Source organism: Strix aluco, chromosome 10 (assembly GCF_031877795.1).
Source record: "Strix aluco isolate bStrAlu1 chromosome 10, bStrAlu1.hap1, whole genome shotgun sequence".
Classification (NCBI taxonomy): domain Eukaryota; kingdom Metazoa; phylum Chordata; class Aves; order Strigiformes; family Strigidae; genus Strix; species Strix aluco.
The window spans coordinates 21,949,475-22,093,653 of record NC_133940.1 but is presented as its reverse complement, the minus strand read 5'-3'; the positions used below and the strand labels follow the sequence as shown (position 1 = coordinate 22,093,653).

Here is a 144,179-nt window from a genome sequence, read left to right as displayed (position 1 = left end):
CACACAGCAGAGTGCACCCTTAATGCTTTTCAATTACATGACAAGCAAAGCAACTTATTGGTGCTCTTTATGTTAATGTCCCGATATTTTTCATATTTATGATATCTAATTATGTTTGCTCCTGATAGTGATGTAATGTTTAGGTACTGAAGATTGAGAAGACTGTTCTAATGTTAATATATTTACATTATTAAAAAGTAATACATTACATAGGCAGTCTGCTGTGTAGGGCTGGATTTCTAGATGAGCTCTCAAGGCAAATCCATTATCTTCTCCCTCCTCCTGTCCCCTGTACAGATTCTGATAACTAGGATTGACTGGCAGTATTTAAAGTGACTGCAGCTGGTATCATGGTGCCAAAAGGGAAAAGGTATCTTACACATGCATGAAATTAAATAGGCCCAGGGGTCTCAAAGGACCACACGGCATTACCAGGCAGAGGAATTCAAGACATTAGCTCAGAAGATCAGCATTGCAAAAATGGTGCAAAAAAAAAAATCCTCAAGAGGGCTAGAGAAAGGCAGACTCCCCTGTGCAGTGCCATCAGAGGCGCTTTCTGTGAAAGTCCATTAGCTGGAAAAGAAGTCTCTGCAAGCCCCTCTGGTTTCAGACTGCCTTTTCCCCTTTGGTCAGGGAATTGCGCATGTCTGATGATTGCCAGGGCATACTGCAGAGCCCATTGCCCTCTTTGGATGAGGAGAAATGGTGTATTTATAGGAGAGGTTGAGTTGTTATATTCCCTAAGGATCACCTTCTGGGAGGGGCATCTTCCCTTTGGGACTGCATCCTCCTCCAACACTTCCAAACAGATCCATCTTCAGTAGTTCACCAAAGAAGCCAAGACCTGGGCCAGTGCTTCATACATTTTTTAGACACACCTCAAAGTAGCTAACTCAAAGCTAAAATGTGTTATTCAGTATCACAAGTCTAGTCGACTCAGGAAAGATGTCAACTGCAAGTGAAAACTGGGGGGACGGGAGGCAGAGGCTGTGGTTAGCCTTCCACCGGGGGATATTCACAAACCGAGCAGGTGCTGAGCGTCTTCATTTTCTGCTGTGATCTGTGAGAACTGAGAGTGATCTGCACCTCCTTTATAAATGCAACATGTCAAATACTGGCTCCACATCAAAAACCCTAAAGAGCCCTTCTCTCATAGCAAAAATGAGTCACAAACACAAGAGGAGGCAAAGATGTCCAGCACTAACAGCGCTGAAGGATGTATTGAAAGAAAGGCCTCTTCAGGATTCATTTACAAATTCCTAATAAATGACAAATAGTGCTTTAATGAACAGCAACTGTAGCAGTGATGCAGTCGCTGTGGTCTCAAAGCTCGAGTGATTGACACTGTAGAAGGAAAAAGGCAAGTCTGGGGCACACAAGCCCTGTTAATAAACACTAGATAACAAAAAAAAAAAAAAAAGCATAAATAGTTGCAGAATCCTTACCAACTACAGCAAGGTCTACCTCATCACCCATGACCTGCTTATAAGCTATAGTCTATCACCTATACGCACTGTCAACCACACATTAGAAACTTACTCCACGGGGCACACACACTGGAAGAGGCACAGCAGCAGTGCCCACCAGTGAGGACAGGCACTTTTGCCAACATTTAGACCCTGGACAAATTAATTGAATGATGGGGAGATGAGCAGGTGGTCCTCCAGCACCTGCTTCAGTGTAGGTATTTCCATTCAGTACAATGTGCTCACATCTTTCAGAAGGAAAATATATGAAACTAGGTCTTACTGGCTATTTCTACTCCTTTGGATGTAATTTCTGTCTCCTTGGAGTGATGTGTGCTTACACCGAGGAATTGGAAATGACTCCTGAGTCAGTAATAGTGGCAGGGAGGAGGGGGGATTGCTTGCAAGTCAAAACTCATCTACATTGACAGAGAGGTTGTAAGGCAGCTTCTGTGATTTCTACCCAAATTAAGCCTAACACAAAGGAGGATTCTCAACCTCTTCTTTTAATGAGCACAGAGCTATAAGGACAATTACGCTGAATGAAATAAAATTAATTAATGCACACATTTGGGGACTAAAAATGCTTATTATCTAATATGTATGAATTTGACCTAGCTTAAAATTAATGACAGAGCCAGAATGTACACAGCATTTGGGTTATATAAAACTGAAATAAACATGGTGCAAAGAGAGATGTTGCGGATCCTTTTAATATCAGTACTGCGAGAGCTAGGAAGAGTGGATGAAAGCATGTGCTGTACATAATTTTCATAGAAATTTGCTTCAGTTGAGCTTGTACTTTACATGTGTTTTAACAACTGAACTTACTGGCAGGAGTGAGCTTGGCAAAGTGAGTATTAGGTAATACTTCTATGAATATTTTCTCGAGCTGAAATTCTCTTTTGGAAAAAGACTAGCACAATGCAGCACTTCACTTTCCGGGATGCCAATAGCACTTACGTAATTGATTGAGTTTGTGGTTGCCTGCGTCCTGGTGTTTCAGCCAGGATGCCTGCTTTAAATGCTCGATCAGGAATTTTTATTCTTGGAGGATTCTTTCAAGGAGAAGCATCCATCCAACCTGAAAACAGAAATATGCCATGTGGCCTACTGATCCAATTAAACTGACCAACGCGCTTAAATTCCAGCATCAAGAAATGTGCAATTAATTAATCACTTGCATGCGGTCGACAGGCCACAACTTATTCATCCAACTTATCTAGCAAGAAATAACTGAATTATGAGGAAATTCAAGAACATCATAAATTGCTCGTGGATTCCAGCAAGGCAAAGTTTATTAAATAACTCCAAATTACTTGGGCTATTTTATGTATGACAGAATAATTTTGTTGTATAAGAACTTCTTGGATGAAGTTAAAGGGCAATCCTATCTGGATAGTGGCTGTGAAATCACATTTAGCATCTGAGGAACTCCAGCTCAGAGTGCTCCTCTTATTACAAAAATGTACAAATGTGTAGTTTTACTAGTCGGTCGAAAAATGAGCTTAATGGAAGTAAGGCACCATGGGTCTGCCTGTGCTTTCTGATAATATGAAGAAAAGCCCCTTTGCAGACTGGAGCTACCAGCCATCCGCACCGGAAACCCTTAGGCTTTGCACTTGGAGACCACTGCCGAAAAAAACCCAAGGATGCGCAAATGATAGAAATAAATCCTCAGATCATTGTGTTTAGGACAGAAGATCTGTGCCTAATTATAATGCCCATTTCCTGAGCCCAGGCAAGGCTCTTTTCTGCAGCGATGCACACGCGGGACGTTCCAGCGCTTCCCCCACTCCTACAGATGCGGAGGAGGGAGAAGAATTGGATGCACATGGTTCAACAGGATTTGGACCAAGGAAGTCTGAAACTTGGCATGTCTCATGAATCCAGCAGTCTCCTACATATACAAATCCAAATAAACTCTATGTGAAAGGAGCAAAATAAAATCTTCCCTGCTTATGCATGCATGTCTGCAAGACCCTGGAACCACCTGAGCGCAGAACAGAAGGGCGACGCAGAAAGGATAAAATGAAGAGCTAACTTCCCATCCCTCTGCAGACGCAGTTGCTAAGAACACCCTCGGGAGCAGATTTCTTGGGGGCGGCGATGCTGAGGACAGGGAAGGGGCCGCGAGCAACTCTCGCTCCCCGCGTGCAGGTTCCCGGCTGCTCCCAGAGCTGTGGAGCGGCTGTTGGGATTTGCCAGGGAGGATGGGCTCTCTGCAAACCCCAAATGCACCAGGGGTGTGGAGTCAGTGCACAGGGGTGAAGCCAGGGAAAAAGCCCTTTCCCATGGCTGGGATGGGTTGAAGCAGCTCTAAGGACACAAAAGTTGTCCTCCGCAGCTCTGGTGACAGGCACTGGCAATAAAAAAAGGATGAAGATGTGTGATTACTCAGTCAGAAAGCTATGGATAAGAGTTTCCTGAATTGAGCCACAGGTTTATATATGTAACCCCATTTTTCTACAGTGAAATCTCCCATATATAACTCCCATGTAATTCCTTATTCAATACTTTTGTAATCCCGTTTTTCTTCTGGGGAGATTTCCTTCACTCCACCTGTCCCCAGATCCACATCGGGATATAAGCCTGATTCATTCTTAAGGGAAAAAAACTGCTACCACTCCTCCCAGCTGCTGTGAAGCAGTCCCTTAACCCTGCAGAGGAAGAACCCTTTCCTAGTCATGTTATTAGCATTCCCTACTACTTGCATGTAATTTTTCTTTTTCCTCTTCATTCTCTTTTTTTTTTTTAACTTCTGCAGTGAATTCTGCTTCAACACCCACATGTCTGCTATTGAAGCCAATCAGCAGGATTGACTCAGGTAAGTTCTTTTATTAGGTACTGATTTCTTTGTGTCTGATGTCTTTATCCAGACTCCTTTGAAAATCCCATTTTGGCTGAGCATATTGAAGCAAATGCCTCTCTCACTCTCTTTCATTAGCAATTTTAGGGCAGCACTGGCAGGTTTTTCACTCCTCTCTCTTGAACTCAGGGAAAAAAAAGCTGCAGTAGTTTTATCTCTTTTCACTGTCTCCTGAGGATGTCCTGCCAACACTCCCCCACCTCCAAAATTGGACAGAAAAATGTAGGTCTTCAGTAGTCTGATGGGCTGAGGTTTGGAAGCAACAACATTTCATGACACTGGTTTTCTTGTTTCCTCAGACTAGAATTAGTTCTGCCACCAACATTTTGCCCAGGGCCCCCAACCCCAGGAGTGCTCACAGTGTGTGTCTCTCTCTCACAAATTATTATGCTCCAATGAGGATGTTCCTAGCAGAGCTCTAACGTGTCTGGCACAGATTCATTTTATATCTAGGTTTTGACATTGGGCCTGCTCCTATAGAAGTCAATGTCAAAATTCCCTGCAAGTGTTAGAGCACGAGGATCAGGCCCACTCCTCTGATTTATGCAAGTTATTTTTATATGATAGTGAATTGGATGCAGTATTATAAAGTCTGGAATTAATCTGCATTCTAATACTTTATAAAAACCAGTAAAAAAAAAAATCTCAAATTAACATCCTCCTTAACCTTTATTTTTATCAAGTGTACTAAATCAACTGAAGAATAATTGCTCTGAGGACTATGCCAAATGAGTGCACATTTAGTTTACATATTCCCTAATGTAATATGAATTGATGAACTTTCATGAGATATACATGATATAAATGATCATGATGTGCCATTCTTAATTTCTTTCAATTGTCTCTGCAGAAACACTTTGCTCTTAAGATGAAAAGTGTGTTACGTGCATACCAGGCCCACGGGAGAGAAGGAAATGCATTTGTATTCGCTGTTTTGGCAAGAAGAGAAGCTTTTCTAAACAAAAAGGTCGAAATCCTGCTGTATAGTGACTGGCTGGGACCGGGATTATTGCACAGGCCACAGCATGGCTGTGAGCAGATCAGGGTCCAACCTCTCTCAGTTGCAGAAAGAAGAAATCTGAGTCAGCCCCACCACACCACGATGGTCCTTCCTTCACACCAGCTTCCCTGGAAACACCCCACTTCTGCCCCCAACCCACAACTTAGACCTGTCTCAGCTAGGTGAGAAGAGGAAGAGCGGTTTCTTCTCCCTCATGCACGAGCAGCCTAGGAGTTAGTCCAGCTCAGGGCCAAGTCCCCTCACACCTCAATTACAAGGTGAGCCACAGCCTCACCCTGAAGAAGGACAAAAAAGTGAGCCACTGTGTTTGACTTGTGTTTGTTTTTCAATGAGCACAGCAGTGCCTGTACGTGCTACCCAGCTGTCTCCTGCAGGAGCAAGCACCTCCATGAGAGTCTTCACTTACAAAGACCTTCTCTGCTTCTACTGACCAGTGTCAGAGACTCTCTGTGGCACTGCCTTACTACAACATTTCCATACCCTGTGAGTCTCCCAACCCTTATCGACCTTGGGCACATCTCTGGTCCTCAGTTTGCCATCTGTTAACTGGGGCATAATAATGTGTTACAGGTTTTAAAGCCAAATAGGATAAGCAATCATCTGAGTTGGAGTGCGGTATAATAGAGGCCATTGGACTTCCCTGAATTCTCTGTTGAATCAAAGTAAACCTCTTAGAAAATGTATCTTGCTTTGATTTGTTCATAGCTAGACTCTGAGGGTCCAAAGGAAATGTGGTAAATGGTGCCAACATTAATTACCATCACAGATATGTCTGTGTTTGGCTCCCTACATGGAATCCCACACTTTGCTGAGCAGAAGAGTCCAACAAAAAAGGTTTGCTCCTCAGATAGATACAGACCGTGATCAAATCACACCTCACCTTTCCTGTTATGGCACTGAATTATGATAGTAACACATTATAATAGTAATATTTGTCAAATGTTCCAGTCCCTGCCTTCAACCATATAATTCCTCCCTGATCTTGCCAAACTCCACTCAGCGGATTGTGCACCAAGGCAGGGATGCCAGCGCTGAGCTCGCTCTTCCCATTTCCTCTCCTCTGCGCACATCCTGACGGCTCCCTGGCAAAAAGGGGGCCGCATCTCCATTAACCTTGATAGGCTCTCCTGCAGTGCAAATAATAATGCTCATGGTGATCACAGAGCTCTCTGCCTAGGGAGAAACTTTTCTTCTCTGACACCTGTGAGCAATCTGGAGCCATTAGCCATTTCACTCCAATACTAATGATGCTCCCTTCAGTCATTATCACATTTTTTTTTTGATAAAACCCTACAGTAAAGCTGAATCTAACAGGTCATTAAAAGCCCAAGGAAGCCCTGACTGACTTGATCCCAATTGTTCCTTATGTCTGACAAGATTTTCCCTATTGAGCATTTGACTTGCATTTTATGTTGCCTCATTAAACTGTGCTAGACTTTAATCAAGGTCAAATGGGGGCAAATTTGCGTTTCCAGCTTTTGCCAGTATGCTGATCTACAGCTTGCGTTGTTGCATGAGCTCTCCCTGCAGATGAAGCCCCACATATTTCCTTAACGTGGGGCATGACCTGCGACCCACGGGGCCCATGGAAAAACCAGGACCCACAGTTGTTTATACTTCATTAAACTCTCATTCAGATCCTTCCCCAATGCCTCTGAAGTGAAATGCCCGGATGAGGAGATCAGAGAAGAAAGAACGCTGTGTCACAGCATGAATAAAACATATTCTAATTTTATCAACACCTGAAGTCCTAGTCTTTAAAATCCTGAGATATTTTTTTCCTTTATAAGGTATATGATGAACAGCCGATTACATTTTTGATGTCTTTTAATGATCATAATTAAGTATGATCCATCATTGTAATTTCACCACTAAATCAAGGTAGATCACCATAACAGTCATGATAAATCATGCTCTTTGCACAACTATTCCTGAGGATGAACCAGAAAATGAAGTTAGAGGACTTCAGAACCTCTCTGCGCCGTCAGCAGGATACTTAGCAAGTGTCTCCCGATGGCGCGAACACGACATGATGAGTGGAACCACTCATCTCCCCTCAGATTCACGGGCTTACATGGCTCCTGTCACGAGCTGTGCCTCTGGCCCTGCTTTTCTGCATCTGAGGAAACTAATTCTTGGTCATCCCTTCTGTTTATTTTTCTTACTGAAAGCCCAGGTTCAGTGTTTCTTATTTAAAGGAAGGCGGTATCTAAAGAAAACAGCTCCTTACATTATTCCCTCTGCAAACCCTCGTGTTAAATAGAACGCTGTTTTTAAATAATACAAATAATTGTACAGTCACTCCAGCTGTGACTAAAGCCAAAGTCCTCACCATTAGAGGTCAGGTAAGACCCCTTGGCGCATCCATATTTATCAACACCCTAAATTAGTCTGTAAGGAAGTTTATGATGGGGCAATACATCCTTTGGGGGCTCTTAAGGCTCCTCTATTACTTCTGATATCTCATCATATGTTGCTTAAGGGCAAAAATCTTGACAGTACTAACAAGATGGATTTGCTTTGGCCAAATTCAAGACTGAAGGTCTACATGGTCTTTTCCTGACTTTCCTCTGTAATTTCAGTTCTGTCAGACACTGTTCTACAGTGTTACAAGCCACAGATGGCTGCCTACCCAAGAAATGTGAGGACAGCTCTTGGGAATATAAAAAGCAAAAAGCTTACATAAGTTTCTCATCCCAAAAGATGAGCAAATAAGTGCTGAAGTATCCTGTTGACTGCTCTAGGACACTCTGGAGGAAAAATAAAATCATGCTAATGTATAATATTGACTTTTCCATGTAGTTTTGTATGGTGGAGCATGCTTCAAGTTCACCAACCAAAGCTCTCAGCAACTTGTATAAAAATTACACAATATTCATCATCAGACAAATGGGGAACCTGAGTTTCACAAGTGTCAAACGCTGTTCTACAGGATGCCAGTGGAAGACTTTTCTCTCAGTCCACTAGCCATGGCTTCCTCCTAAAGACCATGAAGAGAACAGAACAACATCCCTCAAGAGGACAGTAAAGACGGTAAATTTCCCTCATCATGGTCCAAATGAGAAGTACAGTAAAGGCGATACATCACAGCTAGATTGCCCACTCTCCCGCAAGCTAGCAGAGGGCTCCCATCACTCTTGGTCTTCTTTCTCACATTCATTTTAATCAAGTCTCTGTCATTTTCAGGTTCGGGTACAGCACATTCAGCTCGACTTGCCTTTGGCTCTGTGTCAGGGGTGTCATATTATCCATCCGTGTTACAGTGGTAATGCTTGATAGCCAGGAAGGTCATTTCATCTCTAATAATTCCCCCCAAAGGGGATATGAAGGTAGAATGATTACAGAGTCATATACCTTCTTGCAGAATACCTCATCCTCTTTGTTGCTAGATTATTTAAATGATAAATGGAAATTGGCCAAGGGAAAATCACTTAGAAATGAACTGTGGTCATAAGCCATAGGAAACATATTAGGTTTCCAGAAAGACAAAATAAAAACCATCAAAGGTTACTCTCTTTCCTAGATATAGCCTAAAAACATCTGTTTAAAGTATTTTAGATTTAACACCACATACCAGTTATTAGGGAGGGAAATATCATGAGGCAGAATACTGCTTCTGCAGAGGTCCATCACTGCACAAATGTCCCAATAAACTGAAACAACTTGTTGAAACCTGGACCCAGTACCCTGATGATCTAGAAAGAAGGCATGTATACAGCTAGACTCTGTAAGCCAGAGGCTCTCACATGCTAATCTTAGATTGCGCCAAGCTAAGAGGAAGCAGAGATGCTCCTATATCGCTCAAAAAAACCTGGGGGCTGAGATCTGAGATCTTTCCCGCACAGACTGACAATACTGTAATTCTAAAAAAATCAAAAATGTATTACAATTTTTCTTCACAGTCATCTAGTTTTGCTTTTACTACTGCCTTTGTTCACGTTCTTTGAAATACAAGTAAATACTTCTTACAATCATCTCTCTGTGTAGTCAGCTGGGAGATGCAAGCAGGGGAGTGCCAGTGAGGATGGCGAGGTTCATCCCCTAACTCTGCCACTGTGCAGCCTAGTAACCTTGGGCTACCCAGCCGAGCATCACAAAGCCGCCTCAGATCTCCTGATTGTAAAATGAGGATTGTAATAATACTGTTGTGGCTCTACGATGCTTAATTAACGTTTGGGAAGATCTGTGCATGGTATACACACTGTCAAAATGCCAATGACTTTGCCAAGTTGCTTACAAGATAAGAAAATGACAGCAGGTATGTTGTGGTCGTGCTGGGCCAGCCTGTGCTGTGCTGAGCAGTCCTCACCGGTACCACATACACGCTTGTCTGTCTGCTCTTGCCCATCTACTGTCTCTTGACTAATGTTTAAATCATAAGCTCTTTAATGCGGAGGCATTTCTTGCTCGGGATCAGTGCAGTGTGGGATCCTGGTTCATGGCTAAAACTCAGAGGCATTGCAGGAGTACAAATATTATCAATGTAAATGGTTGCTCTGCTTTGTGGCAGACATTTAGTTTGTGGGCATGTACTGAAATCCACCTGCTTGCCCCCCCCCCCATGTTTCTTCTTTATTGACAGCTTAATCACCTTTATGTCTGCTGCTTATCTTTCTTGGAGGATTTTCTATGAATTGCATTCACTTACTTCCACTGTGACAATATCTACACTTTGCTAATTAACCACCTGGTGGACACGGTTACAAGCCACAATAAATATTTTCTGTACCAGAGAACAATCATGATGCTGCCACTTGACCAGAGGGTTTTCACATCTTTTGATGTTGGCTTTTTTTTCCTCCTCTTTTCTTTTTTAGTTTTAAGACTCTGTTAGTTGTCTCACTGCAAATGCAAACAGATGTTTCACATCTTATGACTCAATGACCCATTCCACAAGCCTAAAACAATAAAACTTCAGGCACTGATGTTTCTATCAAATGAAAAGTCCATCTACTTTTTTCAGCCTAGTAAAAAAGATGAAAAAAAAAAAAGGTTAGCCTAGGGGAGCATAGTCTCCAAAAACCACCGAATCCTTGGAGACTACCAACGATATTAGTAATTACTGCTCAAAGCAAAGCTGAGTTGGCATGGAGACCACCAAGAGCTGGTCTTTAAGAGATCAGCTCCTATTCAACACATATATTAAGTGCTGTATTAAGCACCTACTGAATCTCAGAAAAAATATAATCACAGAATTATTACTAAATGGACTTTTTAGTTTTTCATAAGTCAAGAAAGCAGGTCATGAATAGAGAGGGCAAAAATCAGTGTGGAGAAACATTTACCTCAGCCTCTCTGGGTGCCATTAATCACCCTTTCTGCAAAGCCTTATACAAAAGCCATTAAAATTTAAGATAGGAGAAATCGCTGCTATTTCTACAGCTACAGCTATTGCTGCTGCTACTACTCTTAATTAAGGTCTGAGAGCAGTTAAACATTTAAATATGATAAGGCTTAGAGGTGAGCTGACTTGCCAAATGGAGAGAGAAAACATTGTCAAACAGAATCAGGAAGAGGAGCCCAGGCAGCAAAAAGAGAGGGGCAGAGAGATGCAGGACGCACTGCCGAGTGCCTGTGACGGGATCAGCAGCTCCTCTTGAGAAGTGAAGCCAAAGTTATGCTCCATCTCAAGCAGTAAATAGGAACACAAATGATGATTCTGAAAAGGCTTTTCTGCTCGAGGACCCTAACACATGTCTCAGTGGAGATGGTGTTTGTGAGGGCCACCTAACACAGGAAGGCAAGGAGGTGATGAACAAAACCGCAGGGATCCTTTCCTGGAGAAAAGCCCCAGGCCAAGAGCTCATACAAAACAAAGAATAAGAGCCACAGACAGAGGCTCCACATTTTCAGGTCTAGGAACCCAGGTCTGGAAAGACTCTGGGTGATGAAGAGGATTCGGCACCATCGCCGAGCACAAACAACTCAATATAACTGGTGCTCAGAAGCGGTTCTGAGCATTACCCAGGAAGTTAGTGTCGTATTGTATAATCCACATTTGCTTTATGATGACACAGTGTCTTCCCTGCTGGATATTTTACCTTTCAAGCAGTAAGACAATAAACTACAGTCCCTGACAAGAAATGTTTTCATTGCCATTGTTTTAGAAACACATGTTTTCTCATTCGCTATCAGCATCGCCTAAATCAAAAGAGGTGACTTTCACAATAAATCAGATAAGAACGGCTCAAAACTGATACCTGCCAGCTTGTTTTCTCCCTTAATGGTGCTTCTGAGGTAGGCTGAGATGCCTTTTCCCAGAGCAGCCCAGAGGATGGGCGTGAGGAGGATGGCGAGGCACTGATGGAGCTGGACCACGGGATTACTGCGATCCCCAGACTGGCGTGGGTGATCGCCGAACGCCTGTGCTAAGCACCTCTCATGCTGTGATGAATGACACTGCGTAAAGTAGAGAAGTATGGGAAGTATGCAGAGAAATACATGAGAAATTAACCATTTCCAAGCCCTAAAAGTGCACTGCTGAACAGCTCTCTTCAAAGTCATTGCGAGCCTATGGTACAAACACAGCCACTGGCAAGTGGGCTTTTGTCTTAGTGATAAGTACAGACTTTTGGCTGCCAAACTCAGGATGTAGATGCTGAATAAAAACCCAGTGCTGTGGTTTTGACGCTCACAGTTAAGGGCTTAGGACTCTCTCCCCTTCCCCTACAATATTCTGGGATACGCAGGATGAGTTAAACATAAATGACCAACAGAATCATCATCTTCAAGCATCTAAGCAGATGTTTGCCCAGCTGGGGATGAGCACAGGTTGTCTCAGCAGCTGTGTCTGCACTGCACACCTGCACTCTGCATCCACAGATAAACAGGAATCCTGCAATATCCCTCTGCTCAGTTGTTCGTGAGGTTTCTGGGAGGATGAAAGAAGGGTAAATGGAGGAGCTGTGCACTGCCGTTCTTCATCTCGATCTGCCACAGCTGGTGGAGCACCATGATGAAGTGAGGCATTAGTAAGGATGCCTGAGAGGAGCAGGTAAGTGGTGTTGAGTTTTTTCTTCTCTTGCCCTGGGTGAATCTTTCCTGTGCTAAAAGAATGTTTCTTACACACAGGCAGATAACTTATTCCTTCCATTGTATGCTGCCCTCATTTCCCCCCACACACAGTGGATCCAGCTTCTCTCCTCAAAGTGATGGATTTGTTCAGATGCCTCAGTCCCACAGGGTCCCAGGGACCGTGCCTGAATGGAGTCGATGCTCTCATTTCTCCTGACTCCTGTTTGCCCGGGAGACCAGTGAGACCTGCCAGGCCAGCAGCCAGAGCTAGGCCATCTTCTACACTGCCACTGCATGCCAGGGCTATGTCAGATGTCCTTTCCCACCAGGCCCCAGATCAACCAACTGTGTTACAAACCCTCCCCAGGGGCAGCTAGGAACTCCATCGTGCGCACTAACTGGTGACACTGACTCAAACTAGAGTCAGTGCCAATACTGGGAAGGATGCATCTCTTCACACACACAAAACCCAGTTCCTACCTGCTGCGATGCACACAAAAACCTTCACAGGGAGAACTTCAAACATCTGCACGAGTCATTAGCTCCCAAGAGCGAGAGCTCACGTGCTTGTGTGCAGGGACACAGCAGAAAGGCCTGTGCAGGTCAGCAGCAATCTTGCCCCTACAGAAAGGGCATCCCTTGCCCTCATATAATCATTCCCTTCTCCTCATACTGTCACTGTGCTGCTGGTCATTAAGACACCTTACTCAGACACCAGCTTCCACTTGGAGCCTTTACAACATTTTATCCAGAGCATGCCTGAATTTTTAAAAGTTCTGCATTATGTCTCCTTGCATTTCGTATTCAGATACACAACCAGAACTGTTGTCTGCGCTCTCATTATCTCAGACCTCCATTAACATTACATCTTCCCTGATCTTGAGGAATTAAAGCTCACAGTGAACCCTCCTGCCAAAATCAGCGTTTTCCCTAACCACATCACCACTCTGTACAGTCTCCCCATATCCCCAATCCCTGTCGCACCAAACACAACCTGTACATCTCCTCCTGTTCTCCACACAACTAATCATCACTTCCAGTCCAAGCTGACACTCACTTTTGTAGCCCAATGGTGCAAGCCTCTGCTGTCCTATTCCCCAGGAAACACCTTCTTACTTTCTCTCCTTATTCCTTATGATTATAGTCTTTGTAAACACTCACTTTGTTGTTCTCCCCAAACATTTCCTTAAGATGCCAGTTTGTGCTACAAAAAGATACACATTGATTAGACTGCTGATGTGTTGCAAACAGCATCTAAAAAGGTGACTAGCATGTCCAGACTACAGTCTCATTATCCTCTACTTTTCCATCTCAATGTCTGCATTTCTGTTTGTCTCATCTCATAAGTTAAATGTTTTGGAAGGTGAAGACAAGTTTTTTGAACAGCAAGATGCACATCTTGGTCCTGAGCCACATCTAGAATCTGTGGCTGATGTTACAGTAATAATAGGGAAATTGCTTCTTCCCACTTTGGGTGCAGTGTTTCCCATTCAGTGCAGGGATTGCATCTCTCCCATATGTCTTCTGCTGGCTTCTCCTCCTGTTCAACCCCTGACTGTTTCTTGTCCAGTGCCCACTCTCCGTTTCAACCTTCTTCCCTTCTCTGTTTTTACCTGTCCCAAATTTTTTGTCTCCCTCTGCAGTTTTTGCCCATCTGTCTTTCCACCATTCAATCTCCTTGCTTCCATCATCATGGCCCACCAAAAGCCCCACTTGTTTATGCCATCTCCTGGTCTCCAGTTCTGATCTGCCTCCCTCCTGCTTTCCTACTTCCCTTGGCTCTACTGCCTCCCTCTTCAGTCTTTGCACTGATAGTCCACGTCGCTTGCTCTCTGCTCATCTCTTGAAACACAGGCACATCTCTCACAGATGGAAATAAAAATATATGAAAAGAGAAATGGGGGATAAGACAAGGCCCATTCCCTGTCTCATCCGACACACTTCCACTGGCACCAGCTGTTCCAGACAAGAGTATTAAAATCCCATGAGCAGCCTTGGGATTCAGACTCCCCCAGCAGGAACATTCAACTGTAATCCCTAATAGTTACAGATCAGTCTGTGTCTTAAGGCAGGAAGTTTTATGTGTCTGTATTAAAACATTATAATTCAAGACATGGATATCTCATTATCATACCCAGATGTAGAAAGTAAAGTAGGACTTGCTGCTTTTCCAGATCATGACTAAATGCAGGGAGAGATCAGAGTCTGTATTGCCCCTGCCCTGCTGTGGTGGAGCAGAGGGGGAAAAATCCCATCTCCAGAGGAAAGACACATAAACACTGCTTTTGTGTGCTGAGAGACAAAGTGGCATCCTGGTGACTTACTTCAGGTCATCAGGACAACCACCAGTCCTTAAGAGTGTCCCAGACAGCGTATCCTAACACAGACATCCCTAGTAGTTGCAAAACGACCCAACAACTACCACAAATCCACCTTGACTTTTGCTGAACCCCCGACTTCACTGTCCTGCCTGACTGCACGGCATGTGAAAGGGCAGTTGGCATCTGAGGGGCAATTTGCTGTCACTGAGATCTGACTCCTCTCGCCCATGTCACATACCACTCACAAGTGTCCCACACTGTCAGGACACAGGAACCCCGCTGTAATTAGAGTCTTGCTATGATTCTAGACTGAGCTTTCAGGTCATAGCAAACTCAAGCCTATGCCTTACAGAGCTCATTAAAAAAAAGCTTTGCACAGCTCTAATTTTCATTTCAACACCTCCAGGCTTACTAGAAAGCTATATTTGTACCGGCAGAGACCTTAATTTGTATACAGAAACAAAACAAAAATCAAAATTAAACATATGAATTCAATTGCTGAAAAACACCCTTTTACTAAGGGTTCAAATGTAATGACACTATCCTTTAGAATAGCCTCATGTGGGCGTGTGCCTACCGCGAGCCATGAGAGGAAAATAAACCACATTAAAATACAATTCCTCTAGCACTTTCTGAGGTGCAATCAAAGCCTTACAACAGGGATTTTTCAGAAGACAAGATTCTAGCTCAATAATATCTATAGATTGGGTAGTCCCAAATGGCTCATGTGGAATTTTTATTCCAATCTAAAGGTGGAAATAATCTTTATGTGTACATGTGTGAACATATAGTCTTCACCACTGGAATAGCTGAGTGCCTCACACTTGGATTCTTGTCCTTGTACAGCTCATGTAAAACTAGAAATTTAGTATGTGAGGCAGGGATCAAGACATGGATATTGATGCCCCCCATCTGTAAGCACCCTATCTAGCTGGTTTCGATAGCAGGCTGCTTGCCACAGGTCACCTCCCAGGAGAGGCATTCTGCAGGGTCACTGGTGTGGGGATGAGGAGGATCCAGCTGATGTAATGTACAGGAATCCTCAAAACACTGTTGGCAATGCCTCTCAACAAAGGGCTTTAAAGAAACTAAGGAGTCGTGCAAAAGTAAAGCACTTCTCTTGAAAAAGCAACTGTTCAATAGAAACAAAACTAAAAAAGGTAATAAATGGTCAGTACTCACAGTGAAGGAGGTTATCTGCAGGGATCTGCACTGCTCAGGGCTGCCCAGCGAATTTGTATTTGAAATGGGAAACATGCTGTTTTGGTCTGCAGGTTCTAGACATGTTCAACTGGAAACGATACATAAAGAGTACAGATGTGACCATAGCTGTGAAAGGGCTCCCATCCAAGAAGCCATTACCTGGGCTGGGATTCCCTACCCCTGGGAAAGAGATACCCAAGAAGGCTATAAAATCAGGAACATCATGTAAAGGCTATAAAATCAGGAACATCATGTAAGAAAAATAAATGGGACAATTATTTACTGTTTCCCACAATACAAGAAGCAGGAGATGTCACTGTCTGGAAATGATTAGTAGCAGGTTCAGAAGAAACTGAAGCAAGCACTTTTTCCCATGCTGCATAGTTAAGCTAAAACATAACAGCACCCAAAATGTCTTGTGCTGGCACACAGTGTTGTTGGTCACTGAAGCCTAAGGGGGGGAAGCTCTTTTTTATATTAAATAGAAACATGTCACAGAAGATTTCTCAGGCACACATGGACACAAGCTTAGTCAAGCCTTCAGAAGACAGCATTTCCACAATTGTCCCTCCATCAAGTCCAGTACCCTGAGCAAATCCCATACTTTCACAGCTTCAGCAGTGCAAGGACCTCCAAGGTACCATTAGAAATCCTTGTCTCTCGCTCCTTGTCTCTTCAAGTCCCTGTGTGTGATCAGAGGCAATGGCTTTCACCTAATCATCCAGCAGGCCTTGGTCAGCCTCCTCCAGTGATGTTTGCACCAGTCAGGACATCCCCAAATGGAGAGCAAATTATTAGTAGGATTATGCTCCAAAACCAAATCTTAAATACCCATCACATCTAGTATCTTCTGACTTATCCAGCTAGAACTGCTATGATGGTCTTCTCTGGCAAAGACACTGGGAGACCCTGGGAGTATTCTCAGACAACGTCCAAGCATTTTTCACTCAGATCAGCTTCTGGTGGCTGGGCTCACCACTGCACATGACTCACTCCCGGAACGTTAGGAAGCATGAAGCAGAAAAACATCCATAAAGGATTAGATCACAATCCCAGTGACAGCACTGACAATTACTAAGGGGGGCAGAAAAAAGGCTCGTATTAAAGACTTTCGCTAGAATGAGTATTTTGCAGCATTTAAAATTCTTTGAAGACTAAGTCTGTGTTAAAAGATACCCTTGCTCAGAAAAAGACAACCTTTGGCCAGTATTATATGATACAGCTATGTGGCCATCTGGATTTTGCCTTCAATCATTTTCATTGATTCAGAGGCATTTTAAAATGCTTAAGTTACTACATCGGATTTAAATTTCAGATCAATGTTGTCTTTGCAGAACTACTCAGTCTTGAAACATGGCTGAGCAAACCCCGTGCCGTGGCAACAAGGGGCTGTGCCAGGCTGGTGCTGGAGCTGGCACCTCTCCGATTCAGGCAGCTATTGACACCATCCTCTCAAAGCCTGTTGTGTTAGTTCTGCTTGCAACATTCAAGGTCTCAGATGTCTTGGATAGCACAAGGTCTTTGTATATTAAATTCTTCTACTGGCAACAGCAAATACAGCTCCAATTACTATCTTCTTGGCAACTTCTTAACTAGAGCCAAGCAGTCTTAGGGTAGCTTGGTTGGGTCTGCGGGTGGTTGGCATCTGCTTCCCCTTCATTTCGGTGCAGTGCGGTCAGGCAGCCCGTACCATACTTGCTGTCCACATCACCTGAAGGGCTGCGTGTTGCAGGAGCAGCCTCACCTTGGCTGCTCTGCTCCTCCTCCTCATCCCAGCAACTCTGTGTGCTGAGCTGGCACAGCATGGAGCCAGCCCCTGCTTTATAAGGCACAGCAGAAATCTGCCAGGTGTGTTGCTGGGAACTATCCTCTTGTGCTCAAACATAATCAGCCGCGGGCTCTTGGTAAATTATCTGCTTCATACAGTGAAGGTGAACTTCTCCTTCACATCCCCCGACATGATTACCCAGCTTGGCCTGGCCTCCCAGCCTGGAGGTTTCCTTTCCCCTGCTGTGCCTGCTCCTTCTCCTCTGCTCCTGTCCACTGCTTTGTAAGAAGCCCCTTCAGAGGGGATATTAGTTCAATTCCCTGGTGCCTCTTTTCCAGCACTTGTGCAGGGAACGATGCTAATTACTGCATTACATCCTGCAGCTTGAAAGGAATTTGCAATGAAGCTGACAGAATTGGACTGAACACGGCATAAGAAAGTGAAACTTGACTGTCAGCAGAGCCATGACGACACCACAGGACATAATTCAGCCAAATGCATCTGCCACCATGGGTCTTCTGCCCCATAGTAAAAGAAATGAAGATTTAGTGATAAGCCACAGCCTTGCATCAGTAACAAGAAATACAGCTCCTCCTGGCTGTAAGGGGCTGCTGAGGCTGAACGATAAAGGCTTCTGTTAAATTACATGTGGACAGGTCTCAACCGGGATTATATTCTTCCTTCTGTATTTTGGTACAAGACATAGTCTTTTACAAAGCTAGAATGGGAAAAGCACTTCCTCCTTTCAAGCTGCACACAGTCACTAAAGCTTTGTTATTTCCTTAAATACCTAACATCAAAAATTCTGAAATCAGAGGAATTATCATTTCCCCAAGCTTTCAGGGCTGCTCTACTGGGGTAAATCATTGACTGACATATAAAAAGACAGCAAACCTTAAAATAATTTTGGGAGATTCTTCTTCTTTTCCTGCGGCCTCAAAACACGCATTTAGGATTAGCATCCAGGGCACCTATCATGACAGTCTTTAACGAGGATCAATAGAAGGAGAAATGCATAATCGATACATTGATGAGAACAACTTGACCTTTCCACAAAAACTGCAGGGACAAGGAAGCATTTAAAGAAAGTTTCAGTAAGTTTTCATAAAACAAATTTCAAATTTGCAAAAAGTTCTCAGCTATATATAGATCAGGACTGGGGAGCAGACATCAAACAACTGCATATGCAGAGGACCTCTGGCCAGCTTCTTATCCAACTTCACGTAGCCCATCTCCCAGCTTATTTGCACAGCAGCCCAAGGTGAAAATACAAGATCAAGTAGGGAAAAGAATAATAACAATCTCCTGCTGTGGATGCAGAGATCTCTCAGGCAGTTTGAGTCTCCTCACCAGCGCAGCAGGGTGAGTGGCCCACTCACAGGAGCCAGGGCTGCCGTCAGCCTGGCACCCCCTGCCTCCAGAGGGACAGCCCAGGAGGTGCCTCCACCTCCTCAGCATAGGAAAATGTAGAAATGGAGGCAAAACTCTGCCCCAGAAGCTCTAGAGTTGCTACAGTAGCAGAAAGGCAGAGGCTTCGAGAAGGCACACTATCGCTGTGGTGCCCAGGGCAGCAGCAGAATGACTTCCTTGGAGAAGTACACAGCTAATTAATTCCCCACATACTGTGCTCTGTATGTGCTGCTGAGCAGTGGCCACTGCAACCAGAAATTAGTCCAAGTGTGAATATGACCAAGTAGTCAGGAGCTGACTTATCTTTCGCCAACCCCCAGCCAGCCACCCATCATTGTGGCAGCACCAGCTCTAATGAGAATTTATGACAAGCCACCAGCCAGGGAAGCTCACCTGGGCTGGTGGATGGGTCATGAAACAGAACCTGGGCTTTTCCTTTGCTGAAAGGGCAGGCATGCATTTTGCTTCTCCTGGGGAAAGGGACAAGTGGTGCTAGCATGAATCTGAGCATGGAAGTGCCCACGTGCTTCATGCACCCAAAACACTGTGTTCCCCAACAGCTGAGGCCAAACAGTGTGTGGGAGCCAGTCATGGCTGTCCCTCCCAAGAAATCCTTTTGCTGGGCATCAGCACCCTTCACTGTGAATCGCTGGGCTTAGCTTTCCTCTCCTGTTTGCTGTACATGGGAAACCACACAGGGATGAAGCCAGAAATATGTCAGTCTTCATGATGGTAGGGGAGGACCTGCGTAGGCATCTCATGTCTACATGGGTACGGCCAGGGGCTCGGGCAGCAGTCTGAAAGAGATTCCAGGAGACCTAACTGTAGTAGCAATCAGAGTGAGGAACTGTATAATCTTTCCCTATAGGTGATTTTGCAAGCAATTATATAATTACTGCTTTCAAGATTGGCATAAAAGCACCATAGAACTGTGCCAAACTGAGCTCAGGACTTAAAAACACTTGGAAACCTTTGAAACAGACAAGAGGTGGGATGGGCTCATGTCTGCAGTGCTTGGAGGAGACTCAGTGACAGAGGCTCAATTTCTTACTCTGCTGCAGATTTCCTGGATGGTACCAAATATATAATTTATCCCCATTTGCAAAATGGGAAAAACCTATTTCTATTAATTTGCAGCAGCACTGTAAGCTGCTGGAGGCAGTTGTATGTTGCCCAGTACAACAGGGTGTCTAGCCCCATTAGGATAAAAACCTCAGCATTAATAAGTGTTGTCAACGCAGGACTTGTATGACATGTTCAGACTTTGAAAATTCCTAACAAATTCTGCAAAGTACAAGGCTCTGTCTTGCACTGACAGTATATTTGGTTTAAAACGTATTATAGACAGATAAATAGATATTACAAAGTATATGTTATATATACATACATATATATACACACACACACAGAGTTTTTCTTTAAAGCATCTCTGTTACATTTCTTCTTTAAGTGCTATTGCTTTTCTTGTGCAACTTCAAACCCAGAACCAGGTATTTTAAAGCAAGGAAATTATGACCAAAGGTATAAATATGTCTTAGCATACCACTGACTGACAACATGAGCTTCATTTTCATGCTTTATAACACTGCCTGAATCACTAAATATATTTCTGTTCTTGTAAGACAGCATTCCACATAACTTTTATTTGTGAATAAAAGGCAGAAAGATGCACACACACTGCTGGAATCAGGAATAAATTATTTTGGCAGAGTCCATTACTCTGGGAAGCAGTCTGAATACCAAGCCAGAAACATAAATACAGACCAAGACTAATGCTAGTCCATCACTGACATTTGCAACATTTGTCCCAGACTCCCATGTTACCTCCACTGAGCCCAAGTCAAAGCATCATCAGTGTGAGTCCTCCCACTGCCACCTGCAGGCCCTGGGTCCAGCACCAAGGGGTTCATTCTGCTGCCACATGTTAAGCAGCAGCCTCAATCTTGAGTTTCAACCCACCAACTTGGTGGGTTTCAACCCACTGACCATCGTCACAAGACAGTTGCTGCTGTGTGCTGAGTTGTGCCAACAGAGCCAGTGCCAGCACTCTCGTTGAATGCCTGGTCAGGCACTGCCCCATGGACACCTAAAACAAAGAGCTCTGGGAAGGGTTGGGGATCCCTTAGGATTCCCTAAGAGTCAGGATTAACAGCAGACACTTCCCTGGGGGTGGGTGAGCATATTGATATTTTTGAAGAAAAATGGGGAGCAGTTAAGGAGGACAGTGCTGGAAAAATAATTTTTTCATCTAAATATGCAAACAGAAGTATTCTTTAAAGAATACTGGATGATAGACAAGAGAAGCACCAAAGCATCATTCAGTCACTCTGCTTTTACATCACATCCCCTCTTACTCATGTCAGGGTTCCCACCAAACCTGCCCACGGCAGAAGTCACACGTGGCTCTGCCACGCTGCCCACACCACCCAGCCATCCTTCTGCCACCCTCGTGTGCAAGCTCCCGGCTGTCATGAGAGCACACAGCCCCCAGCAGCAGCTGTGTTCAGGCCCCAGGGCTGCAGCTCTGGTGCCAGCTCTTTCCCTGAGATTTGGTGTAACCACATTGACTGCAGTTGACCTGATGTCTCCTTGCAGCCACATGCCTGCCAGGGACCCCCAGCTTTGATTCCTGTTGGGAGTGCTTGGTTTGCATGAGCTTTGGGCACAAAATGGATGACGTATCCAAGCAGCCCCCAACAATGTCAACTAGTGACAACAGTGTATGGAGTCGGGTCCTCATTGCTACATCTGCATTGTAATCCATGTTCATCTTTCATTGAATGTGAGAACAAACCTGTCTGATCTACATCTATCATGCCCAACGGTGAATGGAAAGACCTCTGTTTGGTGTCAGCCCTGTTCCAGCCATGATACTGAAGGTCAAAAAAGCTATGGGCAATACGTACAAGAGTGCTGCCTGGGTTTATAGGGTCCAAGGTATTTGTGATCATTTATTTCAAATGCTGCTCTGGTTCTAAGGACTATATAAATAATCATAGTGACCACATCTTTCCTGTCTATCCACTACTTAAATGCCTTTTTCACTTCAGTCTTCCCATCAGCAAAGGATACCTTCAGGGTATCCTCATATTTCTAAATATTCCAGAAACTGCAGATGATTTACTCTCACAATCCTAATGCAGCTCAATCCATTCTCATTTTCTATTCGTGACAGCAGTAGTTTGCTAAAGAACATCGGCTCCTATCAGTTCATATCGTTCATGACAACTTTACAGTATCTGATATAATTTCTAATTTTTGTGCCTTGAATGGCAATGCGCACCCCAGCAGCTGCGTGTTCCAGGGAAGCGCGAAGGCACAGTCTGCATCCTGCCACCAGATGGTACTCCATATGGACACAGCAGAGGAGGACATACTGGTGCTGCATCACCAGTGGCAATCCAGGCCCTTCCCCCTCACCATATTCTCTCTAAAGGCTGTAGATGGTGTTGGGAACCATATAGCCCAAGTTCTCTGTTCATTTCTGTATGCTACATAGACTCAAAATGTGTTGGAGGCCACTTCACTTGGTGCCTTTTTCTGCTTCAAGGAGTTGCAGGCAAGTGTGGCAACTCTATCTGTGTGCACTCTCCCTCAAGCTGGTTTTCTGAACTTGTGCTGTTTCCACTTTGCCTGCGAGCTCCTGAGCACCATCAGTATAGTTATAAACTCCATGTGGAGATAGATGGCATTTCTCCAGGGACATACGTGTCCCAGTATGGTTTGGAGGCCACAGACCGGCTGCCATTTGGGTGGTGCAGAAAATCAAAGCCCTGCCTGCTGCCAGCCAGAAGAGATCCTGGCCACTGCTTGTTCTGCCAGTGCAGAAGAGGGAATCCCAGGGTACTAGCCAGATCCCAATTTCTGTAATTAGTTATTGACCTGAACATCTTCACTTATACCTTCAGGTAGAAAATCTGTTTGACATTCCAGAGCAGAGTCATCCAGACAGGATGATTGGACTGTCACCAAGAAGATTATTTTTCAGTGAAGTACCATAACCATCCCTGCATGAGCTATGGATCTGACAAACCTGTTACTGGAAGGTCCTTGGTATACTTCCACAGTGGTTTCTCACTTCCACACACAAGTACTGGATTAGCTTTTACTTTCGTACACAAAGACCAAGACTGTTTCTTACAGAGCCTAGGCTACAAAGCACATTCCACATCCCTCTTCCTCCACTTCCCTGAAGTTGACGGCACTAAACACAAAGGAATATCAACAAAGTATGTGCCTGGAGGCTGGACTCGGAAGAGGGAGATGTCTACTTTTTTGCTGCATGAGGAAACAGAGCATCTTCTGAGCCACCAGCACCCAGCAAAAACTGTTAATAATATATGTACATAGATAAGCTTCCCTTTAAAGCAAATACCAGTGGTCACCAGCACAGTGAACACTGCAAGAAGAGGACAGTGGTACGACAAGCATCAAGTATTCCAAAATCCTGACTCATGACCTCAGAATGCTTGAGTTCAGCTAAACAAGCATAAAGAAAATAAATGTTGAGCGCTTATTCACTTTCCTATTCCCGAGCCTTGAGGATACTTTTTCTTCTCATGTACAAGAATTCTCATGCAAGCCCATTACTTGTATTTGTTGTAACGATGCCATCCCCTGGTGCAGGATCTGGGTGTGCAGCAGCTCCAACCCCTCTGCAAGAGGCTGCTTCAGGGCCACAGGGAGAACACATCATCTGCTCCAGCAGTCAGGTCTGCTGCTGACCCCTGCCCAAGACCGATCTGCCTCGTGTTTTGCTCCTTGACACCTCATGGGCTGCCAAGACAATGCAAGCCTGGAAGCAACGCGTGGTCCTCTGCGAGGGGAAGAGTCAGGCATGTCCCTGAACAAGTGCTTGCTCCCGAGAACCTCCCCTGTTAGAGAAACTGATGAGACCTTTTCTGAAATTCCACCAGGCAGCAAAACAGCCTGACAACTCAGCACTGACTCAGGACAGCTTCCCTGTGAAATGGAGCTCCCAACCCCGGCACTGTGGTCCCATCATTCCCACCGCCCCCTGAGTGCGGAGGGAGCCATCCAGTCGTTAGATCCCCTTTGATCTTTTCCAGAATAAGAGGCTAAAAAAGAACAGCTTGTTTTCTTTAAATGGGGGGGGGTGAGGAGCGAGGGCGAGGAGGAGCTAAATTGGCCTGCTAGGTTCATTTCAACCATGAGACAAAGTCTTTTTAACTTCTCTTAATGAGGACTACTTTTTCCAGATACTACCTAATTATTGCAAATTGCTTCATCTTTTAATTGTTACTGCAAGGCAACTAAATATTGTTACATTGATTGCTCAAGAGCGGATTGTTAATGGCTTTAATCATTTGATAATCCAGTAATACAATCAATGCAACTCCGCACCTTGTAGGAATAATTTTTGGATCCACATGCTAGGAAACATATATTGCCTTACCATATGTCAGCCTCCGTGGGCCGGATTCTGCCAGCCTTCCTCAAGTGCAGCTGCACTCTCACACAAGACTAATCCTGCAGATTTCCGTGGGAACACCCGAGTAGCAATGACTCATTTTATTCAGGGCTGGTCAAATCGGGTAGGCAAAGGGGAAGCCTATGGATTTGGGTTCTGCCTGGCAGATGGATGGGCTATTCTTGTGGGAGAGAGGAGATAAATTCACACCTGTGCAGCTGTCACCGGGGTTGGGCTCTTGCTACTGCATGGAGAATTATGTTGTAGAGCACATTTTCTAAGGAGGGTCCTGCAGCTCCAGAGCTGACAAGCGCACAGATGGCACAAATTGCCTGTGGTAGGGAGAAAGAAGGTGGCAGGGGACCCTCTTCCAGAGGTCTCCAGAGATCAGTCACCATAAATGCCAGAGCTACTTGAGCAGCAAGGCAAGGCATCAGAGGGGAGCTGTGTTTCTTACCTTCATGCCTCTGGTCTCGCTGTTGCTTGGGACTGGTCCTGGCAGCTGAGCTCTGAGGTAGCTGGCTCCAGGGCATCTCTGCAGCCTCACTGAAAAGTAGTGGGACCACCTCTGTACACTGTAGGGAGTCCCAAAGAAGAAAATCAGACTGTTTGGAGGGACAGCTCTTACACCGTGTGAAAATAATAGCGTTTGGCTCCTGAGTAGTATTTAGCCCTCACTAGCTGAATCTCGACCCCCTTGGCTGTAAGGCCCTTCATTATTCTCTTGGCAGAAGCTGTTGGCTTCCTGAAGTTTGCCTGCCCCAGAGGAGCTGGGCTTGGCACAGGCAGCCTGCGTGGGTACATGGCCATCTCCACTGTGTAGCTGCTTCTGGGCTGGGAGTCCCATCAACTGCTTAGCTGTGGGGAAAGCTGAACCCAAGCCTAAGCACTGAGCCAGGCACGGCCATTGCTCCTCATGCAGAGAGGAAAGAGGCCTCCCCAGCTGCCGTGCCCCCCAGTACCTGACAGCATGGCCCCACGCACTGGTGACACAGAGAGAGGAGGACAGGAGGTTATGTGCATCATCCAGGGAGATGCAGAGCAGTTCAGACAAGGGTACAGCAGGAGTAAGAGGCACACGGGGAGATGTGGGTGATGGCACCAGCCAGGAGGAGTTCTGCCTGGAAGCGCTGGTGATGGGAAGAGGTGTTTCTACCCTATAGACCAGAGACTTTGGGCATGTCACTCTCAGACAGATTTTCAGCTTCAGACTGAGCACTTTTGGAAGGTCAGTTGTCTACCAGGGTTACAGGACAGGACAGGTGGGCTAGGCCAGGCCACCCTTTCCTCTCACTTCAGCTGATCCCCCATGCAACTGGGAGCAGTTCTCACTGGGGACCATGAGGGTTCCCCAAAATGTGGTGTAATGAGGCATAAAAGCAGCACTGGAAGGTGAATTCCTTTAGAGTCACTGGGAGAGAGGGGAGGAGGAGCATCACCTGACACAGACTCAGTCAAAAAAGTCAGTTCTGACAGACAGCAAGGAGACTAATAAACTAAAGAGTTGCTTTGATTTAGTCTTCAAGGAAAAGGAGACAATTAAGAAGCTGTGTAATTCAATACCAGTTAGCAGGAAAAGGAGCTGTCAAAGGCACAGGAAGGAGCACTGGTGCACAGATATCCCGCAGAGCAGCAGAGCAGAAGGACACAACCACACTTGCCCCCAGGGCCGGAGGGACCAGCGCAGCTGAGGTGACCCATGGCCAGTCCCCAGGACCTCGGGGAGGATGAGAGAGGGCAAGGGGGCAAACATCCCCTTTCTCAGAAGGGCAAGGGGAAATCAGGATAATCACAGATCAGCTTCCTTTTACTTTGAAAGCCAGATAAAATGAAAGGGCATTTAATGAAGCATGCAGGGGGAGTACCCAAAAAAAACCTAAAAAGATTATGTTGAAAGTCAAGCAAGCCCCATCCAGAGCAAATCTTGCCAGAGCAATTTAGCCTCGACTTTTCTAAAATGACCTCAAGATCAGCAGGATTCGTTTTTATTAAGGCTTGATTTTCTCACGTGCTGGGAACATATTTTCCATCAGTGGTCAAGGGACAGGCTGATGTTCACTAGCTAAGGATCTGTGGTGTCAGCCAGGACCAAAACTGAGGGGATGCTCCCAGAAAGCACTGTCCTTGGAGACAATGGCAAATGAAGCAGTACCCAGCGCTGGCAAGCAGCAATCACCTAAAGCAGGCGTGTGAAATGCAAGCTGGTTCTGGCAGTCAAAAGCGTGTAACTGAATTAGTGAGATTTTTTTTCTGTCACCTCTCCTTTTCCTTAAAGGCAACTTCTATCCCCAACAGAGTGAGGAAAACCTGCTAAAGATAAGCTCTTTTCAGGGGCAGAGCATCTGGTTGCAAGGCGAGACTACCCAGGGGCTGGAACAGCCAGAGGAGGTGTGAGATGCTGCCACCCACCTGGGAGCCAGGGACTTGACCCTTCAGGTTATCCCCTTGCTCTAGGGACCAGCCTCAGGGCCTCACAACAGCTTTGCACAGTCCCTGACTCTGCAAACTGCCCACCTTTATGCTCATGATTAATCAGAGTCCACAGGACTCTAAGCAAGTTGCTTGTTAATGCAGCCTCCCAGAGCAGGACCAGAATGCTGCTGAACACAACCATGATTTTACAAATCCAATCCCCCAGCCTGTCCAGGGTACTGGGTGGGAAAGCTCTGGGGAATGGGGGAGTCTCATTGCATGATCAAGGCCTTGGGGGGGTTTTTTGATAATGCAATATGATAATTTAACTTCAGACTTTACGCAAATCCTGCCCATTGGTATTGGCAGCTCATCAACAGACAAGGGCTCAGAGACCATCACGTCAGATACTATATCTATCACTAGAAAGATCCTCAGGCGGGTGGCTGGATCTACACAGATCATCATTTTTAATATCAAAACATCATATGGCTCTTTACATGGTGTAAATAAGATGTACTACAAGAACAAAGATGTGCTGCTGATTAAAAATACATGTGCACGTACCTCAACAGTTCAGAGTCCAGTGGGCAGAAATGTTAAGTGGGGTCCCACTGAGTGCCCTGGGAGGTCAATACAATTCAATAGTTTTATTAACAACTTGGAAACCAGACCAGGGGTATGCTAATCAAATCTGAACATTTTATCAAGATGGGAGGGTAGCAAATAATTTGCAGGACAGAAATAAAATACAATACGAGCTTGATAAATTAAAGAAGTGGCCTGCAATCAATACAAAGAGATTCAGCAGGACAAATGCAAAAGATTAACACATAGGAAGGAATAAACAAAAGGACAGAGGCTGTATGGAGATATCTGGCCGAACAGCTATACAGCAGAGAGTGGTCTGGGGGGGATGATCGATTGAACAGAAGTCAATAACATCAGGCTGCTGCAACCCAGCAAGGTAATTATTCTGCTCTTCCCAGCGCTCGTCAGGCTGCTGTTTGAAGCAGCACGTCCAGATCTGGGCATCATGTTGTAACAAAGAGAGACAAGCCAGAAGGAGTTCAAAGAACACAAAAATGCCAGAAGATTTGGAAAACAGAAATATTTGTATGCATGTGAAAAACGAACCACAAGCGTGAGACTGGGCTCTCCTTTTGTTGCCTACCATTCCCAGGACACTGCTGAGGCCAGAGAAGTTACAGGTCTGAGAAACTGAGGCTGGTCTGAGGTTGGTCTCAGACACAGCATGAGGAGAGACATGCTAAATAACAGGATGCTACAGATGGGCAAAAGGGATGCAACATAGGTACAGGGATTAATTAGAACTCATTTTGCCCTTCGTGAAATTGCAGCATTGGGCCAAAGCTCCAGCAGAGAAAATTTAAGGGAAATTTGACTCTGTAGTGTTTCTGAAAATTCAGGCAATGAAAAAGCAATAAAAGACCAGAACCCTCTTCTTGGATGAAGCTGAGACTTACCAGAATGCCAGCAAATAGAAGAAAAAGAAGCAAAGCAGAGTGCCCAAAGAAGTCTGTAAAATCACTCCAGTTGGAAATGCTCTACCCTGCCATGTCTGAAACAAGCCCCAGGGAGCTCAGCTCCCCTAGACCCTCCTGAGGAGGGGTGCCTCCCCACACTCCCCAGCAACCCCATATAAACTCAGAACTGAGGCTCAACTACCCCCCTATAGAAGTAATGCACTACACATGTGCTGCTCCCACTGCCATCAAACCTGATTGCAATTAAAGCACAAACGAGCTCTCCACCCTTCGGTAATGGCTCAGAACTGTCAGAAATCAAAGCTACTTGGCTGCCACTGGAGGAAGGACCCACGAGAGCTTCCCTCCACCCCAGAGGGCTCTCCCAGCCCTGAGAGCTGGAGGAGGGAGCAGGAGCTGGAGGAAGGCAGTGCCTGGAGAGGAGCCAGAGCATCGCTCAGTGCTCCAGCATGGAGACGGAGGTCTGCGACTCTGCAGCACAGTGTGCAGACTCCTGCCAAAAGCCCAATTGCACCATCTGCCAAATTAATATTCCTATTTTTAATATCTCGTTTAAAGGGAAACATTAAGGGGAAAAAGGAGAGAAAACTAGAACATCACCATGCTGATTAGATTTCTCAGCTCTGTGAGGAATTGCACCAGACATCGGCTCTGCTTCTTTCCTGTCCTCCTGTGATCAATTCTCTCTCCAGAGGTGCAGGGCTGCTGGGTCGAACGCAGGGAAATGCACCACTGAACACCATGCTGCTGCTGCCACTGCCACTTAGCAAGGAGAGGAGAGCAGGGAGGCTGGAGATGAATCAACATGGTTCATTTCTTTGTGAGGAGCTGTTGCCCTGTCCTATTTCCATCCTGGAAGCAACCCCTGCAACCTCACTTCTTCCTTAGGGTAGGAATTGCACCCTAAACATGGAAGGGAAAGGGGTGAAAGTGGAGAAGAGAAAGACAGACAGAAAAATCCTTCCAGTGAACAGAAATGAAATGCACAAGCCCTGTGTCAGGAAGGAGACAGCCTGTGGAGTGGGCAGCAGTGGTTGATGCTGAATTAGCAGGGGAGCGCAAACAAGAGGCAGATGCTAGGAGCAGCAGCAGCAGCAGCGACGTTAACAACTGCTGCTGGCTGATGAGCTGGGGCAGGGCCTGATCCTGGCTCCTGGCCAGCCATGGGGTCCCCCTTCCAAGAGTGGCACCTCCCGAGGCTCGCCCAAGCAGCTCCCGGGCTGAACAGCAGCCACTGCTGCTGATGTTAATGGAATTAAACATTAATATGCTAAACAGAAAGAAGAGTGAAAGAGGGGCTTGGATTTCTCTAGGTAGAAGACATGTCTGAGGTTAATGCCTGCCAATTCTTATTTGCTCTGCGATGTCAAAATCCATGTCCTTATTAGCCAGCCCATTAGTCTCTGGAGGCTAGTAGCCCATTAGTTCTGTCCTGGTCCTCATCAGCACTTAAGGCTCTCAAAGAGACTGGCTCTCACTGCAGGGCAGAGCATTTATAGCCAAACTGTTCCCACCTGACATCCCCAGCCAGGAGCCCTCCCAGGTGACCAACCCACAGTTCTGAGACTGGGCCAGAGGCATTACAAAGCCACCCTCAAACAAAGTGCTCAGGGAATTCTGGTTTTACCTCTGCCCAGCCCAGTTTGGTGGCAAGAGGGATCATCCTGCCATGTTCTTTGTGATCTGAAAGGCAAAATGGGCTTCCTCACCTTCCTCTTCCTCCTCCAAAACATTTTGGGTCTGTTCTGATTCTCTCATCATTGACTTTACACTATGGATCCTATGGGACAGGAAACTCGTCTTCTGTTTGCCTATAAAATACCACTCTGTACATAATTAATACTAATAATTAGCAGACATAACTATTAGAGACAAAAGATTACCAAACCACATCAGGCTGTTAGTCCATTAAGCTCAGGGTCTGTTGTGCGTGTGAGCACGGGTGCAGTGAGGGATCTCCAGCCATAGCTCCCGCTGACTGGGCAGCCGTGGCGGGAGCTCGGGGCACCGCAGTTGGGGCACTTTGCACCAGCAAAACGTTCAACCTGTCCACTCTTACCACTATAAATAGAGATTTGCTGTCAACAGGTTGTGAAGCACTTCACTAGTGACACCTGTGTCATGATCCTCACCTTGAAGATGGGGAAACTGAGGCACGCAGGGCACGGAGGGAGATGTATGATGAGGCTTGACCAAGGTCAGGCAGCAAGCCAGGAATATAACCCAGATTTTCTGCAGCACTTCTATTTCCCAGCTTTAAATTAATCTTGATATAAGATTAAAAGGGTGAATAGTGCCTTCTTCACCTCTCCCCAAGAGGGGAGTTACTCACTTTCATAGTTTTCTTACATTTACATACCAGGCCACGGCAGTGAAATAAATTTTCTCCTCCTGCAACCATGAGAGGAAGCGGTCCAAGCTCTGTTTGGAGCCACATGTTCAGTGTGGATAACTTCCCAAAGAAAGATCGCTGAATACACCAGGATGTAGATAGGAAGTTTGCCCTAGGACCAGTTTCTTCTACCTCCAGAGTAAATATTTCCCCAGAAGGTCCCCCCTCTGCAGGCAGGATCCTTCCATTTACTTCTATTCCCAGACCTCAGATTTAGCAAAGCACTGAAGCAGGTACTTACCTTTAATCAAGCACATTAGTCGCCCCATTGAAGTCAATGGGACTTCTCAGGTACTTAAAGCAAAGAATGTGCTCAGAGTGTGCTGCTAAGCCAAGGGAAGTGGTGGTTGATGAAGACAGAGAAAAAGCAGTCAACAAATGAACCAGAACCATCTGCAAATGACTCCCAACTGGGCAGGCTCCCTTCTATCTCCTTATACTGCTTTGCTTGCTGAAGAATTTTTCATTATGAATACAGAGCTCCTGCTGCTGCTACTGCTTTTAAACGGTGCTTAGTAATGCTAAACCCTCAGGGTATACCGCAGACACAGCCAGAGCCTCCCACTCACTGCTTGGGCACTTCCAACCCCGGCATGGTAACAGGAGGGAGGTCAAAGCATGGCAGCGCTTTGGCCCAGGTGGGGAATAATCCCAAAGCCATCATATTGTGAAAGCTGTGATGAAGACACTCCTACTTGAGTTAGGCAAGCCCAAACTCAAACTATGGCCCAAACTTGCAGGTGATGTCCTCCAGGGACAACTGGTATTCACGCTACAGGGGCAAACACCATGCAACTCTGCATCCCACAGCATTATCCCATGATTGCTCTTCCCTGGTTGAGTTGTAGACTGTGTGAGGGCACCTTGAGAAATGCTTCTCACAAAGCGTTTTCTGAATGTCCTCCCTCATCTACCCTACCTGTCTTGTTGAGTAGATACCCCCACACTTGGCAAAACCAAGTGAGCAGTTCAGAACCAACATGTGGTCAGTCAGATTTGTTAGTCTGATGTAATCGTTAACCTATGTTTAAATCTGTGGTTTGCGGATTGCCGTGGGAAGATGGTTGTGGACACTTGTGACTGAGGCTCTACAGTGAGTACTGTGCCTTGCTCAGCTACCCATAGCCCTTAGAATGAGCACCTGGTATAAACAGTTCTTCCTAAAAGCTCAAAATTCATGTTTTACAAATAAGCCCTTAAAAAGTCACCATTTTCTGCCAGTAAACTACTATAAAATATTCACAACATTCAAAGTGAATCTGAATGCAAAACATTTCTTTCCTTTTTTGGGTGAGAAGTTGCAGATGATGTTACCCCCAGCTCCAGTCCTGGGAGGCAGAGCTGTTTCAGAGTAGCTTGTGCATGTTCTCTATTGCTTTTTAAAGACATTATAGGTGGCAGATTGATTTTTATTAATTATTTCTATTGCAGCAACACCTAAGGCTGATCTGATGTTGCTCTTATATTGTGTAGGAGTAGCAAATAATGAGATTATCAGGTTGTGTACTGCCTCTGAAAGTGCTGTATTTGGGACTTGTATCATTTGTTGCAATGTACCCCGTAGACAGTATTTATCAGAGCAACACAAAAAGAATCCATAATATTCAGCTGGCTGTTGCAACCCCCATGATAAGATTACCCTGGCAGTTCAGGGAAACACTTGAACAAGTTTCAGTGTCCTCCCCATAAGGACTGCACATGACGACCACCACAGACAATAAAAAAAACCCTATCAGCCTGCTTTGAAACGTGTCCTTGAACGAAGATATAAACACACACTCACTTTGCAAACAGTGAGCACCATCAGCACCTGCAAGTGCTTGTCCCCATGGCTGGCTGGAGGTGACCTCCCACAGCAGAGCTGGTGGAGCCGTTCTGTGAGTGCTCCTCTTCCCTTTCAGCGCAAAGTCACCTCTCCCAGCACCCAGGACCCATAAAGAAGGTGCGAGTGGCAGTGGCTAACTGCACCCAATGATGACTCCAGACATTCACAAACCAGCTGGGGAGCAGCAGCCCACTATTATCTTCAATCGCTTCAGCCAGATACTTGCCCTTATTATCACAGATGCATACATGCCAGACAAGAGATGGGTATCTATTCAAGAACAGGATACACTATGCATGAAGGGAGAGAATTGCCAACAGAGAGAATGTAGCTTACTATTTAAATCCCACTTTAAAAAAATGTCTTTTTTAATAAAATTTCCTTAGAAGAGTCTCTCTTGTGTACACAAAGCCGTGGGGAAATTTCCCAAAGGGTACAGCGGAGATTACAAGATACAGTTTAGGCTGGAGCATCAGGGGGTGGATGCTTTGAACTCAGGGGGTTTCTAAAAGCACAAGGGAAATTCTTCCAGAGTCAGAGTGTTTCACAGTGTTTTAATAGGGGACAAATTACTCATTTTTTTTTCCACCCTCTGCAGATCTGTCCAAAGAATCACAAACATTTTTCCTCCCTCAAATCATTCTCTAGTGAGAGTGATAACAATACATCCCCGATAGTCTAACTCCACCTATAGATCTCAAAGCACTCGACAAAGTTTCACAGGTTTCATGAGAGCTATTTTTCAGGGGCAGGGAGAGGTGAAGTGACTTCACTAAAGAGCTAACCTAAGTAGCTGAATCAAAAAAGACCTTATTATAGTAACACAAAAGCTTTGTTTGAGATACTACGATTTGACATCATCCCAAAAAATATAATGCTTTAGGGCATGACTCCATAGCCATTAACGTTTGTGTAAGGCTTTCCATTGACATCGGTGGAAGCTGGGTCTGCCTTTTAAAAGCTATCCCTTCATCCACTCAGACAAGCCTTTCTTTTTTTCCTTCCCATTTGCAGCTGATGTTCTCCAGCCTGTTTTCTGGAAAGCGACAACTTTTCCATTTTCACATAGAGCAACTTTATTTCCATGGTATGCCAGTCTGCTTGGGATGTCATGGCGTGGCTCACAGCAAACACTAACGTGACATGACAGGCAGATGCAACTCGCTGAGCTCTGCCTCGGCAGGACAAGCCAGGGAAGAAGTTTAAAGCAGCTTTTTTCCAAGGAAACGTGATGGAGAGGGAGGGGAGAAAGGGAGGGCTGAATCCTCCATTTCTGCTTCCAGACCGAGACACCCAAAGTTTTACATCCAGGTTTCACTGCAGGTACGGCACAGCACCACGTCCCCAGAGCCAGTGGGGACAATGAGGGCACTGTCAGACGAGCTGGGGGCAACCACAGCATCCCCAGCCAGGGTGACATGTCTCTCTGCATGACTTACCAGCTCGCAGTCACACAGCCGAGTTGTGTGCAAGCTCAGGTTTGCCTCTCCAAACACCCAGGAGACATCCTTTAACAGAGGGACAAAAAGAATAAATCATGTCACCTACCCAGGCTGTAATACCTTGGAGTGACACCAAGGCACCAAAGCACACAGGTGAGTGACAGAAAGAAGGAAACATCCCACGTCTGATGGCACGGAGTGGCTGGTGGATGTCCAGGAGGGTGAACTCATCACTCAGCTGGGCTAAACTGGGAAGAGGATCTGCACCAGGTCCTAGGGACCCCTCTGGAGGGTCGATCAAAGCAGGACCTGGGTGCTTCCTTGCCTCCCTGTCCTGCCAGCCAACAAGTAGGGTCCGGCTGGCCCCGCTGGCAGGGTCAACAGTCCTCAACCTGCACCTGCTCCTGTGCTCAGACCACTCTCTGGAGAGGAGCTGGCTCAGCAAGGTGCCCTGCGAGGACCTTGGCTTTGATCTCATGGCATCACGCAGACTTCTCCAGCAATACTCCTCCTCTGCTCCACTGCTTCGTTGTCTTCCTGCAGGTGCTCCCCTGCTTTCCTGAGTCAGGCCTGAAAAACTCCCAGCAAGAACAAGAGTTGCATCAGGGAAGAAACAGCTCAGCATAACTTCGGACTAGAGCCCGCCTTTGCAAGGTGTAGTATTCCAGCCACACACCAGACACCATCATTCCTTGGACAGGGTGAGTATTTATGATGACCCCAGAGCCTACATTAATTCATTTCCCGTGATCCAGAGACTGAAGACAACCCTCAGCTTCAATAGGACATTGGCTCAAGCCCATATACATCAAACTGTATCTGCAACATCCAAGCTGTCCCCATCTGTTACCCCGACTGTGAAGTTTACAGATGAGAAGCAGGAAATGTTATAAAATACAATGTGCAGGCCCTGCTCTTGTGCAGATGTACGAGGCACGTTTAACTTCTCACACAGAGCACAATCTCAGCTGTCCCTGTGGACAACCAATAACGCAGAGACATTGGCACACATGCCAGGCTTTCAGCACACCCTGCTCAGTGCAAGCAGAATTAAGGTCAGCTCACATCTTGCAGAGCCCCAAACATGTACTTTTCAGGAGCTTCAGGCTGGTTGAGATAATTAATATCAATATTTATTCATATTCATTAATATCCATTCTATATGGTGCGGAATGGAGTGTCAGGAACCTGAGGAGCTCTCTCAGAAGGCAGGATTGTTTTTTCCAGCACACTTTGCAGGACTGCATCTATCCAGCCCAGCCCCAGAAGAGCCACAGGCCAAGCCGTACGATCTCCTGCTCACCCTCCCACCTTCACCTGAAGCATGACTTGAAGCACGACCAGGGCCAGTCCCTGTAAGGTTTATGACTCCCTTTGGCTGCACAAAGCCTCCAAGGAGCCCAGGAGTTTGGGGGTGCTTACTCCAGGGGGAACAGGGAGCCTTTCTGAGGGCCCCCTGTGCCGACACTCGAGGTGCAGCCGCTTGGCAGCCGGTGCAGCCGCCGCAGAACAGGCGCTTCCCAGGAAGGGTCGGTGTCAGGACGAACAATGACTGCGCGGCAGCGCTGGGAAGCGGCACAACAGACTCTCAACACAGAAATTACTCCAGGCACAAAGAAAACACCAACAAAGATCATACTCAACAAAGAGAGGCAGGAATTTCACAGCAGAACAGAAGAATAGAGACTTTAAAAGCTGCTTTTATTTCACTTTGCAGCTCTGTACACGGACAGTCAAGCACCAGAAACGTTAGGGCTCGGGGCACACTGCAGGTCACCAGGATTTCCTCATTTATTGCTTATTTCTTATATAAGCTCACTACAAACACAGGAGTCCTCATCCTCTTTGTATTGTTTGGAAACAGTGAGAATGAATAGGATCTTTTCTTTTTCTCTCTTCTTCCTCTGAAGGGCTGCAGTAATGAGCAGAGGATATAGTTCACTTCTCTGAGAGGGGAGGCTATTAGAGCTGGTGCTAAACACCCACATCAGAGTGGCTGCAAAGCAACGGCTCCCTCCTCTCCTCCTCCGGGAAGTCACAATCCGGCAGCTCCACTCAGGAGAGACAAAGAGAAAGGCACTACTAAAGGACACTGCCGAAAGGATTGACTTCTCCCTGTCCCACGCATGAGCAGATCCCCTTCACAATGAGGTTTTGCTGTGGGCAGTGGGGCTGAGGATGGGGGTCAGCCCCAGGAGCCAGAACGGGGCATCTGCAGGGAGCAGGGCTGACGGGAAGGGGATGCTGTGGTTGGTATCCAGCCGGATGCCTCCTGATGCTGAGGAATTTAGGTTCTCTGAAAACCCCTGCCGAGGCCAGGTTGAGATCTGCTGTGACCCTAAAGTGATTATCGCCTTAAAGTAGGTTAGTGTGTTAATAAATTAATTATGCACTGAGGTAGCCAGTTGTCTGAGGAGAGAAGGATTAAAATTACCTCCTAGATAAATTAGGAGCAAGATGTCCTGCGGGGAAGGCAAAGAAGGGAAGATCTGAACCCTAAGGAGTCCTGCAGGAAAGCCAAAGAAGAGACTAGATGTAAAACCTGTCCTGCGTGCCCATCATTGGAGTGCGTGCCTTGGTGATGGGGAGCCTGCCTGGAGTCGGCATCCCCCGTACGCAGTAACTGTCAGCACCACCATCACCCAGCAAACAAACTGCACGGGGAGGCACAGGTACTGAAGGGGATGCCAACTTGCAGCTAAAGGTGCCACAAATTCAAGGCCTGTCACCAAACTATCAGTGGGATGAGATAAATGCTCCAGGAGTGCCTCGTCCCTCCTCCCCTGAGCAGGCAGTGATTACTAAGGACATTTTCATGAGCGGTGTATGATCTTTATTTTTTTCATGCACAATGACCTTTAAAAGTACTGGCTAAGCTATTTGCATTGCCTAGCCCAGAGTTTCAACAGACAGCAGGAAGACGAGCATTAACCTTAATGGCTAAATCACTTCATGCCACTCCGAAGATGCAACACTCCCATGAGTCGGCAAAAGACCATTTTCATTTGATGATTATATATTTAAACAGCAACAAGCGTCTCTAAAAGCTCAAAGTTACATGCCTGCCAATGGTCCCCTGGTTTTCTGGAGGGTCAGCCCAGGAAACATCCTGCCTGAGGCTTGAGCAGTACTTTGGGATGCTTTGCGGAAGTAGCAAGACACCTTTGAAGGCACCTTGCCGCGCTGAGGTGGGGTGGGAGAGGCCATGCCCCCAGCACAACCATGCTACATGCAATGGCTTCTCTTCTCCCACCACACAGGAGCAGGCATCGGAGAGCTGTGAATTCAGGTCTGACCCCCAAACCACCCTGCAGCACTTACTGAAGGTTTGCGACTCCTTTGCGCTGGGATCTCACACATTTTTTCAGAGAAAAAGGATTTTGTAACACGTAAGTTATATTTATACCCACAATAAAGAAACAGCATAAAGAGCATGTAAATAAAATCACAGCCCCCTCAGCACGCTGCTTAGCTGAAAATACCTGCTTTGGAGCAGGTTTATTTGTATGTTCATAAACATGAAGCCCAAAAGGAGTAAATAAAGCTGAAATAAATTCCTAGAAATTGCAATGCTCATGGCAAAATGTTGTGTGTTATTCAGCCAGCTCTGATTATTAAAACCTCCCATCCAGCCAAGGTCAAAATATGGCCCTTGGCCAATGCATATTTACTTCCATGGAAAGGTTTGCACTGATCCTAAGAGATTCCCAGTCAAGATCAGTTCACTATCCCTCCCACAGGCACACAGCCACCTCCGATAATACAGCTGTTTCCTAGCAGCTCACAGCATTGCTCTGCAATGATTTTGAAGGAAGATGAGAGCAAACGCTACGGTAACCAAACTGCAAGGTGTGCGTGCATGCTCTGACCCAGCCAGGGCACCCGCTCGAGCCTCTCCCCCTTTATCACATCAGCTTTAATGACTATTTAAAATCCGGACCTTGCAGAGATTGCAGCACCCACTAAGCCTCAGCCAGTGCTCTAATTCTGATCCAGAGTGCTGTTATTAAGCATCGATGTCACCTCTCACAGCAGATGCCTTGCAGCCCACCCCAGCACCAAGCACGTTCTGCTCCAGCAGCTGGGTGCGACTGAGCAGCACCTATATCTCCATATATCTGTATGTGCAAAGAAAGGACACGCTGCCTACCCATGCGCAGAACAGCATTTCTCACCCAGCTCTGCTTACCGCTTGCTTACTTCTCCTGCTCACCCTCCTAAACCTGGGCTACCCCTGACAAAGAGCGCTCCACGCTGCAGAACCTCGGGGCTCACGATCCACCCCACACACAGACAGCAGGGATGATATGGGGTTGTACCTGGCCCAGCCAAAATACAAACACAAAACGAGCCATGGTGACAAGTCCAGAAGCATGGACACGGAGGGGTGAACATGCCCAGGAGACACACAGGAACCTGGAGAAGCCAGTTCCCTGCCTGAGAGGTCGGTGGCTGCTGGCAGAGGGCACAGGAGACACCGGTAACATCTCCAGCTACCAGGGGAAGATTTGACAGAGGACATCTGTCAAAGCCCTCGTACTACAAACTACTCGAGAGGAAGCATGTGATCGTATTATTGGAGCTTGTATTGTGCTGCTGAGCAGTGCTATTCTTCATGTCCTTTTGTCATTTAAGAAAGACTTTTGTGACAGCATTTGCCTATCGCTTGTAATTCCATGCAGGTTTGTGAAGTGCCCTATTTTAAAAAAACACCATACATTAGATTTTCCCATTCTCATTTTTCTTGATGTACAATACTGTCTGAATCAGTTTAAGATCAGGCCTGTACATCATCACTGGAAATGAATACAAATACCTCTTATTCCAAGTCAAATTAAATAATCAGGAGATACAGCGGCCACTTGCATATTTAATATGAAAAAATGCAAAGCCCGGCGCTTCCTGCTCCTGAAAGCACCCACACCGCTACCTCTCCATCCCCGCCGTGGCCGCACTGGGGAGAACTGATGCCAGCACCGTTCCAGCCAGGAGAAGGGCCATGAGGGTGACACCAGCCCTGCACCAATAGCCGCATCCAGCAAACCCTGCAAAGGCACGGCCCGAGCAGGATCTCTGGTGCTGCCAGAGCCAAGGACAGCACCGGCCCCCCCGCAGCATTGCTGTGCCCTGCAGCAGCCCCGGGGGCCACAGGTGGTCTGCCAGGGGTTCCCTGGAGAGCCCCCCACCACACTTCTCCTCTCCAAAAGCCAGAGGAATGCAGACACGAAGCATTGCGTTAGCTGGTTGCCAAGGGCCTGGGGACTGCCCCCAGTCACATTTAAGTTTTCATGCACATTTAATCCAAAACATACCTTGCACCTTCACACTCGCTGCCAGTCCTGTCTGCCTGGCCCAGCACGGGCTGTGTGGGCTCCCCAGGCACTCGGCAGCCTTTGCCCTCTCCAGGACCAGTGAGGCCAGGGCACGGCTGTGCTTGCTGCCCAGGGGCAACCACAGGCTCCTGGGCTTGTAAAAGGTGCTAACAAGGAGCAACTGCCTCATAGCAGCTCTAGCAGCCTTGGTGGAAAGAGAGATTGGGACAGCACACAGCGCACCTCTTGAAATCCATTACCTCCTTTTAATTAGCTGCAATTATTCTAATTGGATGCACAGAGGAGGAGCAGGCATGGAGGCTAGCAGCAGGAGGCTGGGGGGGACTGCTGGGGCTGCAGGTACTGACCCCCCGGGGTTGTTCCTGCCTGGGGCCACAGACACCTTTCAGCTGCAGGGTGCTACGGCCCTTCAGGGGGCAGTGAGCGTGCAGGGGCACCCTAGCCCTCCCCTGGCTGCCACATCTGTCCCCATGGGCTCAGCAAACCCCATCACTGCCTGCACCCTGCATCTCCCCTGGCCTTTCCCCGCAGCTCCAGCAGCTGGCTCGGCCACCCAGCTACCTACCCATGCTTTGTATGCCCGGCCATGCCTCCAGTCATCGGTATTAGCCTCCTCCTTGACTGCTACAGCATGATTTTGTTTGGGTGATGGAAGCTGAATGCAGTAGTCAAGGCTGACACATAACGCTGATTGATATATTGGTGCATAAGAGTTTTTATGTTACTGGCAAGTGACTATCAGGTGGTGTGACTAGCTGCATGCCCCTTTTCAACTCACCAGCAAAAAAATAAAGCAGTAGTAAATGCAGCAGGAATGCTAAGGGAGAAACTGCCCTGATGGGCAGGCTCCAGAGAGCAGTGCCTGCCCCAGCCCCAGGGTTTGCTGCACAGCCCGAGGGGCAGAAACCATCTGTCTGTGACAGAGGCAAGCAGTTCTGCTGCAAAAAGACAGGACCCCCTGGATAAAGGAGGCGCCAAAACTTGTGCTTGGGATGAACCACAAGGGGCTCAGAGCCACCAGCGTCCTGCCCTCTCCCTGCCTGAAGCTGTGCCTGGGGATGGCCAAGCATATCCCTATCCCCTTGTGCTCCCTGAAAAGGACCTGGGGCACCCTCACCAGAAGCATGTTTGGTCTAACTCTGCACTGGCATCACCACTCAGCCCCGCAGAGCCGCGGGTTCACCAGGGAAGAAGCAGTTGCTCTCTCCTCCACTGCCCAGCTTCCCAGCAGCATCGGCCAGGATCGCTGCTGCCCGCGTCAGAGTCCCAGGCAGCGAGTGAGGGAAGTGGACTCGAGCACAGGACTTGAGTAGCAGCTTTTATGAGCTTTACACAAAAAAATTATGCCTTTATAAAAGCTTAACAGCAGGTAGGCATAAGGCCATGAGAAACAGGGAGGTGGTAATGGTCTTTTGAAAGTAATTCCTTTCAACCATAAAACCAAGACTTGATGAAAATGATAAGCCATGGGATGTGGCTGCCTGATAGCGTATTAACATAAATGCTTCAAGTAGCAGCCGCAGTGGCCCCGCGAGCCAGCAGGAATGGGGGGAATTAGCAGCCTCATCAGCCAACGTGGGGAGCTGCTGCACAAAGAGCCCCACGAGGGAAGCGGCAGATAATTAATTGTTGGGCTGGAAATAGGCCCACCTGCGTGAGCCTTGTCTCCCACCCCACAGCCCAGGCAGGGGCAGGGTGGGGAGCAGGTGCTGGGGAGTGAGAATAAGACGTCTGATCCCACCCCACCTCACCCCATCCCATCCCATCTTACCTCATCTCATCTTGTGCCATCCCACCCCAGCCCATCCATTCCAGGCAAGATACTTCATTATTGCCCAGTGTTTGCTGTGGAGAGCAGGAGATCTTGTTTCTACCTCATTTGCCATCTTTGTGTTTTCTTCCTCCTGCTCCTTGGGAGACAAGCAGATATCCCTGCAGATGTGTGGGAGACAAGCAGCCATCCCTGCTCTCAGGAGAGCTGTTCCCAAATTCAAATCACCATCCCCCAGAGGGATGCTCACCTGCACCAGACTGCGGTGTTGGCAGGCTGGGGACACCCTCCCTGTCCCGCGCCGCCGGCGAAGCTCCCCCTGCCCGCTCCCTGTAATGGACCCATAGTTAGAAACACACTTCTGACAAATGAATTTTCAGAATTCAAATGTCCCTTTACAAAACTAATATTCCAGTTCACTGGTGTCCCTGCCAGGAGGATGCGATTTGGTTGCACAGTCTATTATGTTCCAGAACGTGAAAGGTCAGGCTTAAATGGGATTTTTCATTGTAAAAGTCACCTACATGAATGACACGCAGTACCACCACAAGGCATTTGTAAAGCAGAATCCAGGATTATGGATGCACCATTTACTTCTGTTTATCCCCCAAATAGAAAACTGGAAAATGTTTTCCTCTCCTGAGCCTTCAGTTTAAGAAATTTTCTGGAGCTCTGTGGACTTTGGGGACAGGCTGTCAAACAAAAGAGAAACGCCGGGAGCAATTAGCACAGCTGGGGGTTCAAATCCTGCCCCAAAGCTTCATTCTGCCTTGGGTCCCATCTCAGTGGGCTTTAAGACCCTCTTTGGTTGGGTCCAGGTGCTGGCAAAGCAGGATGTTGCCTGCAGCACAACGGGCTGCGAGCGCCGGGACGCTGGTGTGCCGGTGGGTGCTCTCTGTGGCCTGGAACTGCATGATGCGGGCACATGGGGCTCGGTACTGTGCCACGAGGATGGTCACGGTGAATGGACTAATGGGATGCATCATCTGACCACACAGTGGTTCACGAAGAGATGCAAGTGCCAAAGTCAATATGTATCGCAATGGGTTCCCCTTGCCGCTCAGTAGCATCCCATCCTGTCCCAAACCCGCTCTTCCTGGGTATAAGCCCCATCTCTCTGCATCATCTTTCAGATTTCTCTTCACACTTCTGATTTTTACTACTGGGATAAAAGGGTTTTGAAAGCAGCCTCCTCCGAGGACTGAGGAAAAAAGGATCAAGATGTGAGAGTCGGGCTGAGAGGGGAAAGGTTTTGGGGACAAAAGAGAACAGAGCCGCTTTGCCCTTTCAGGATCACGCATCCTGCTCTGGCTTACTGCAGAAGATCCAGAAGAAAGGGAGAGCCCTTTCAGCATGGAAAAGCAGAGAAAGGTTCAGCACAGAGAGCAGCAGGAGTGAGAGCAGCCCCATTATCTGACAGAAGTAGAAATAAGACTGGGGGAAAGAATGACTTAAAAATAAAAGGAACATTAAAACCGATGTTTCCCAGAGCATACGTGTGTGTGTTTCTTTCCATGAGGAGGGCATTTGGAGGGATAAGCAGGGTTAAAGAGCCTCATTCATCTTCCCCTTACAACTGTGCTGACTCAGAACCTGGTCAAACAAGTTTAATCTTTTTAGCAACAACAAAGAGAAGTGGAAGGAGGGTGGAAAGGAGCCAGCTTCGATGGGCAAAGAGGGAGAAAAAGAAAGCACCAAAGAAAACTTCCCTTTTACAGCTTTCAGTTATTCGTTCCACCACAGAAATCTGGCCTGATGGGCTTAGGGAGAAAAACAATGTCAGTAGAGCTGTGGGTCTGCATCTGTCCTCTCCCAGTGCTGCCCCAGCAGGATGGCGGGATCCGGTGGGGACAGCGCCGGTGCTGCTGCCCTCAGCCCAGGGCATGGGGATGGCAGAGGGAGGGTGGCTGGTCAAGCAGGGGCAGGGCAAGGAGATGCTCCAGGAGGTCGCTGGTGGGGATGGAGCCAGAACATCCCCACTCCCAGACTCACAGGCTGCGCACGGTGCCTGCCCCACCACCAGCACCTCCCACTTCCAGGGCACTGGGAGCAGCCGCCCAGCCCGCTAACCCTTGAAATACAAACCTCAGCCTCCATCTCAGCCCTGAGTATCTTCGAGCTCACTGGGCCAGAAGAAAATCAGGGAGGGGTAAAGGAACAGCTTTTTTCCTTTTTGGAGAAGAGCTGCATGAGGACAATGCTGTTGTGCCTCTCTTGAAATGGAGGCATTCATTAGCAGCACTGCTCTGTAAGGAAAATGGCCATCATCTACGAGGGAGAGAATACTTTAAAAAATCAAATATACTGTACAAAATAATCCTACACTGGCTGGAAGATGAGGTCTTTTTCATCCTTAATTTCTGTAATTCCCAGTCATGCTGAGTATGATGCATCCTCATTTATAATGTAAGAGTTAAGGTTGGGGCAACAATTATTTTCAGGATCCTATAATCTCAACTGTAAAATTTCACCCCAGGCTGAAAATGAAAGAGCAAATCCTCACTTTGGCATGAGCTGTATAAGACACAAAGCACTTCCACTGCTAGCGAGTTACGCAAATATAAATGCACATTAGATTCCCCACTTAACGTTTTTTTTCTGATCTTGAGCCAAAAATAAGATCTGAACTGAAATATGAATTTTTCATCGCATGTTTCTGATTCAAGATGTAAAAACAGACTTCCGAGGCTGCAAGCATCTACCTGTTTTCACCCACCTCCAGAGCCCTGGAGATGGGTTTGCTGAGCACACACCCTGCAGACAGCTACATCGTCTGACTGTGCTGCCGGCTGCTGCAAAGCCTCTCCGAAATGCCTCTCTCCAGTCCTGCTCCGGATCCACACCTGGCTGCACGCTGCCAGTCAGCTCTAGAAATTAAAGAAAAAAAAATTCCTGGCTCAACACAGCAATATTAGCAAATGCTGCAAAACATAGACCCCCTTGGAAAGGCCTGCACAACAACAACCGTGCGCATAAACACAAAATCCCAGCTCAGCAGCCAGCATGCAGAGCAGCATCTGTACCCAGCCTGGCCACCATTTGCTCTGGTTTGTGTTGCCGTGAGCTCTTCTGACTCAGCCACACTGCTTTGGGAACACCCAGCCTCGGAGAGGAAATTTTTTGGTGGGAAAGTTCATGCTCTCCCAGATCTGCTCTCCTCCAGACCCTCAACAGGGCGTTTTCGCTGGGAAAGTGGATGCTCTGACATGCGTGTGTTTTGCAAATGCAGACACAGGAGCCCTGCAAAGCACAGCAAACACCGAAACCATGAGAGCTGGGGCGAGCAGAGACCCACGTGGATTGATGCCGACTGCAGCTCCTCAGCACCCGTCACCAGAAAACACCCACGCGTGTGGGAAAACCTGGCCATGGCACAGTGTGACCTCTGCTCCTTTGGTTTGGTTTGATTTTTTTTTTTCTTCATTTTATTTCTTTAAGGAAAAGTGGTGTTCCTTGTCGCTGGGTCACTGCCTGGCAGGTTGGGCAGGGCTGGCAGCGGGATGGGAACCCACGCGCAGAGCTGCTGCCCTCCTGTCTGAGCACGGGGACGCAGGAGAGGAGCCCAACAAGGCGAAAGGACTGAAGCATTTCTTTTGGTCATAAAATCTGATGGTGCTACGGCAGACTGGGGAAACATTAATTACCATTATTGTTGCTCTGGCCATTAAAAGGAGGAATGGTGTCTGCCCTGGAGAGGTCTGCCCTAGTCTGATCTGGGAAAGCATCCCAGGACAGCCCTTACATACCTGCTTAAAATTCAGCTCATGTCGAAGTGCTACCCTCATTTGGGCTGGAGTAAGCAAGTGCTTAAGGGATTTCTTTTTCTCCAAGCAGAGCCAGACCAAGGCCACACAGACACAGTGCTGGGAGGAAGAACAACAGGGGAGGCTTTTCCCTTTCAAAACACCAAGATGCTTTGAAAGACACAGCAAGGCTGAGTCTGCAGGAGAGCCCACGCCACTAAGAGGAGAGGAGGGGTGACAGATGCGTTTGCAGGCCACGAGGGAGAGGGAGGCACCGAATTTCTGTGCAGCTGCAGACAGCTGTGGGTGCAGCTGTGCAGGGAGGGGCAGACCCTCAGCCCCTGCGCCTGCGCCTGCCATAACTCAGGCAAGCACGCCCAAAATGAGCTTCAGGCAAAACCCTTGTCTTCAGTTTAAGAGTGTAAGTGGCTGATCTAAACCAGCCCGGCTGATTTACCTGGAGCGGATGGTGGCAGGGGCTGCTCCATCTGCAGATGGCAAGAGTGGCAGCCCCAGCCGGCAGCAGTGAACACCAGAGTGGGACGTGCCCCCAGTAACTGCCCCAGCACCAGCTGAAGAGTGGAGACCCCCATCACTGGGTAGCCTGCAACAGCTCCCCGAGGACCTCGCTGCTGATGCTCGTGGTGTGAGAGGAAAGTCAGAGCACCAATTTTTAAACCTGACTAGAGTATTTACACACATGTACATAAGGCTGAGGGATGACAGAATTATATAATTTGCTTGGTACAGATTTGCCGCTCAATTTTGCAAAATGTAGCGTGTGATGCAGATTGCTATGAGTGTTTGTTTTTAAATACCAGATTAAATGGGCACATAAAATTACCGTAGCCTTGAGCTGATCCATTGCTCTATGACATTTAACGTTGGGTTGCATCAGTCATGCCATGTTGCGTTGCATCACATAATGTAATGTGACATGACTGATGAATCCAGACCTCCTGCTCCATCACCAGGGAAGCCTCACCAGCCTGAGAGTCATTGCTCAGACCGATGGCGCAGCTGGTGCTGCTGCGCTGCTGCTCCTCCGTGGGCTCTCCACCCAGGGCCCCCCCCAGATGCCCAGGCACAAGGGAGGCACAAGCAGGGTCACTGGAGCCTAAACATGCTGTAACAGGCTTTTTTTTTTTTTAACTCCTTCTCTTGGCTCTGGAGTTGCTCCACAACGAGCTCACCTGGTGCTCGGCACTCCCGATTATGCCTCAGCCCCTAAGGAGCCCTCAGCATAGGCAGTCTGCCGGCAGGGTTGAAATGCCTCCAGGCTGGCAGAGGGCTGCACACCCTAAGTGGGCTGACGAGATGGGGATGAAAATCCACACTAAGCTGCAGGGAAGCAAAATGGATTGGAGAAAGCATTAGCTAAATCCCCCGGTGAAAGAAGCAAGGGGGCTTGCTGTGCCGCTGCTGCTGCCTTTGAAGCATGGGAGATAATGCTACTCCTCAGGCTGGGAGGGAGGAGGCAGCCCAAGGACCTTGTGGTGGCTGACTGGAGGTGAAGGAGAGAGGACAGGTGCTAAAGAGGCAGATAGAGCTGTGAAAGGGTGCCCTGCACCTCCTGTCTGTCCTAAACCTGCTCTGAGAGGGAGATGAAGAAAATCACAGGTTTTTTTCCCCAAACCCACCATCAAAAGATGAGCGACCGCTTTGCAGCACTAAGTCCACCTCTGCAGGCCCAGCTGTGCTGCAATGATGCAACTCATCGCCCTCCATGAGATGGAAATATTGCGCCTACGCCCTGCAGGGTCCCTCCGTCACCCCCCAGTGTGGGCCGCAGCCTCAGCCTGGGATGCTCAGCCCCCCATGGCTTCTCCCTGCAGCCCACCTGCCTACAACTCCTTCTGGGCATAGCCTGTAAATCAGATCAAGGAAATGATCTGGGCTAAAAATAACACAGATATAATCCTTTAAACTGCCAGGGAGGCAATCAAAATTACGATATTTAGGGATTTGCATGCAGTAGCTAAACGAAGATTATCATATTTAAATTAGCAAGGGAAGGAAGGTCCATCCAGCAGGGCCAACGCAGCGGTCCGCACAAATGCTGGCAGCAGCAGAGCCCCGCTCCCTGCCCGCTCCCCGGCAGGACCAGCCCCTTCACGGCAGAGCCAGGATCCAGCCAGTGCCTGGACTCACCGCCCCAGTCACTCTCGGCAGAGAGACAGTTAATTGTAGTAAAATGGGAACAAACGAAGGGAGCCAAATTGGCATTTAGTACTTGGAACAAGTGTTATCCCCGACAGAGCGTGCATGACTGCCTTCCAGAGAACGACGAGTCGCAGGCGTGCAGGGCACATTCCCTCAGACAGCACTAAATAAGCGCAATTTATTCATCTACTTCCACTCACATAATTTTTTACAAATAATTATTCCCTATATGTGCCACTCTGCCTGGATGCTTAGCATCAAAGACACAGTTGGAGCAGGGTCAGTGTGTTTTCTGACCAGCACGTCCACAGCAGCACACAGTAACACATCCAAACACATGTGGTGGGAAGGGAATGGGCATCTCACCGTACCCGCTGGGTGCTTGCTGGTCCTAACCCAGTGTATAAAGCCTCCGGGGATGCACAGGGCTTAAGCACCAAAATGCATGGGATTTAGGAGCCTCACCCCTGCTGAGCCCACAGATGTGGGCTGGGACACAGGAGCACCGCAACTGTCACGTGCGTACACCCCAAACCACAATAGAAATGATCTGTGGAACATAAAAAACTGAACCAGAAAACTGCCCTAAACCCAACATGAGGTTAAGTTTTGAAATATCTTGCCACAGGATTTTGCAGATGATGAAAATTTACTTGAGTTCAAGAAAAGAAAGGAAATGAGTAAGAGAAAATTCCCTCAGTGGCTGAGGCATCCCATCCCATCCCATCCCATCCCAGCTCCCCCAGCCCCACCGCAGTGCTGGGGGCGGCGAGAACCCTTGGGGAGGCAGTGAGGCAGGTTTGCCTCTTCCTACGCGCTTCCCAGGGCTTCGGCCAAAGCCCCTCCCAGGGCCAGCAGCTCAGGCTGCCTGGCCCTTTGCTATGACCTGTTATGACTGCTCTTAAATCCTTAAAACAGCTTAGTTTAAATGTCAGTGAAAGATCACAGAGTAAGAGCACATCCGAACTCGACTATCACGGTTCAGCTGACAGGAGGTAATTTGTTATGCTGCTGTAACTCGATCCTATCTCTGGCAAGTCCGCAGATGCTAACATTAGTTTTAAAAATGGGGCGTGGGCAGTCCAGACATGAAAGGGGTTTAGAAAACTTTGCCCAGGGTAGAGTGACCGCCATCAAATTCCCCTAAAACATAAAATCCCTCCTATCCCTTTATTCCCAGCAAAGATGGAGTTAAACATCCCTCTGCAACCCTATATGCACTGATAGGTTATTTAATACCCTTCCATGAAGACTTGCAGGTCTCCCCAGTGCTCGTAGGTGGTGAGGGCTGCGGGGGTACAGGGCACAGGCCATCCGTACAGTGGGGTTGGGCTGCTCTCCATCACAGCCACAGCCCAGCTCACCTCTTTTCTATGATTCTCTGGACACTGTAAATAAAATCCATTTTTAAGGTCTCAAACCAATGAATTTTCCCAGCAGATCTTTACAAAGTTATTTAGTTCAAGTGTCTTCGTAATTGTGATAGATTGAGACAATTCGTCCCAGCTGTAGAATGGGCAGCAGGAGGGAGTGGGGACAAACGTGGACATCGGCTCAAGCCCTTGTAACGGATTTTATTTACACCGGGGACATTCATCAGGGCATGGCAGCCTGAGAGGCACAGTCCATCTTCAGCTCAAGGGGGAACGGTGGAGGGAGGCACAGCCCTGGGAATGAACCTGTGTCGAGGGCTGTACAGAGCCAGGCTAAGGACAGCAGCCTTCCCCTTCGGACAACCTGCAGGGCTTAAACAGCAGAGTCATCGGTCACCCCAACTGACTGGCATGATTTAAAAGCCTTCCAATTCTGATCCTTTAAGCAACAAGATAGAAAACTATAGCAGTACCAGGAAAAAGAAGTCGCTAGGACACCCCAGATCCTGAGAGTCAGCCAGCGGGAGCAGCAAGGAAGCTGCTATAGCACAATCTGCTGTAAGGTTTGATGCTAAAAGAAAAAGAATTAAATGTATAATTTTACACAGCACTTTAAAAAAATCTATTTTCATTTTCAGAGATTGGATATCCTCCTTGTCCTTCTCCCAGGTCATTTTCTCTCTACTTGGCCTTATCCTGGTGATTTCTATCATGCTTCCAGCAGGTGTGAATGGCGAGTTGCTTTGCAAACTCTGCTCCCTCTAGACTTAGATTATTATTTGCTATTGATTCATTGCATCCATCCACAAAGATACGTATTGCAAAATATCCAGGAGCAGTACAAGAAAAGCAATACAAAATACCATTAAAAATGTAAAGAACCAGTCATCCAGACAAGATGCAGGATATGAGCAACTGCAGGTTCGTCAGGCTGTGGCATTGGCTCCCAGCTTCTCTTCAACAAACCCTAAGGAATTTGAGGCAGAAGAAGAGAAAGAAAAAGTTAGTGTCTAATCCTGGCTTTGACCACAAAAGCACTTCCATGGGAGCGAAGGCAGCAGCTGTTGCAGGAGGTAACAGTGGCAGGTCCAACTTCTCCCCAGTCCAGCCAACAAAGGGGAATATGTGATGGTGTGCATCATGGCAGCAAGGAGGGATCCCAAATCCCCTAAAGCCCAGTGTCAGGCACCCCACTCTGTTTTCTAGTGATCTAGAGCAAAAACACTTCCACCCTGTGTAACCCCATACTCTACAGCTGCCCAAAGCCACAGATGATATAAGTTCCTTGTGGTCAACCACACTGAAGGACCTGGTTGTGAGAGGACCCTCAAAAGCAGACCTGCTGCAAATGCAGGCAGGATGCTGAGGGGCTGTGACCCCTCTGTCACAGCTTCAGGGGGGTGAGGGATCCCATTCCCGCCCCAGGCAGGGCTCAGGCACGGGGACTAACCAAGATAGTTCCTCTCTGGGAAGAGCAGCAGAAGGCACTTCCCCACCACCCTCGCTCTCCCGGTTGCAATCCAGGTGTGCAATTTAAAGCTCATCTTTGCAGACTCCTCTCTGCAGACTCCGCTGTGAGCAGCACCTCACCGTGATGCTCCGAGGGCACCCAGAATTTCCCCATCTCCCTTTTCCTGGTCATTCCCTCCACATTGCTTCTTATCCTGTGCAAAAATGAAAGAGAAAGGAAGGGGAAAAATATATAGCTCACTCTATACTCCAAGCAGAAAAACCTATGTACACAGAGCACACAAATCATCTAATTCAGGCCTTTGTTTGCAGGAGTTTAATATTCATAATGCACCTATTTTTATTTTAGTGCTACCCATGAATATAACTGAATAATTGCAGCTGATTAAAGACAAAAAAGAAAGGAAATGTTAACACTGAGACAAACAAACACTGACTGTGTGGTAAATAGAAACACTCAAGGATTTAATTCCCTGAATAAGAGAAGAGAGGGGGCAGTGAGAGCAAAGAGCTCCTGCCGTTGAATTCCTCAGAACTGATTGCAGCTCGTGTTCCTGGTTGTACTTTCCTACAGCTAATTTACAGTGCTAATGTAGTTTTCGCTGTACAAACGGTCGTAGCCCCAGTGTAATACTAGAAGATTTTCTTTTCCTATCAAATACAAGACTGAATTCATGTCTTCCCTCCTGCGCAGGGCATCACTGCCTCTGCCACAGCTTCTACTGGTGGATCATGTCCAGCTGAGCCGGGCAGGCTGGGACCACTTCAGCAGGGCAAGGGGAAAGCAGTTTCCAGGGGATGGGAGAATGACACTGGGAAAAAAATCCCTCTCCCTCCACCTTTCCATGCACTTGGCCCTGGTCCTCACACCTCAGCATGGGGAGGTACCACCAGCACTGGGAGATGCATTGCGTCCCGCTGCATCCCCTGCCCTCTGCAGGGAGCATCCATCGGTCCTTCTTCTCTATTCCTCCGTCAGGCAGCAATCTTGAAAAAACACAATTGATTTTCTGACTTCTGGTCAGATTTTCCACCAAATTTAACACCCTACATGTCGTGCTTAAAATACAGGCTCTAAGAGCATAAGGCATTTATTGTTAAGGTTTATTTTATTATACAATATTACAGCCATTCGAGATAGATTGTATCCCCTGGCAGTTTCTGGAAAGTTTTTTTCTTGTATTCATTAGAAGGAAAATAAAGTGCTTGCAAAAACTGGGAAATCCCCAATTTCAGTTAAATTGAGAGCATTTCAGGGACTTCACCTTCAAGAAGGCAGCAAGATAATTTACATTCTGACCTAGATTTCTAACCCAAATGTATTTGCCTGAATGTGAAATGACATTTCATTTGCTCAAGGGTTCTATTTATTTATTTAATTATCAAAGAAAAGGCGTGAGGGGAAGATTCTCTTTCTCAGATCCTACCAAAAGTGTTGGGAAGAGATGAGACTAATCCCCTGGTCACATGTAAGTGGGGGTTAGAGTGGTCCCTGAGAGGTCACTGCACCCACACATCTGCTTCATGTGCTATGCAAGTCCAAAAGCTGTGCTGAAGCTCCAGTAAGTGCTTTTGCCCAGTGGGACCTTAGCCCATGGTCACTGAGCTCTGGTCAACATGGCACCAGGAGCTAAGATGACAATGTGAAAGTCCAAAGATGTTTGGGATAATACAAGATGCTCCCAAATGTTTCCAGAAAGCTGGAGTCCCAAACAATGTGAAATCAAGGTTTTTGCATGTAGGAAAAATACTATCTCCATCTATGGGAGAGTCCATGAAATAGCTCTGAAAGACCTTCAACCACTGAACAGTTTACCTTCAGAGTTTGGGAACCTCTGTGTTTCTTCCCCAGGTAATTCATCGCTTTAGAGCTGAGAAGGACCAACAGTTGCTGTTTTGCAGGACAGAGAGCAGCAGCCAACAATAGAGCAGGCAGAGAGGGGAGTCCTGGTGACCCCACACCTCCTACGGGCACTTCCACATCTCCTCCTGAACCCTTGCTCACATGCTCCTCTAACTCACAGCATAGCTGCTGCCTTTATAAATGTGTAATCTCACCAAGAACAGCACTGCACCTAGTTTCATGTGATAATCTTTCTCTGTGCCTCTTCTCCCCCTGCACATTTCTGACAGAGTCATACCGTATCGGGCGGTTTCCTGCTCCGGGAGGAATGAGGGCAGCAGCAGATCTGAGTCAGGCGGTGGCAGGACTCTCCAGCAGGCCCTTTGAAGCTCCCCACCTAACAGACTCTGTAAAAGGCACATAAGGACAAAAAAAGAGCCTTAATATTGCCCCACACAGCTAATCATCATGGAGAAAAGCCTTTGTGCATTGCGAAGTGCAGGTCAAAGCAGCTCAGCTCGAGTGCAGTCAACAACCCCTTGTTCTGACACAAACAGATGCTCATCACAGAGAGACAGATGAATGGAAAAAGCTGGAGAAAATGACATAATCACAAAGTAGCACCTTTGAATATGAGTGTGCTAAGATAAAACTTGCCCCTGCCCTCCATCCACTTACCGGCAGGTCCCTGGAATAGTTATGCCTGGTACATGACAAGAATCTAGTCATTAGCTCTGTATTTGCTGGCAGCCAATGCCTGACCTGCTGAATTCATCTGGCTAAGAGGTTTATTTTCCTCTACTTTACTCCTGACAGTGTCATCTTTCAAAAGGCACGTGTTTCTCTGTCCTAGAAGCAGCTTAGAATGGTCCCTCTGAAGACAGGAGACACTCAGAAAGATTCCCAAGTGAAACACCTGAAGTGCACCTTGACTCCTCTCACTGGGGACCTGTTCCTCAGGGTGTCTGTGTCCACCAACACCATTTAAGTCATCGGGAGCTAAAAACTCTCTTATAGCAACCATGGAGTATCCCTCAGGAGTCTCTGCCTCTTGGCTTTGCTGCTGAGCTTCTGGCCATCAGGGATAGCCCCATCCTTACAGCCTGTAGCTTTCTCCAGATGCCTCTGGAGATGGCCCCACCACTCTCATGGCTGAGGCTGTCCCTGTGCATGTGTCTGCACCCCAGAGGAGCCCTATCCCTTGGCACCAGCTGATAATCACCCCAAGGTGCTGTGCTGTGAGCACCCAGGTCTTTACCTCCAGCCATTCCTCCCCTGTTCAGACTCGGGAGATGCAGAGTTCAGCCCCTGTGTGTGACTCATCTGGGCAATGGGTGAATAATGAGAGGGGCGAATGTTTGTGCTCCACGGAGCTCCCATTGTTCCCTGCTCTTTGTCTTCCCGCCTGACGCTCACTGGCCACCTGCCTTCTTCCCCGGTCTTTTGAAGAGGGATTCTAGGGATTCTTTGCTTCCCTTTGTTGCTCTCGCTGCCTGTGCCACAGCGAGGCAGGCTCCGACCTCTGAAAGGAGCCAATAAAGAGGCAGGAACACAACCAGCCCGGGATGGGGAGCACCGCGGCACGGGATGGTGGGAAGAGCAAGACTAGGTAGTAGTCCAAGAGTTGATCTCCCATGATAAAAGCAAACAAAATGAAACGAACACAGCAGAGGAAAAGTATGAAAGTGAGCCCGCCGTTCATTACAGGCAATATTCATAGAGTGGAGGCTCCTCGTAAATTATACAGGAGGCTCTTGATGAGAAAGGCGGTGAGCCTGGCTAGCGCCTTCCCCCACTGCCCCAGCCGCCATGCCCAGGCAGCAGGCAGAGGCTGGACCAGGCATGGCGGCATGCTCGCCGCTTTCCCCACACTCCTGCGAGCTGTGCCAGGCCCCGCCAGCAGCAACAAGGGCTGCAGCTGGGACACGGCTCCAACCTGGGTGGGCGGTGACACAGAGAAGTTGCATGTCGCAGCATCCCTCAGCAGCGGCCAGGCCCGAGCGAGACCTTCTGCAAGCACAACTGGCAGCACGTGTCTGTCAGGGGGATGCAGTTTCTATTTCGTTCTTGCATCATCCAGAGCCATTAGCGTCTGTACAAAACTCAGTGCTACCTCTTTCTGCCATAACAGTGGCTCCAGGAGGCTGTGAGGGCTCCAGCCCTGCAGCCGGCAGGGATAAGCCTTCTGCTGTAGGTCAGTGTGTTGTGCCCACGTGCCCCAGAGGACCCTGCTTGGCCATGGCCAGCTGCCTGGCATACACCCTGCTCCCCATCAGAGCCCCCGCTGCCTCGGGGTGTGAAGCCTTTGCATTGCCTCCCCACAGCTCTCCTGCCCAGGAGAGGGAGCAGCCACTTGGGCACCACCGAGGAGGGACTCAGCTGGCACCAGCCACGAAGAGCAGAGCCACAGCACGAAGAGGTTTGGCAGTACAGGCCTGTTCTCACATGTAGGAGCCACGTCCAGCCCGACCACGGTAGACAGGGTGACTCTGCTCAGCTCAAGCCACATACTCCTGCACTGATCTATGTTCAGGACAGAAGACAAGTCTCTCCACAGGCATAAAACCAGCACACTAAAATGAATAACTATCCATTCAAGCCTGCAGACTGTGGATGTAGTTAAGGGAATAAATTGCTCCCAGCTACTGGGTGCCCTCCTGGCCCCAGCCCACTAACGTATTTGTGCGAATGCCTGCAGGTCACAGCCTGGTTCACCCTGCCTCACCTGACGCATCCCTAAATACCAACCCCCTCAGGCAAAAATCACAGAGCTGAATTAACTATGGTAATCAGCTCCACACATTTCTCCTACCAAACCCAAGCAGCACAGCCTCTGTCGCCTGCAGAGCCAGGCTCCACGCCGAGATGGCCCTGTCTGGCAGGCTGCTCCTGCCCGGGCTGCAGCTGCCTTTGCAGCGTGACCCTTCCAGCCCCTTCCCACCCTGGAAAGTCTGTGTAGGTGCTGTACTGCTGCAGGACATAACTGCTGCTGGGAAGCTGCTTTACACTACAAGGAGTGCTTGCATATAAAAAGGCTTACAAAAAGCTGCTATAAGGAAGCTACTTATTGCTGTAGCTCCAACCTAGTAGAAATATAGCGGGTACCATAGCCCACATCTGCTTAAGACCCAGCAGTGTAAGGTTTATTTTTTACCTAAGTTATTTTTTACCTCCCTCTGGTCCTTGATTTATCCTGCATGGGAGGATGTGTGCCCTCCAAAGAGACTGCAAAAGGCTTTGCAGAAGAGTGCAAAAGAAGGGCAAAACATTTAGCAAAGATGAAACATACGTGCATTCACTGCACCGACACTTGCTGCTCCCATATCCTAGAGGGCTGGAGGTGGCTGGCCAGGGCTGTGGGAAGGGCTGCAGGGAGCACCAGAGAAGTGAAGGGGGCTGCTGGGTTGGCCACATTAGCAGCTCTAAGCCCAGCCCTCCCTCCCGCCTTTGCAGTGCCAGGAGGGGGGACTGAAGGCAGGAGACCACTGGATGGGCAGCAGGAGGTCTGGGAAAAGCATCACCTTGTCTTGTTCAGCCTGCAGCTGTGACCTGCCTGGCACAGGGGCATCGCCCTGTTTGCCCCCTGCAGCCCAGGGACCTGGCGGGGAGATGCAGCTCATCCCTGGCCTTGGCCACGACGGGAACTAGTGGCCTTGGCCAGACGCCCTCAAGGATTTTGGCGCACGCTTCCCACCATCGCTAGCAGGGACACAGCTGCAGCGGTGGGAATTTGTCGGTAGAAATCCCTCAGTGTCAGCAAGGCTGTGTGAAGGGGAGGGCAGGGGGAACCTCTCCCCCAGCCCAAAGCCCCATCCTATTAGCACATCCTGATTCCCATTCCCAGCCTGTTAGCACCACATAGTCCCCTGCACCACATCCCAGGATCTCAGGGAGCAGTCAGCAGGCACTAACCCTCTCACCCTATTTAAACCAGGGAGCTGCTGTGCAAAGAAAGGGGAGCAAAACTCAAACACCCTTCCACCAGCCACCCAGATGCTTGACTCTGGGTGAGCAGCATTCCATGAGAACCGTATCCGGGAAGGTCTGATGGGACAGAAAACATGCACAGGGGGTTTAGCCCAATTTCCTCAGGAAATGAGGCTGGCTGAGTCACAACTATTAGTCACAGTGCCTAATGAGTTCTGAGACCTTTGGCCAATTTCAGACAAAACTGACTGAAAGAGGAGTCCTTGAGGCACCACGTTCCTAGGAACTTTGGCGGGTGGCAGCCCGGGCTGCAGAGCCTGCTCTGAAGGGGGATGCAGGAACCCACCTCGCCAATCCCACTGCTAGCAGGACTCTTGGCTCTAGCCTGACTGATGTGACCTAAATCAGGAACCGCAAAGGGGAGGCTTATCCAAATGAAACACCCACAGCCTAAATTTTCTCTGTGGTGCATTCCCAGGGAGTGGGGACACCAGGACGGGCCACAGCTCACCCGAGGGGCAGTCAGCAGGAGCAGGCTCTGAGCCCAGCAAGGAGTTTGCTCTGCTCCAGCCCATAGTTTGCTGATTTATGTTTAAAACACAGACAATTAAATTACATGGGAGCTGATGCTGCTTAATGCATAAAGGCACTGAAATGCCAGGCCTCATCGGGTTGCCATGTAAATCACCATGGTTAAGCGGGTAACTGAGAGCACAAATAGCAGGGGCTGAGCATGCGTCACCCAAAACTCCCTGCCGGCAGCAGAACCCAGAGGTGTTTTGCAAGGATGAGCAGGGCTGAAGGGGAGCAGCCCTGCCAGGGCACTGCCAGCAGCAGGTAAGCTGGCACAGAGGGCTTGATCCCCCCAGGGGATATTTTGTTTTGGGGATTACACCCCAAATCAGACAGACACACGCAGAAGGGAGAGCCAGACTCCAGCGATTTACACACCAAGCGGTTCAGGTTCCAGTGAACTAAAATCAATACAAATAAAGGAATAATAAGAAGAGACACTGCGAGGATGGATGGGAAAGAAATAGCTAAGCATCCTGCTAGGAAAATAGCACAAATCCTGCTGAGCTCCAGGCAGCTCTCTGCAGGGCAGGTTTAGGGTGCTGTCCCGCTTCCCCCCTCATCCTGGCCACATCACCCTGCCTTAGCCCAACACCAGTGCTTGGCTGGTAGGGTGCTGAGCCGGGTCGAGCAGCTGAACCAGCAGAAAAACTAAACCTGTAAAACACAGCCCAGTGCTGGTGGCAGAGCACAGGAGGAGAGCTTACGGCTGGCTGGGCTGTTGCGGAGGCAGCAAGCCCTGGTCCCTGCGCTGAGCGGTGCAGCTGGCTCAGCTGCAAGGCTGAGAAGTGGTGGAGCAGAGCACTGTCCCAGCTGCCAGTCACATCAGGATCCCTTGCAAATCACCATCCAAGCCATGCCAGGATTTTCTCCTGCAGGGAAGAGTTTGCTCCTCTCCAGGATGCAGCCCAGCCTGGGAAGCATCCGCAGACGTGCCAGTGCCCTGAATGCTGCGTCAGAAACAGGCCAGAAGCCACCAAAAGTGGTGATGCTTTGCTTCATTTGCCCTTGCTTAATAACTCTGAGCACCTGAGTTTTGTTGCTCATTAATTAACCCGTTGTGACAAAGCAGCTTTCCTGTCATGTGTCATGGAAGAGGGAGCTGATTGTGGGGATGGGGAAGGCAAGGGAGACCAGGAAGCAGGGGGAAGGCATGGGAGACCAGAGGAGCAGCTCCTCTCAGCCGGTTTTCTCAGCAGGAGCAAGGGAACGTATGGAGCTGTGGGGATTTCATGGGAAACATTAGCACTGCCAAAGGTCACCCGTTTCTGCAAGAGCTCCACAATTCAAACAAGCAGCCCTTGCAAGCCAATTAGCAGCAAATGTGTCAGATCTGGATTTTATTTATGTAGCATCTAGCAAACAAAAGCAGATTCCAGCACCATCTAACAGGGACACAGAAGCTGGCAGGGCCATGTGCCAGGTCACCTTGGCCTGCTCAGTGCATTCAGTGTGCCCCTGTGGGTGTCAGGTCTTTTACAGCACCACAGGCTGTGGCAAGAAGAACACCCTGCAAATTACCACTAGTGCCACAACAACATTCCCAACCCATCCCTGGGCATATGAAATTATTAGGCAGTAAATTTAAGCTGAAAAAAAAAGGAAACCCTTTTCCACACAGAAAGCAATTACATGGTACAGTTTATTACCACCAGATGTTGCGGTAGCCAAGAGCACAAGCTGCTTCAAAAGAGACCAGACATATAAACAGGGGAGCAGATCAGCTGGCTACCAAGCCCTGCGGCCTGGCTGCCATCCTTGCCTCGGGGCATCCCCATGCTCCTCGCTGCTGGAAGCCAGTAGGCTCTGCTATGGGAAAGCTCAGCCACTGCTTCTGAGATCTTCTCCCCAGTGTCTGCTGCTGGCCGGTGTTGGAGGCTGAGCATGGAGCGGAGCCCTGAGCTGGGCTGACACAGCCACCCTCGTGCTCTACTCACAAGTGGGAAAGTGCTAAAGAGCAAACCTGGAGTCAACGGCACCCTGGTAGGAGCCTGCAAGTGATCCAGCTGTGCGCTGCAAGGCAGGCGTTTGAGGGATGGTTTAGATCCAGGCACCAACTCCTGGTTGGGGGTAACTACCTGCAGAGGATGTCGAGCTTTTTCCTTGAAATCAGTATAATGTGCAACAAGTCAGTCCATCCTCATGGCTCAGATCATAGGCTTTTCTGGGGCGCTGCAGCAGATCCTGGGGATGAATTTCACTTGCCTTGGCTGGACTGGCACCGCTGGGCACCAAGGGCTGGAAGCTGGAACTCCCCTGGCAGAACAGAGCAGGAGTCCATCCCTGACAGCCTGGGCAGGGCATCCTTCCTTGCACTGCAGGCAGGAAAGCCTGTGCGAACACGGGGTTCACACCAATGCCCCCCAAAACCTCCTCCACACCTGAGGACAAGAAAAACTACTCCACCCCCTTTATCACCAATTTAAATCCAACGTGCTGCTGCTTTGTCCACTCCGCGAGTCGTTCAGCAGCAAAAAGCACATGGTGCTGTTGGATTAATCACTGCCACTCACTGGCACGGTTCACACACACATCAGCCCAGCAGGAGTAGTATCGAGCTTTGTCATCGCAGAAGTACTTTTCAAATATACATATAACAAACCTAACATCAAAGATCCTGAAAGAGAAACTTCTTTCAGATGATATCCCAAGCTCAGCCTCTACAGAGCACAAACAGAAGGGATGAATGATGCTGGAAACAACAAAGAAGTAAATTGTCTCCTCTGGATGAACTCAAGCTTAAAATCTAAAAAAGGAACTTGTCTTGCTTTTGTCTCTGCTGAAAATCCACCTCCTGCCTGGACAATACATGGCTGTTCAGGAGGCAAAAGGCAGTTGGAGAGCTGGGCTAGAGCCTGGTCAAGCTCTATTTACAACCCCCCAGCTCACCAGAGAAACAACAGAACCTGAGCATTTGCTTTGATCAGCCTATTCAGATCTTCATCATATTAATGTAATATGTTAATTAATAGCAATAGGTCACGCTTCTGAGGTGCCTTTCATTCAATGATCAAGACAACTCTACCAATGCTCATCTGCAACCCCCAGCACCAAGGTACACCAGGGTCTTATCTCTCCCTCTGAGATGATTAACAGACGAAGAGGGAATCTGGGCTGCAAACACATGAGGGATGCTGGGCTGGAATGGGCTTTACAGGGTGGCCCTTGGACACCTGCGGATGGCTCATACAGAGAAACACCTGGCATCCTGCTAGAGCTAGCCAAAGTAGCTCAGGCTTCAAACCCTCGCTGCCAACCACTTGAGCTGCAGTCCCTAGGGTGGCAAATGTGTCATGGCATCATCAGGGATCACGTCCCCTGGGCAGCAGGAGAACGGACAACACCCCTCTCCAACAGGTAGTGGTGAGCCAAAGCTGCGAAACACAAAGCAACACCCAACCACCGCGTGTCACTTGAGGAGAGGCATCCCCAGCCATTATATAAATTGCTGATTCGCCATTTAACAAGTTAGCATTAATATTTATTGCAGCATGTTCACAATTGTAAAGATCTTCATTTAAAATGTTTTGTGCCTCACACCCTGTCAGCAGGGAAAGCACTATAAGGCAGAAAGCAGGCTTGCAGGCTCTAATGCAAAGTGATGGCTCCAACTTCAGAAGGGAAGCCTATTTCCAGCAGGAACATCTGCTCTCAGCGTGGAAAGCGGGTACCTAGTCGAGAAGGCTGGGAGCAGATGGAACGGGAAGGTTTCTCCTCCTCTTGCTGCAGAGCCGCAGCGAGCGAGGTTCACCACCTCGCCAGATTGTCTGCTGGGTGGTGCCACCATCCCGGGCTGCATCCCCATGCTTTCTTCCCTTCTTGCTCCAAAGCAGGCAGGGAGCCGGTGGGAGAAAAGCACTTTAATTGTTCGGTGCAGCAAGAGCAAACCCGATTTAGATCTGGTGCCAGAAGCCACGCCGCTGGTGGTGACGCAGTTCTCCATCTCTCGCATGCCTGCGGAGTCGCAGTGGGGCTGGTGAGGAGAGGTTCGCATGGTCTGCATCGCCGACGTCAGGGAAGGTGAGAACTGTCTGCGTGTCAGGAGGAGGAAGGAGGAGAGGTTGAGCTGAACCAGGCAAGGGAAAGGTGAGAGGACTGTGAAGCAAAATAAAGATTAAGGTGGAAAAGTGAGAAGAACTTAATGCTAAGATCTGTTAAACCTCCCTCTTGCAAAGCCTTATGCTGGTGCTTAACTTTGCAGGCTGTGAGTAATCCAATTAAAGTTGTTAAATCCCGCAGAGACTTAAATTCAGGGGAATTAATGATAGCGCGCAAAGTTAAGCGCACGCTTACTGGGTGAAATAGTGTGAAAAAGACTCCTTAGGAGAGAAAGCTTCGTGACTTGGAACTTTTAGAAGTGGAAAAAAAACCACCATTGGATATATCAAGAAATAATCTTGCACTGGGTTGGAAGAAGCGTTTGATGTGACCTAAAAGTCTCTTCCATCTCCGACTTCTATTAGTCTGTGACAAGACTTAAAAGGTCATCTAGTCCACCCCTTTGCTAATGCAGGATTATTCCCCACAGCACAGTGCCTGTTACTTTGTCCAGTCCAGTTTTAAATGAAAAGCCTTGCAAAACTTCCTCTTCCCAAGGACCATTATCCTCCCAATTCTAATGTGTTTCTTTTTGTCAATAGTTCTGTCAGTATAATGAAATCCTCACTGTGCTAAATTGCTAAAAAAGATCTAAAAGTCGAATCTTCTTCTAATATGACATGAAAGTGCTAGTATAAAAATAGGATTGTATTAGCGATTCTCCACTGTATTGTATTAACATCCTATTTCACTTAAGAAAGGCAGGACTGAATTATCTGCGGATTCTTCCAGCCACTACTCTTACAAAGCTGTGTATTTGGGGTTCAGAGCTGCATGACTTCCCATTAAAGCAATACAATAAAATCCTATGCGGCATGCAAAATGCTGAGGAAGGAGTTTAGGGCACACGTGCCAAGCATGGAGCCTGACCCCGTTCTTCCTTGCACCCAAGCAAAGTCCACAGGCTCTGCGAAGCTGGCGGGGATGTGGGAAGAGGTGTGGGAAGGCAGTTAGGCAAGACTTGAGGCCCCAGGGGTAGAAACAAGGACAGGCAAAAGTCTAAGAAAATGCAAGGGTTAAAACATTCATCCTGGAAGTGCAGTGCAGAGGTGGGATGGGAGTCCTGTTTCTCCCATTCACAGGTCAGGGCTCCCGGCCAGCCCAGGTGAGAAGAGGAAAGAGCTGGTGGCAAAGACTCTGCATCCTCAGTACAATCAAAACGGGCGTTTGTAGCCAACGTTGAGGGCATGCCAAGAAATTCAGCTGCCAGGAGGAGGACTGATGCTCACAGCACACTTCGAGGAACGAAGCTCCTGGCATCCTTCAGAAGGGATGGGGAGCAGCAGCGGAGGGGTTTGGGACCGGCATCGAGCCAGTGCCTCGGCTGGGAGCCGGGACAGGCAGTGCCCAAGCAGGCAGAAAACAGAGGCGATGCTCTGAGCTGTCTCAGCCACCGTCAGCACGGCCCCAACCCCAGCTCGTCGGCGGTTTGTGCAAAACGTCTGCCTGCTGCTCGGTGGCAGGTACAGATGCTTCCCGACTGTGCTGCGGCTTTGAACAAGCTTTTAAACTAGAAACTTTGCACATCCCATCCATACGCAGATTCAACAGAGTTCAGTACATTTTTGCATCATGTTGCAATAAAACCCAACACTAATATAGCTCCATTTTTTTCCTGAAAAACAAGTTTGGATGCTTTGAAGGCCCCTGAACTTCAGTAAGCTGTCCATAACATCCCATTTACCAGGAATCTGGAAAAAACAGTTTCATCTTGTTTCAGCCCTGTTGTAGTCGCTATTCCCAGCATGTTCTGCTGCCGTGCCCTCCCTGGGATTTACAGGGGCTTATTTTCCCAACACATGCTCCCTCGTTGCTATTCTTTTTCTTTTTTTTTTTTTTTTTTTTTACTGCATAGCAGAAAGCTATTGAGTAGAAAGCCAGTGGGAAGCCACAGCTATTGTATCTCTGGTTTAGTTCCTTATCTGCTGAGGGGTCCTTTTGTGATTGTGTTGAGGAAGGACATGCAGACAGTGCCTTTTATCACCAGCACGGCATCTCCGGAATGAAAGGAGAGGCAGCGGGGATGCAGATGTGACGTTAAAGTATAAAAATCCACCATATGGTAAAGATTGCTTCAGCTACAGTCTGGTCAAGATGTTGACACTTTGGTTATGAAAAGCAATATGTATCTCTCTCTTGGTGGTTTCTGTTCAAATTAAATGTTTTGTATCAGGCAGAGAACTAATAACAAGCCAGGTTTTCCCTCGACAGAAGAGTAGTAACAAATATGGAATAATGTGAAAGCTGACTTGAAAATTACTATTCCCAAAGACGCAATAAATGTAGAGATAAGATTTGCTTAGAGGACTCGAATGAGATAAATGTTAAAGGTGCTGCTGGTGGGAAGAGAGTCCAAGGGGAGCAGGCAAAAGTGAAAAAGTAGCATTTAAAAAACACAGTCTGACCTGTCAACATTTCTGTTAACACCAAATACCTCCCAGACACCAGAACCTGCTTCAGCCTTCTGCAACACACCCCCTCTCCTTCCTGCAGCTAAGCATAAGCAAAAAAACAGGAAAAAAAAAAAAAAGGGTGTCTGGGTGCGAACCATTGTGCGTTCAAGCCAAAACAGCCAGGCATGCCTTTTTCAGTGCCTTTGAAAGGGATGAGATGTCCCAACACATCCGCACAGACATGTGTCCGGAGGCCAGGCGTGCTGCCGGGGAGCAGCTCTGCAGGCAGGGCTCAGGCACAGCCCCTCGGCCGGGGTTGTGCTGGGGGTGACGTGGAAACGCAATTGCAGCCGCACCAAGAGAAATCGAGGTGCAAAACCAACACAAAACTAGCCGAGGTTGTTCCTCCAACCAACTGCATTCTAGAGGAGCAACAATTCCAGTCTGACTCAGGCTAAAATAAACTTTGCACATCAAATATTTAATACCCCAAAGTCTCTTCCCGAGGCTACGCCCCGCGGCTGTGTACCCCGTGCAGACAAGCTCCCGTCCCAGCGTGCCGAGCTGCGCACACCTCTCCCTGTGCACCCAGCATCTTCCGGTGCTTAATGCGAGTTAACAGCAGTGGCAATGACTTATTTAAGAGCAGATCAAGAAATATCCCAGCTCTCTTTGCAGACTTCAAAAGCAGCTGAACGCTACCGGTATCCTGCGATAAAGACACAGCTTTGGTGTACCGTCTGCCTCAGGGGAACCTCGCACTGCCAGCAGCGGGAAGGGGAGATGTGGCCACTGTAGGGACATCTCTGCAGAGGGGGGACCCTGCCACCGTCCAGCCCCAGCTCTGCAGCTGCAGGACCCACTGGAGGTGGAGGGGAGCCAGGGTGACCCTTCCTCTGACAGGGGCCGCATCCTGCCCATGGCTCTGGCGGACACTCAAGCTGCCCAGCCAGACCCCATCACCTGCCAAGGAGGTGGGATGCAGTTGCTATGACAACAGGAAAAAAATAAAAGGAAAAAATGTTTTTCTGTGAGGGCAGCATGGCACTGGAGCCCCCAGTGCGGCTGTAGGTGTCAGTGCTGGGCACCTTCCCTGTGCCACGAGCCAGGGAAGGGGCACTGGGGGATACAGAGCCCTGCTGGGGTTTGGAGACTGGGACAGACAACGGAGCAGGGACAGTGCAGGCAGCCAGACTCACTCCTCACTGAGCCCATCTCCTGCCTCCCCCAGCCAGGCCAGCCATCGCTGCGCTACGCCTTCACACCTATGAGTACCTTCCCCACAGAGGCAGCGAGTGAGCAAGAGGAGGGCTGGGGAGGGGTTTGGCAGGCGGGTTGGAGGCTTTCCACTGAAATTTAAAGCAGGAGACTTCAGCCTTTGTCTCAATCACAAGCATGGGCAGGTGGGGCTGGAGCAGGAGGACAGCAGAATTGCCATGCTTTAATAGAGACCTTGGGAACGGCTTGCTGGCTGAGGACGAAAACGTCCTCCATCAACACATGACATTTCCCATTGGGAACTGGGGAACCAAAGCCCCATCGCCAAATTCTCCACCCCAGGCTGAGGTTGATAGAAGATTTGATATTGATTCACTGGGGCCAGGATTTCATCCTATGATTTAAACCTAACTTCTCCAAAGAGAATAAGATCAATTTTACAGAGAATCAAATAGATAAAGAACAGCCTTTGAGCCAGTGTGCAGGAGAGGCAGAGAGGGGAGTTAAGAAAAAAGGTTCTTTCCTTATCAGGAAAGTTAAAAAAAAAAAAAAAAAGAAAAGATAGAAAGGAACCTGGAGAATGTTGTTTGTTCATTTTTCCTTTTCCAGTCAAAACAACCCCGCCTCTGTCTGCTCTCCGCATGGGCACCGCTGGAGCAGAGCAGCAGAGGGTTTCTCATAGCAGGGCTGGCATGGAGCTGCTGCAGTCCCCAACCCTAGAGCCCCCCACCTTGCTGCCCCCCCGCTCCCCCCATGTCCAGCCATTCCCAGGTGGCCCCTGCCCCAAGAAGCTGCCTCAGCACTCCGGGGTGGCTGAGCAATTCCAAGGTGCTGGGGGCTCACACCTGCAAAGCCTGCCCCAAGTGATGGGAGGTGACGAAATACACTGGTGATACAGCATCGGTCTGCATGGGCAGGAGAGCCACCTGCAAAAGGAGCTGGGGAACGACAGCAAGGTGAGGAAGGCAGAAATTTGGGGCTGGAAAGGGGAAACCAGCTCTGCCACAGCAGGGGAGCCAGGCCATACTGGAGCCCCCAGCACCAGGGGTGCAGGGAGCCCCTGCTCCAGCTATGCCCACATCTGGGGACATGAGCTCCCACCAAGCAACCCCCACTCCTCCTGTCCAGGAAGCTGGAAAGCCATGCATTGATCTTCTCTCTCTTGGAGGTTTTATTATCGTAATTCCTTTTTATTTTGGCCTTGGAAGGCAATTCATCACCCTCAGGCAGCACAGACTGGCCCCCGCCAAGGCTGCTGCTCTGCTCCTGCGCCGTCTCCCCCTAAAGCACCAGGCCAACTTTGAGGTTCTTCTGTCCTAAAGCTTTGCAAGGGATCAGCCTCGCGTTTGTCTTTGACCCTCTGTGGCCATCCCAGCCACCTTCACTCGCCCTGGGCAGGGGCACCTGCAAGCAGCATGGGACCCGTGGCAGAGGCTTCTGGAGACAGCCATCCCCCTGCCCGTTATTTAACTGCAATCCAGAGACAATTTTTCTTGGGAAAAGCTTTTAAGCTTGATCAGTGATGGGGTTAATATTGTTTGCCCTGTGTCTCAATTTTTTATCTGTATTAATGGAAAGTGCCACAGCAGGGTTTTCTACAGCAGTACTACTGTGGCGCTTTGCTGGGTTGGGTTTTTTTTTTTTTTAAACTCTGGGTTGCAATGACTGATCACGCTGCAGCACAGCAGCTACCAACCACGTCCCCTCAGAAGCTGCCCAGACACCCCTGCCAACAGCATGATGTCTACCCTAAAGCCCAGAGTTTGTCCCCAAAGAGCCATCCTTCCTGCTGCAGCCTGTTCCCGTCACCGAGGGCTGGGAGCAGAGGAGGGAGCCATGCTGGGCTGTGGCGGCAGCAGAGGTGAGCTCTATAATTGTACACCTGCCTGTGTTTGTTCTCTGACGGCTCTTTGGGGACACTTGGTTACATCACATTCAAAAGAAAAGGACAACAACACAGAACAAAAACCAGATGCAAGTTAAACAAGTGGAAGGCCCATTGGGGCTGCCGGTGAAGTTGGACTCTGGTTTCTGCCCAAGGTGAGCGACTGCAGGCAGCTACGCAGCAGGCAGCCAGCCAGTCCCACGCCTTTCCCCACCAGCACCACCCCATGGGAGCAGAACCAGGATCCAGGAGCAACAGAAATGCAGGACAGGGACCTTCACTCTCCCATTCCCTGCCCTGCCCAGCCTGCAATATTCTGTGTTTGCAGAGCCCTGCTTCAAACAGAAATATGTTATATATATTTTTGCTCTGTGCTTTCAGGCCTTTGATCCCTTCAATTTATTTGTTCTTGTCTTTGTGGGCTTAACAGTCAAAAGTGTATGATAATTCATTGCTTGTTAATCCAATTTGGCTCTATTTAGATATTCCAGTTTAACATCAAATATAATATAAACTAATGTCCAGAAGAAACAGAAATGAGATCCATGTGTATGAACCAGCTCTGAACCTTGGCCAGTGAGGGCTGGCTTCTTTCTTTACTAATTTATTCTCTCTCTGACTTCACTGAGCTGGTCTTTGTGGCTGAGCCCCTCCCCACAGCCAGGGACACAGCAGGGCAAGGGGCTCTGCACCCCTAGAAGCTCTCTTCCATGGGAGAGCAGGAACAGCCAGCCACTGGCACAGCCCCGGGACGCCTCTCCTAGGAATTCTGGGGAGCTCAGGGGACCATGAACTGGGTCCCCCCAGGTCTGGGGCAGTCTTGGGGGGCAGCAGCTCCCTGGGGAGCCCAGCCCACTCACAGCACCCAGCTCTCTATACCAACTGCTCCTGTTTATCAGTCAAGCATGGCACAGACCAAAGCCTGCAGCCCAGCAGTGCCAGGGAGAGACCTGCCTGACCACAGCTAGCCCAGCTCCAGAGACCTTGCCGGGACTTGCTTCAGCTCAGGATCCAGCCCCCAGTGCAAGGCAGCCTGCCAAGCAGTAAGATTTAGCACACCCTTACGGGCCAGCAGCATTTCCAGACAGGCACACTTGAAAGAAGAATCCCTTTTTTATCTGCAGTGGACTCTCAATCACGCTCCCTCCTGCCACCCAGCTCGGCCCTTCCTGGCACTGTTATTTACGCAAACTTCAATGCCGTCGCCACTGCTGCTGCTGTCTCAGCAGAGGAGATGCTGCAGCTCTTTGGGGTACTCCAGCGGGGACAGAGGATGGCGACAGCTGTCCGGGGAGCACAGCAGGGACGTGTCACCAACCTGACATCTCCGAGCCCCCAGCTCACTGCGGGCAGGAGCCCACAGCCAGCGCAGCAAGCTGACTGGCACTGGAGGGGTTTTATAAATCAGGAGCGAGCCCAGCACCCCTGGGGTCCCAGCAGGTTCTGGGTGAGAGCTGATCTGGGATGCCTCAAGGGGAGTCCTCCCTCTGGGCAGTTTTTAGCCCTGTTTTGGCTCTCAGCATGCGCTCAGCCTGTGCCCGGCCCCTGGGGTTGAGGCTCTGCATTTCCCCGCTCCCAGCCCCCTGGTGAGCCCCAGTGCAGCTTGGGCAGCCCCACAGCCGCTGCCTGCCTTCCTCCACCTCCCACCACTGCTGTTCAAGGGCCGCTCACTGGGGCCATTCCCCCCCTAGATGGGGTCAGTTCCTACCTGGGAGATGAGCCCATGGTGCTGGCACAGCTCTGGCACTGGGTCCCTGGTGCAGGCAGTGGGCACAGCTCAGGGATGCTGTAATAGCCCACTGCCTCTTCGGGCATGGGCATCTGTGTACAGCAGCAGCACTACTCCCCAGACAGGTTGCCAACCCTCAACCAAGCCCCAGCCTCCCCTCCACAGCCTGGCTTTATCTCCTTTTACCCACCTGCCAGACAAATCACTAACGAGGGTGCAACCTGGCACCTGGTTGGCTGCAGACCATCGCCCTGGGGTTCCCCTGCCAACACACACCTGTGCTTGAGCTGACCCCAGGCAGTCGGCCAGACCCAGCTGCATCGCTGGAGCCTTTACCGTGGGGTTACAGTGGTGGGGGGCCCATCCAGGTGTGGCTAACCCCAGCTGTCCCCTGCTCCCTGTGTGCCCCAGCCATGCGGGATGATGCTCGGGTGTGCAACTCAAGAGTCTTCCTGGCGCAGGGAAGGGGCTTCCCATGTCGATGCTCTTGTTCCAGTTCCACCTTGGTGTCACCCTGGCTGGGCCACTGAATGAGCAGAGCTGATTAGGGGAGGGCATTTACCCCTGCTAGCCACAGAGTGCTCAGACACTCTATGCATAAGAGCAGTCCACGAACAGACCGTTAATTCAGAGGCGGCGGACGCTCCTCACCATCTCCCCCCAGCCTCCAAAGTGCCCTCCTGAGAACCTAGGGAAAATAAGTCTTTTCTACTGTGTCTCAGTGGAGGAGAAGTGTGTGTTGGAGGTTCTTCCTACCCACACTTAGCCCTCTCGGAGCTGTTTCCCCCGAAGGTGAGGGGGTGGTGGTGCGGAGGACTGGCACCGTGCCCGGTTTGGTGGGGGCAAGGAGAGGGGCTCTGCCATGGCCAGAGCCGCGACAGGGCTCAGAGCCTGCCTGCCCCACCGGGTCACCCATGGGGACGGTGATGACCCCTCCTCAGGGCCAGGAAAGCTCTGCCTGAGGCTTGCAGCCTCTCAGGTGCCAAAGCGGATCAGCTGTGGGAGAAGCGGATGGGGAAAGGACTGGGGTGGCACCCAAGGGACCACACGGGCGCCCAGCCGTGCGCTGGCTTCTGCAGGACCAGCACCTGGAGCCCGTCAAAGCTAACCCACTTAGGCATATTTAACCAAACACTTACTTTCCATTTTATTCAATAATTGCTTTAATACTAAAATGCATTAGATGCTCAAAGCAGAGAAAAGAAAAAATCACATTTAGGTGGAAAACAAAGTTCTCATCAGATGAAAAAAACCCAATGTGGCAGGTACACCATTTTGAAACAGAATCATAATAATTTAATAAAGCTGCTTCATCATCTTCATAAAATAGACAAAATGGTGATTCTTTTTTTTTTTCCTTTTTCCGTTTTGTTGTTTACAATGATTCAATCACTGTGAAAATGTACATAACATACATATCAGCATATACAACAATTTATTCTTCATATACTCAGCAACGGAGACACCATGACGAGACGTACCGCGCTCAGTCCCGCGGCAGCCCTGCCCGCTGCCGCTGAGCAGCGACGGTGCCGCCGCCGGCTCTTCCCGCAACGGGAAGGTGCTGGTGTTCCGGTGCGAGGGCCGCGGCTCGTACCTGCCGCCCTGCAAGGCTGCGAGGAGGCGCGTGCTGCTGAAAACCAGTTTGCGTTAGGTGTGTTCGAAGATTATATCCCAGCTTAGGTCAGCTGAACATCAGCTGATGCCGATAAAGGATCCGTCTCAGCAGTGCTCGCAGTGGGGTCAGCTGGGCTTCTCCCCGACGGGGACCGCAACTCACAGGTTGGATCAGAGATTACCCATAGCTGCGAAAGCAGCTGTAGCAACAAGATCATCAATTTTCCCCAATGACAGACAAATGTGTTTCCATTCATAATTAGATTTTTTTTTTCCCCCAAGAATAGTTTCAACATATTCATCAGACAGTGTGTTCTTTACAAAAGCAACTTGTTTCCTATTTGGAAAAAAAAAAAAAAGGAATTCACTTCTGCACAACGTGTGATCCACAGGCCACCTCCAGCTTCACAACGAACAGGGAACGGCAACAACCTCAGCAGGACGGTGCTCAGGGGGTATTTCTCCAGCTGTCAGTCGTCCCCCCCAGCCCTCCGTCATCCCTCCCGGTGCAGTCCTGCAGCCTCGAGGGTGGGAAAGGCCAGGGGCTCCCCAGGGAGCAGGGAAGGGTCCCTGGGCCAGCATAGGGTGGGTTCAGCCCCCTGTCCCCCAGCCCTGGGGCTTTTCCAGGTGGGGTCCTCCTCATGCTCGTGGGAGAATCATAGGTGGTTGCTGCTCTACTGGATAAACAGGATAAACAGGGGAGCAGAGCAAGTTTGCCTGAAGAAAATTAACAGATCCCAGCTATTTTTCCTAAACCAAATCTGAGGACAGGTTTAAGTTATTAAAAAGCACAATAATTACATCTGGAACCCCCCCACACCCAACCCTCCTCCCTGCAGCCTTGAACATTTTTGCATGACCAGTTCCAATGCAATAGGAAAAAAACCAAGAGAGACTGCGATTTGCCCAGGAGCCCTGAACTCATCTCAAGTGACACAGAGGGACAGTGACAGGAGTAGCAAAATATTCAGGAGAGGGACGAGGCGGCGGATCCGGGGCTGCTCTCCGGCTCTCCCCTCGGCCCCGCAGAGCGAGGACATGCCAGGGAAGGGCCCCTCACTCAGCATCCCTGGCTGCAGCCCGGGTCAGCCCAGAAAACTGGTGTTTAAACGATTTTCTTGGAGGCATAAGGGTTTACTGACCTCTTTAATGCCCCCTTTTAATACAGAATTATTTCACATTCCTCCTCGGCTGCGCTTTTATTCAGAGTGGCAAGGAATGTTTCCTCTGGGTAAATTAGAGAAATGTTTCTTGTTTTTTTTTCTTTCTTCCTTTTCAGTTAGCATCTATTTTTCATCCAAAACACTGGGCTGGTGGTGGCAGCTCCTCAGGCAGAGGGCAATGCTCAGCAGAAATTAACGGCTGGCACTTTTCGGGCAGCTGGGGATGATGATGGGGCACCCAGGGACCAGGGGAACCTGTGCTCCCCATCTCTGTGATGGGCAATGGGGGGAGCCGTGTCCCATCCTGCTGGAGGTGGGGGGTGGACAATGGGGTGACGTGGGGCTGTGTCCCTGTAAAGCCAAGAGGATCTGACAGACAGGGCATCGCAGGCTCTTGTCACTCAGCAAACACATACGAGAAGCTTCCCCCCAAAAAAACACCCAGAGCTGACAAAAACAGGTAACGTCAGAATGAACCCAGCCTAACAGTTACAGAAAATCCAGTTACTCCAGCAGTCCCAAGCCAGCCCCTTTCTTCTTTGCTTGTGTTATAATAAAACACGCATTTGGGGAAAAAAAAAACAGAAATAAATGACAGCAGTAACAGTACACAGGCAGGAAACACTGCAGGAACAGAAATAACATATCCCTGAAAAATGGGCTCAAACTCCAGAACAGAGGGGAAAATCCCCAGTTTGCTTTCCAGAGGGATGCAGGACAGCACATTAACGCGTGGGATGGGAGCTGAATGAGGTAGTCATCAACACCAGCAAGGGAAGTGTCACAAATTTCATTAGACAACCGTTTTTTGTCGGTTCTTTCCCAATTCCTGGCCCTAGCGAGTGACAGGGGGAACAGACTGACTGTGGACCTGTGTTGGACCGGCTACAGCTTCAGGCAGGATCAATTTGCCCCGAAGCCTGGCTGGAGCTTAATTTTATTTTGAGGATAATAATGACTGGAGCTTGTTTTCTTGTTGACATTTTTAATTTAAATAAATCAAAGTAACAAATATTTTATCATGATATGTAGACCTAGAAAGACTATTTCTCTAGAAACCACTAATTTCAACTTGCTGGTACAGCAAACATTGGCAAGAGCTATATATTTTCCCTTCCATAATCAATTTTAAATTCTAGGAAACATTATTTAGGGTAGGAAAATCTGGTGAAGGGTTAATAATAATACTACTACTATGCTAACTGAAATCCTCCTATCTTACTCATACCTCACTGAGGAATTATCACTGCAAGAGAGCAGAGAGCTGTGAAACCCCTTCCCTCTCTCCCTTCTACAAAATGGCTATTAAAGTAGCTCAATTTTTAAATCAATTTTATATGAGTAAATTTGTACCCACACAAAAAAGTCCTTAATTATGAGAAAAAATAATGAATTTCTTTCATTTTTTCTCCATTAAGAAGGCACATTAATTGAATTAGTAGCGTTGTTACATATCACCTGTCTGCCCCTAAATTAACATCACTATTGCTCATTCCATACTTATTTATGATGCAGGGATAGAAAGAAATCAGAACAGTCTAAAATCCATGCCATGATGACATACAAGCACACACATACGTGGCATAATCATGGTTGGGAAATGCTGACTTGGAAGTGTGTGTCTAATTGAGAATTTAGATCTCTTAAATAATTCCATCACTTTGACTTGGAAATGATTGGAGATGGGGGATATCTAAATCTGGGAACTGGAAAAAAAACAACCAACCAACTTTTGGAAAAACTTTCCATGCATTGCCTTGAAATTATGCAAAAGAAAAGGATAAGGGAAAAAGTTCGGCACAGTGCATCCAACAATTGCAATCCAGGCAGAATTTTCCCCAAAACGCCTTCCTGTAATGCCCTGTCACTGCCCTGAAAGAGCCAGGGGAGGCTGCAGGCGATGGTGGGGGCTGGAAGAAGCGCTTGCTCCACCGGGTCTGAAAACTGCAGGTTCCCCAAAGTTTAAGTAAGATGGTTGTGATTTTTTTTTTTTTTAAGCTTGAAAGCCTTTTGCCATCACTGGACATACAGTAATTTGCAATATCAAATACAATAATAGTACAGATAAGCATGTGACAGCAAAAGGATTCATAGATGCAGGGGTGCCCATAGCAAAACAGCAACATCTTCAAGTACAACCAACCTTGCATTGGGCAAATATTAAAACTCACCCGACTGTTGTTTTGAACAGTCGCACACAAGAAATGGCCGCTATTTTGTCTAGACTACAAAACCACCAGGGTGATTACTGAAGATGTCCGAATAAGGAATTTGCCGTTCAATTCTTTCCAGGAATGGAAATTTATCTTCATTTTGATCTATAAAAATATATAAACCCCGAGGAGGGGATACCGAGCGCTCCTGAGGACCAGAGGGGTCTCGCCTCTCCCCCCACCACCCACCACCTCCCGGCAAAAGCAAAACACCCGCTACTTTGCTCCGGCTGCACACCCCTGCTGCCTGTTGAGACAAGTGGGATTGTCACATTAACGATAGCTTCATTTATAAACAATACATTTAGGGAAAGCTTTTAAATACAGCAATCTGTGAACCATTGGTAAGCGATAAAAACAATCTGCGCTGGGAGTCGTGCGGTCCCTCATCCTCCTCCTCCTCCTCCTCTCGCCAGGTGCCGCTCAGAGGACGATGTCTTTTAGTCTCCGGGCGCCGGGCGAGTCCTTTTCCCGGCGTTCTTGCAGGAGCGGGTTGCCCTCCTGCCCGCCGCTCTCGCTGTCCGCCCCCCGGGGCTCTGCCTCCGTTGGCCGGGAAGGGCCACTGTTCCCAAAAGGCTCCCGTTCCCGGTTGCCGGCGCAGTGCCCGGCACTGTACGGTGCCACCGGCTTGCCGGACAAAGGGCTCTTCAGGTGGAGGGGCGAGGTGACGGGGCTGACGGCCTCGCAGCCGTTGCCCGCCTCGCGGACGGCGCCGCTCACCTTGGGGCTGCAGGCGGCCGGGTCCACCGTTCTTTTGCCTTTGGGGTTGGCGAGCCGCTCGTCGGCGAGGGGCTCGCCGCCCTCCTTGCCGAAGGTGGCGAAGGTCCTTTTTGTGCTGCAGTCTGCGTAAGGCTCCGTGTCCACCGCCGTCGCCTCGATGGAGAGGGCGATGACATTCCTCCCGTGCTCGGGGGACTTGGCGCGGCTGGGGACAGCGCCGCGGGGCATCCAGCACCTGTCCGAGTGGCCCAGGATGCGGCACTCCTCCCTGCAATGAAATCCTTCGCTCTGATCTGTGTGGAGAAAACACAAGGGCCAGTGAAGGGGGGAGCCCCGCCGGGGGTGCCTGCTGCCCCCCAGCCCACACGGGGCGGGGGACCCCCCGCCGAGCCAGGCGCTGCCCATCACTCCCACCCAAACAGCGGTTATCCTACCCCAAACAGCAATCATTTTTAAGGCAAGGCTTGGAAGAGGGATTTTTACTGCCATTTCTCTGCTGCTCTAAAGCCTGGAGTTCAATTTCCAACAGGTTGTGTGTCATCTGCCACTGCCAGACCTGGAACCTGGGGAAAGGAGCTACGGCTGCGGATCCACCACCCTGGGTCTGCCCCAGGTGTCAGCCGCTCACAGTCAGCAGTTTCTGGGTTTAGTAACCAGTACTAAAAGCCACCAGGCTTGGTTTGACACAACATTTAAGCTTGACTTTTTGCAGAGGGGAGAAGGGAGTGGAGGGAAGAGGGTGGTTTCTTTTTTTTTTTGGGTGTATACGTGTGTTTTAACTTTTCGCTTAATCCCCACTGACCTCCCACACAACAGAGGCTTTATAAATCTCCAAAACTGCCCACTCCACTGAAGATTAAATGTGTCATTCCCAGCGCTGGGGCTTTATTCATATGAGAGCAATAAAGATCCTTTCTCTTGACTTGGGGCTGTCCCAACACCACTTTACAGGGCTGAAATATGGAGTGGTGGTTTAACCCTTTCCAAGGACCTTCCATGCCCAGATCTGAGCTCCCCCAGGCAGGTGCAAACCCTCATGCCTGGTGCTAGTGTGCATCCCCACGCTGCCAGCCGCCACCAAGGGACTGCACGGCCTCTCCCCCGCACCGTGAACAAACAAACAGGGGCCCAGGGAAGCAGCCAGGCTCAGCCAAGTGCAAAGCTGGAAATCAAATCCGGGAGTCTCAACACCCCCAGCCTTTGCTGAGCATCCTACCGTGCCTCCTGCTGAACACTACAGGCTCCCAGCTGCTTTTCAGTCTCAGCTTATGACTTTTCCTTCATTTGATAAGAACTGGTAATTGCAGCTAGCCCTCACAAGCACAACCTTACCCTATGCAAAGACACAGCTCCTTCCTATCGTAACCTATATACACACAAAGCAGCATTAAAGCAGTAATGCCATTACCTATACAAGACTGCGCTCGGTCGGTGCCAGTTTGATGGATTGAAGCCTGCAAAGGTGCAGACTCAGCCTGGGTTTGCTTCCCGTCCGTCTGCAAACCGTTCATTTTGATGCTTTGTACATCTGTGTGCATAACCTCCGCTCCTCAGACACATTGGTATTTCCACCACATTCGAGCACTAGGGCGGCTGATAAAAATTCTCAGCACATAACACAATGCACCAAAATATGAGCAGCTTAACACTTACAGAGAATAAACGAGTAAAAGGCAGACCTCAAAAAAAAAAAAAACCAAGAAGGATTTTTTTTTAAAGGAGAAGAAGCCAATTAATTGAAAAATCTATGGGTAAAACATTGGCTTTTTCTCTACATCACAGCAGCTACCTGGTGGTGCGGAGCGCGGCGCCGGGTGGCTGTGTAGGAGGTCTGGGTTTCGGCAGCCACCTTTACAGCAGTTTGAGAGAAGGATGCTCTAAGCCTTACATGCAGAATAACCTGCACTGAGATCTAAAAGCCCATGCTCTTATACTTTGATTCTGTTACTTTCAAGTACTTGAACAAAATAAAAAAAAAAAAGAAAAATTGCCCAGAAAGTGTTGCTGTCTGCCTATTTATCCACAGCTTAACTTCAAAAGGGTGCTACAGGCATACAAAGTTGTGTAGTCTGGCTGTGATAGCAGAGGACTTGGTGATGGCTGGAGGGGCTACAGAAATATCTTGGGTTCCCATCTCTGATGAGACACTGATTTATTTTGCTGTGTGACCTTGGGCACGTTGCTGGAGCACACATCACTTCAGTCTCTCCACAGACGTGAAATGCCAGATCCGGGCACACACTTGGCTGGCTGGTCCAGCACAGGAGGGCACGGGGGGAGCTGCTGCTCCTCACCTTCCCTGCCCAGCATCACAGCTCAGCCCCAAATCCACGGGACTACCACAGCCAAGGCAAACCGCACTCCGGACAGAGCACAGGCAGGTTTGTCTTGCCTTGACCCATTTATTCCAAGTTGGCACATCTTACAGTTAAAAACAGATTGAAGACTTCACTGATTACTGCACTGCAAGTGGATATTCCTCAAACCCTAGAAAGGGACCCATGCTTTAAGAGCAGTTTTATTAAAGACCACTGGCGTGGTGCCTATCTGCTGGGGAGATGATCGGCTTTGGACACCAAGATGCTTGTCTGCAAGTCGCACCAGCGGCAGCTGAAATGCAGGCAAGAGAAGAGATGAAAAGCATTACATTAAACTATACTGTTTCAATCTTTTATTTTATGAAGGGAATGTAACAAGTACAAAAAACGCTGTGCTGACAGGCAGAGGGGCAGGAGTCACCATCCATTCACAGACCTGAAAACAACAGGTAGCTCCACAAGACATTCTGCCTTCCTGCTCCTGTCCCCACCACATGACTCAGCTTTGGTCTGCAGAGACCATGTCCCACAGCCAGAAACCATCCTGTTCTCGGGGGCAACACGTGTCCAGGCTGCCCAGACCAGCCCCGACCTAGCAGCAGACCCAGAGACCAGCACAGAGCCCTGAGCAGCAGCCGCCCCTCCATGGCAGAATGAGGACCTTCAGCTACCCACTCATCACTGTCTTAACCCTGTAGTTGATATAAAATACTATTTTCATGCCACAAGCATGCCCTGTTGATACACATGAACACCATGCCACTCCTAGGTCCAAAGACAGCAAGCTCAGAGGGGTCTGGGCTCCTCCAGTGGGCTGGACCCAGGGCTGTCACCTCGCATCCTACTCCTGCGCAGGAGGAGCTGCTGCCCCAAAGCAGAGGCAGGCACGGAGCCTCCGGGCACCGCTCCTGGCGCTGCCCTTTGCAGCTACGTCTGACTCACCCAGCCTTAACGGCACCCAGGACAGTCATTCACATTCACGGGCTCTTTATTGTACTGTTCTGTCTTGTTTTTTACCACTTTAACAATCAGAAATAGGACAACAGGAAATTCTTTTACAGCCCTAGACCTGCCCTAGTCAATATGACTGTTACTGTCTGCACTAAAAAATGTTCTTAATGCACGGAGCAAAGCCCAGGTAATAACCACCACACTACGCATGACATGACGAGTGGCAGACAGCCAAAACAGGCAGCGTCCCACCTCCGCGCCCGCCACACCGATGGCAGAGCTTGAGCAAGCTGGCGTGAAACTACTGCCCGACGAGAGGCAAAAGGAGGAGGAAACAACGGAGGGGCAGCACTGGGTGAGCAACACCACAGCTTCAGCACTGCTTTGCACAAGCCAGGGAGCAAATGCCTCATCCCACACAGGAGTGCCCGAGGAGCCCGACCGCCCCGCTCGCTGGAGGAGCCCAATGCACTGGGATGGCAAGGAGCCGCCAGCTGGCACAGCCTGGGGAAGGGCAACACCACGGCCCGGGGCTCTGCAAGCACCTGGAGCTGGGCTGGGCTTTCTCACAAGCCAAGCACATCGCACACACACTGTGGGGAGAATCCTATTGCAAATCTGGCTGTAGGGATACCCGTGTCCCATGCAGGCTGTCCTGAGTGATGCTGAACAGCTCACCTGAACACAGGTGCCATGCACGGGTGATGGCTGTGCAGCCTGGCACATGGCGTGTCCAGGTCCCACAGCAGCAATGTCCATTTTTCAGCCAGTCTGCCTTCACCCAGCACAAATCCAGAATCTCGTTTCACAGAATCACAGAATCATCTGGGTTGGAAAAGACCTTGAAGATCCTCCAGTCCAACCATGAACCTCACACTGACCATTCTCAACTCCAACAGATCCCTCAGCGCTGTGTTAACCCGACTCTTAAACCCCTCCAGGGATGGGGACTCCACCACTTCCCTGCGCAGCCCATTCCAACACCTAATAATCTGTTCTGGAAAGAAATGCTTCCTAATATCCAGTCTAAATCTTCCCTGGTGCAACTTGAGGCCATTACCTCTTGTCCTATTGCTTGTTACTTCGTTAAAAAGACTCATCCCCAGCTCTCTGCAACTTCCTTTCAGGTTTCAGAGCACATTAGGGCAGGGTCGTTTTTAAAATGTTCCCCAGGTACAAAACATCCTGGCAGAAGCCTCTCCATCAAGAGGTAAGAAGTTATCCTGAAGTCAGGCTTAGCAGAAAAAATGTGTCATTGCTACATGTAAGCTCTCACATAGCAAATATGAAATAAAATAAAACCAACATCTATCGCTGGAATAAATATGCTCCTCAACAAGTATGGCAAAATCCATGTTGAGCTCCAGATTTCAAACCTGCTCTACTTGCACCTCGGGGGACCAGCAGAAAGGCAACTAATAACGAGCCCCAGCCAGCCCCCTGCGGGGTCTGAGCCAGGCAGTGGGCTGCCGAGAACCAGCGGCTGCAGGAAGACCTGGTGGGAGAGACAACAGCACCCGGGGCTCCTCTGCAGGCAGACACACAGCCCTCATCACTGGTGGGGAGCGGGAGCTGGCGACAACGGCGTGGCGACACAAGAAGGAGGGAGGTGACATGAAACATGGGGATGGCCTGAATTCCTGGGGCCGAGTGCCCTGATGCCTGCCCAGTCGAGACCCTCAGCATTTTCCAATCCCACTGTGAAAGCTCTTGGCCAGAAGAGGAAGGAGACAGGATGGATGCCTGAGAGCTGGAAGCCAAGAGGAGCCCAGGAGAAGCTGGCAGAGGACACGGGGTGGGCACTGGAGCAACAGAGCCTCCAGCTTCCCCCTGCACAGGGCTTTCTCTGGTTTAAAGGAAGGATTTAAAAATGTCCAGGGTGTACAAGTGCTTTCAGTCTGCTATTCAAAGCCTGCATACCTGCGGCAGAGCAACATGAAGCTGGTGTGCAAGGCGCCCATTCAGCTCTCAGAGCAATTGAATTATCTCCAGTGGAATCACAGCGCTGGCCAAAGAGACAAAGTTAAATCGTAGCAAGGTGCAAGTGCCTGGGAATGTAATATTCCTGATAAATGGCCAGATGACATGTGCTGTTATACAATCTAAGGTGCAATTTGGGCGATGACAATAGTCCCTGGAGTTTCCATTTTCAAACAGCCGCTCAGTTCAATCCAATCCATGTCAGAGCAGCTTTGCCGAGGTGAGTAAGTAGAGCTCATTTGTGCTATTACATGGGGAGCAAGGAAAAGGAGCAGAGGAGTTGCTTGAAAATGAAAAATAAGAAAGAAAAGGCCGTCTGGAAGAATCGCAGCCGGGCTGGGATGTGCACAGGGCAGGGGGTGCACGGGTGAGCATTGTGCTGAGCAGCCCTGGCCCAAAGGCCCCAGCTCCGTGCCAGCCCGGGGCACGTGTGCCCGTACCTGGGCCAGTACCACGGCTACCCTCATGCAGGAGCCTGGCTTTATCTCTGCATTTCGATGTTTCTTCAGCAACCGTATGATTATACTGTAATCACGATGACACTGCTCCTGGGTACAGCAAACAGCACGATCATTAAAAAATTCATTTCAAAATCTTCCTGGAAGCTAATAAATTTTACAGCAGTTTCAATCCTTTCTCATTGCAACAAAGAAAAGCTTAGTTCCAGACAAATTAAAAGTAAATTGATTGCCTTAGGGGAATCTATTCAAATATCACTTTTCCATGTTAGAAATCTCTTCCTGAAACAAGAAGAGGAGAGCCAGGGAAGCCAGCATGGGAATGATGTGGAAAAGCAAATCATTAAATCTCAGTTCATGAAACTAAGGGGGGGAGGGGTGGGGTGGGGTGGGAAATCAAACTTAAAATAAAATGCAAATGTCTCACTGGGGTGCGGGCCTAACATTTGTGATGGAATTTATGAATAATAAATATGAATAAATAGTAAACATGAAGGGATCAAACACTGCTGTTGATGTTTACTCATGGTTAGCCATCTTTCATGGACAATGCGCAACTGCATTATTTAACACTCTTCTTCCAGCTACTTTGGGGTTTATTTTCAACTCCAGCACCTTAATTTTCTCAGGGATGTATGCCACAAGGCGCGAGGCATGTCCCCAAGCCCCCGTGCAGCACCCACTACCCTCGGCACGCCAGCAGAGCCCACCTCCCCTCCACCCCGCCAGGAGCGGCTGTTCCCGGCTCAGGAGCAGCGATCCACCGCATTACACTCCAGATAAAATAATAAGCTCGAGCAAAATACAAACAGTCCCCAGCCATGGCTCATCATTTGCTTGTAAATTAAGACTCTGCACCTCTCCCTTATCTTCTGTAATAGCATAATATCAGGAAACAAGAGGTGGGGAATAGTGTATTATATTTTTGACCTATAGGCTTTTACAGAGCCTTCTTCGCCTTTCCTAATAAGAAATCTCCAGTCTATGCAGAAATGTAATCCTGGCGTGGCTTCCCTTGCACAATGCTCAGAGGATACTAATAACCAGGGACAGTGACAAATGCTCTTTACCGCAACGAGGAGCCTTTCTTTTCCTCTCTTTCGCCATTGTTCAGGATTTATGCGAGCTAAAAAATGCCGTATTTTTAATCCTGGATTGTCTGTCCCGACACAGGAGGTCAACAGTGCTTGGACAAAGCAACTGCCTGCAAGGAATTATTTTAACAAAACAAGGGATGTGAATTAGATTAATTTATCAGGCAATTGCTGATAAGGACTCATGGCTGAATGCAGCTCATGGGCAGCGCTTCTGTAGTGGTCTAATGGAGAGATGCGACGGGGCTTGTGCTTCCAGCTGCTGCAGACACACACAGCTCCCAGGAAGTGCCAAGGACCCACACTGATTTACACCAGCTGGGGCGTTGGCCCATTCACCTCTTCCTCTGCTCTGTATGACCATTAATAATGCCCTTTCTTCTGCAGAATGGTCTCTGTATCATGAATGAAGACTGGTACACCGACAGATCTGGGTTGCCTGGCTAGCTACGCACCAGAGGGCTAAGGATAGATTTGATACAAAAGATTTTCTTCAGAAAAATGCCTTCCTGGGCACGCTGAAGCCATTGGGATGAGAAGGTGGCTTTGGGAAGGAGAGCGATCACGCGAAGCAAGAGGACCTGGTGTTTGGGCACGCCGTGCACTCCAGCAGAGTCAGACCCAGAAGGTATTATGGGCTGGGATGCAATTTAATGCTGGCTGCCCCCCTTTATCCCGGGACTGCAGACCAATCCCCACCTCATTCATGAGGCAAAATTAATTCCCTTTCAGAGGGCCAGCAGAACACACCATTTAAACTCCAATTAATCCTTTTCTTAAGTGGTCCGAAGAGCTTGTGCTGGCCCCTGAGCGGCGGGGATTTCACCTTCGAAACTCCACTACTCATGCCTTGATACAGGGCTCATTAGCATCCTAACCGATGTTAGAATGCAGGATCTGGTCCTCGGAGAGGAGAGCACTCTGGGATCCGATAGACCTTTTCCATCTCAAACCATTACGGCTCCGTAATTCATAGGCACAGCTCCCATTAATGCTAATGGCAGTTACTGTGCTGCCTGCACGAGTGCAGAATACAACCCTTTGAGTTCATTACTGGAATTCAATTTCATTAACACTGGATACAGAGGGATTGTCCTAAATACACTCTTTCTTATATTTTTTTCATGTTAATGTAACCATTTGAGTATATTATACCCTGCAGAGATGGAAACATTTCTAGTCTGTTTAAACACATTTCCCACAATTGGGAGCAAAACTTTGTCTCCGTTTATGCCTTTGACACCAGCTGCCTTCCATTTAATGGGACTTTAGTCGCTAAAACAAATTAATCCAAAGGTTGCTTTTCTCCACTATTGTCAAATCCAAAACAGACAAATTCACATATTCTGTCGGGGTAACGTGGGACCAGCCAGGCAGCCACATTCCAACAGCAGCAATAAATCGAATTATTACCCTGTCCCATTCAAAATTAGGCGTTGCTCAGAAAATAGCTACTCGACAATTCTGATAAAAATCCAGCAAAATAGAAATGACAGTTGGGGGAGATAAGAAGCAATTCCCAGCCGCTTGTACCGTGCCAGCTCCTGGCCCAGTGCCTGTCGGAGCAGCATCCCTGCCCTCGCTGCAGCCGTACTGACGTACACCCCTCAGGGGGCTCATGGCGAACGTGTTACCATAACCAGCACCTCCCTTGGCCAGGACAAAGCAGAACAACCCATCCTCATCCTCTCCCCGCAGGGAGGCGGAGGGCCAGGGTGCTGGCAGGAGCAGGGATGCAGGCGAGACCCCCGCCTGCCCCCTCCACCCGCATACCCGCCCAACTCAGCTCTCCCTTCCCTACAAGGTTTCTGATGCTTCCACAAAACAAGTGAGAAATAAAGGAGCTGAGGTTATAAACGCTGATACATAATTTACTCCTATTATCAAGATTAAACACATCTTTGCATGCTTAGCATAAAACAACTGCCTTTCCCCAGATTTCTCAAGGACATGCATAAACTTCATTATTATCTAAATAATCAAAAGAGTATTTCAATAGAATATTTAACTGTCTGCCTACTGGAAACTCACAGCCTTAATCTAACACTGATCCTCTGTTGTCCTTCATGTAAATATTGTTGGGACGTCAGCCAAAGCCTAGGGAAGTGAGCTTCATCTTGGTGGATGGGAATCTCTCGTGTCAGATACAGTCAGCCTGACTAATGAGACCTACAGCTTGCCAAAACCTACAGCCTCGCTGTCTGTTCCAGCCATTGAACGCGCTCAGAAACCCAGTGGCACCAGCCCAGCAGTCTACAGATCCCAATCAACTATCAATAGCTTAAGTGTAAGTGATTGTGTATGAAGTACGAGCCAAATGTGTTTCCTTTTTCAGTTTTAGGACCTCCAGTATTGTTATTGCACCAGTAATGCTTGCACGGAATTAATCATAGACGTACCCACAAGGCAAAACATTATGAGAAGCTCTTTGTACTTTCTAAAAGTGCGCAGCTCTGAAGAGTGGAGGAAGCTGGAAGGCTTCCCAGCACGATGGGGCGTTCCCCACTGTCAAGAGATAGCTAGGGAATTTTTCCCTTTTTTTTTTTTTTTTTTATAAACCAAAAGCATTGGTTGCTGGCCATCTCTCATCATAATATTGACCTCTCACTCCTCTACCCTGAAGCCCAGCATTATCCCCTCCCTGGTACTCTACTTTAACTCTTTTTTGGATGAACATTTTTTTGGATGCTGGTGGATCCTCTCCTCTGAAGCACAAGGATGTCCCACAGAAATTGCACAAGGAACTGGGCTGGCCGTGGGGACAAGTCTGCAAAAGCTCGTCTACATTGTCCAGCACCCAACAGCACACCCAGTCTGGTCCTGCACCACGACTCACCGTGACACACGAATGTTCCTGTTCCTCTCTGCCCTGGCCATGGAGCTACACGGAGGGCTCAAACAAGGCTCCAGCTCCATGTAAAGACAGATAATGGCAATGTGAGGGGAACATCAACTGTGGGTTAGACTGGCCCCATGGCCACCAGAAGAGATCATGGCATTGCCAAAGCCTGGGAATCTGGCCCATTTAATTCAGTCAAAACTTTGTTCTGGTAATTAAATTTACCTTCATTAATTAAGAGTGTGATCATAGTGCATAAATATGCATGTAAAATTACTATAAGGTCAAGAGTCAAATCTGAAACCTCATTATAAGCTTAGGGAAACTACATTACCTGCGAGTCGCGGATAAGCTCGGTTTCCAGCAATGCAGGTGGGATCCCACCCCATTCCTTCCCATCCTGTCGGCCCCACAACAGTGGGGGCAAGATGGAGAACAAGCCCTCCAGTTTGTCTGCAGCTGTAAACTGAAGAGCCACGGGGAGATGGCTGAGCAAGGGGAATGGAGAATAACCATATTTTCATGATCTGTGTAAGTACTGCAAGGAAAGCAGTCAGTTCCGTGGCTCCAGCCCTCTTGGCCCAGCTGATGCCAAACCACAGGCACCCGGGCACTGCTGCCGAGCCCACGGTGGGGGTCTGAACGCTGCCCTGGGGTCCTGCCACACACCCCCTTGCTGTGGCTCCCACCCAGGGACAGGAGGCTCCTGCTCCCCCAGACAGGCTGCTCCAGCGCTGCTGGGGCACAGTGCACTTCTGGCCCAACCTCTGCCTGCGCAGCCTCTGATGTTTTCTGATTTCTCCGAGGCGTGTTTCTGCAGCACTGCCCCGAGGTCAGGCTGGATTGTGTTGGCTCCTGGCCCCGGTTCACAGGGCTGTCAGCTAAATTGCACCACGGCATCGTTACTCCCGGTGATGGTGTGACAGACAGACAGAGCCCAGCTGGATTTTCAAAACCTAAGCACTTTGCAACACTGACAGGCAAGAAAAAAAACCAAAACACCAACCCACAACCCTCTTAGTCTGAGCAGGTTTTATCTGGAAAAACCCAAAGCTAGTAAGTATAAGACCCCACAAAGTCACTCCTCCTGAACCACTTTTCTGACCAAACCTTTTAACTGTCACTGGGAAATAAAAGTGCAATAGGTACCAGCCCCAGCCGGCGTTACCTGATTAGTCTAGTCCCTACCGCATCCTTAACACAGCCTTTCTTCAAAGGGATACAGCAAGGCTGAAATGACTGATGTAATTTGGTGCTTTCAGACAGAGTTAGCATGAGGAGAAGAGTCAAGTTCATTACACTGGAGTTCGCCACAGGGCTGCAGAAGCTGAGAAGATGCGGCTGGTGCTGGGGCTGAGCCACCAGCCAGGTGCCTGCTTCTGCAGCAGGAGCATAAGATGCATCATAAGCAAGTAGGTTTGACCCAAACGTGACCCTCTGCTGTGGAGTTAGCCTGATTTTCCCCCCGAGCATAAGAAGGGGCATGCAACGGGAAGGCGGGCAGTGCGGTCCTGCAATAATTCTGCTGGAGCCTCTTTACAGGGATCCACCCTCGCTGGCTGCAGCACACAGATGTAATGCTGCCTCTTTGCCACTGCACGCTCGCCTCATTTCTAAAACACTTACACATGCAGCATGCATTAGAATTAAAAAACCATTAAACCTCGGAAAGGAAAAACTTTGACAGGATGCGTAATATACTAAGTATAATTAATTAAATTGGATGAGGCACTGGGGGACGAGAGAAGAGTGGATGGAGACTGTTCTTGGAAAAGGGATGGTAATGCACTAATGTTCAGTGTGTGCCATTAAGTAAGAAACAGCCTTGGAAGAGACGAGGATGAGCGACGGGGGCTTCAAGAGCCGGCACCAGCCAGTTGGGCACCTCGGATGCATAGCAAAGAAGGTGATAGCACGGAATGCGGCCAATTAGAGCTCTAAAAAAATTATAACAAAGGTGGAAAAGGCACCCGAGAGATGGAAGAGCAAAAATGGTATGCAGGTTGCTAAATATGCCCTACCAGTGACAGCCTCCTCCAGAGAGCTCCTCTCACCCACCCCACCAGGGCTTGGGGCGATGGACCACCTTCATCACCCAGCACCAGGCTCCTCGGGGCTGGCACAGCCGTCGGAGCAGGTGAGAGGAGATTCATACTGGAAAGCATCTGGCTCTCCATGGGGTTATTCTTTAGTTATTTGTACCCCCGGGCGCAGTTCCCGAGCATGGGTAGCACCCTGCTGCATCCATCCCCCTCAGTGGGTGCAGGCAGCTGCTGAGGTGGGGTGGGAAGCAGCAGCCAAAGCTGGGGCCGGGGAGGGAGCATCAAAGGCAGCCCCAGTTGACACAGCAGGCTCAACATGATGAGACAGCCACAGTCTGGCTGTTCAGCAGGACAAAGTTTTAACAGGCTTAACAACAGCATCAGCACTGATCATTAGGCAATTACAACCGCTGAAAGTTGACAAAGCACCAGGACCAAATGAATTATCTCCCCAAATCCTGCAGGCAGGAGTATGGAAAAGAGAAAAGTCATCATCAACAGCCTCTGATAGCTCACCGAGTGCAGAAGCAGTAACTAAAAACTAAAGTGTTGCTCGTTTACTTGCTGTTTGGAGAGATAAAAGGGAAAGGCCAGGAAATGAGGTCTTCAAAAACACTCTCATCATTTAGGGAGCAGTGGGAGGGAAGGTCCTGGAAACACTGATACAGCCAAGATTGCTCAGCCCCTGGGGATGGCTGATTCAGCGAGGAAGGGACTGTGTCTGCTCGGAAAGGGAAGGCAGATTTTGGCTGGGGGAGTTCACTCCTGAATCATCCCCAGCGTGGTTACTTGCTCAGTTCTGCACATTTCTGCACATTCCTGCATGGCGCCAGCCAAGGGGATGGCCATGAGCTCTTCTCCTGGAGGACGTGCCAAAACCCACTCTTCTGGGGATCTGCAGAGCTTAATCCATGTGGGACCACGGTGACTCCCTGCTCCGCTCCCTTGCAAACCACGGGATGCTCAGCTTTGTCACGCTGTGCTTCTCAAGCACAGCCCTTCACTTTGAGTGACTAGGCACGCTTTTAGGAAAAACATGCAAATGTGATTTAAAGACTCTAAGTGATACAGAATATATCACATCCCTTGGGAACCTGTTCCAGGGGGTAATTATTCTAATTCCTAAAATCATGCATCTCATTTGCAGCTAGAATTTTCCAAGGCAAGCCTCCATCCTCCAGCAGCAGCTCTGCCTTGTTCGCTGAATTAGAGAGATGCTCAGTAGCAGATTTCTTCTCCCTGAGTTAACTTCTGAACACAGGCTTAGATGACCGATATGTCAAGCAAAGTTCAGAGCACGTCCCCTGAGGATGCCATCTCTCTTGGGTCCTATTTCAAGCTCAGTGGTCTCAGCTGAAAGAGTCCTGCTGGATTCAACAGGCTTTGAGTTAGGTCCTAAATCTCCAGACTCATATTTGGAGAATGAAAGCCACTGCCTTCAGCTATACCCAGAAGCTCCTGATGCAGAACAGTCTCCAGAAAGCAAGGGGACAGTTTTGCACTGACAAAGCATCTCCTCTCCACCTGTCTGCCATAGCTCGGTGGTCCCTGCAAGGCACGTCTGCCCAGTGAAAAGCTGTGTGGATTTTTATAGTGAATTAATTGGACATATCTACCCAATAACAATGGAGGAAGACTGACAAAGCAGAGGTCAGGCGATGAGGGAATTGCAGGCGGAATTGTTCATTTTAATTACTTGTCTTCATTAATGTGAGGTTCCTGGATCATACAGTGATGACTAATGGGTCAAAATATTTGCATGAGTGACTATACTTTCGCAAAAGGACATGTGGCTAACGGGTGGAACAGACACAGAATTTTCTTTGGATTTTACACTGGCGTTTCCACCGCAAGATGAAGTAACTTCCCAGAGCCCAGCAGCATACCAGAAGGGAGCAACCCTAAATGCAAGATAAACATTTTTGAGGCACAAAAGTGCACAGAAAAAGCATGGCTGAAGGTGGAAATAAGTGATGAACGAGGTAAAACATGGGTTATACCTGACCTGTTTGTGTCTCCCTGGCACCTGAATGAGTTGGATACAAGCAGCACGGCTACCTGTTCTCCTGACAGCACCGAAAGGAAACAAAAGTTTGGAACAAGCCAAACACATTCAATTTGCCTGAATAATTTAAGCTGCTGAGTTATCATGCGCTTCATGGACTGTCATTGAGAAAAGCTGTATTGCAGGGGAAAGGTCTGTAAATCAATGCATCTGAGGGACCAAAACTAATCAGAGAGCGGCTGCAAAAGCACCGCCTGTCAGAACAGATGCAGGACATGGAAGTCAACCGGGAAGCGCCGCGAGGCAGCCGGCAGCCCCGTGCTCCCAGGGACAGCTCTCAGCAGCTGTAGGAGATGCAGCGAGGCCCGGCAGAGTGGAGCATCAAGAAGACACGGCTCCTGTTGAAACATGCTGGTGAGCAGTGATGTCAGCAGCACAAATAACTCAGCTGGTAAATGCCAAGAGTGAAAACCAAATGAAGGTGCTGTGTATATATAGTGCCCACCTGAGTGTGCCAGACCCTCCCCAAAGGTATTTATACCCTCCACTAATGCACCTACTACTCACAAAAATACTTCTGGCTCTCTGACCTTTCCTGAATTATTACTATGAACAGTTTTGACTTCAGATTTCTAGCCAAATTCCTCTTCCCAAAAGGGAGATGCCCCTTTATAACTTCTCACTGAGCTGCATCAAATCCAGAAGCACAGTTAGTTGAATTGAGAAGGCTCTCCCTTCCGCAGGGCAAATCCGGAGGCTCCTCACCTGGCTCAGGAGCGGTTCACCTATTCAACAAGCTGACTGGAGAACGTGCCCGAGCAGACGAGGCAGGACCTTCTGCTGTACTCGCACCAGCTACTCTCCTGCCTCGTCTCTTTAATGTAGCTGACACTTCCAAAGCAGTCAGAGGAAATCAAGTGCCCAACCTATTTTGGTTTGCAAGCAATGCAGACACTCACCTTCCTCGGGCTTCTCGCAAAAATTTCCAACAACACTCTTTGCTCTTTCATTTTTCACATAAACCAGTGTAAGAACAACCACAAAACCTAGTCTCTCCAGCACGCACCCAGCAGAGCAAAGTCTTCACCCTAGAAAGGACCAGAAACTCCTCACCTTTACCCTGCCATCAGCCGCAGGTGCTCAGCACCCCACAGGACGTGGCACCCCCCTGCCTTGCAGCCAGCCCCTCCTTGCTGCAGGGATCCTCCCGTGGCCGTCCCCACACCTCCAGCCGTGTGCCAGGGAAGCTTTGTGGCGTACAGCTCTCAAGTGCTTCCGTAAGATGTAAGGTAGCATCTGTGGTGAAATCTCACCGAATGATCCAAGATAGTTTTCTCCAGCTGGGACTGATTGAATATAGCCTGGGCACCGGATGATGTGGGAAATCAGTCGTAGCAGAGCACAAATTGCATGCATAGAGGTAATTACTGCAGCACAAGGTTGGTAGCACCACTACCCACATGACAGTTTATCTCAGCAATTTTCATTTCCTATTGCTTCAATTCAGAGAGGGGTTTTTTCATCTTTTTTTTTTTTTTTTGGTGGTTCAATTTTCTCCTTTTCCTACAGGGACTGACGTTAACTCAGGATTTCTTCAGGATAAAGCTCTGCTTTCACTACAATTACTCATTCCACACATCCAGACATCCTCCTATTTACTACACCCAGACCTTGAGCCCAACCCAGCTCGACCTGACTCCACTTCCTTGCCCCAAGTGTGACTGTCACTGCCCAAAGGTGAAGTGGCACAGTGGTGACCGTTGGTCACCCGCTGCAATGTGCTGTCACCCGCAGCTGGCTGCGGATATCAGTAATGAAACACAACATGTGAGTAGCTAATGAAGCTGGTTACAAAGCAAGTCGTTCTCCACACTTGAAAAAGGGTGAAAATACAATAAGGAAAATGGAACAAAAAAAGGGTTTCTGCTGAAAAATAAAAACACTAAGGGAGCTAATGCCAAGAGTGGGGAAGCTGATCATTACTATTAAAGATACTCAGAAAAAATATGGCCACATTATGCTTACTGTGATTATACACACTGTGGCTAGCATATATCTATAATATACTAGCTATAAAGAACTTATTTTCCAAACAGACACAGGGGTTAAATGCAGGATGGAGAGGGAAATCACTGAGCAAAGGAAACACAAACCCAGCCGGAGCCTGGCACAGCCCCGTGCTCCTGCTTCCCAGCCCAGCCCGCCCTGCTGCATACCTGTGTGTCTGCCGTGAGGAAAGGCTGCCAAACTTCTTAATAATTCTGTGACCCATTTAAAAATATCTACTCTCTTACATTCATATATGCTGTATGAGAAATAAAATATAGCGCTTGTGAGTTTTGAGTGGCAGCACTTCCCTTAAGACGGATAAAAGCTGCAAGTTCTCTTTGCTGTTTTGTGCCAATTATTACAGAGTTTTGACTTATATATTATTACATAGATCATTTAGTAAAACAACCTACATACAAACCCAGTGGTATGTCTCCCTTCAGCAGCTATCTGCTGGAACAGGAGCAGTTCAGACACTTACCCATATACACCATATTTCAGAGACAAGTGGGCTCCTTCCTCTGCACCCAGGGGAGATGCAGTCCCCTGCCCTCCAGCTCTCTGCAGTACACAAGCGTAATTAAGAGAAATCCATATGATTTATCTTTATCGCACTTACAAAGTTAACTGCACCACTTTTTTTTGGGGGGGGAGATAAAAACAGGCACCTAACTTGTACCACCCCCTCCGGAGACGCCGGTCCGGCACTGTACCCGAGTCACCCCTGCGGTGCCGGGTGCATGATTTGATAGAGCAGGAGGGGATTTAACCTGATGGCACCTTCCTGTGCCCAGAAGGCTGCTCCGAACCTCGCCGTGCCGCACACCCCGCGCCCGCAGAGCCGAGGGTCAGCGCGCTGTTTGTGGCGATTATTCCTTTAATAAAGGGCCCTGTATTTTCCAGCGGCTGCAAAATTGATGCAGGTTGCCATGGTAAGCACACACTTTCCCATTTAGTAGAATAATAGACAGCTTTGTATAATTCACTGATTTCAGATGATTTCTCACCCCAAGAGCAAGTCGCTCAAGTTACATAAGTCACCTGTTGTTTAGTCAATCTGGCAATTTTAATTAGAATAAATTTTTATGATTCCTCTTCGCAACACTTAGAGCTGCTCTGCCACCAGAATGCCAAGATGTCTGTAAATTATACGGGCTCCAATCACATCTTTTTTTTCTGTTTTAATTACAGTAACATTGCAGCATTAATCATGTAAGACTCTGTTAAACAAGTAACAGCCATCCTCCATCATAATTAAAAAGAAAGGCCAAGCAAACAGGAGCTTTGGAGTTTACCATATTTCCTCTGAAAATTGTATTTTAACTTAAGAGTTTCACAAACAGTAGTTTTATTTGGCTCTAATTAGTGTTGTGAAGGAAACACCGAAAGGTTAATAAGAGATGGTTAGTTTGTAATGCAAGTTTCCCGGTGCCAGCCCCAGCAGTTCAGTCTGTTTTCAGAGTCATTAACGATGTAGATTGATTACAGGAGGAGATCGGGAAGTGCTGGCTTGCTGCGTTAGCAGAAGGTTTGGTTTTATTCATATACCTTCCCTACTGTTAAATATGATGGCCATTACCTTGACCATTTTGCTAGTCTTAACTGCTGTGAGACAGAAAGTGTTAATGGTTTCCTTAGAGGTTACTGGAAAAGGAAAAAAAAAAAAGTCCACGTGAGCCTTTTTTTGGCTTGTTTATAAGGGAAAAAGAAGCTGCAAGCTTGACTGAACTGTTTATTTATCTTAGAAATATTTGAAAATCCAAGTATTGTGTAGTGGTTTTGGAAAAGGATGCTTTGGGAGAGCCAGGGTTAGCACCGCCCCGTCCTTCAGCTGAACCCTGACAAAGATCTTCTCCACGAACCTTCTGCTTGGGCTGGAGTTTAGGAGCAGTTAACAAAACCAAGCACAAACAGAAGCTGAAACTCTCTAATCAGAAATATCGCTTCTTCATATCTCCTATATATTGCTCTCCAGTCACCCAGCAAAAATATGGGTAAGCAATAACTAAATTTGACAAAATCTCATTAAAAAGTACAACAAAATACTAGAAATTCTCCAACTTTCTGGGTTGATCATTCATCCATTACAAACCTACACAATGGGGCACAGATCCAAGTTTTAATTCTCCTCTCAAAGTTGCCAAACTGTTCACATCTGGTGAGTGTTTTCTGTGCTTAGATGGAAAGGACTTGAGGTTCTAAAGGTTGTAACTCCTGTGACCCTGGACTGAGTAACTTCAGTGATGGAGTCACTGCAAGAATTATCTTTGATGGAAGGAACCTGAAAATGGAAGAAAGAGTGCCAGGAATGTGGGATATATGATAATGCTTCTTATGCAATCAAAGGAGGTTACACATCTGGTTTTTATTTAGTTCTGCTGTTGCAGGAAGGGACTGGCTTTCATTTATTGCTATGGATATGACTTCAGTGTCACCCCTGCCCCACCATCAGTTTCCAGCAAGGACTTCTTCAAGCTGTGCTCAATGCCACAGAGCTACAAACCTAAGGAAGAAGCAACACGACGGATCTGTCCGTGCCAGCCAGAGTGTCCGTGCGTGGATTAAACCTCCTCAAGTGACCGCTGCCCTGCTCTGCTGCGACGCAACGCAACACGGCGGTGAGGGCAGCTGAGCCCATCGGTGGGGCAGCCTGACCCACTGCCCAACTCTGCCTGTCCAGACCACCCACCGAAGATGGAGCTAAGCACCACGAACCTGGCAACGATAAGTGTCATCCTGAAGAGAGACTTGTTAATCTGAGTGCTTGACAGCTTTTTTTCCAGTTACATTCACTGGTCTAATAAAAGCTCTTACATCCCCCTGCGAGCCCGGCTGGGCAACATCAGCAGGAGCGGGTGCTTGGGGAGGATGGAGAGAGCATTGTACAAAAAAGCATCACTAACCACCAAGCAGCCATCCACAAACTGACTTAGATGCTCAATATGTAATCATTTAAAAGAATAGGAATCATAAGACAATCAACTCCTCTTTCCAAAGCCCAGCTTACCCACTCGTCATAAAAATCCTTCTCTGGGGTTTCAAAGTACTGTGAGAAGCTGACTGCTCCCTCCAGGCTGGCCACTGCAGGAGCACCACTGAGCTCACTGAGGCTGCTTTACTGAGCGATCCATGCAATAATACAGAAATCAGAAGAGCTGTAATAATTGACATTGCCCTGTAAAGAAAGCTTACAGCGTTTATCCATCTTAAGGGATGTGCTGTCACTCACATATGAATGTTATACTTTATGTCTTGTGCTGCATATATGAATACAAGAAAGTAGGTATTTTTATTAATTTGTAGAAACTTCCAGAGAAATGCAGCTGTATTTCCAGCCTCCAAAGCCCTAGAATATGTCACTTAGGTCTTCACGTACATACAGCTCTAAAGAAAGGCTTTTCTGCAGAGTAAAAGGGAGTTGCAGGTGGAACGACTGCTGGAAATCAGCTTAAAAAATCAACAGTTTCTAATACCTGTGTTTGCCTCCTGTTAATACCATTAGTCATGTTCTCAATTCATGACTGAAATGCACACAGATACTATGGAGATGAGCATAAGAACCAATTGGAATATTCTAGATAAAACCTGATCCCCTAAATGACAATGTATCTGAATAATTTGGGATGCAACCGGCAAGAAAAGTTTCAGTGAATATCATGTGCCCAGCGCTCTTTTACATCCAAGCCTATTCCTATACTGGGCGATAGTATGAAGAAGACTTAACGTAAGCATTTAAATGTAACCCATTTCTATTCAAAGAACCCTTCATCTTGCTGGAGTTTATGAGACTCAGAAACAATTAAACCACCTATGTGAGCAAAGTTACTCAAATGTGGAAATGTATGCAGGATCAGGTCTTTCCAGATGACATTTCACGCCAACCTTTACTGCTGATCTGGCACCAGAAAAATGGAAGTGATGCTTTTAGCAGCAATTCTCTGTAGAGACACATTACTGACATTGCTTAAAAACCCTCTCACTTTGATTTTAAAGCTTTTTCACTATTTTATAGCTGTGGTGACTATTTCTAACACAGGCTTTTTTATGATTTGTGTGTGTTTATTATTTTCGTATTTTCTTTTGGATTCTATTTATATCTTAAACAGCAAATCACTGCTTCATTGCACCAACGATTTTCCTTCTACAACTGATGGCAAAAATAGTGGCCAGCACTGGGAATTAAGATAAGTTTGAAATCTGTTGCTTCTAACATTAAAAACACATATTTGAAATAGTTCCTTTCTGATTTCTATGCTGGCAAGTGCTCCTATGACTTATAGAGTACAAGTATGGCTCTGGCTCAAGGCAAGGTGAAAAAGGTAGCAGAAAACATCTAAGCAGATCTAGGTACCCATATACATTCACACAAAGAAAACACACCAAACCTGCACAAACACTATGTTTGAAAGAGGGCAAAGGGATTTAAAAAAAAAAAAAGTCCCAGAATGAGCAAAACCAAGGGAGGAATAACTACCTGAATCACAAAACAGAGTATCTAGCCTCAAAGATGCTAATTCAGGTCCTGAGGGATCTAATCAACCTCTTTGTTGAAGTAAAGATAAAACTTTTTGACAGCAAATGCTTTCTGATAAAATGGAATTTTCAATTACTCTGCGAAACATCTGGTCCGCGCTGCCATTTCCCAGGAAAAGCACTGCCACACTCTGCAGTGTTGGAAAACATTTCATGCTGAGATTTCCCCACACTGCTGGGAGGAAGGAGTGTCGTGAGCTTCAAACCCCACAGCAAAGCTCCCACGGCTGCTGGCATCACCCACCGCTGTCCACGGAGGCGATGCTGGTGGTGGGTCTCCTGCCCCACACCAACGCGCACTTCACCTCCTTGCTGGAAATCAGGGTTTCTTCCAGTGCTGAATTTTGAGTCAAGGTTACACCAGGACGTGGAGAAAATCCACCCCATATTGCAGGGAAATAGGCTAAGATAGGAAGGGGGACCCCAGGATTTACCACCATCCTCCAACAGACTTCTCCAGCCAACCCAAAACATCACTGAGCTCCAACAGCCACTTGAAAACCTCCCTTTCTCAGACAAAATCTGTTTGGAAGTTCAGCTGAGGATGCCATTAGGAAAGGAGTGCATATAAACTTCTAGCAATGCTTAACACCTCCACAAATAAACAAACAATTAAATGGCAGCGAGGTAATCCTGGAAGGTGGAGCTGTGCGGTGCCCGCCTTCTTCAGCGTCCCATTTGGTATCAATTAGCAGGGGAAGGAAAACAATTCTGGGTGATAATGAACTCCAAATTGGGTACATATTAGAGCAATTAAAGCCATTTTTTCAACTGATTAATTTATAATCAATAATTAAGATCCTGAGGGAAAGAGGGACTGGGCAGAAGTCCTACTCCAAAAATAAGCAATGTGGCTGAGCTTCAGGCTAAAGCTCACCACTAAAGCTCAACACCCTCCACACTATGGTTTGCCATTTTCCTGGAAATCTAGGTCATTTCCAAAGCAAGAGAAAAGGCTCCTGCCAGCAGGACATGCAACTAGTTTCACTCCCACCCAGGAGCAACACCAGGGCAGTGAAGGGGTAGAGAGTCCAGAGGCTACCTGAGCATCTGCAGCAGGTCCCTGGGGCTCCCATGGCCATGTACTCACCACCAGTGCCAGGCTCACACACTGGTTTAAGAACACTAAAGGAGCTTGGGCCCATCCATGCCTACCCCATGGCTACCTCTTTCTGCAGGAAATACAGCACCTCAGTATGCAAAGGCTAGCCAGACAGGTCCACCCTAACCCTCCAGTGCCACCACAGAGGGATTGGCCTCTACCCCCAAGCTGCAAGGATTTATGCCAGCCAGCGTCTTGCCTCAGCAGATCCAGGATTACCCACCAAGCAGATAAAGACTCCTGAATTATCTGGATGAAGTCTGAGAGTTGGTCAATCATGAAGGACTTGTGGTGGTACAAGCCAAGGTCCAAGCCCATCAGAGCCTGGTCATGGGGGCCCCTTGCTGGGCTCCCAGGCAGATCATTAGCATCACAGAATCACAGAATCATCAAGGTTGGAAAAGACCTTGAAGATCATCTATTCCAACCATGAACCTCACACTGACAGTTCCCAACTACACCATATCCCTAAGTGCTGTGTCAACCCGACTCTTAAACCCCTCCAGGGATAGGAACTCCACCACCTCCCTGGGCAGCCCATTCCAACGCCTAACAACCCGTTCTGTAAAGAAATGCTTCCTAATATCCAGTCTAAACTTTCCCTGGCACAACTTGAGGCCATTCCCTCTTGTCCTATCACTTGTTACTTGGTTAAAGAGACTCATCCTCAGCTCTCTGCAACCTTCTTTCAGGTCTCCCCTCAGCCTCCTCTTCTCCAGACTAAACAATCCCAGTTCCCTCAGCCGCTCCTCGTACAACATGTGCTCCAGACCCTTCACCAGATTCGTTGCCCTTCTCTGGACACGCTCGAGTCATTCAATGTCTTTTCTGTAGTGAGGGGCCCAAAACTGAACACAGGAATCGAGGTGTGGCCTCACCAGTGCCGAGTACAGGGGCAAGATCCCTTCCCTGTCCCTGCTGGCCACGCTATTTCTGATGCAAGCCAGGATGCCACTGGCCTTCTTGGCCACCTGGGCACCCTGCTGGCTCATGTTCAGCCGGCTGTCAATCAACACCCCCAGGTCCCTCTCTGACTGGCAGCTCTCCAGCCACTCCTCCCCAAGCCTGTAGCACTGCTGGGGGTTGTTGTGGCATCCACAAGCAACCTCTGAAGACTTGTCTAACGTATCTCTCTGGGGTTGCATGAGACGCAGTTCAGGCAGGGATGGAGAGCAAAGGCAAAGCACAGGGACATGAGCAGCCAGGCTGCCCTCTGGCCATGGGCCGTGTGCTCAGGATGGTGGTCAGCCCACAGGTCCTGCACGTCCTTGGCACTGAACTTGTGTTTCCTCCCTGCCCTGTCTGACCCGAAATTGGGAAAAAATTACCATGCCAAAGCCATCGCTTTAATCATGCTGGAACTGCTGTTATCACCATCATCTCAGCATCTTGATTTTCCTGATTATTTTCTGCACTCCCTGCTCAACAAATCAGCTCAGAAAGTATTCTCTTTAACCTTTTTTTTAGCTTCTGTGACAGTAACTGCTAACCTCCCTGCCTGCACTGCTCCTCTCATTGCTCCACGAACATCCCGTTAACCTCACAGGCAAGTTCCCCCTGCTCCTCCACACAAGACAGCGGGGGTCCCACAGGACAGGAAAGCAGGAAAGCTGGTCCCCTCCACACACCTGCCTGCCTGCCTGCCTGCCTGCAGGCCCGGCTGGATGGCAATGCAGCGCTGGCATGCCGGTTTCCTCCCAAAAATAAACCAGAGCCAAGTGCACCAACCCCCTGGCCATCATGGGACTGGGAACCAGACACACAGGTTGCCTTTCAAAGTTGCCTTCTGGAAATACTCCTGATTTTTGAGGGGTATTTTACATGCAATGAGGAGTTCATGTTACAGTGGATTGGACTGTATTTATTTCCATCTGACTCCTCTGACAAGCTCTGCCTCCAACTCATCCTCTTTAACTTATTTGCATTGTTATCTGGTGCACAACAGAGCCAGCACGCAGACTTATCAGAAATGTAATCTCTGTAAAACCCTATCTGCAGTCCATTGAGATTGGTTTTTTTGACGAAGAAATGTGACAAAAAATTAACAGATGTTGCTCAGACCATTCAATGGGACGGGAATCAATTATGAACATTTTTGTTCCTACAGTCATCCCTTACTGCAAACGCATCTTAGGAAACCCTCTCCTGATCGAAATGAAAAAGCATTTCTTTGTAATAGAAGAATAATAAATGATAGCTATCAGCCTGCATTCTCTGACACGGCGCCGGTCCGCGGAGAATTAAACTGCCACTGTACAGTTATATAAATGTTTAATTTTTTTCATCTTTGGCCACAGTAGGGTTGTCTGGAAATACATTATCGCTGCGGATGCCATCCCTCTCCAATTAGCATGGCTGGCAGCGTGGAATGGGTAGGTGACCTCCACATTCCCCTCCTCGTGGAGTCTTACAGGGTTAACTACGGCCATTTAACAGACTCTATCGAGAATTAATACAGCGATCAGCTTCTCTCCAGAAAAAAAAAAACATTCGGCGGCGCAGATGGCAAGAACTCTCTCTCCCCCGTTTGACTCTTTTATGACAGCAAAACAAAGGCTTTTAATGATGTTTACCATGAATTGAATTAAACAGCTGAAGACCAGTTCATAATCACAGCATTTGTTTTCATATCCTTAAGTCTTTTAGCAGTGGGGCTTCCAGTTGAGCCTCAGCTACAGCTTATCTCAAGATATAGCCAAGCGCCCCGAGGCTCTCCTGCGCTGGAGCACCAAACTGCATTCAGGCTTCTTAATTGAAAAAGACAGGATGTTTGCATAGGATGTTTGCATCCATCAGACATTAAAAGCGACATTCATGCCCAAGTACAAATGACGGCTTGGGCTCAGCTGAACTCCTCTGACTTCTTTCCTCTAGCTAATACCGGTCTGGTTTCAGAGCAGGACTTCATCCCTGCACATGGGGATGTGTAAGAGTTGAAACCCCACCACCTATTCGGGGGAAAAAATACAAACTTTCACCCACTGGCCTGAGCTAATCCCTCGTGGGATGCCTGACTAATTGCCTACACGCTCTGATGACCTTTTGGAAAAGTTGCCTGGACAGCGCCTGCGCACAAGCTCCGGAGACAGCAAGCAGCAATAGTGGGGAAGGGCTCACTGTCTGTGCTTCGGAGAGGAGCGCCGGCAGGGACCAGCCCCAGGCACGGCGCCGGTAATTCCTGTCCTAATCCCAACTCCACTGCTCGCTCGCTGTCAGGCGGCTGCTCAGCGCCTTGGGTTTTCCACTTGTGAAATAGAGGATAATCCTAACTGCTTGCTTACCTGACAGGCGTGGCGTGAAGATTAATTTCTATCTACCCAGCACTGTGACGATGTACAGTGTTATCCCCAGCGAGCTCTAAGCATCCTTATTGTGCACCCACCCAGGCAGCACCAGAACCACCGGATGGTGCCTGTGTGGGTCAGGGGGGTGGTGGGCAGCCCCCCAGGGCGCACGGCAGTGGCTCACCTTGCTCAGGGCCTTGGGACCCCATGGAGGGGACGCTGGTGTTCAGCACATCATTGATGGCCGTGTCGCAGTAGAGGCCCCGCTGCACGTCATGCTCGCTGTCCGTCTGGTCGCTCTCCTCGTGGCCGCTGTCCTTCAGACTGTTCCCCTCCAAGTCCTTGAACGTGGAGCTGCTGGGGGAGACACAGCCATGACTTACTGAGGGAGACAAGGTGGCACCCAGCACCCTGTGGCATTGCAGTGAGACCTGCAGTGGGGATAAAACTGCCACGGCTCAGCCTCGTGCCCTGCAGGGACGGGGATGTCCCCAGCCATCCCCAGCACCCAGTGGCAGGGCTGGGACTGCTCCCCCAGCACAGAGAGCTGGGATAGGGGCTGCAGGGGTAGGGGGGGCACCCCCTGCTCAGCATCTCTGCACCCCAAAACAGCATCCAGCCTGCACCACCTTGCAGGCTGCTTCTGCCCATGGGTACTGTGTGAGCCTTTGCGTCAGGCTGGTGTGGGTATTGTGGAAGCTGAGAGTGAAGCAGGATTTGAAAATACAATTTTAAGAGTATAGATTAAATGAGCTGTTTCTATAACTAGGCTCCCTGACGTCATATTATCCCATATTGAAGTTACACAGGATCTAAACCCTAACTTTTTAGGTTATAAGCCAAACCCTAATCACTTAAAGTTTGAAAACAAAAGTCTTCCTGGAAATGGGAATTTCTTTTCATGATGACGACACCATTCTTATTTTTAAAAATAACTCAGTGATTCTGGGTCCAAGCTCACGCAGCTCTAAGGAGATCTGATACACAGTCCAACTCCTTGACAACCCCTGCAAGTGCAGCCACTTCTGGGGGGACCTGAGGGTGGAGCTGCTCCCAAATTTCCCCCAAGGGCTGAGCAGCTCCATCATCCCACCAGTACCCAGCTCCTAGGCCAGAGGGATGGAAGAGTTTCGTTTCTGGCTGCATTTGGGATCCTTCTGCTGCTACCCGCTGCCCTCCAAGGGGTGATGGCCCAGGACACCCAGCTGCAGCGAACCGCAGGGACGTCTTGAGATGTGCCTGCCCTGGGTGGCACAGCCATCGGGGCATCCCTGCACCCATCTGCACCCATGGCCCCAAACTTTCTCGCCGGATGATTTGGTGTGATATGTTGGTGGAAGATGTGGCCTGTGCTTCAAAGCCCCAAAGAGCTGGAGATTTTCATTACTTTGAAAAGCCCTTTTGCGTCTCCACGGAAACCAAGCAGACCACCTACCATCTGATGCTTTGCAAAAGCACGCAAGGGGGGAGCTCTGAAATACATATAAATTGGTAAACCTTCAAACATTACCTTTTAAATAAAGATGTCCCTGTTGAAGCCACTGGCTTTGATTCCAGGCGACATCAAAGAATTTTAAGTTAAGAAAGCACTACAAATCTACAATTCATTTGTGTGCGTGTAGATGAGCAAGAGAGGCAGGCAGACAACACAGGAAAAGTACAAATAGATTAATTAAAGTGCTGGATTTGAGGAGATTCACTCACCAAAGATAGAAGAGCTACAACATCTTCATAAAGGCAAAGGATGAAAATGATGCCACAGTATGTTACAGAAAATATTTTTTTTGTTCTTAGATGTCTGCACAGCATTCCTAGTACCCGTTGTACTTAAGATACAAGACAAAGGTAGAAAGCGAGGGGAAACGCTGTCCTACACGGAGCTGCTGTTCATAACGTGCAGGCAACCCGTGTTACAACGCATTTATCTTCCCCGCAGTGAACCAGACCGTAATGCAGCAGCCACACGACATGTTTCCGCGGCTGACACTTCTCTAAAGGATGGGCAGGTCTTGGGGAATCAGCAGCAGCAGCATTTCCCAAACAATACAGCCTCAGAGTAAGCCCTGCTGCGGCAGGCGGGAGCGCTGCTTGCCTTTATCTTAGGTGTGAACGAGGAAAGATTAATAGATTTGGGTTTTTTTCAGTATGCCTGAAGACACTCTGGCGAGGAGCAGCGTGGTGCAGGCAAGCCATCTCTCTCGCAATCGCATTAGCATCGTTAAACATCATGAGCCACGCAGGCAAATATACCTGCCCATCCACTAGCTGAACCCGAGCTGCTTAAACAATGTGCTCGCAGCTCTCTTACTCCTTATATTTTTAAGATGTAAACAAATGGGATCTCAGCCAGGCAGATAATTGGATATTTTTACTGCTCAGATCTGATCTCAACAGTTCGGGGCCGGCTCCTGCTCCCCGTTACACCCCTGCTACCGCAATGGCTTCTGCAGAGTCCCCGGGCGTGACCCCACTGGGCAAGGGCACGGGCATGGGCAGGGCCCCAGCTTGCTCGCCACACACCTCGGCTGGTCCTTGGGGAGAAGGGGGGGAGGCGGGCAAAGAGCTGCCGGCCACCTCCTGCGCCCACATCCTGTGCAGGGAGACGGCCCTCCAGCCCTATGTGGCCGCCTCCTGATGAGTATTGATTGTGCTGTGTCAGTGCCTTTCCCTGCCTCGGAAACAGCCGGGGAGGCAGCGGCAAGCCTGGCCACCTGCCCCACGGGGGGATGCTCACCTCTAGTTTCACATAATCCAGCAGGGTTCAACTGGATAACCCTGCTGTTAACCTCCCCAAGACATTTCCTCGCCACTGCTAAGCTCTGAGGATACCAGGATTTTATCCAAAGGGTTAAATTCCCCCAAGGGTAATTGCCAGGTTGTAACTGAAACTGATGATTTCCTTTTTACCCATGGAAGAAAAAAGCCTAGCAAAGTGCTGTTTTGCCTCTGTATTCAAACTAAAACAGTGAGCACGTATCCAACCAAATTACTTGCCGCCAAACAAATTTTTTTTTTTTCTTTTCCCCCCCCTCACATGGCAGGGAGATCTCACCATCCAAATCTATCATTTTATTCCTGTACATTCAAATAGAAGAAACTCTATGAATTTGAAAGTTGTCAGGGTAACAGCACTCCACCTAACTCACTGCAACTTCCTGGTGCGAAGGAGCCGAAGAGAAGAGAAAAAGACTTGCCTTTATTGCAAACCAAGAGCAATGGGACTTAATAGGAAGTAAATACTGTTTTTAAAATCAAATGATTACTCTTGAAACGTTTTGCATATTAAAAAAAGCAAGTAGTATATAACGCAGTAAGGAAGAACATTAAATAATCAGGATTTGGCTGGGCAAACCCAAGTGCTTTCAAGCGAGCCTACGTACCTTTTTATTAAATGAGCTCTGCTGTTCACGTAGTTGGAATCAAAGGAGTAGTTTTCAGTCTGGAAGGAGGAAAAGAAAAGGTAGACGGTTACAAATCTGATTTCCCCATGACTGGGAACAGCCAGGTTTGCTGGGCCAGGAGAAAAGCCAGCAGCAAACCCCACGGGAGGGAAGGAACATCCCAGCATGGGTCAGACCCCAGCGAGCGGGACGGAGCCAGGCGCAGAAAACTGCAGTCCCTGTTGGTCTTTCCACCGGCTTTCACCAAAAAAAAAAAAGGCTGGCTGGTGACCACAGAACAATTTGCAGAGAAGAAACAATGTGACTACGCTCTGTTACAAAACTAATTGCTTCTAATTCCCTGATGGACTCGGTTCTGTGTGTGTCAATTTGACTGAAAGTTCAAAAGGTATTTTTCTTATTAGTGTATAATTAACATGTTAAAATATTTATTGCATAGATATGTAAATGCCAGCAAGGTAATCCCCTGCTGGAGAATTTAATGCGGGCACTTTTCTTTGTTTTACATCATTTCATTTGCAGAGACAGTGGGCTCTGTTATTAATAAAAAAGCAAACAATGGGTGACATGCTTAAAAGTTGGACGGGAGTGAAAGCAGGGGAGAAAAGCCAATGGATTTGTCACTTGCAAGCAAAACCCACTAACTCGCTCTGCACTTGAAACACCGTCTTTTAATCTCAGATTACATAGCCCTGGATTTCTGGTGCTGGCAGCAGGTAAGGAATCCAAAAAAGCAACCAGAAGGTAGGGAAGAGAGCAGGGTCTTACCACTCAGGAGTCCACGGTGGGAGCTGTGGGGTGGGACGTGGCAGGACATGGTGGGAGCTGCATGGTGGGATGCGGTGGGAGCTGTGCAGGGGGATGCAGTGGCACCTGCATGGTATGATGTGGTGGGAGACGCATGGTTGAGTCACAGTGGAAGCCATGTGCTGGGACATGGTGGGATCTGCATGGCCTGGCCAGGATCTCACCTTGGCTTCAGGGACCCATGAAGATGCAGGTCTCTTTGTACGAGTCAAGCACCCCACTCCATCTGTCCATCCACCCGAAGTCCCCCCAGATCTGCAGGGAACCCACCTGGGCTCCCACCAGCATCACCCCTGGCCCGGGGAATGCTCCTTGCCCCCATCAGGCACCCTGGGCAGCAGAAGGGGCAGACTTTGCTCTGCCCCCCTTCTTCTGGGATGGCTGTAGCATCCTCCCAGGACAGCAGCGGGGACAGCCACCTGCCCCAGCAGCCCCGTCCTGCCTCCTCTCTGCCGCCGCTCCTCCTTGCCCCAGCCCCCCGGCCGCTCTCCTTCCCAAAGAGACGCTCTGGGATACTATGGCCTGTTTTTTATGGCAATTATGAACATGGTAAAAATAAATGCATGCATCTTTAATGTCTCAATAAATAAAGGAAAGCAGAGTCTGCTGCTAACGTAATCACAATGGCAGGATGCAGGGAGTGGGGCCGCTGCAGCAGAGCCGAACGTGAAATCCAATCGTACCCCGGCAGAGGTTACACTGCTCTGCCAAGATAATAAAGCAAAGGCAGCGCTGGTTACGTGTGACCTTTTCTGAAATACAGCACAATATCTAATTTACCAAACAGGAACCTCCCAGAGAGAAACATGCAAGGAGCTGCGAGCTGGGGGAGTTGGCCTAGCACTCAGCACAGCTCGGTTATTACTTTCACATAGTAATTACTGCTGGAGAGTCACGCAGGAGATTTACTGCACAAACTACTGGTCCCTGCAGTTCCTGCATCCTCAGTCCTACAGGACGACTTTGATGGTTAGAGCTTGGGAGCAAATGGACACATGTATTTTTAAAATACACGACACCCAAGACTGTAAATACCACAGAAAATGCCTGATCCTGTGTTTATCCATCAATCCTGGCGCTGCCATCCCAGAGGGAGAGATGCCACCCCACAGCACGTCCCCTTCGGCGGCCCCCCGGGAAAGCGCAGCCCCGCAAATGGGCTCTGAGGGCAGCCAAGAGATGGAGGGCAGGAGAGATCGGAGACAGTTTGGAGCAATCCCTGCTCGGTGGGGAGTCCCCTCCACCACCCTGCGCTGGCAGACGTGGGAACGGCTCCAGCAAGCCCTGAGCCTCAGCTGGCTCTGTCCCCATATCCCGAGCCCTGCTGCCATGCCCAGCAGCAGAGTGAGACCCCCTGCACCCACCACTACCTCCATCAGCTTCATCCCTATGTGTGCGCATCTCAGCCCTGGGAAAACCAGGAGAGGAAAAACAGGGTGGGTGGGAACCAGAGAGCAATTTTCAATATATATAGGTACATCACAGAGCTTTAAAATGCTCAGAGCACTGACACCGCATGGCCCAGGCTTCAGGGGCCAGTACCCAGGGCCATCCGCAGGGAATGCTGGTGCCACTGAAACCCCACCGCTGGCTGAGGAAATGCCTCATGTGCTGCCATCGCGTCTCCTGCCGCAGCCCAGATACAGACCTTGCGCTAAATCCCCCTCTGACCAACATCAACAGGAGCTTTGCTATTGATTTCTGACCAAAAAAGAAGACCAAATCCTGGCTCAACTGAAATCATTCACCAATGAGCAAATTCCTCACGATTTACGTTGATGGACTGGAATAACATCCTTCCCATGCAGAGTCCCCCGTCCACACGTCGCCCCTGCTCGGGATGCTCTGCACCACGTCACTAGTCCACACACAAGCGAGCGGGTTCCTGTGGGGCCAGTCACAATATCCATTCCCAGGCTTCGAATCCCCTGCACCACCAAAAGCAGCACCACTAATGATGATTACTTCCAGATTTTGGACAAAACAAGGGTGAGAAATCTGCTTCCCTGGGCTGGGGGTTTGCATCCTCGGCGAGAGCTGCCTGCCCTGCCCGCACCGGCACAAGGGTGGGTTGCCTGCACTGCCCGCACCAGCATGCTCCCGCCGGTGCACGAGGCAGCCCAGCAGTTTATGAGGCCTCTCCTCAGCCGTGGGATTATTCGTCAAGGTTATCTCCATGCAGGCTAGTGGATCAAAACAGAAAAATAAAAAAGAAATGAGATTTTTCATGGAGAAGGGCTGCTTTATAGCTTGCATTATTCAATCGAAGTTCACTTGATTTAATTCTAGTTCATCCTGCGAAGTGCAATCACTTACAGAGGCAAAAAGACAGGGAAGGAGAGTGTCTCCGGCATGTCAACATTGTAATTGGGAAAGGATCCCCTCCCTCTCTTAATGAGGCCCAAAGAACAAAGTCAAAGCACAAAAAAGAGGGAAAAGGTAAGTCTGACTGGCGCCAATGAAAGTGTGCTCTTCATGAAGTGCATCATCGAGAGCCCAGCCCTCATCTTCTTCATTATTTTGGCAGAAGGAAACAAGCCGTTACTTTCCCACTGATCAGCATCACTCCTGTAGAAATTAAAGGGAAGCCCAGCCTCAAGCCCAGCCTCTCCTTTCCATGTCCAGAGCCAGATATGGCAAGGACCTCCTGAACAGCGCTGCCAATTCTTATCTCCTGCTCATCATAACACAAATAAAGGATGCTCACACTTGTCAGGATCTGACTAGCCCCTCAGCCTCTGCACTATAAATAAACAATACATTCAAGACATCGGGAAGCACCGAACGATACCTAGCATAAAGTCTGTGGTCTCAGCCTGCATTTTTCTTGGAGGAGAGAAACTCTGCTGTCCTCCAGGGTCGGGAGTTGCTTTCCAGATGCAGGCGTGTTGGTGTCAATGCCATCAAAGAGAGAGCCCTGGCTCGGCACACAGCTTACCAGTGCCTAATTTGAAAAATGCTTTTAACTGCTGCCTTAGCAACACAAATATAAATATAACAACAGACACACTCGGAATCAAGCAATCAGCAGGGAAATTTTAAACTTTTTTTCCCCCCCAGTGGTTGCTTTTGGTTGAGGACTGCCAATTGCATTACATTAAAAAAAAAAAAAAAAAAAGATGTACAAACGTCAGTACAACTCTTCTTGACCTGGACATCGGGGGGTTGACTTTCCCGTTAGCAAAAGGTCCGTTAGCAACAGGGCGCTGCTCTAACAACTGCTCACTCTCTGCCTTAGGAACAGAAATAAACCCCGGAGGATCCAAAGGCGGTTTAAGGGGAGTTAACGCAAGTGCCAGAGGAAAGGTCAGTGGGCTGCAGTGACTCTGGGCATGACTAGTGCTATGGACTGATGGAGAAATAGAGGATGCTGGCTGGGGTCGGTCACCAGGGTTGGGGAGACGTGTCCTGGGCCGTGCCAGGAGGCTCAGATCAGCGCAGCCGTGTCCCTGCCAGCCTGGCCGCCTCGGGGCAGATGCCCAGGATCTGGATCTTTCTCACTCTTCCCTCTTCTCGGCTCTTTCAAATGTGGTTTTTTTCAAACCAAACTCTGTGGCAGTGAAATCCAGCTTTCCCCGCTGTGTCCAGATCCGGACTCTTGAAGGAAGGTTTGGCTCCTCGGTCAACACATCAGCCCCCCAGCAAAGTCCATGGTTGTTTGAAACTGGACCCATCTCTCCCGACCCGAAGTGACAGGTATCCGTCCCTCCGCCAGCCTCCGCCTCTGAAGACGACTCTTAAACCATCTCAACGCGGGTTTCTTTGCCCTTCTTCTCACTTCAGGGTGAAAACATTTCTATCTTTCTACAAATTATTGTAAACCTGCTGCAACCTCCTGCCAAAGCATGTAGGGACCCTTCACAAAATCAGCTTCATAAAAATGACACATTTAGCGCCACTTTTTCAGGGTTATCCCTTGAGCCTCTTTTTTTCCCCTAAGTGTCTTGTTAATAAAGCTTGCATGTCACCCTTTATTATTAAAAAACTAAGCGGACCTTTCTCCAAGGCTGCAATGTGCATCTCTCCTTTTGGGTTTCAGAAAATCCTCCTGAAACACGCAATGGCTCCTCATCCTCTGCATCAAGCTGCACATCTTCACCAGGAACACCGGTCTCCTGACCTTCCCTCCATGCTGCAGGCATCGTCGAGGACCACAGAAATGACAAATCGTTCCCAAAAATCCACTGGGCCTCCCCAGTGGGAAGGGCAGGGCTTGTAAGACCACTTTTAGTCCTCCTGTATCCTCGGTCCTGTTCTCCATGGGCCACTCAATCACAGGCTCCAGCATCTGCAATAAAACTGTTGCTGCCTGTTAGATCTCGCCAGCACTTAATTCTTATGATTTGAACTATATTGCAGGTGATATAGAATTCATGCAAATTATATAAAAACCCTCCAGCTGCACTTGGGAAACAGGGAAAATTTCAAAGTAAGGACCAGGTCAAATGAAGTACGCATCAGCAATGAGGGAAAGTCATTATCATTTAGCAAGCTGCTTATTTACCCCATGGGAAATAAATAAGCAGTCAGAGACACTTTCCCACCAGGAGCAGGCGCGGTATGAAACCCCACTAAACATCAAAATCTAGCCCCAAGGCCCCAGGAGGAACAGCCAGGCTCGTCCTGATGCTCTCACACCCAGCAAGGTGGCTGGTCTCTCTTCACACACCGGCGGGAGACTCACCAGATCCAGGGCTGGGAGCAGATCACAAAGGATGTCAGGAGAGATTTTCCTCCATTGTGTGTGATGCCACGTAATTAGCCCCTGCACTGCCGGCTGCTGATGAGGACACCGCTGCCTTGGAGCATCGGTCAGAGGCCAGGACTGGTGGCTGCAGACCAGCCTGGACGAGCAGCACGGTGCTTGACCCACTTGAGGAGCTCTGCTCCTCCTTCCCCACGCTCACCACTGGCTCTGCTCAGGTGCTGATGGCATCTGCAGGTGAGAGCCCTGAGCACCACGGCCACAGTCTGGGAAGATGTAGCAGGAGACAGACCTGTCTTTCCCAGTTCCTCACTCTCCAACATCGGCACCTCCCGGCATGGTGGGTATCAGAGATGTGAGAGCAGCATCAGCCCAAGGCTTTGGGTTAAACGCCCGCACAAACTCTACTCAAATAGCTGCTGGCGCTTCTACCATGGGGGAAAGTCGGCAAATGCTGATGGACAGAGTGGGGTGAGCGATGCCTGCATCACCCCAAGGAGCCCACCACCCTCTCCTCCGACAGCCGAGCTGTGCTGTGGCTCAGAGACCGCCTTCCTCTTTGGAAAGGACCCTCCTGGCCACCGGTCCCCATCAGCAGCTCCAGCCTGCTCCACGGGCACTGGAGCACAAGCCTGGGGAGAGAGGCAGAGGGATGTACCTCTGCTGCGTCAACAGCCCCGGGCAAGACGGAAGGAAAACATGAAGCAATTCCGCTCTTGTTAAGGAGCATTTAAGAGTCAGTCACCTGGAGGAGTTCAATAAAGGTTAAAAGGATCTGACCTCTGGCATCTCCCTTTGCAGCCATCTACCTATACCCCAGCTCACTGCTAAAGCCTATAATACAGGAGATTGCAAACTGTGAACTAGCAACATAGTGTCTCTGAAAAAGTAAGTGCATTTAGCATCTGATATTGATGTTTTATAATTAGATGTAATACAGCAGATCATTTTCCTGCCCTTGATCAATGAAACCAGGGTTGGTTTTGGGGTTGGGCTTTTTTGCAGACACTCTGATTGCTGCCTAAACCAAATGGAGCGGTGCCTCACTCAGTTCAGCAGGAATGAGCAGAGACGAGGATGTGCAAACACAGCATCCATTTAGATTTACTATCCCCGAAATATAAACAGAATATTTATTTCTGACCTTTTAAGCACTAATTCCAAATTTAATGAGGCACAATGAACATTCCTCAGAGCCAGACTCCATGGCTGCTTAACACCACTGACCCTCTAATTATTACTGCCGCTTAAATAAAGGGCATTTGGTTCTGATGGACATTATTAAACACTGAAGGAACTGAGTCCAGCCTCCATTTTCTCTTGATGAAATAAAAAGCATTGCAGAGAAATCACTGGGAGAGTTCATCCTTTAGCATCACCCCGTTCATCAGAGTGAGAAGTATCAAACCAGACTGTATTACGGCACAGGCATGCCCACTAATCCGCGTTGAACTCCTGTTCCCTTCCCAAATAAATACAGGCTTTGTCTTTTTTGTCTGAAAATGGATCGGAGGCAGGAGGAAAGGAGTTGCTGTGATGTGATTTTGAAAAAGGGTATAGGATTAGAAACCCAGATTGAATCCCAAGAGCAGCAACACAGAATGAAGCCATAATTACACTCCTGAAAGCCACAAATAGTGTCACCTGGTTGATTTTGTCAACATAGCAGAAATCTAAAGTATGGTTATGAAGAGCAAAAATGCAATAATAAAAAACCTACCTTACTATAGATGGCACCTATAACGAAAAAGCTCTTTGATGGCTGTGGCACAGGGGTCCCTCCAACAGCACCGCTGGGGCAGGCACCCTCTTGGCACCACACCCTCAAAATCGATCAAAAAAGCAAAATACTGACCCAAAACGGGGGCATGCTTTCTAGGGGAGAGCATACAGATGTCTTCCCTGGACCATGAGTAGCCAGGATGCTGGCGATGCCCCAGCAGCTGCCCAGTGCTCCCCCCGGGGCTGGGGCAGGAGGGATTTTGGGGCAGGGGGGCAATGCCTCCCTCCCATGTGCCCACCAGTGGGCACAGGGCCGAGCTCACCAGCCCCCTGGGGCATAGCCTCCTGTGCAGGGATGCTGCCTCGATACACCGAGGAAAATTCCCTGTGGGGATATAATAGCCAATAAACCTAATAAAAAGGTTTTTTCCCATCACCTATGCCTGGGACTTTCAGATGTGTAATGGATCCATGTACGCGGCTTCCAGCCTGGACTACACCCCTCCCTAAGTAGTGCAAGAAACAATCTGGATCTAATCAGCAGCCCCAAGGTAATGGGCCATGACTTACAGATTTGTTAAAAAACCTTTCAGAACTGTCCTCTCCCTGCCTCCTGCCATTAGGAATGAAAACAAATATAACAGAGGAACCTTTTTTTAAATGTTCCCATCGCTAGGGCTAAATAAAACTCCTTGTCATTCACCTTCTGGAGCGGCAGGTCAGACCGATGCGTTTTGTAGGGAACAGGAGAAATCACAGATTTGTCACTGCAAAAAAAAAAAGAAAAAAAGAAAAACCAAAAATCATTGCAGCTGAGTTAAAAATAGCAAAGGCGTGAGATGCCGCTGCCAGCTCGGCACATCGGAGTGATGGGATGCCGGGGCGGCCGCCCCACCGGCTGCATCCCTGAGCTGCACAAGCCCTGGGGCGGGCGGGGGGCACGAGGGCACACCGAGATAGGGCCGGGCACCGAAATGGGCAGCCAGGCTGCCACAGGGCACCTCGCTCCGCTTCTGCACCCCAGAGGAGATGGGGATACCCCCGAGGCACCCCAGGGCAGTGGGCGAGGGGGTTCGTGGTGGCAGACAGGATTTCCCCGCTTTGTGGCTTAGCGGGGAGAAATTCAGCCAGAGGTACCAAGACTGGTGCCGTGGTAGGCAGCAGCACCGGGAGCAGCCGCAGAGGGGAGGATGGGTGGCACGGGGACCTCGGCCATGCCCTGTGTCTCAGTGCAAACCCCATTTCTTCTGATTTTTGAGCAAGCAGCGAGCACTTCCCATATCACCTGCACAGACAACTTCATCCTACGGCTTCACCGGAGGCCTGATCTGGTCCCGCGTGTGCCCTGGCATGTGGCCGTGCGCATCCACACACGGCTCTGGGGTGAAACCTCCGCACCAGCAGCTCCCACCTGGCTTCAGCTAAAATTCCCCAGCAACAGTGGATAACAAAACTGAGGTGAACACTGCCCCGTGTGCTCATCCTGTTAGCATTTACATTGTTTATCTGTATTTGCACGGGAAGGCTTGCAATTGGGATAGCCTCGGCCAGCTCCCACTCTAAGCCTCGAGGGGATTTTGCTCACAACAAAATTATTTATCAAAACAAGTTTTCCCCTATTTTAATTTTTTTTTCCTACTTGGGCAGGAAAATGCATCTCTCCAGCCCACAAAATTACCCTGCAGCTATGAGACTGACCGCAAACCTGAGCAGGACTGGCCTTCCCCCCTGCTGCCATCGCTGTCCTCAGCGGCCGCAGCACCACATGCAGAGCCTGGGTGGGGAGCGGGATGCAAAGCCTGGCTCGGTTCAGCTCAGCTCCCCTCAAAACCCACTGCCCCCTAAAACGTGCCACAACTGGCTCCAGCATCCTTGGGGACACACCAGAACCCTCCTAAAAGCCCTTTCTCCACTCTGAGCCATGCTGCCAGCTCAGGAGTGCCAGAAAATGGAATAATTTAGCCCAACAGGAGCCTGTTTTCTCCAAGAATAAACTGTAGGGAAATAAATGATAATAAAGTGCTCACCAGATTAGGGGATCTCTGCTCCAGTGCTAACTGGATGCCCCTCTCCATCCCCACACTGCCCTCTCCCCCTGCCCGACAGCCACCCCACATTATTAACAGCCTGGTAAACACAGCCTGTTGGTTATTACAAAGATGCCAAAACCTTACTACTTCTTGTTCCTTCCAGTTAATGTACCATAGCCGAGGATGAATTGCTATTACAAGGAACTAAAAATAAAAATGTTTCAGAGGCCGTAATTGGCTTGTCTTGTTGGGCTTTTTAAGGAGCCAAAGTACCAGTTCCAGGCTATTAGCCCTAAGGTTGTAGGAGAATGGTGTAAAATATTTCTTCATTAAAACCCTACCTTCTCCATAGAGGTGTTTTTCTTTAGGGTTTTTTTCCCCCCTTTCCATCTTCAGGGTTTTTTTTATTCTTTTCTTTTTAAAAGACGTGTGTTATCAAATAAGCTTTAGTTAAAAGAGGGCTTCGAAAGCCCAGAGGTGATATAAATAGACAGGGCTCGGTGCAGCTGGAGAACCAGCCAGAGCCTTCACTCATCTATTCAGGTCATTTTTCTACAAAATTTACGTAATATTCCTCAGTCGCATCTGTAATCTTGGGCCATTTTTAATAAACAGCACCAAATCTTGCAGTCCCTAGGGAGATGTGCCCTGTGCCAGCAAGCACCCAGCCCACCGGCGTGGGACAGGGACCAGCACCATCGCAGGCTGCCATCCCCCTATGAGTCAGTCAGGGGTGCCCAGGGCACTCCCTGGGATGGGGACTCTGGGTTTTTTTTTCCTTTTGAGGCTCTTTGGTGCTACTTGGTTATTAAGAGCTTTAGTTACTACCACTACTCAATATCAGCAAGAACCATGACAAAGCCAAAACCATTTATTCAACCCTTCTTTCAAAAGAAGCAGATGCTCTGCTGAGAGAGAGCACCAGCCATCCTGATGAGGATGGTGACGATGCCCCAGCAAAGCAACAATTTACAGGCAGAACTTTAAAATGGGCTTTAAGTCCTGCCACATGCAGAGCCTGTTCCAACCGATGGGAGCACCTCGGGGCTGCCCTCACCACTCACACAGAGCTGGGCACAGCAAAGGTCCCTCTGCGACTACAGCTCAGAGCAGCATGGCATTAAAATAAATAACAATGATATCAATAATGATGATGACCAATCTCTAGATAACACTACACAGCAGGGGAAGCTCAGCAGAAAAATTACAACAGACCCTTTTACTCTCTGCTTCTGCGCGAGGAGAAGGCTGACACATTCCTCTGTGAAACAACAACCCAATGGGTATTTACTACTTTGATTTTGTGATTTGAAGGTTGCTGCTAGAAGACAACTATTTCTGTTAGGTACAATTGCTATTTTTTGATAGCGTCTAGGCAATACCTTGTTAAAAAGGGCAAAACAACAGTTATTAATTACCCTAATTAACCCAATTCATGAGACACATTTGTGTGGCTGTCATGACAACTGCTTTGACTAACTTGCCAAGAATAGCTTAGCTGTCCATTCAAATAAATCCCTGATAATTACTAGTCTAGTTTACTGGGCTTCTGTGATAATAATAATTAGTGCTACTGTACAAAAGGTCGTGCTAAACAGTTTATGAATGATGCATTTCGCATGGTGATTACATGAGTCATGCAGCATCCAGCAAACGGACGCAGCCACGTTTCCAACGTGGCAAGATGCAATTAGATGGGAGGCTGTGGCTTCTCTGCTTGCGGACAGCATGGCGAGCTGAGAGGGAGTCATTAAGGTCAGAGGAGAAACAACCAAGGAGAAGTTGGGTGAAGCTGGGAGGGCCACTGACCTGCCTCCTTGACAGCCAGGGTGTCCATCTGCCTGTCTGAACAGCCACCACAAGCCAGGAGATGGTACTCCACACCTAAGGAAGGCAGTGGTAGACACCGAAAAGCTTCCAAGCCTGACCTGTCACATGTTGGTATCTCACTTTGCCACCTCATTTCCCTCCCTGTCAATGACAGATAATCATGGGTCACCTCTCTGGTTTTGGCGTACTTCCTCATTATTAGGTTTCAGGATCAACAACAAAAGGGGGGTCAGGTCACCAAAGGCAACGTGAGCTGAGGGTGGACAGCTCCAGCCCTCTCCGTCTCCATCTCTACAGTAAGAAACCCTCCAACCTGCAGTTTGGGTGTCCCCACGACCACCAGCAGCTGCAGCCTGTCCGGCAGTTGCTGGCTGTCCTGCAGGCCCCAGGCATCGCTCAGCCCAGCATCGCTGCTTCCGTGGCTGCTGCGGGCATGAGAAGAAAGGGCTACCTCCCCCAGCACCTTCCTGCGCTCCTGACATGGTTAAGCTTTCATTCACTTTCACAACGGGAAATCCAGGCCCGGCAAATGACATTTTTCCTTTGCTGAGGTTCGTAGGTGAAAACTGATCTGTGGGATTCCCTCTGGCTGCACCTATACAGAGGTGAGAGGGGACAGGACCGCAATGCCCCACCGCCAATGCTGCAAAACCCTGCAAAACCCCGGGGCAGACAGGGCAGCGGGGCAGGGACGGAGGCAGCACGCTCACATTTAATAGAGAGGACAGCTGTCAGCTCCATGGAAATCTATGAAATCACCCCATTTAGAATAAATTCTGATTAAATACCACATATGGTCCTTATTGTCCGTCCCTTGTTACCTATCACAAGAGGCATCTGCATGTAAACAGGGTCTTAATCTGCAAATATTTGTCTGCTACAGCACTCTCCTCCCTCACCCCCACCTGAACTTGCAATTATTCTTATTGATTGACTTTAAGAGAGCACCATGCACATGCCTCGAGCTGCCACGCGCCAAGCAAACAAGGGAACAACGCCGGGCTCCGCTGTAATCATTACCAGGGCGAGCAATTGCCCTGTCACACATGGCAGGTTATGGCTTCAGACTGGAGGCAGCAAGGCCAGACGAACGCTTAAAACGTCGTTACAGTGTGAAAAGCAAGGATGTAGAAATGACACCTCCTTTCTCAACAAATCTGTTCCTGAGCATCTCCCAGCTCTGCAGAGATTTCATCTCATTAAGCCTGAAGAGCCAGCATGGCCCTTGGAGGGGGTACATGGGCTCGCATCCTCTTTGCATGCCAAAATAAGCTCTGATAAGGACGTTTTCAATCTGGGAAAAGATGGATTTGAAGTTCTGAGAAGGATTTCAGTGCTGGAGCCTGAGCCCAGGCTACCTGTGCATCACCTGCAGCCCTGGCCAAAAGTATGTGCTAGAAGACGAGGTGCTTATATTAGACCAACGAGGAGAAATTAGGGAAACCTGATGCTGAGCAGAACCTTCTCCAGTTTTCCCAAGTGAAGTTCGCAGCCTGGTTCAATATGTTAGTGCCTAATGAAGGTTTCCCCCATATTCTGCAGGGTATAATCATTCTCCTCCTAATGAGCGTGTGTTAATGGCATATTAATGCTGACAACAACTAAGTGCAGAGAACAAGAGATGAACATATTCCAAAATTTGTCTTTTTTTTCCAAACAAAGGAATCTGTCATGCAGCTGAGCAAGCCCCAGCCCAGCGGGAGCCTGTGGCTCCCATGGCAATGCTGCCAGCTCTGGTCCACGGGCTCACCATGGGATGCAGAGCCCGTATGGGACCATGGCTTTGGTCTCTCACTAACCCAACCCCTGCAATTAATTGACGTAGAGGGAAGGATCTCAGCCCAAGCACGGTATTTCCCCCCCAAACAGGGGACACAGCCACAGTGGGGGCTGAACAAGAAAGCAGAGGAACCGCTTGCAAACGTCTAGAGAAGTGTTTCACTGGGCAGACAGGTTTGGATGCTGTTTCTAAGCCAACAGCCATGTGGATTTGATTACTAAATGTCACTGAAGCTGGGCCCCTGCCAGAGCATCCAGATGTGAATCTGAATATGAAAAGTCCAGGAGGGAGCAGGTGACGGGAGTTGCAGACGTGGGCACCAAGCCCCCATCCCGGTGCTGGTGTCCCAGCCCATCTGGATTTGAGTTACCAAGTTTATGTAAGCTCGCAGGCACGGAAAAGAACACACATAAAATGGGTGTTTTCCTGTTGTTTCATCTTTGTTTGTGAAGACGGCTCCCAAAACACTGACAGGTCCCCAAAAGTAGCATCAATCTGCCCCACGGGCATGCTGCCCACTGCCAGGTGCTGCAGGGAGGTGCGGAAGCCTAATTCCCTAATGGTCTCACTCCCGTGTGCTCCCACCAGCACATACATTTAGACTTTCAGATCGATAATCAATGCTAGAATCAATAGCAGGGAATTTAGCTACATTATAAAAACAGTAAAATCAGCCAATACTGAGAAATGACTATTGAGTCCTGTGTTTTCTGTACTCACTTAGTCTAATAATGGTGAATGATATTTTCCAAGTACATTATTCAGCAATAAAACTGCCGAATTATTTGATCTCTTTCTAACCTTTATGATTCTAAGCACTCTTTTTGACCCAGATTGAATGAGGCAACATCTGCAGAGCCTTTCACAAAATTGTACTCAGCGTGCACTATTGTAGGTCCGCTGCCAAAGATAAATGTTATTATTTTAAAGCCATCATCCTCCTAATAGATGAGCAAACGCACTGCATTAGCATAGCCTGCAGAGCTCGAGCACGGGTGAGAAAATGCCAGAGGGTTTTCGCTTAATGGAATTTTACATACCTGACTTAGGATGGGTTAATGCAATCCAGCAACACGGGAATTTTAAAACCTGCCCTGTGGCATACACCTGCCATTACAAAAGATGGTATAATCCGACAAGCTCCAGATCCCCGTGAGAACTAAGAAGGATTCACGTCCAGATCTCCGGTGGCCAAGAGGGCGTTGAGACGAGGACCTCATCTACATGGCTCTGACGCACACAGACCTACGCTGTTTATCACAGACCCGCCCCATGTGCTGGGTGTGAGGAGGAGGAGCGGCTGGGGTTACCTGCCGTGCGCTGAGGGTTTCCCTCAGCGGGTGTATGCAGTGCAGTGCCTGCGATGCACGTCTGTCCGCTGCAGTGTTAGCAGTCGCTGCCCTCCAGCCTTCGCCAGTCTAACGAGAACTCACCATAATTCTGTGTTAAACAGGGAGTCACTTCGAGGCTAAGTACTAACCACTTGCCCAGCTGACATCAGCCATTACTTCACTCCAAATTTAGACTAGAAACTAGAGGAAGACACTGAAGCAATGATGCTGTGGTCTCTTCTCCAGCAAACCCTCCAACATGTGCTATGGGCAAGCTCTGCCCAAAAAGACACAGTGAAATTAGGAGCCGTCAATGGCCTCATTGTCCCTTTGCTGAACCCTGGGCCATGCTCTCTTGGGGACGGCGGGGACCGGGACCACAGGAGACCCCAGGAGACAACTCATACCACAGCCCTGTGAGGGTAGCACTGCCTGCAGAGCACCCCATCCATTGCCAATTCAGAGCACGCTCTAATTTAAATTATAATTACACTTATAAGTACACAGATTACAACTATTTATGCTACAAATAAGACCATCCTGTATTTTAATTAAGAGAAAATGATTGGAACTCAACTATAGCCTCTACTGGGAACAATATCTAATCATTTATTGAAGCAAGGCCATGCCCAGCCCTGTAGGCAGCCTGGCAGGGAAGGGGGAGTGGGCAGGGTTGGGGGTCCCCCCATCTGAGCCCTCACACCAGAGTGGGAGCCACTGTCTGAGGGGACGAGAGGGGTGAGAGGAGAGGTCTCCCAGGAGAGATGGAGGGCTCATCGCTGGAGAGCTGGCAGGCAGAACCTGTGGATGGAGGCAGGTAGGGGATGAAGGGCAGGCAGGGCTCTGCCCTTGCCAGCTGAGGGGAATTTAGGAAAGACCCAAGCAGGGCACCCGCAGAGAGGGCAGGAGCTGAAGGACCTGGGAGGGCACCTGGCTGAGGAGCTTCTCTGGCTCAAAGCCCTCAGGAAGGACTTCAGGAGATGGCAGCTGGAAAATACAGCTCTTCCACAGAGCCAAGCAGATGCACAGAAGGTTATTCAAAGGCTGTGTGCACTTGGCCTTAACGATACCTTTGCACGCAGTGTGTGCTTTATGCAAAGTAAACGACAGGGAGAAACCACAGAGTTTAAATCGCTCAATAGAACAGGAATTCATTTGGAAACTACTATAAGAAAGGTCACAAGTATCATGCAAGACCACCCTTTTGTTGTAATTTAAAAAAAAAAAACGTACTATAAATCTTTCCTAATTTAAGGGAATTAAATCTTATCTGCCGTGTAAATATAGTTACAGGAGGTTTTTTTATAGACTCAACAAGTAAGAGTTATGCATGAGGAATTCAAATTTACTAAAAGGAAAACAAGACAAGCCTCTCTGCTTTCAGTAAAAGTGAACCATAAAACCCAAACCAGTAGCATAAAAACGAATGAAATATATATATGGTTATATGACATATTATATACTTATTTATATAATTAGGTACAATATGTAATAATTCTATACACTTTATATGCTTATAAATATATTGTGTATATCATATAGCCTATAGTATACAACAGATAATATATAAAATATACAGTATGTAATATATAATGATAGAATCACATCCATGTTGAGCACTCTTGGTCTTGCCATCAGAGGAGAGGGTTCTTACTGTTAAATACAGCTTGGCTACTGCCACTACACCACACACCAGCCCTCATTCCTCCACAGACCCTTGCAGCGAACCCCCTTGGTCCCACCCAGCTGGGACACTGCTGCGGGCTGGAAAGCCCCTGGAAAACCCAAAGAGGTGCTGGGATGGGGTCACCACCCTACAAAACATACATGGCTTAGTGGTGGACTTGGCAGGGTTGGGTTTACAGTTGGACTTGATGATCTTAAACGTCTTTCCCAACCTAAATGATTCCATGATTCTATGAAAAGCCAAAGCCTGTTGAACTAAAGGCTAAATCACAGCGCAGCGAGTGTGGCCATCAGTGAGAGACATGGTTAAACGTGAATGGGAGCTGGAGTATTTATCTCTGTTGCAACGTACTCAAATGAATTTTTCCAAACGGAGAGCTTGGAGCGATTACATTAGGAGATGTATAATTTGGTTAGGCTGACCTCGGAATGGAATAAAAAGCTGCTGATTTCCATAATGTCAGCCTCCGACGCTTGGAGAGGTCAGGGAACATGCAGCAATACACAAAACACTTTGGGAGTAGTTAAGCCGAGGGACTTGCCGGGACTTGCTATTGCGGGGGACATTTGGAGTGAGTAGGAAGAGCATCCAGGGAGGTTTGGGGTTCCCACCCTGCAGGCTCTGGTCCCCCGGGAGGTGCAGCGTGCCCGCTGGCTGCCCTGGCAGGGACTGGTGAGCCTTCCCCAGGGAGGGGATAACCAGTCGCTACCTAAGGCTGAAAGCACCGCTCCTCTTCGGTGGGCTCTCAGAGAATAAAGGCTGCCGCTAGCTCCCAGAGAGGGATGCACAGGCACAGAAACACAGAGGCACTAATGAGAGCCATGACCTGTGCTTACCCATCGCGGTGCGCATCGCAGGCACAAAAAAGTGCTGAGTTACAGTGACCTCCCAAGGAGAAAACAAGACTGGCAACGCTCGCTGCGAAGTCAGCCTTCCGACTAGTCGAACATCATCGCTGATAATGCTTTAATTATTCTCTCTGCTGAAAATAAGCCTTATTTCAACAGCCTGGCATGTCTCAGCACCACAAACTTTCTCAGGGTTGGAAATTATCTCCTTTTTTTTCCCCCCTGCTCTATACACAGTATTACTCAGAAGCAAGCCAAATCCCTTCCAATTATGTATCATGACGTTTCCCCAGCGTTACACTAAAGCAAGGCCCTTCACTTCTAAATGGCATGGTTTATAACAAATTGTCTGTTATACCAGACAGAAACTGATTTCCTCAAACCCAGCATATTAAAGTGAGTACATTCATTCTGGTTGTAACACACAAAATGTGATTATAACAGACACTTTGGGGGCTTTTTAAGGCTAGCGGAGAAGAGGAGGATAAGCTGGAGGGGAAGAAAGAATTGACAAGTAGAGAAATGACAGAGAAAGAGGAACAGCCACGCTGATTTCATTTCTTACAAAACAAAAATCTTTGTGTGTTGGAGAAATGTGCTTTAGTTAACACCGCCAGATAGCCAGAGCAAAAACTGCCGGTGTCGCCTGAAATGAAAATTGCTCTATTGTGCTTAGAAAACCATTTCCTACAGTTAGGAGAACGCTTTCCAGGTAGTAAAAAGCATATCTGAAACCAACAGGGCCTTATCCTGCAACTGTTGCTCGCTCAAATAATCCCCACTGCCACAAGGAGCCCAAACGAAATCAGTGTGAGTGAGGATTATGCAGGAGTGTATCAAGGTTGGGGGATTAGACCAGGATTATCACTAAAACCAGTAATTCCCCATCTTACTGATGGTGGCCACCAGCTCGGGAGATGGCAAATCACCACTGCCACGACCCCCCCAGGGCTGGGGCCGCACGCAGGTCCGGGAGCTGTCGGGCATGTGGGTCCTTGGAGGACTCGAGTCCTGCTGGATCAGTGGCTGCTCCACCTTGACCTCCTCCAGCGGGACCTGCCAAAGCAGCACCAGAGCAAGGCTGTGCCTAATCCACACCCCACTTATGGTGTAACAGCCATGCTCCTGCTTCCCTTCCCTGTCGCTGCCACGACGGAGCCATCCTGGACCCCCAGAAAGAGTCAGTCCTGAACCTCCATGTTAATTCCACTTGTGGACGTCTGACCTCTCAAACAAGGTTCGTCCATTCCCATTTCACACCTCCTCGCCTCTCCCATGCTGGGTCCTGCCAGGGACCAGCCACCACTGCAACCCCAGAACAGTCCGAGGGGCAGAGCAAGCTGCCATGCCCCGGGGGATGCTCCTCGTCCCACGGCAGCACGTGATGCTGCAGCACCATTTCCCAAAGTGGCTCAGATTTTGGATGCAAAACTGTCTCTGAAACACAGATGCAGCCATTACACGCACATTGGTTTTTTTTAAAACCATGAAGTCAAAATCCAGGCATGTAAGTGTTACCCAAGGGTGGCTGCTCTACATGCGAGTCGTGTCCCGAGGATCCTAAAAGGCTCAGCATTCAGACCGGTTTCCACACCACCCCAATGCAACGTGCATTTTTATCAAGGAAGCTGCTTAATGGCTCCTGCTAATTTTGATTTTTAATCTCCTGGTAAAACTTCCAGTAATATACACGCAAAACCTGACAACAAGCCCTTTTGGTTTCAAAGCTGACTTCTCCTCCAGCTCGGTAGGAAGGGAAAAAAAAAGCCCTCAGCAGCAGCAAAGCCTCTGACCGGCAATGCCCTTGCAGCTCCAACATGTCCCACTCTCCCTCCTGCAAAACAAGTTGAAATACTAACGGGGGCCAAGCCTCCCGCTGTCAGCCACGATCACCAGAGCTGCTCACAAATGCTTTTTGCCATCGCTGCCTACAGTCACAAGGATGCTAAAAGGCCATGGGCAGGGGTCCCCGAGTGGTACCCCAGCACCCAAGGAACCACCGCAGGTCCAGAACTCCCCTGGGACGCCCCCCGCCACCTCCCAATGCTCTCTTGGCAGCTGTGCCCTGGCACAAACAGAGCTGGCAGCTGAGCCCGGCCCCCACCCAAGGGGAAAAGCTTTTCAAGGGTTGTCTCAAACTTTTTTTGCATCCTCAGAGTGGGTTTGCAGCCCCCACTCTTTAATCCTTTCTGGATCAGCAGGGAAAGGTGAGGAGCACCAACGAACCAAATTACCACCGGCACGGCACTGCCAGCCCCGAGACCTGCCACCGTGCGTACCGCTGCCGCGGGAGGAAACATTTTCTGAAGCTCCACAAACAACCCATCCTTGGGGACTTTTATTTCAAGGTTCCTGACTGTTAAAGTAAATGAGCTTCACATTAAAGACCAGCTACATTGCAAACACACTGCTGCTAGGACAGCGCGTGTCTGCAGAGGCAAGCACTTACTCCCAGCCACAACCATCATATGCTAGGCGACACCGTCAGCGACACGTTTACCTCTGTATTTTATCTTTTATCAACCGACGCTTTGCCTTCCCATCAGGAAAAGTCACTCCTAGGTGGAGCAGCAGCAATATCTCCCCGATGCTGACACCTCGTAAAGGCTCCCAGGGGAAATGCCGGCGGCCTCATCACTGGAGGCGATTCAAACCAGCCCAGACAAAGTCCCGCTGGATGCACTGCAGGGAATGGTTTGGCTCTGGAAAGCCTGGGCAGGAATTGTATTTATTAAATCATCACCACCTGGAGGTGTACCAATAACACACTTCATAGGCATATCATCACACCGCAACACCTGCTAAGGCACCGATGGGCTACGGTGGGTACGAGGCTGCGACGCTCCCCCGTGGAAGCATCCTTTATGGAGTTTCTGTGTCACCCTGTGTGCCAGGACAGGGCTGTCACTCTAGTCACCACTGAACCTACTCACTCTCAGGGGCCACCTGGATTTTTAGGAGCCAGTAGAACCCACACCGCCAGCAAGATAACTTCCCTTGCAACAGCTGGAAGCATAATACTGGGACTCTGCCAAAAAACATAAAAATTCCCACCCTAAAGCAAACTTCCAAACAACTTCCAGTTGAGATTTCTCCTCCCCGTGTCCTGGCCCTGCCCTTTTGTCCAAAAGCATCCCCAGGGAGCGAGAAGATCCCTGCCAGGACACGCTGCTCTCCCTGAGAGCACCCACCCACGAGCTGCTGGTCCCTTAGCAAGACTGGAGAGCCGCCAGCTGCCCTCCTGCACGCTCACGGGGCTGCTGGAGGGCACATTTTAAGCTGACACTCCATGGCACTCGTTACAACAGACACATTTATTTCTCCAGGCAAGATACCAGCTCTTTGCAGTGCATCCCACCTGCACGAGTGATGGGGAAATGAGGCAAGCTGGAGCCACAGGGAGAAGCAACAAGAGTCCCGGCTGCCTCACACGAGAGTGCACAAGGTGGTGGGGCTCTTTGGAGAGCACATGCTGCCGGACCCCAGGCTAACCGCTACGTCGAGGAGGAACACGGGCAACCTTGCCTTCTGCCTGCAGCTGCCTGTTAACTTTATCAGCTGCGCTATGATGTTCCCAATAGTCCTTCCCTCCTTCCCAGCACTGCAGACCTCTTGCTGCCGGCACGCACTTCTGGCTAATGCCAACATGTGATGGATTTTATGACTGAATTTTGTCTGTGGCAGTGAATCACAGGCTGACAGGGTGCTCCTCTGCTTGATGCCTGTAGCAAGGCACCAGCCAGAGATGCGCTTGAGACCCCTCTCCAAAGGAGACCGCTCCAGAAAGGCAGGGATTCCTCAGGGACCACTGCCCTCAGCATCCCAACAGCAATGGTCACCCACAACCTTAGGATGCACGCCCCCAGGCAGCACCCTGAGCCCCAGCTGGGACCCAGCAAAGAGCACAGGCAAATCTGAGCATCAATGTGATGGTGGTGTTTCCCACTCCCAGCCTGTCCAGGCACAGCACAAAGTGCAGGCGGATTTAGTAGCAGCTCCTCTGCCTTATTTAACCAGAGACAGTCTTATCCCAAACTGCTCTGACTCAGACTCAGATGCAAAGTCCCTGCCTCTCTCCATTGGGGCATCTGGGAGGAGCAGAGCCCACTCAGTTCTATGGCTGGATACATGCAAGTAGAATATATGAGTGCTTATATCCAGGTCATTTCTATTCACTTATTGCTGAGAAACTCTATTACAGCCTTTATATGAACACCTGAAGTTAAATCAAGCTTTAATTCTGTGGACCAGCACCGAGTTGCTCCTGCCATACCTTCCCAGATGCAGGGGGGGCTCCCAGCCCCGCAGGCACAGGCAGCTGCACTGGGCTGTGCCGGTGCACCCATGCAGAAGTTGCCTCCTCACAGCATCTCAGCGGGTAGCCTTGAGGAGGCAATGCCATACGGCGAGGAGCCTGTACACACGAGGGCGAGAGAGGTTCAAAACGCAGGCTGGGCAGAAGAAGGCTAAGTGCCCACGATCTGTCATGGAGATCCTGACAACCCCCTCCTGACCGTCTGGTCATCGAAGTGGTCATTTGAGTGACCAGCAGTTGGGCTGGGAGCACCGCAAAACTGGGCCGACACCAGTACATGACCTCTCAGGAGCTGGTTCTGTAGCCTTAGTGGAGGTTAAACACCAGGGTTCAACGAGCATTTTGCCAATACAAAAGCTGTAGGATCAGGCCCGCCGGCACCAGTCCTCTCCAGCAGCCCTGCAGACTCTCTCTTGCAGAGGGCCAGGCTCTGCTCTCCATAGCGCAAGTATAAATCTGAAGCAGCTCCACTGTCTTCAGCAGCATCATTTTGCATTTACACCAGCACACTGAACGCAAAACAGAGCAAGCCATAAATATTTCAGCTGCTTTTCCAGCTTTGTTATTCTGTTCAAAGCAGGAAACATGACAAACCTTTGATTGCTTTGCTTAATACCAAACAATAATTCAAAGAGAGACAAACAAGCAACATTAAATGATGCCTATGATGTACAGGAAAGCCGATGAATTAGAAGAACCTGATGAGGATGACGTGGATCGGAGTGGCCCCTTTCCCTGCCTTCGGCAGGTACCATGCATCCCTCCCACGCCAGCCGGCATGCGCCCGTCCTGCATGGTGTGGGGACGGCACCGGGCCAGGCGTGCGGGCGGTCACAGCGCAGCATCCTGCGCTGCCTGCATCCCCAGCACGACCCGCTGCCTCCAGAGCAAAGCTGCCAGCACTGCTTTCAACAGCCTTTTAAAAAACTCCTGTGAAGACCACGAGCGTCTCCTCCCTTGAGCATCACCGCACTTAAAATCCACTTGCAAAGCAGCCACCTCCAGGCTCCCGGCAGCACGGAGGCAGCTTGGCCTGGCCCATGAGCGCCGGCGTCCCCGCCTGGGCATCTCTGAGGGTCTCTGCAGTGTCTGGGGGTGAAACATCCACCCATCACCATGTGTCGGGGCTGCCCTAGAACCTGCAAGGTGGGTGCCTGCCGCTCCGCCCTGCCCGTCCTCCATCACTACCTCGCCCCGGGGTGTCCAACACACGGAAAGCACCACTGCCTGTTCTCTCCACGTCGTTTCGGCAGCGCTTACACCAACAGACCCGCAGGCCGTGGTCCATGTGCAAACCCGTTATTGATGCCCCGGGGGCATGGGCTGCCCACCCGCACTCACCTCTGGCAGCGGCATCCCATTGATGATGAGGTCAGGCTGCTGGGGGCTCTGCCCCGTGAAGGTGTGATGGTAAATGTGGTTGGAGCCGGTGTTCCTGTTGTTCTGGCTCTCCACGTTGAGGAAGGTGCTCTCAGAGCGGCGGCAGCCCAGCGGCAGGGTCTGCTGGTGGTAGTCGAAGTAGTTGAGGGATGAAGTGAGAGAGGAGCAGCTCACAACGTTCATTTTATCCGTCTCTTCCACATCCCGCGGTACCAGGCGGATATCATTCTTGCTGATTTTCTTCTTCTTGCTTGATTTCTTTTGATGCCCGTAGGAGTATTCTGCAATTCTGGGGGACAGAATGAAAATGAATAGCTGAGAGCATCCCGAACCCTGCCCCGCTAAATAACAGGCAGAAACCCGGAGGGCTTGGCCCCCATCTCCATGTAGGCTTCTTAGTCATGCACATTACGTCATGTTTTGGGTCTGGTGGCATGACATGGTCTTTAGCTTATTTTCATATGTATAATGCTTTCAGGTCAAATATGAAAAATAATGGGAAGGATAATGTCTCTGTTTTTTTGTAGTGTTTGTAATTGCTGATATTTAGTTACTAGGAGTAAAGTCCAGCCTGCAGAAGAGAAAAATGGAGATGTTAAAATCCATGAACTGAAAAGGGTACCTGCATTCATTTCCATGCATAATAAGGATTTTAAAAGTGATTTAATTTGGTCCCTGTAATGAAAATTCAAAATGAATACCAGATTTTTTTCCCAGTTCATTTTCCATAGCAGTAAATAAAGCAGACCCAGAAGCAGTCCTAGCTGGCAAGCTCTATTCTCTCACACTCCAAAGGCTGTTTGTTTATTAATGCTTTATCCAAATTGCTGGTGTTTTGACTATCTCCTGATAATACCTGATAACTTGAAATCTTTTCTCCAACCACATCCTATTCCTCCCTCTCCCCCCGACATGCACACCCCCTTCTGCTGGGAAATGCTTTCGCCTTCTAGAAATTGGAGAACAACAACTGTGTTTTGCAAAGAGAAATGATCCTTTTTGACCTTTTTTTTTTTTTTTACTGCATGCTTTTTTTTCTCTGCCTTTCTTTCCCTCTTTGCTTCCCACCTGCTAAAAGAATCAACTGATGAAGTGCCTTGTTTGCCTTCTGCAAAAACACCAGAGGAAAAAAGTTACCATAAAACACCACTCGAGCAAATAATGACAAATATGACTGCACCTTGCATTAACTGGGTATGCTCAGAGTGACTGTGGCTCCTCTTTCCACAGGGAGCAACACAGCCCCAGCCAATGCCCCACAGATGAATTTGTACATGCACAGCACTAGGCAGCTCGGTATTTCCCAGGGAAGCTCATCAAATGCTACCCACAGTCAGAAATACACATTTTAAAGTCGGGACTTTGCTCCTCTTCTTGTTATGGTAACAGCATTAAAAAAAAAAAAAAAAAAAAAAAATCCAATAGCTGCAACAGAAATAATGGGATGAATAAATAATACAGTTTATCTAGAAAGGCAAATATTGGACAAATATTCTTGTTCCAGAAAGCTAATTGCCTGAGCATGAAAATGCCACCAAGTCGAACAGCTCTCATATAACCTTATGTGCCTCATAAATTAACACATGCTATGAAAACTCTCCAGAACATCTAAAATAAGGCACTGCAAAGCCTAAAGGCACGCACCCAGCATGGGGAGAGGGTGCCCTATGGTCACAGCCGCTGCTGAGCCTACCTGGCGCTGCTCTACCTCTGCAGCTGACTTCTCCTGCTCAGATGCACACTGATAACTGCCCCTGCATCCCCCTGAGCGTGCAAATAAATCAGGGGCAGGCAGGGATTTCTGTTGTGCCAACAATCTATATGCTGCTGACTCGTCTAACAATGCTTGATGAAGCTTTAATTGTTTTGTTTACCTAAATGTTTAAGTTTGGCAATGCGAGAGCCCAATTATTTCCTGCAGGCATTCATTTTGCTGTCCTTTCTCTATTGACCAATTATTTAATTAAACTGCACTTCATTAATCCCTAAGCCGTCACAGTAAACCCAGGGCTTATACATATGCGTGAAGCTGTTAGGGGCACCGCCACAACGTGTTTTTTATCCATTCAGGTCCTATTCTCTTCTAATGGGCCGAGCTGGCAAGAAATCTGGTGTACGAGCTTTCACTTGAAGCTAGACATCCCATAATACAGCACAGACCGACCTTTATTTGCAGATGATTTTTCCCCCATCGAGCAAAAAGGCTTATAAACGCACTTTACGCTGTGAAAACGGGGTATAAAACCCAAACTCTCCAGCATTATTTCTGCGTAAATAAAACTTTAAAGACTGCACATCCCTCTGCGCCACAGAATTGCCGGGGGCGAGCGTGCGTTTCCAAGGTAGAGCAAAATTAATTTCCATCCCTCCCCTCTGAAACGACTCGGTGCCGAAGGAATGGAGAAGTCATGGCTATTTCACTAGTAACAGGATTAAACCATTTATGAGGCATTGCAGCTGCTCTTTTATGGCATCTGATTGATATTCATGTGTGGTTAGCATTTGTCTCCTAACTTGTGTAACACAGAGAATAGTAAAAGAGAGACAATAATCGCCGGGCTGTTACATATTCAGGGGACTGGATTTCCCCTATCAGCCTTTCAGCGGCTCCGGGCGCGGGGCTGACCTCCCCTCCGGCATTTCGGACCCAGGAGCACGCCTCCAGCCAGGGCAAAATAACACAGCGCTGCAAAAAATCCTCCCTGGCCCCATCGCTCCCAGCCCAACCGGCCGCGCTGCGTGCTGGAGCAGCGTATCGGGGGGAACCGGGTGATTTTCACCACTATTTTATCCAGTTGGCCCCATCGTCAGCCGTGGCGAGGAGCCGCATCGGGCGCACAATAGCTCTTTTGAACGGCGAGCAAGGGCTTACGGATGCCACCGCGGCCGCTCGCCCCGTCTGCTGCGGGGATGCTGCGGTGGGCTGGGGGGGTTCCCCCCTCACAAGCACCGGGGAGCTGCGCTGGGGACTGGGGGCTGCCCACGGGAACCAGCCATGCTGCTGTAAAACTGTTCTCCCCCCTTTCTGCGACGGAGCACATAAAATCAGGGATGCTGCAACAGATTGTCAAGCCGCACAATTAAGTCGATTCGTTACTCGGCACAGATTTCTGTGCTTCTCCCAGAGAAGAATTTTTTAAAGCTTCGCAGGAAATTTCCTTAAGAGGGACGCGAACCGCACTTTTGTTCCTAAAGCAAATGTAACACCACCCTCCCCCAGGGATACAGCAGCAAATGGAAAAGTAACTGTGATGGCAAAAATCAAAGCAGACCCGGCAGGTGCTCAGAAACAAAGATGTCTTTACCTGCAGTTGTAGGTCCTGATTTCCTTGTTATCCCTTTTGCACTTGACTGCCACGAAGATCATGGTGACAAAAAGAATGGCTGCGATAGACCCCAGGGCAATAATGAAAATCAGGGAGAGGTTAACAGATCCTATGGACTCCTGGGCATCCAGGGCTGGAGACAGGTATATCAAAATCAAGGCAGAAGCCGAGAGAGATGTTTTTCCATGGTCGTGAGCCACCACGATCAGCTCGTAGGCTGTCTTTGCATTCTCCCCAAAGGCTCTGGTGGTCCTTATCTCTCCATTGACCTGGTCTATCTCAAAAAATCCTCTGTCTCCTTCCACCATTTCGTAGGAAAGTCTGCCATTTTCACCCTCGTCGTAGTCGTCTGCCTTGACCACCGTCACCAAGTAGCCAACCCCCGCGTTCCTGGGGATGTACACCTCCGCGGTCCCATTGACCAGCGGCGGGGCCGTGATCACGGGGGTGTTGTCATTGACGTCCAGGACGATCACCCTGACGGTGGCATTGCTCTGCAGAGAGGGATTACCCCCGTCTTTTGCCAAGACCTTGAACTCAAAGGCCTTCGTCTGTTCATGATTGAAGGACCTCAAAGCATAGATATCTCCAGAGTTGGGGTTGATGGAGACATAGGTGAAGACAGGCATGTCCCTAACTTGGGAGGGCACGATCTGGTAGGAGACACTGCCATTGAGGCCCAGGTCAGGGTCCCTAGCTGAGACTGAGAGGAGGTAGGCCCCCGGGGTGTTGTTCTCCTGCACGATGACCTGGTAATAGGGCTTGGAGAAGTGGGGATGGTTGTCATTCTCATCAGTGATCTTGACAGTGAAGGACTTGGTGGCCTGCAGGGAGGGGACGCCATTGTCCTTGGCCTGGATGGTGAGGTTGTACTGGTCCCTCTGCTCCCGGTCCAGCCGCCCGTCCACCAGGATGGTGGAGAAGCTCTCGTACTCCTGGAGCCGAAAAGGCACATTGCCCAGGAGCTTGCACTGCACCCGCCCGTTAGCCCCAGAGTCACGATCCGAGACCCGCACCAGGGCGATGACGTACCCTGGCGGGGCGTTCTCGCTCACCTCCACCAGCTCGCTGTTGACAGAGAGCAGATTGATGAGGGGCGGGTTGTCGTTAGCATCCTGGACGCTGATAGTCACTTTGCAATGGGCAGGGATGGAGTTAGGCCCCAAGTCCTTGGCCTGCACGTCCAGCTCATAGACGTGACCCTCCTCGTAGTCAATGGCACCGCTCACCGTGATGAGGCCGCTCTGGGGGTCGATCTGGAAGAGCTCCCGGGCCCGCTCAGAGACGTAGCTGTGGAAGGAGTAGAGGACCTGGCCGTTGGTGCCCTCGTCCGGGTCAGAGGCGTTGAGGCGGATGACCGGTGTACCTGGCGGGGCGTTTTCAGGCACGCTGACGGTGTAGGCCGGCTCCTCGAAGAGTGGGTTGTTGTCATTAGAGTCGATGACACGGATGCTGAGCTCCACCGTGCCGAAGTTGGGCGGGTCACCACCGTCCAGCGCCGTGATCACGTAGCTGTAGTGGGACTGGGTCTCGCGGTCCAGGCTCTTCTCCACCACCAGCTCGGCAAAGCGGGACCCATCACCCCGCGTCTTGGTCTCCAGCCCGAAGAGGTCATTGGGGGTGATCTCATAGCTCTGCACACCAAAACTGCCCGAGTCCGGGTCGTAGGCACTCTCCAGCGGCACCCGGGTGCCAGGGCTGGCCGTCTCCGAGATTTCCAGCTCGATCTGGTCGGTGGGGAAGCTGGGCGCGTTGTCGTTGAGGTCCTTGATCTCCAGCTTGATCACGCAGATCTCCATGGAGCTGGACATCACCTCCAGCGAGATGACGCACTTGGGGCTCTGCCGGCACAGCAGGTCCCGGTCGATCTTCTGCTTGGTCACCAGCAGCCCCGACCCGGGGCTGATGTCCACCAAGTGGGGGGCCGAGTTGGACACCACCCGGAAGGCAGCGGGCTGCCGGGGGTCCAGCACGAAACCGGCGTCCCGGGCGTCCTTGGCGACGTTGGCGATCACCGTGCCGGCCCGCTGCTCCTCCTCCACCGAGTACTTGAGGTTGACGAGAGCCCCGGCGCCGGCCCACAGCAAGGCGGCCCCCAGCAGCGCCGGGAGAGCCCCCATCGCCGCCACCGCCCCCTCCGGCCGCCGCGCCGCGCCCCGACGGCCGCCGGCCGCCCGCCTCAGGGGCCCGCCGCCCTCATGCGGGCAGCGCCCGCCGGGCTGCCCCGGCGGCGGCGGCGGGAGGGCGGGTGCGGGCACCGGAGCCGCGGTCCCCCCACGCCAACGCCGCCCGCTCAGGCGCTGCGAGCTGGCGGTGGCGCGGATGGGCCGGGCATGGCGGGCGGGAGCGGGAGCCGGAGCGGGGTGCCGAGCCGCGCCACGCCGAGCCGAGCCAAGCCGCGCCGAGCCGAGCCGCGCCGCGCCGCGCCGCGCCGAACCGAGCCGCGCCGCGCCGAGCCGAGCCCGCTCCCGCCGGCGCTCGCTGCGGCGGCCGCACGCCACTGCCCGCAGTCCGGAGCGCCGGCGGGCGGCGCGGGGGCGGGCGGCGCGGGGGCGGGCGACGGTGAGCGGCGGCCAATGGGCGCCCGGAGGCGGGGCCGGGGCGCGGCGTCGCCGCCAATGGGGTCGCGCCGAGCAGCGCTGCCGGCCGGCGGGGCGGGGCCGGGGCGGGGCCCGCGGAGCGGCGCGGCCGGGCGCGGGAGCGGAGCGGAGCGGCTCCGCCGTGCCGGGAGCCGTTGGCCCTCGCGGCGCCGAGCCCGCCCCGGTGCTCGGGAGCTGCGGGTGACGCCGGCGCTTCGGAGCGCCGCGGCAGCCGCTACGTCGCCGCGGTCACCGGCGGTTCCGTCTTCAGCGCCGCGGGCGCGCACAGGGCGGCGGCAGGGGGGACCCTGCGGGCACCGGCGTGGGCGCCGCCGGGGGCCGGGCAGAGGGGGAGCACCGGCTCCGCGCTCAGCGCCCCCAGGCCCGTCCAGTCGCTTTCCCTCCGGCTGCGCCGCGCCGCACCCCGCCGGGCAGGGTCCCCCGGGAGCCGGCGTGGGACCCGGGGCCGCCAGGCTCTCCCGGGCGGCTCCAGCCCCGGCAGCGCTCGCTGCTCATTACTGGGGCAAGCACCACGGTACCGTCTTCCTTTAAAGATGCAATAAACCTTCCCCTTGTCCGTGTGCCGGTGCCTTACCTCGGGTTTCCGCGCGGCCCGCAAGTTCCCGGGCTCTAAGCAAAGGGGCACCGGGAGGTGCCACCGTGCCTCGGGCACCGGGGCCGGCGCTGCCCCGGGCGGGATGCGGCCGCGCTGCCGGCCGGTGCAGGCGGGGTGGGGGGCCAGAGGGGGCTCCGGCGGCGCTCAGCTTGGAGCTGCAAACTTTCCGACACGCCGTTTCCCCGCCCCGAGGTGAAGGGGGGGGGGGGGGGGGCCGCCGGGGGCCGGCGCGTCCCTGCGCCAAACCGCCGCGGGGAGCCCCGCCGATCGATGGCAGGCGGCGCCGCGGCGGGGAAAGCAACGGGACGGGGGGGTTACCCGGCCGGAGCTGCCACCGTCGGGGCGGTGGGGAGCCGACGCCTCACCACGGTGCAAACCGACCGCTCCGCGGGCACAGCCCGGGCACCCCCCGCGGCGGCGGCGGCTCCTCCCCGGCCCGGCCGCACCGTCGGGCCCGGCCGCGCCTTCCCAGGCACAAGGGCGCCATCTAGCGGCCGCCGCGGGGAGGCGGAGCGGCCCGGCCCGGCCCGGACGGCGAACGGCGGCCTCGGGAAACTCACCCGTCCCCGGGGCCGGTGAGCTGCTTCGGCGGCTGCGGGCAGGAACGGCACCGCCAGAGTGGGAGCTGGATGGGCCCCGCGGAGGGCGGCCGGCACACCACCCCCTCCAGGGAGAGCGTCCCCCGGGACACCTGAGGGGACACCCCCCCCCTCCTCCCCGGGGCGCACGGGAGGGACGCAGGGTCCCTCTGCCGCTGGCTACCGTGTCCCGGAGGAGGGAAGAGCCTTTGCCGGGTGTTTCTGCGCCGCTGCGGGAAGCAGGAGTCACCGTGACCCGCGGGGGTGGGACGGGGGGAGGCGGCAGGTGGGGACGGTGCGAGTGGGCAAACCCTTTGCTCCCGCGTTCGCGACGGCTTCCTTGGGAAAATTAATTCTGATGACTTGAACCGTGCCATGTGGATTGAAAACCTGGCTGAAAGATCATAAACAAAGGGTAATTAGAAACAGGGGGAGGTGTTTATGGGGTACTGCAGGGATCTAGGTTAGGTCTGCTCTCATTTAACACCCTCATTAATGACCTGGAAAGAGGGAGTAAACTACACATTAATGAATTTGGCAGATGATGCTATATTGGGAGGTGCTGTGAGCTCCAGCAAGCATAGAAAATTAACTCAAAAAGGGCCTAGTGAGATTAGAAACATGGGCAGGAAGCAGAAAAAGGAGCTGGGCCTTGGACAAACGTGAGTGAGTGCAGCTGGGAGGCAAATGCAAGTACGAGCCGACAGCAGAAGGGGCAACGATGGCTGAGCCAAGCTGGCAGCACAACACCAGAGCCGGAGCGAACACCCCAGTGACAGGCCTGGGGCGACAGGGACAGCAAGGGGGACCCAGGAGGCTTCTGCGCACAAGGGCAGCAGGGAGGGATCAGCCACCGGTGTCCAAGAATGATGCTGGGAGGCTCAGGTGTGGCCAGAGCCAGAGCGTGGGGCTCCCTCGGCACAGACGCGTTGGCGGCGGTTCAGAGAGAAGCCACTCAAATGATCAAAGGCACAGAGAGACTGATTTCTGAAGGAAGATTAAAAGGCTTAAATATATATATTGCTGGGTTAAGAGCTGTCCATGGGGAGACAAACTAAGAGCCTTACAGATCTGGTTGGTGTAAATAGAGAGGGAGGGAAGGAATTATTTAATAGAGTACAAGGGGCATCACCAGAAGGGATGACAGGAAATGAAGAAATGGAGCATTTAGGTTGAATGTCACAGGGGAAAAAATCCCCTCTGCTGACAACGAAAATTATGAGGCTGCGACGTGGTTCCCTGGAGGGAGAAAGTTCTGTGGCTTGAGATATTTAAAACCAGACAGGATCAGTCTGAATATAAAGGCGCCTGGGATGAGCCACTGGCAGGGAATGTGCGGAGAAGCGAGAGCTGGGCAGGGCCGCACCTCATTTTCCAGCTTTTTCCACTGAAATGTTTCTTTATATATCGCATATATAAAAGATCTGCATTTTTTATTTATTGCATATATGTATTTCTGCTGCTGTAAAGGAAATCACTGGCACGATGGATGCTGTGCCAGGCACTTTGTAGCCAGGCAGGGCTGAAAAGGCCCTGAAATCAGAGAAACTTCACCTCCGTATAGGTATGGAGGAGGAATAGAGGGGGGGTTAAGTGACTGGTATGAGGTTGCTGAGTGAGTCTGTGGTGTATAGGCCCAGTGTCGGTGTCCTTGCACAGTGCGATGTGCCCTGGAGCACAAGGTCTCCTGCAGGTTTGGCTTCTGTAGAGCATCTAGTATCTCAGTGGCTTTCTGCAGGATGCTCTCCAGGTGACCAAGGAGAAGCCAGGCCACAACTGGCCAGCTGCACGGCACCCGTATCCTTGGTTAATGCTCCATCCTTTCACCCCCAGCTAATGCTTAGTTTGCCAGAGGCTGTGACGGGATCCCTTTGGAGCAAAGCAGGCATCGATTGCAGCCCCACCCCTCCCCATCTCCTGCCTCACTGGAGGTCTGAGAGTGCTGTCAACAAAATGGATTAATAGTCCTATTATCAGTTCAGATGGATGGCCAGGGTGAGGAGAAAACATTGCGTCCCAGGGAACTCAAGTAGGCACATTAATAAAGATGCCACACGTTGGCTCTGAAATCTAAAAGCTTCGCTCCACTCTTTGCAACACAATTAGTTTATCCAAAGTCCAACACTCCTGTCACGATGCGCCTGCTGATGCCTCTAGCACCGGTGCGTGGTGGCCTGACTGGGAGGGAGGGAGCTGGTGGCACGGTGGTCCCCGTGTCCCTTTGGCCAAACCCCCTGCAAGAGCTCTCTGTGCAAGGCAACAGCGGTTTCGTAGCACCCTGCTCCGGTCATGCTGCCACTGGGGAGCTGCATCATCCCCCTTGGAGCCTGATTGCTGCCCCTTGGCACCAGGCTGAGGGTCTGGGGGGGTCATGGGGCCAGCCTGGCCCTAGCCCCATCCCCTCACAGCTGAGGAGCTGGTGTGACAGGGCAGCACCGTGGCCTCACTCAGCCAGCTCATTGATGGGTATGGGCAGTGCATAACAAAGATATTGGTTCTGGTTCTGCCCACGCTGTAAAATAAGGAAAGCTTTTAATTAAAAGCAAGTGGTGCAGCTTGCAGCCCTTTGTTTGAGCGCTAATGTGAATGACTTTCCTTTCCAGCCCAGCATTTATAGCTGTCTCTCTTGTACCTGTCAAAAGTAAATCTCAGGATCTAAAACATGTACATTTAAAACTATGGTATCAGTGGGCTGTCAAGCCTGGGGTTTTTTATTAAACATTCCTCGTGCAGGGAGTGAGGGGAAAGGATGAGGCCAGCAAAGCCATCAGCCACAGACAGGGCAGCGCAACAGCCTCACCTCCTGCCTGGCCAGCTCCTGCCTGCACCCCTGCCTCTCCTCCCTGCCTCTCCTGGGATGCGCTGCAGCTTCGGGGGCTCGACACACGCCCTGCCTCCCTCTAGCACAGGCTTCCCGCTGGTACCCGGCCCGGGACGGTGCTGCCCAAGCCACCGCTCGCATCCACTGCTACAGCAAGAGGGGAGCAAAGCCTGCTCGGACGCAGCTCCTGCAGCACCCCATTTCTCCAGGTGCGCTGCAGAACTGGAGAAAACACGCACAAAATTTTGACATTTGTTTTAAACATCAAAGACGAACTTTATCTTTTTAATTTTTGAGAAACTTCCCTTTAATTTCACATTTCTGAAGTGTTGTTTTTTCCCTTTCCAGCACCTTTTCCTTTTAGCTACTAGGTGAAGTAAAATAAATTATGTAGGTTTATTTTTTCCTTTCTTTGCTTGTCCAGAGTTGCAAAACTTGAAAGCTTTTCAAAGCATCTGGGTGTTGGGAGTTACAGTTTAGGTTTGTGCTTTTTTTTTCCCCTAGCAATGTTTCTAATATCACAGCAAAGCAGAAAAAAAACCCCTGTAGTATAGAAAAAGGAAATGAAGAAATAGGAAAACTCAGAGCAAAATCCCTAGACCATTCAACCCTCAGACATCTGCTGTGTGTGGAGAAAGGGAAGACCTGAAAAAGAGGAAAATACAGTATTTTATATTTGGAGGGGTGTTTGGAAAATAAGACTAAATATTCAGGTTATAATTAAACAAACATTTTTTTCCCATCATGTGGGAATTCAGTGCATGGCCACTCTCAGGAGGCTTTGGAGCGAGGACTGCCTGGCCAGCTCTGTCCGTCAGCCCTCTAAGAGCCAAACTTTATCGAGCATCCACGGGCCTCGCAGACATCTGTCCGTGTAATTCTGTTAGCAGTTTGCACATAATGCAGATAAGGGACCGCTGCTGTAAAATATTGAGTCTTTAGACTATAAAAAACTGTCTTTCTAAGCTGAAATCTAACTTTATTTGTACTCCCGCAATTCCACCCAAGTCAGCAGGGTTTCCTGGCTGTTAGTAAGGGCAGCGTCTGGCATGCTCCTTCCACAGGAGAGGTTAAAGTGCCAAAGAGAGGACAGCATCACTCTGAGGAATTCGATAAACTCCTATCACTCAATAGTTTAATTCACTTTTACTGATGCAGCATCTTTTATCAAAGATTACATAATGCTGAATAATCATGAAGCACATAATGCAGAGCCAGACAGGCAGTTATAATCAGATTTAAAGCCTATATTAAAAAAGTGGCAGGTGCAGGACTAATTCTCCGCTCCCACACTGGTGTCAGTCCAGAGGAAGCCCGCTGGAGCCACTCCCAATTTACACAGCCTGCCTGACAGCAAAACGTGGGGAGGGGGCAGAAATAATAGGATGGTGCTTTCTGGAGGTACTTAAGGAGCCAGGCAGGCACATCGCGTGCGAATGGAGGCAGCGCAGGGCACAGCGAGGAGCTGGCTCTCAGCAGCCTGCATGGGGCAATATTAAGGTGAAAGGCAGCCAGCATCAGCAACCACTCCCTTTCCAATGTGGTCTATCAAGATGCGAAGCAAAAAACGCTGCACAATTTGGGGGGCCATTAGAGGCGATGCCACCTTTCTCCCCATCTCGCTGGCCCACGTCCAGCTGGCTGCTGCCAGAGTTCATTACCCCGCGGCTACTCGATGGCCTGTGGCAAACAAATGCGCTGGTTCTCAGGCAACTTCCCAAAGGGCACTTTAGGAAAAGGGAGGGGACCCACAGCGAGAGCCCGGCACACTGCTGAGCAGGTCAGCATCAAGCACTAAACCGCATCCTCGCAGGTGACTGACAGCCGGCCCGCTGTCTGCTGCAGGATCACACCAAAAAAATATGTGGCTTAATTCATTTAATCCCATATTTTACAAGAAAAGCTGGCCTGAGGGTCTGAAAATAGCCTGCGCCCCAGGGTCATTGCAGCACCCGGAGGTGCTGAGGGCAGAAGCATTCCCTGGCAGCGTGGTCTCAGCGTGTCTGTGCAGCAGAGAGGAGCTGTGAGCAGCGCCTCGCTCCAAGGGGTGTTGGCAGTGGCAGGGACAGAGCCTGGCTCCGCACAGGCTCAGCAGCTCCCACCAGCGTGCCCCACATCACAGAGGACCACGTTCATGAAGATGCTCCATGCTCAGTGTCTGCAGCACACTCAGAGCTGTGAAGGGAAAGCGAGCTCAGCCTCACTGACGCTGTAAGCCCGTGGTGCACATCTGCCTGGTCCTGACCACAGAGCTGAGCAGGACCACCAGCCTTGTGTGGGCACCAGGGCCATTGGTCACCCTCTGAGGTGCTCCCCTGGCCCCTCGGGTGCAGCAGCACATCAGCACCCGGCAGCCTGCGGGGACACACAGGTTTCAGTCATGCTGACTAAATATTTCCCATGCAATCAATTCCAGCATATAAAACCATCAAACAGGATAACCTTGTGATCGAATGGCCAACAGAGAAAAGTGCTTAATATTATCCACTCCAGATAATGAGCTGTATTTCCAGCACAGGCCCCAAACACGCATCACCATGCACTAAATGCCCTGCAATTGCCTGCACGACAAGTTAAGCAAAGATTAAAAGCGAGGAGGAGAGAAGAGGGAAGGTAGAAAACACAGCACAAGGAAACTGCAATCTGTGCCATCAGCGTGTGCAGGAGCAGAGCCGGGGGAGCGCTGCAATGCAGTTCAGTGCACAATTGTGTGGTGGACCTTCAGGACGGCACGTTGGATGCCTGCCTGGATTTACAAACCGTGCGTGCTGTTACCCACACAGGTGAAGAACAGACGGCCTTAGGGTTTACAAGATAGCAATGCCATGGATGAATTAAGAGGCAACCAAACCTCTCTCTGCAGGAGATCTGCCTGCCGGCGAAGGTTATCCTGGGCGATGGGAGAATCTCTGCTCTTTCTACCCTGCTTACAAATAGCACATCTTAATTCAGTCTCTGGGTCCTTGCATGGACAAGCAGATTGCGAAGGTTGGGGGAACAGAGCCACTTGAGGAAGGACAGCGATTTAGAGAAGTAGGGCAGTGCAGTATCTCTGGTCTGAATGGCTACACGGGTAACACACAGAGCTTAGCAAACTGCCCAGCCGCTCCAGCAATATCTGTTCCATCTTCCAAAACAATCACGAATACAACTAAATCACTTATTCTACATTTTTTATTCTACTTTTCTCCCCACTTTATTCCTGCATGCTACTTAGTCTGCTGTTGACCCCGTGGGATGGAAAAGAGACTGCAATGCTTCCTTCTTCCAGCAGAAATTAGATACCTGGCACTGGCGGAGAGCTGTCAGGCCCCAAACATTTGCTTCTTTTACACCTGAGCCACAAGCCTCCTGCCCAACATGCCAACAGGCAGGAGAGAGCATTTCTGGGATATACAGCCTCCTGCCACAGCGCTGAACGCCAGCTGGGAGATTTCAGCAGTGTTCCTCAGCTGGCACGATTTGCCCCAGCTCTGGAGCAGGCAATGGAGACATGTAGCGCCAGCTGAGGAGCAGCCATGGGGCTGGGACCAGGCTCTGGCTCTGTCCCACCAAGGTCCCTGCGTCAGGGAGTCTGGCTCTGGTTCCTCACTGGTATTGACTTAGCAGCATCCTATGGTTTGGCGTTCCAAACAGTGTCTGCTTGTATCCTACACCCAGCAATTAACAGTCCAGGCACCGGGTCCCAGCATGCTTCCCTCCTTCCTGGCATCCCCTGCCACTTCTGCAACTGAAGATGTAGGAAAATTTGAGAATACACCCATCAAAACCCCGGCTCTCCCCCAGCATCACCGCGTGGATCATTTTCACCCACCAAACTGAGAGTCACACGTTATGGCACACCGCCGGTGCTGTCTGCGGCGAGCCTGGTGTTCCTGCACCACAACACAGCTGGGCTATCGGTGGTGTTTCGGCAGAGCGCTCAGAGATGTGAATGTCAGGGAAAACAATTTGTCACATAACATTACCTACAAGAGAAGGAAGAAAAGGCTAGAAAAATGCCTAACAATTGCTGTAATTACGGCCTCTTCAAATGGCTACATGATGTCAGACAAGGGCTGGCATAGCTTATCATAACTGAACCCAGGGTGGGTGCTGTTCCAAGCCAGTGATTAATAGTCTGCTAGGATTTGTTTTGGCATGGTGAAAAACTGAGCGTGGTGTCTCAGAAAGATGCCAGATGGACGGCCCGGAGCAGAGCCCCCAGCCAGGCGCCGGCACGCTGCAGAGCAGGGGCTGGCAACGCCGGCGCAGGTGGTCACCCCGAGCCGCGTGGTGCTTGCTCCTTATTTGTGGGGTAACTGCATCCTGGCAGGGACTGGCTCCTGCTGCTGCCCCAGGCCCCGGCGCTCCTCACGCTGTTCCTGGCGCCTTGCAGAACAGGCGTAATGCTGGGTGCAAAGGCCAGCGTGCAGGCAGGATTGCTGGCTCCCATCCTCCCGCACAAGCACGTGAAGGCAGCCGTGTCGCCATCCTTGCATCAGGTTGTGTCTCCACAACCAGTTCCTGGGCCTCATTTCCAGCAGGAGTGCCAGGACAAAGCCTTCCTCCTGCAGCCCAGGCTGGTCCTCCTCCCCTTCCCCAGCCTGCAGACTTCATTTGCTCCAGGGCAATGAGACATCAGCCTCCAGGCAGCTGAAACAGCTCCAGCGGTGCAAAAGCCTAAAGCATGGTCCCTCAGAGGCCACCCACCCGCTGCTCAGTGGGTGTGCAGGGTGCCCAGCCCAGGAAGGACTTGCCCTCCCCCTGGGACCCTGGGCCAAAGTGCCACTGCAGCCATGGCCAACGTGGACCCTGTCCTTCAGAGAAGGACATGGCGGGGAGGTGGCAACCTTGCCCATCCAACCACGGACATCACTCATCCCCGTGGAAAGTAAGAGGCAGATCTTGGCTGTCCATGCGATCAGGTACCAACATCTTAGTGTCTGCTGATGCCAACATGTCCTCCAGTGTGAGGCTAAGGATAAAAGTGAGTCCAGCTGGGCCACAAGAGATATTGTTTGGATCAGGCTGAGAGTCACTTATGCGGTGTTTTATTCACCATAATGGATAGCTGTGCCTGGCAAAATGAGTAATCATCTTGTTTAAGGGATCACTCCTGAATCACACAGTGTTGTTGCCAATGCTGCAAACTTTTCTTGCTGGTCTGCAGGCCAAATCCTATCCTGGAGCAAGTGATGCTCAGAACAGAAGACCACAAATCAGGTCGGAAAGCTTTCTTCTCCCTTTTTTCTTTTTTTTTAAGAATTGGAGATAATATGACAGGTAGCATCCTCCATCTCACAGTCCCTCTGATTTTCAAACTTCATCTCATTTCAGTCCATCAGGAGTGCTATCTCACCCAGCACTTACCCAGCCTGCTGCTCCACATCCAGCTCAGGTGTTTCCCAAGGACAGAGCTCTGCCTGGGGTAAATGGTTGGTGGCTAATGGAAGGAAATAGAGGAAAAAGTCATTTACATCATCTAAGCGTTTATTCTGTACAGTGCTATTTTGTGATCATCTATAATTTTAATCTATTAACAGTAAAAGATGCACCTGTTCTCTGGGTTCATCTTGTTTGCAGGTGATATAAACAAGACCAAAGGACTGGTCTTCTATTCGAGAGCATTTTTGGAAATTCCATATTTTCACAATCATGAGTGACCCTGAAAGCGAGGGGACACTTGCAGAGGGGCAGCATCCTACCTGACAGAGGACCTGCCTTTTAAGCAATACCTGCTCCAACGCGTTACATGCTCAGGAGCAGCAAAGCATGCTGCATCGAGACTGCCAGCCGGCTTTTGCAACAAGACACACCACTGCCATCACCCCAGCTCTGGTTAAAGAGCAGCAAGATGCAGCAGGCAGCAGCAGCCTGGGGACAGACACCCAGATGCCGTGCAGAGCCTGGACCAGAGACCCAGGGTTGGGGACTGATGGGGAAGGTGCCAGGACGCCAGAGAAGGCAGTTGCCCATAGCATAGCTCTGCACTCACGTCCTCCTGAAACTTCCCCTCCCTGGTTCTCCATCCGGCACCCAAAACCCTCACGCAATTGAGCTGAGGCTGAGATTCAGGGCACCGAGCTCTCTTGCAGCCAGGGAATAAATAATCATTAAAGTTAAGACAGGTGCCACGTTCAAAGGGAAAAGCAGCAATAACTACCTAGACCACATGGCAGAGTTACGTGAAACACTACGTGAAAACACACCCTTCCTGGTAGAGATTTAACATATAACCCAACCCTACCAACGTGATTTACTTTAATTAGCAAGCTAATCAGCTGACGGCGCTGTGGAGCCAGGGCTGGCACTGGGTGACAGCTGAGGGTCCTGATGGAGAAAGCCACCAGTGTAAGCCATCACCCATGCAGCCCCTCTGCACCCCACACAGGGCACCCCGAAACCTGTGTTAAGCTGGGAGGGGTGCAGAGCCCAGGTCAACGGTTCTTCTGCGTCCATCTGTCTGTGGGGGAAGGCCTGAGCAACCAGCCCGTGACCGAGATCAGGTTTCCAACCCTGAAGAATGAAAACACAGCTCGTTGAAATTCTGCCGGCCTTCACAAACAAAGCCAGCGGCTGCCTCCGGGCTGGCTGCCCCAGCCCTGCCTGCACAGCCCTGCCTGCACAGCTGGGAATTCGGGCTCACCCTGCACCCGGATGGGGGACCCCACATAGCCAGCAACGCCACTGCTCAGCCTCCTGTAAACAACCAATAAAGGGAAATAAATACTAAATAGGTCTCTTGCAATGCACACAAATGCCACAGGGACCGTTCTCTTTAATGCAAGCCGGTTCCCCCCAGGAGCCTCCTTTTAAGTCTATTTTCTTCCAAGCCCGGGACCATATCTTCCCTTTCCTCGCCGCTATCAAGGCCAGCAGCACAGGCAGGCTGTCCCCTGCTGCTCTCCCCAAGGGGATGTTCCTGCCCGCACATGGAGATGTAACACACTCCCTCGGATTTTGAATAAGTCACCTATCTCCAGAAATCACAGCCACCACCAGCAGCTTGTCCCACTGGGGTCTGGCTGTTGCCATCACTCAGGCACTGAGATTTTCATGGCTTTGGGCACCTGCAGAACCTGAGCTGGAATGGACAGAGCTGGTTTACGTATTCTGCAAATTTACAGCAAACAGTTTATTGGAAACATTTAGCCCTCTTTCTGTTTATTAATGAAGTTCAAACATCCTTTGATTTTCTTCCTATTTGCTCATTATTTGAAATTGCACAGGGATGCTTTAATGGGGATATTTCAGAGCTGGGACCGCCTGCCCACTGTTCAAAGGCAGGCAGGCAGCAGCCACAGCACGTCCCTGCTCCGGCCCCGACACACTCTGCGGGACGGAAACCTGGCAAGGATTCAGGCTCCCACCACCGCCCCCCACACCTCCTCTTTCTGCAGGCTTTTCTGCAAGCAGACTTTGCTCCAGATGCAGAAGCGCTTGCTGAGAGCAATTTAAAAGGGTTTGCAAACACCAGCATGGTTCTTATTGAAACAAATATCCACCAATCTGCGCCATGCTCTGAGAGCACCAGCTCCAGGAAAGATCACGTCTCCCCAGCTGGTTCGGACACGGTGCCATGGGAGCAGTGTCAGAGCCGCTTGGCCACAGGCAGGCTCCTGCCAGCGCTGCCCACACTGTGGGGTGCGTACCCTGGCCACCCTCCCAGCTGGCACACAGCCACAATGGGACCACACTGCCAGCACTGGAGGAGAAGGGGGAGGTGAATGCAGCTGGAGGGCATGAGAGGACACCCCATCACCAAAATGTCTCCTGCGGTAGCAGCACCCAAGCCAGGGTAGGCAATGGGGTGGAGGAGTCATTGTGGGCACCAAGCACAGCTTCTCCGCTGGGAGCCATCAATACCTGCACGGGTAGCAAAACTCCACGTATGCGAGACCACCACGCAGGCAAGGAAATGCAGAGCAGGGCCATGAGATGTCTGCTTTCCCTGCTTCTTCAGCCACCTGCCTGACCCGGACCACAAGGTCTGAGGTTGACCCTGGCTGGTGAAACCAGAAGGCAGAACTGTGGGGTAAGACACAAACCCCTTGTTAATCCTGGTTACACCAAGAAGGAGCATTGGTGACACTGCCACATCTGCCAAATGGCAGAAAAAAGTCTCACCCCGGGGATAGTGGAGCTTCCCTGCCCCAGCCGTGGGACGAGCAGCCACCGCAGGGGTTTCCAAACAAGGAGCTGACACCGACCAGCAGAAAGCTTTTGTGTGGATGTTCCCAACCTCTGCCAAAACTTCTGCGGACTGAATATTCCAGACCTGCTGTAACATTTGGGTTTTTCACATATATCGCACAAGCCCAGTTTATTTCGGGAATTATATGGTGATGGATAGCTAGATGCAAGGAAAGGCCATTATACTCTATAAAAAGCTGCACAGTCTTCCTGCCTGCTCCGTGCTCTGTGACAAACCATCTGCTTTGCCTGCACCTCCCTTTGTTTATCCTGCTCAGCTCAGCTGAAATTAAAATTGACAAAAGCAATTTCTCCCGATCAAGTTGGAAAGATAAGGAGAACGGCTGCTGCACACACTGCCATAGAAACCTGGGCTACTCCAGCATGATATCCTCCTCCTCCTCCCTGTGCAGCAGCTAAGCCTGTGAAGTGAAGTGCCCAGCTGCAGTGGGAAGATCCTCCTGCTCACACCAAAGGAGAAACACAGATGGATTTAGCCACGGGAGATCTGTCTTGCAAATGCAGTGCTGAGAAGGAGTTTTGTTTTATTCGTGCTCCGATCCCCTCCCCTTGGATTCAGAAGTACAAAGTGGCCCCTTTGATTAGAAAAGCACATTTGGATGAATTTGGAAATATTTCTCATTTAAAGGAAAGGAGGGGGAAAGGCAGCACATTTTCTCAGAGAACGTTTCTGGAGCGCTTGAGAACCTTCTAGGTTATATTTGCACCACTAAAGCACTTTTCAGCTCAAAGCACTTTGCAAAATACAGGTCCAGGCTGCAGACACAGCTGTAGCTCAGCTCTGGCACGAAGCCTCCAGGATTTGGTTCCCCAGCACTTAAGCCCATCCTCTGACAGTACACCTGCACAGGGCCGTAAAAACTGTAGGATGGAAGAGAGCCCCTCCCCACCTCCTCTCGGCTCAGGGACCTTCTCCTCAAGGGGCTGGAGCACAAGCCCCCCCCGCTTTAAGCCCAGTGGGGTCAGCTCCTGAAACCTATTTGCGTCCCACAGTGCCACACTGTGCATGCAAAAACCAGGAGCTGGAGGCACAGAGTTCAGCTCTTAAAAGACAGGGGACCTTCATATTTCTACATCCAATTTCTTTAGACATGTTAATAGCACGAGGCCTCTTTTCTCCGAGATGCAGGAGCAGCTGCTTGAGTCTCCACTGATTTAAGCTAAGGGCAAGTTTTACATTTTGAAGAGAGATTTTTGGGGTCTGGTATTTTTTTAAAGCCTGAGAGCAAAGACAGACATCAGAAAAACATCAAGCTGCGAGACATGCCATTTTCCCTGTGCTGGTATAACTCAGGAATAGCTGAATAAAACTGCAGTCCATGTTCCTGACAAATTCCCCGGTGGGCTGAGTAAAGGCTGGAGAAATTCCACCCCAGAAGGTAATTGCTTTTTTTCTTTTTATTTCCTGAAGTTATTAGAGTTTCAGGAAGGCCTTGTAGCAGAAGCCCCTTGACTCGCAGGAGCAGCAGAGCTGTGTGTGCTGGAGCCCGCTGACATGGGCTGCACGTGGGGCTGGTGGGCTGCAGGGACCAGATTTTGCAGAGCAATGCAGCCAAGTAAGGGGACCATCAGATGTCACCACCCGTCTGCTCACTAAAGCCATGCGTGGAGGGTCAGGAGACCTCCAGGGCCTGAGAGGAGACCAAGGAGTTCTCTAGGTCGGAGCAGGAGCCTCATCTACACAGACTGCACCTTCTGCAGGCATCCATGACTCCATGACCGCTTTTGACAGCAAAGAAAATCTCTGGCAGCTCAGGTGAAACACAAACAGAGGGTGCCTTGATTCCCAACCAGCATTTAACCTCCTCCCTCTACCCTGCCACTCTTACATAGGAAGCCCCACTGCTCCACAGCTCTGCAACGAGACACCAGGCACTCACTGCCACCAATTAATCAAGATGACTGTTTTGATTGCGTGACACATCAAAGGGCAGATAATGCTGATAAACCCCTCCGCAGCAAGGCAAAACCAGAGTGACAACGCCAGCAAATCAATAGAGCAATTCTGGATTTGCATAGGATGTGTTACCTTAGGATCTAGATCTGCTCCTGGGTTTGTCCAGGATAAGCAAGATTACATCTGGATCAATCCCAGGCTTACTGGGGCTAAGCAAGATTAGACCACAGATCAGCCTCCGTATTGATCGTATAATTTGTCACTACTATGCTTGGGAAAAAAATCCCCTGTGCAGTTAATGGAGGCTGCACCAGCACAAGGGAGTGGAGATGCCAGCCCTGCTCCCCTTGCTATATTCATT

General features: G+C 49.6%; 1 protein-coding gene across 1 annotated transcript; it reads right to left on the bottom strand.

Annotated features, from left to right (window-relative positions):
- Positions 1-68,740: 68,740 nt before the first annotated feature.
- PCDH19 (protocadherin 19) lies at positions 68,741-129,251 on the bottom strand. Its single transcript, XM_074834779.1, has 5 exons — positions 127,111-129,251; positions 123,767-124,094; positions 101,350-101,408; positions 98,154-98,323; positions 68,741-73,607 (listed from the first exon to the last, which is right to left on the bottom strand). Exons 1-5 carry the CDS (start codon positions 129,249-129,251, stop codon positions 73,018-73,020), a joined length of 3,288 nt encoding a protein of 1,095 aa, XP_074690880.1. The 3' UTR covers positions 68,741-73,017.
- Positions 129,252-144,179: the final 14,928 nt, after the last annotated feature.

Excerpts from the sequence above, each read along its gene's own strand:
- PCDH19 (XM_074834779.1), bottom strand. The coding sequence starts at position 129,251 with ATGGGGGCTCTCCCGGCGCTGCTGGGGGCCGCCTTGCTGTGGGCCGGC. Across the intron at positions 124,095-127,110 it reads ATCAGGACCTACAACTGCAG|AATTGCAGAATACTCCTACG; the intron begins GTAAAGACATCT and ends TCTGTCCCCCAG. Across the intron at positions 101,409-123,766 it reads ATGGGATGCCGCTGCCAGAG|ACTGAAAACTACTCCTTTGA; the intron begins GTGAGTGCGGGT and ends TCCTCCTTCCAG.